Here is a 144179-nt window from a genome sequence, read left to right as displayed (position 1 = left end):
ATAAAACATAAAAGAATTTGAATCAAAGATTAAAAAAAACAATAAAACATGAAAAGTTTTAAATAATATTATTATAAACAGAATGATAAATAATAAAAATGGGAAAGTATTTTACAACAACCCAAAATGAAATTATACATAATAAACAAAAACATTCATAATCAAAATAAGTAATCCAGAAATAAGAAAAAGAAAATATGGGGTGGGGTGAGAGAAAAAATGGAGAACGTTATTAACTTCACAGATTATACATCAAGCTTTCAAAAATTACTTTATTCTATTCTGTTACAGTCTATGTTAAACAATAACAACTGCTACGAATTTTCTTTAATACTTGGATTACATGTACAGTGATTACACTTGACAGCAGGCCATTCAAGCCACAGGTCTGGAGGTCTGCACTTCAAATGATACAATGATGGCAGCATAACAGTACTGTATTTTTTATTGATGAAAAACTAACACAGTATTGTAATCAGATGAATTTTAACTTTGGACAGTGTGGTATTAGAACCCATAAGAAGTGACTATTGTAATACTGTACTTTTCCATTGGAATACAACATAATGCAAACACTCTTTCCATTTACACTTTATAGACTCATGGTTGCTGTTATCTGAGAATGTGCAACTGTTGCTTTGAGTTACAGACCATACCTCTCCACCTTTTAGAGCAGGATATCTTGACATATCCTAAAATAATGGGTTTACAAGGACCCATAACTAGGAACATATTTCAAATATTGCTCTTACACGCATGGATAGCTGTATAGGAGTTGTGTTACTATAACTTTTTAACACTCATTATTTATTGACTTCAATAAACTACTTGCCAGACAACCATGGATCCTACAACGAACAGAGCAAAGCACTGATTCTTAAACCTGGATATTTGGCAGAAAGAAGTACTATTGAAAGCTATGGCACAGAATAATGCATGCATTGATTATGCCACAGAATAATGTATGCATACATTATGCCACAGAATAATGCATGCATACTTGCTTTTACTGTTCAGATACGCATTTCTAAATTCCTACAAATGTATGATATAGCAACTAATCCATCTATAACTGTTAAGGCTGCAGTAACAGTGCTTTATATAATTCTGCTTACTTACATGCTTCTCCCATTGTCACTAATCTCTTAAAATGGGCCCTCACATTCAAGGCCCTCCCATCAGCAGCTGTGGAAAAAGGGAAAAGAAAATCCATTATGAATACCAGAGTTTACCATAGCTTGAGTATTTGCAGGTTTGTTCGTTTGTTTGTTTGTTTGTTTGTGACTTTCGGCTTTTCCCGGTTAGGGGTCGCCACAGCGGAACTCCAGTCCACTAATGATTGGCAGTTGATTTGTACGTATTGGCTTGCCAGGCCTGACGCACAACCTTCAGCGAAGGTACACCCATTCACGCATGTCTCCACGCAGAAGACGCTCTAGCTGAGAATCGAACCAGACAGCGTTTTACTGTGAGGCGACAATGCTACCGCAGCACCACCACCGCAGGCTATACATGTAAATCATACTTATACATCACCAGGGTGTTCCCCACCTGGCAATCCCTAATCCACTGATCAAGGGTATACCTTTTTCTCCTATGGAGGTTATCATAGTGGTCATGACAATGTTCACCAGTGTGGGGGATACCAGTTGCATTGGTAAGAGCCCTTGTCAAACTATCCCAGGCTTTAGATTTGTACTGGGGGCTGGTATAGTCTTCCTGCAGCAGGTGTGGGCCATGATCCCTAACCAGGAGCCCAATAAAAACCTTAGACTCCTAGACACCCCAGTGCAGTATTCTAAACTGCACACCCTCTCTGATACTAGACATTACTGCAGAATTTATAGCGCAATGTATAAAGTGCAATTCCAGCCAATTCACCTTTAAATACTATGTTTTCCCACTAGTTGCTCTTACTGAGAGTGCACACTGTTTGTATTTTGATACATTTAAAAATGGTGCATACAGCTTAGCATCACCCAATCTAATGTTTGCATGATGGTAAGCAGCATTCACCTTTTTCACTTATATCAGCAAAAGCTGTCAACTAATACAATTCCATGGTTATGTCATTACAGTACCACATTATTTGGATAAGCTGTAGTGTCACAACTGTATAAGAAGAGGTTGCATATGCTGGACTAGAAACAAAGGCCATCTGCACTACAGTCCAACACTCAACACCTGTCACTCTAGGATTAGTTAAATGATCAATATATTTTAGTATTCATTGTTAACTTGATTATATGAGTGTAGCGCAGCACCAATTACCAGGTTTGCACAATGCACAGCATTGTCCAATAATACTAACTGAAAGCATTCAGTTTCTATTTTTGGATGTTCGGGTCATGTCTGATTGATGCATGGGTGGTCCCACTATGCAAATGGGGTAAGCATTGTTAAGCACAGCAGTGCATCACGCAAACATGGGGGAAAAAAGAGGGGGGTGAGGAGCCAGACATAACAGATATAACTACTTCTGGCAGGTTTACCAGGGTTTTGGCTTATATTTTTGTAGTGTTCCTCATAAACATTGTGGTTTTGACATAATCATTCTGGATGGATGTAACTAAATAATGACAGACATTTTCCTTTCAGACTTCATACTCTTCAGAAGATGCATGCCAATGCATACCAGTTTATTATGTCAGCTTTCTAAATGTATAGGTCCATATTTCTCAGGCTTTGCCCCACTTTATTTACTGGTTTTGTACATATTTCTTGGTCCAGGAGGTTGTGAGATGTAAGGGCAAACCATCGGTGATCTCATGAACATGGATTCATTATCCATGTTGTTCTACTGGGACACAATCTGAAACCTCACTTAGGCACACTGTGCATCATTAATATGAATTGCACATTGCCAAGGGCACTTTCTGGCCATGTACATGGATCCACACCATGTAAGCTTTATACTGAGCCTACACAGAGTTCATTTAATCCTGTAACAAATATTTTCTGCACAATAAAAATATTATATAATAATCAATTTAATATGTTAATTGATGTTTATTGTTTAGTTTAATTATTTAAATGTATTTGCTTATTGGTTGTTATGTTTTTTTTCAATGTGAACTGGTTAATGCTTCCTGTATTCTGATGAAGTCCTTTGTGCATAAAAGCACTTAATGAATAAAATAGCTTCCATGGTTTCATTGGTGCCTTTTTTTGGATGATCTTTTGTGTTGGAATTGTATTTTTTTCATCTGCCCTGTTCTAGTCTTTTTTGAGTTAGTAATTGTGTGGTTGCATTGACATTGCTTTCAACAATTTCAAACTCCTCTCCTCTTAGCAGTTCTGTGTCAACAACAAAGTTGCTAAAATAGTGAGAACAACCACAAGTGGCCTGTTGGATTGGCTGATGAAGAGTTGGCTGTGAATTTACGCAGCTCATGCTTCATCTGCACCTTTGCAGTCCTGCTCTGCTCATAGGATGTAGCGCCTTGCTGATGTAGTTTCGACAGGTAGGATGGTCTTGCACTAGGGTTTCCCAGGACTCTGGGTCAATGCCAAAGGTCTTCAGAGAGACTTTCAGTGTGTCCTTGAAGTGCTTTTTCTGCCCACCTTGTGTGCAATTGCTTCCTGCGAGTTCACCATAAAACAGTCTCTTGGGGAGGGGTGTGTCTGGCATATGTACAAGGTGGCCTGCCCACCTGACTTGGGCTCTCCTCAGCAGTGTGTAGATACTTGGCAGTCCAGCTTGAGAGAGAACAACTGTGTCTGTAACTTTGTCCTGCCAGGTAATTTTTCAGCAGCCTTCTTAAGAAATTCATATGGAAGTGATTCAGGTTTTTGGCATGACACTCATACACAGTCCATGTCTCACAGGCATACAGTAATGTGGGCAGTACGACTGCCATGTACACCTTCAGCTTTGTGGACAGTTTGACACATCTCCTCTCCCATGCTGACTCCTGCAGCCATCCAAATGCAGAGCTTGCCTTGGTGATGCATGTGTCTACTGCATTGTTAATGTTCACAAATCTGGAGAGTGTGCTGCCGAGGTATGGAAACTTGTCAACAGCCTTCAGGATCTCACCTTCAGCTATGATAGTTGGTTCCATACATTTCTTCTGTGGTGCAGTCTGATACAAGACATCAGTCTTCTTAGTATTGATTGCGAGGCTGAAATTTCTGCAGGCAATGGAAAAGCAGTTCATATTCTGCTATATCTGGGCCTCTGTGGCAGGGTTGAGTGCACAGTCATCTACAAACCAGAAAATGATCATAAAATCCTCTCCAACCTTGGTCTTGGCCTGTAGCCTCTGCAGATTGAAGATCCTGCCATCAGTCCTGTATCTAATCTTGATGCGGGTTTCTTCATTATCGCAGAAGCCATCTGACAGCATGGCTGAGAAGATCATGCTGAACAGCATGGGTGCCAGTACACATCCTTGCTTAACTCCATTGGTAACTGGAAAGGCATTGGAGGAGTCTTCATTGTCCAGTACTCAAGCAAGCATGCCATCATGGAACTGGTGCACCATACAGTTGAATTTGCCTGGCCAGCCAAACTTCTCCATGATCCATCATAGCCCCTCATGACTAACAGAGTCAAAGACTTTGTTCAGGTCCATGAACGTTGTGTAAAGGTCCCTGTTTTGTTCCTGGCACTTCTCCAGAATTTGACATACTGCAAATCTCATATCCACTGTCCCTCGGCCCTCTCTAAAGCTGCACTGACTCTCTGGAAGGTGTCCATCTTCCATGTGTTGAGTGAGATGGTTGAGGAGGACTCTGGCAAGGATTTTGCTGGCAATGACCAGGAGAGAGATTCATATGTGATTGTCACAAGACTGCTTGTTTCCCTTTCTCTTGTAGAGATGGACAATGGAGCCATCCTTTAACTACTGAGGGATAACTTCCTATTGCCACATGGTCTGAGGAAGGGGCTAGAAAAGGTGCCCTAAACATAGCCTGCTTCACCCTACCTGTGGCCTGCTTGCCGCAGCAGCCAGGGATCCCAACCATGCGGTCAAATTACAAAGAAAAAAACATTGGTGACTTCATTCACCATTGGCACATGGAATGTGCACACGCTAATGGATAGCTCCAAATAGACAAACCTGAGAGACGGATATCACTTGTTGCAAGATAACTCAGCAGGTGCAACATCCAGATAGCAGCCCTCAGACAGATGAGGTTTGCAGATGAAGGCCAGCTGACAGAAGTTAAAGCCGGTTATACCTTTTTTGGAATGTCCACAGCAGTGATAAACATCATGAAGCAGGAGTGGGTTTTGCCATCAGATCCAATCTGATCAGCAAATTAGCCAGCCTCCCAAAAGGATTCAATGATCAACTCATGTCTCTGAGGCTCCCCCTTAAAGGAAAGCACTACTCCACCTTCATCAGTGCATATGCCCCCACCATGACAAATTCAAAGGAAATCAGACAAGTTTTATGAAGACTTGGAGTCCCTCATAGTATCTGTGCCCAAGGCGGATAAGCTCGTCATCTTAGGTGACTTCAGTGCCACAGTTGGTGCAGATTATCAGGCATAGGAGGGAGTCATCAGGAGGAATGGAGTCAGCAAAAGCAACAACAATGGTCATCTACTTCTGATGATCTGTGCAGCTCATGACCTGTTGATCACAATCACAGTCTTCTGCCTACCCAACCTTAATAAGATTTCTGGGATGCACCCATGCAGCTTGCACTGGCATCTTATTGATTACATCATAGTAAGGAGAAGGGATTGGCAGGATGTTAGAGTGACTAAGGTCATGTGTAGTGCAGACTGCTGGACAGACCACAGACTTATCATCTCAAAACCTAACATGCACATCCAGCCTAGGTGGCGCTCACAGGGGAAGAAAGACCAATAGGCGCCTGAATGTCAGCATGTTAGAATGGCACTTTGTGTGCCAAGACCTAAGTTAGGACCTCAACGGTAAGCTTGACCAACTCAGCTTTGGCACCAATGGTGCAGAAGAGGACTGGGCAGCCTTTAGGGATGTGGTCTACAACACCGCTGTCACTGACTTGGACCTGAAAGCATGCAAATACCAGGACTGGTTCGATGACAATGATGAAGACATGCAGAAGCTGCTGGATAAGAAGTGTGAAGCCTTCAGATCCCTCTAGCAAGACACTGCATCCATCTCCCAGAAAGCAGCCTATAACTCCATCAAAAGTACGGTGCAAGCAAAGCTCAGAGAGATGCAAGACTCCTGGCGCAGCAAAAAGGCCAATGAGATCCAGAAGTATGCTGCTAGCAATAATTCCAAATGATTTTATGATGCCCTGAAGTCCATCTATGGGCCATAGTCCTGTGGAACATCACCACTGCTCAGTGTCGATGAGTCCATCCTGCTCACTGACAAGAAAGCCATTCTGGAAAGATAAGCTGAGCACTTCAACAATGTCCTGAACAGGCCTTCCTCTATCAATGCTGAAGTCATTGACTGCATGCCGTAAGTTGCCATTAACACCTCCCTGGCAGAACCTCTAAAGGAATCAGAGGTTAAGGAAGCAATTAAGCTTCTCTCCAATAGTAAATGACCAGGCTCTGACTCCATTCCAGCCAAAATATACAAGCCAGGGGGACCAGTCTTGTTACAGAAGCTCACCGACGTGCCCCATATACACACTAATGTACAACATGCACATGCAAGTTCAGTCCATGGAATGTTTTTGTCCCTTATTTAAAAAGTTTCACATCGTGGCAAACCATTTCCTGGTTGAAGGAATAACTGGTGCAGTCCCATCCTGTTGCACTGCTCTTCTTTCTTTTCCTCCTCTGTTTGTGTAACTCTCTTCATACACTTTCATAGCTTGCCTTCTCACTTCCTCTTGAACTTAAGTCAATCACCTGGGTGCATGCGAACATCTGTGTCTTGATCTTTCTTCAAATGTAGCTTACATATCTATTCCCTGTTTTTTACTTCCCTTTTAAGTGTGTGTCTCTACACATAAATTTGTGACAGAGTCTTGTGTTTTTGATAGTGTGGACTATCTATGTTCACTTTCTCCTAAAGTTTATTGGCACTGATTACCTTCAATCATTCGCCTGGATTCTTCTCTTGTCAGCTGACCATTCCATTGCATGTGACTCCTCTGCAACAGGAAGTTGAGTTATCACAATGGACACTTCTACCCCTCTATTGCCATCGTGAGGGCACTAGCTATACATGGCTCAGCAGGTCTTCACAAATTCCCGTGATTCTTCTGGGGAACTGATTCTCCTTAACAAGAAATGTTGGCTACATTACCCAAGAAAATCAGTACTGTTTTTTTAATTCCCTCCTCACCTCAGTATATGCTGATCTTTTAAAAAAAAGTTCTAGAATAGTCCTGAAATCTTTGATAGTATTCCCATCCATTTTTATGCCATGTAGCAGCTGCATATTTTTCAAAAGCCATTCTTTAGCCAAATAAGAATGCAATTTATAAATTACTTGTTGCAGTCAATTATCCAATGGCGGGCTAAGCTTCCTCCCCTCCCTGTAGATTCTTTCTATTTCCCAGTCCATATCAGTGTGTATATTAGCTGCAAGCAATGGTTTTCCATGTAAAAATAAGAAATCAAATCAGCATCTGACACATTTTCTGGTATTGCAGTTAGTCTTTTCTCTGTCAGCTTTTCATAGCATCAGTTTTCTTACACAGCTTCCCCTCCTGAGATTACAATTTCAATATCTGAGAAGACTGAGACTGCATTTATCCCCCTGACTTTTAACTGTTTCCTGTAAATGATCCACTTTATACCCTACAATGACAATATCTCCCACTGGCTGTCCATCTATCTCTGCAAGACTTGTGTCTCAACCATTATGGTTTCCATAATTTTAAACATTGTTTCCATTATATCTTGATCCAAATAGGAGGCCAAAAGGTTAGCCCCCAGAGGACCTTTACTTTCCATGATATTAACTGCTTCATTACTCCAAATAGTATATACCACACCACCATTATACCAGGGCTTACAAATCAGAGATTTCACTCCTCCATGTTTTGCTGCTGGCCAAGCCCCTTTATATCAGGAGATTTTAAGAGTGAGTAGAAACATGATGAATAATTTTGAATGGCACACTAATAAACCTAAGGTGTCACAGGTAAAATGATACTTTCAAATGGAGTATGTGCATACCTTTCAACAGGTCTATATCATATGTTTGAAATTTTATAACTTCGAACATTAAAATATTGAATTTAAATGTTCGAAATTATAAAACTTTGAACATCTGAAAAAAAAAATCCAAACCCAAAACTAGCGGCTGTAGGCAGGGGGGAAAGCCCCCTGCACCCCCCATAAGAGGAGGGCTAAGCCCCCCCCGCTTTTTAAATATACCAACTCCGAGACCGCACTATAGTGCAGTAAGGGAAATCTTCCCTTTACTGCACTATAGTGCGGTCTCGGAGACAATATTGTTAAAGAGCAGAGGTGCAGGGGGGCTTGCCCCCTGCGTACACTAGTCAGGTAAGTTAGTTTTTTTTTTTTTTTAATTATATGTTCGATGTTTGAAACTTCAAACATTTAAATTCAATTATTTAACGTTTGAAGTTTTCAATCTTCAAACATATAAAATAGACCCCCTCTCAACTGTACAGATTTTTGCAGAATGTCCAGGTTTTCACCTCCTAGTTTTGGCAATTTTCTGATAAAATTGTAGCTTTCTGGCAGAAATATTGGCAAATCATTGAGGGTTGAAGTCAGAAAATAATGACATGCAGACTTCATAGCTTTCAGAAACTTCACACTAATGCAAAAACTGTTATTCTATCAAATTTCTAAGTTTGCAAGAGAAATATTTAAAAAGTGTCCCTATTTTTGGGCCTTTGTCCCCCCATTATTGATGGCTTTGCCCAGATTTTGTGCTCTAAGAGGTTGAGAGATATGTGGTTTGATTGATACTGATCCAGAAATGTATTCTGATGCAGTTCAGTAAAAAAATATTATATTTATTTTCTATGTGTAGTTATGAAGCTAAATGGAAAATATTGGCTAAGTTAACATTTTAGAATTTAAATAAGTTTGATATGTGCAGTTTTCCATGCTACATAAACATAGAAAGGAACAGCAATATTAGATGAAGCAGGCTATGATACTGCATATTCTACTAGCAAAGGAAGAGAATAAACATTGGCTAACTTTTGCTTGCCTGCTGGACAGACTACATTTATTGTATTTTGGAGACTGTAAGTTGAATAAAGCAGATGAAATGGGCTTAAACAATTGGAAGAGTATGGGGAAAACATGGTTTATTGGGGTCACAATGTAATAATGCTTTATGTGAATTTACAATGTAGTCAGAGTTCATGGAAGTAGCAGATATTGGAGAAATCTGGGTTTTCAATGTTTTTTGCAAAATCAAATATGAAAGCTTGCTGAGTACAGCAATAAATAAAGGTTTGATAGAGTTGTTAGAGGGGCTCCGCCCAAACTATTATTTTACTAGACTAGGCAAAAAATGATAGCCGAATGATAAACAGTATAGTAAGGGATGCAGGTAAAGCTTTGAAGGAAATTAAATTAGAGGTTCTGCAGAGAATTAAGAGATACTGGAATGTTGTAGATAAATGACCCAACATGAAAATGGATTAATTTATTAACTAGGTATGGAACACAGTCACAGTGGTTCTAGAATTTTGTGTGGGAATAACTCCACAAGGATAGTTGTACTCCCAGTATGTAAATGTTAACCTTGACATTGTTGGAAGTGTGAAGAAGGGATACCCAAGACACAGGGTCACATATTTCAGTCATGTGCAAGTTTGGATCACATGAATAAAGATGTAGAAGGATTATTAAATGCAAATTTGAGTAGAGAATTACAACTGACCAAAATGCTTGGTCTCTAGGATATGGGGAGTTGTACTAAAATGAAAAAAAACAGTAGCATTTTTAAAAGTATTCATAGCAAATGAAACCATTACACAAAGTCAAGGTTAATACCTACATTAAGGGATGTGACACTATTAATGTATACATATGATAATGAGGAAAGCTGTTTGGAAAAATAGGGAGAATTATGTGACATAGTAACGATAGAACTTATATAAAGAACCAATGAAGCTGCAAATTAAAAGCTTGAGACAGTATTAACTGTTGACTGGATTTGGGTTACTGTCTTTAGTTGCACTTAATTTGAAGTGGAAATACAAGGACTGCCCTCAATTTATTAAAAGGGAGACCGTGTACTTGTGTAAAGTCACTAAACATTCATACAAATACTGAATGTGGAATTAATGAATACTTTCATTTAAATTTGGTTAGTATAAATTAATAGTGGATTCCTGAGTGTGAACATCAGCATATATGTGAATTTAACAGCAATAACAATCCATATGCCAAGGATCTATGGTTTTATGAAGAATTGCTAACATGTTATTATGATTTAAATAATGATGTTATGTTTGTTCTTGTTTTTTGTAGAACTCAGTAAATAAATGTTTAAAAATACCACTGTCCATTAATTGAGTGGTAACATTAAAGCCTGCTTCATCACTGAAAACAAAATAACAATTATTTTGTATTTTACCCACAGTCCTAGAAGGCTGCCAAATGTGTCCACCAATAACATAACATATGAGAGAGACTAAATGGATGACTGACCTGGATAACCTAATCATCCACAAACTATAATGAGATAATAAGGTAAAAGGTTAAAGTTTGGATGTCACATATGTCTGAAGTACGCTGTCAAAGCCTCCATGACTAAGACAAATGTAAGTGGGCAGAAAGGCCACCCTTGACATGTAGAACTTTCTAGTGCAAAAGGGAAGGTCTATAACGATTAGTGATGATTTCAGCAGAGATATTAATATAAAATAATTAACATGTAATGGGAAAATGTTAATTTAAAAGGCTTGCAAGCCTGTACATAAGTAATACCATTCTTGACAGTTCAAGACCTTCTGCAAATCTATACTAAGTGCTGCTGCAGGAGTGGTCAGCGTTTCACAATAACAGTTAACATAAGCCACAGTCAGATATGATCCGGGCCCTTGAGTCTGCTTTTGACAAATTCTTGCTGTGACATATGCATTAATTTATGTAGAACAGGTTCAATGTATCTAGTCCATAGGGTAGCAAATATTTTAGATTCTGACTATAAAAGGAAAATAGGTCTTTAATTGCTTGGGTTAAGCAAATCCATGGGAATAAGTGAATCCTTTCCCTCGTTAAGAAAGAACTGAATCATGGTCAAGTGGGATGAATACAAAATATGTTCAGAATTTTTCTGACCCAATGCAACTACTACATAAGTGAGGGGACCAAATTCACTAAAACTTTGTAAAAATCTGAGTAGAAGACCATCAGACTCTGGTAATATCTTCAGGGGAAGTTCATCAAATGCAGCTTTGCCCTCCTCAGTAGCAATAAAATTAATTAAGCATCCAGGGTCTGAGACAGCTGTGAAAGGCTTATCTTATTAAGGAAGGTATCTCTTTCTTCTAATGTAGGGCATTCCTTTGACACATACAGCTCCTGATAGAATACACTTGTAATAAAACTGAACATGCAGAGATTCTCCATCACAGGACTAGCTTCACTCCTGATGTTGTGTATAACTCTCTCCTTCATAGGATCATAGATTAGTACCAGGCTAACCGCCCTTGTGAGCCACTTTAAGCCTAGCTAATTATCTCTTGTGAGACTCAAACGATGCACCTTGTGTTTGTAAGGCAAACACCTTAACCATTAGGCCACCCTTTCAACCTCCTCTTTTTGCTTATCACCTGTGCTTAGATTGTCGGAAATGTAATGCTGCTTACCTCATAAAATATTTTCCACCCCTCAGCTTTCTCTTCTAGATGACAATACCAAAGGGCTGTACCTTCTGTCTTTAGACATTGTAATTGTCACCAAAGCAGAAAAATCTCTGCACTGTCTTTAAAATATTATGTTTGTACTCCTTCAGACTGTTTTTCTAATTCTACTGTCAGTTTTTTTATATCACTTTGTTAGTCCCAGTTAATTAGAACAGCAGTCCTTTACATCATTTTTATGGTGGACAAACAGAAATAGTCACAAGATGGTTTACTAAGAAAATGTCAATGCTCAAAACAAATTCCATTTGGAGCATCAAACCATAATGCCGAATTCCTGTATACTAATTAGGTCTAAATGTCGAATATGATGAACTAATTCTGCAGATTCAACATTTAGATTGAATAGCAAACATGATGTCCTCATAGAAGCTAAGGTAAGTCTAGCCCCTACCCTGCAAATTCACTGCTTTGCGGCAAGCCCCCCCTGCACCCTCACATCCCCTGCTAAATATATATTCCAACTCCGAGATCGCAATACAGTGAGGAAAGAGATAAATTTCCCAGTCTGCACTGTAGCGTGATCTGTACACAGAACATCAATGTTCACATCAGAGAAAGCACAGTGGCATTTGCTTATATGAAATGTCTCACTCAAGTAATGTTCAGCACCACAGAAATCATCAAACAGCAGTTCAACATTCCTGTGTTCTCCGAATGTTACTTCAACATTTTGATAGTAAACCTCACAAGATAAATCTTGATAGAATAAGAGAGACTAGAGGATAATAACTCACCAAATACTGATGAATCACAGGAGTCTTAACCTTAAAAAATCCTGAATCTTGGATTGCCACCAACTAAAAAAATCTTTTCTGCTTACCCATATATGACTTGCTAGTAGCAAGTTCTTTTCTTTGTCTAATACCTGCTGCATATGCTCAGAATAAGGTGTCTAAAAGTCATTAGAATTCTATCATCCAAGCTATCAATTGAAGGAGTTGAAGGTTGGGATGTATTAAGCTCTCCCTGTCCTGTGTGAGCAAATCCATTTTGCAGGAATCATGTGGTAATTACCTTTGGCCATTTTAAAAGAAGGAAGAACCACTGTTGCCTGGGAGAAAAGGGGGTCACCACAATTATCTCTGGAGAGTCCTTTTGTATCTTGATAAGATCTCTGGTTATTGAATGAAAGGCAGGAAAAACATATTAAAATATTGCCATCCATGGGAATGAAAAGGCATCTATCTTTAATGCCTGCCTGCAAAGATTCCTGGTGTGATACCCACCACTGTTACCAACATGTAATGACAACCAATATGTGTCTTTCCCACACTGGGCCAGTAATCAAGGAGCCTGAATCCTCACCACTGGCACTGGAGAGGGACGTGCACTTGGAATACAAATGGATACACTCAGTATTTCCAGAAACAGACCTCTCTGCATCAAGTACAATTTCCCTTAAGAGCACACAGGGAACACAGCCTGGGGTTTGGATATCTCTATATCTGTCTCCCTCCAGGTCCTCATTAAGACTCCCCACTGATACAACTGTAGGGTTAAGTCCTCAGCCAAGTGTCCAAGCTAAGTCCTCCAGCACCCTCTCTGTAAATGCATTGCTTCGTGTCCCTGCCCCAAGTAGATGACACACACACACTTTAAGATTTAATTTTCATACACACACTTGGGAAAAGCTGGCACAGATTACCCACACTGCCAACTTTGCCCAGACTATAAGGTAGTTATCACTGCCACCAGTCAGTTACTATAAGGCTCTTAAAAGGGTATCCAATTACACTGTATAATATTAATACTAACACAAATGGTAGTAGTTCACCAAGACAGCTAGGCCTTCTGGAGTGGCCCACAGAGTGTCACCAAATAAATATAAGTACACTCACAGGTTAGATACTTTCTACAAAGACCAGCCACAATAAAAGTTTTAAATATATTTAATAATAAAAAATATAAGTACATGAAAACACTGAATGTATATTCATAGTAAACCACAGAGTTCAGATCACAGAAAATATTGAAAAAAACATTGATGGACAGACTCAGACAAATAAAGAAAAACAATATCTAAATTAAACTTCACTATATTCCTGACTGAATCTAAAAGAATCACTGTTCCCTAGTTAAATTACTTACTATTGCAAGGCAGGAATGCTGTGGGTGAGGGTCTTTCTAGTCAGGCTTCAAACACAGAATGCTCAATACTCTAAGATTTCTCTTTGTCATATCTAAAATATAATTTCATTGAGGGCTGTCAGAATGACCTCAGTTGGTCACTTGACTCTAAGTTCTCACAGTATTCCCCTTTAAAGCTGAGACATGAATTGAGCATAGATGGCTGCAATACACATCCAGATATTTATGGCAGTGCCTGGGGGCGTCCCCTCTTTTCACTGAGTTAATGGCAAAGGCTCTTCCCCAGACCCAATGTCTCAAGTCCTATTCAGCTCTGCGGGGTGTCTTTTGATGATTTAAAAGCTCATTTACATTTTCTTTATTTTTTTAAAGTGAACCTTTGCTGTGCCAGTATCATGTATTAAAACATATACATTCAGTTCAGCTACAGTAATATATGTACATTTCTCTTCATTTCAGCAGGGTGCACTGTTAATACATTTCAACACAAAGTACACAAATACATTTGCAGCACAAGCAGATGTACAAAATCAGTTTGATATACAAATGGCATACAGTTCTAATACATTTGTAACACAAGCATCTTGTATTAATCGGTTTGATATTCAAAGTTCATATCATTCTTTACAAAACTCCTGCTGGCTATTCTGGCACTTGCCCATATCATCACACCTGGAGCAGAATTTCTTTAAATATCTGCTTTAACTAGAGGCAAACAAATCTACTTAAGGAGTTCTCCACAGATGGATAAATTCCAGGAAGACCCCAAGGTGCAAGTTCAATTCATGTGGGTTTGTCTGGGTCCTGATCTGATTGTCTGCAGCAATATTTTGCTGCAACAGAATATATGTAGCCTGGAGGGAGAAAGTGAACTGATTGGCTAGATCCCAGGCTACCATATCTAATTTATAAAGAAGGTAGGATCTGGTACCCCTGTTTGTTTATGTACCACATAACTGTGGTATTGTCTGTGATTACTAACAGTGCACCTGGAGTTCAAAGATGGGTCAGAGGTTTGAGACCATTTATTATAATGCTAATTTTCTTGGCATTTTTGTGTTTTATCTTGTCTTGTTTGTTCTATAGACCCTGCACTTTCACTCTGTTGAACAAAGTTCTCCAAACAAAGTCCAAAGCATCTGCTGTTATAGAGTAGGGGCTGCCATGGAGAAGGGAAAGTCTGGGTTGAGACAACTGATTCACCCACCAATTCAACTCCTTTTTTACAAACCACATCAATGGGATTTAAAATGATAGAAGGTGCAGGTGTTGACTTCACACTAATTGGACAAGCCATTGAATCTTTCTTGTGTGAAGTCTGGCCAAGGGAATCGTGGGAATAGTTGAGTCCATCGAACCTAGAATTTTGAGATTTTCTTTGACAGATACTCAAGTTTGTTTAAAATTTCAGAAATAATTCCCTCTAAATCTCTGCATTGTCTTGAGGAAGAAATGCCATTGTAAGTGTTGTACCAAGAAGACATCCTGGAGACACTATCTTGTAAGAGGGAATGAGATAAGATTTCTCTCTATTCACTTAAAATCCTAGTCTGGGAAATGTATTTACTACTCATATCTCAATCATTTAGTGCAAGATGCCTAGACAAATGCACAAATAAAGAGGTGAGGGATAAAAGCCCAAATTCACAGGCAGATTTCAAATATTGCTCTTACAAGGTTAGAAAGTTTCTAGAATAACAGATTTTGAATTAGTATGTGTTACAACAAGGATACAAAGTTTAAAACACACATTTCTGTCATTTAGTGACTTCAAACCTCATTTATTTGCCAGAAAACCACAAATTTTATGATGAGCAGACTAAAATGCAGGGAAAAATCTGAACATTTTGTAAAATGCTGGATTGTTGAGAGCTATGGTTTATTACCCAAGCCATAGATTCTTGACAAACTGTGCAGAAATCTACAAAAATCTCATAAATAAAGGAACATGAATGCCCTGAAAATTGCATTGCCACTGTGTTTTTGTTGGGAATGATTTTTCTGCTTCATAAAATTAATTGCATTAATTCAATCCTATGATTGATTGATTAAAAAAAAAAGATATTTTATATGTGTGCTACAAATATGGCTTAGATGCTCTCATGAGTTTTCGATTACTGGGTACTACTTAATTGTATTCTTTTAACAATATGTAATGCTTAGGGTACATCTTTAACTTTGTAAGTAATGCTTCTGTGTTTTTCTTTATGTTACTGTAAATAATTATGTAATGTATTTTGAAACTTTTCTCATGTCACTGTTAACCATTTTGTAGTGCATGTGTGGAGCTTTTCTCCCTGGGTCTTTGCTGAAAATGTCCCTCTGGCCCAGTCAGACACTACCTAGTAAGCAAATGTAAAATAAAATAAATAAATAAAAGAGAAACATGAAATGGAAGAAAAGATTGTATTATATTTAGGAAAGGAGGGATGAAAAATCTGGGTAACCCCCTGAGTTAACTTTCCCCTTTCATCAAATCCCTTAAGGAACTCTGCAGAGGCAGGACCATATAACGCTTATTTATCTTGGGGAGCATTTAAAATGTTAGTTTTAACATCCTCTGGTAAGTTCTGTGTCTGTAACAATACAAATTTGATTAGAACAAAGCCAGTAACAACTGCTCTGGAAACAATTTCAGCAGTGTCATAAGCACATTTCAAACAATGTTTGATTACCTAAGATACAGCAGATACCACAGAACACACAGGTGCTTTATTATCTGAATGAGGGAGATCAGTAGTTAAATTCCTGAAATCATCATATGAAGTAAATGAAAGTTTAGATGCATGCCAGACAATTTAACATTTTGAAGGCCAAGGTAGAAGAAAAAGAATACATTTTTTATCAAACTTTTCCAATCCTTTCCCGGTTTGTCAGAAGGGTTAAGGCTGGCAGCTGACACAACTTTGGAAGAAGTTGACTTTTACAAGGAAATGACTTCATATCTGCCCTGCAATTAGAAAAAGGAAATCTTTGGGACTGGGGTACCTTATATGACATTTTAGCAGCAGATGGTTGACTGTTAGGAAAATTGAAGGATGCCAAAAAGATGTCCTACAAGATTGGGAAAACAGGAGGACAGCTACAGATTGAGTCAACTATAGCTGTAATAAATTATAATATCTTTGGCGAGGGGAATCTGAGAAAAAATTCCCTTCCAAGTCAGATGCTCCATCCTATAAAGATGGAACATAAGACGCAAAGTCCCAGTCCAGGTCCTGTCCCTCAGACTGGGAAACAGTATCTGATAGGGAAGAAGATGCTCCATCCTATAAAGATGGAACATACGACGCAAAGTCCCAGTCCAGGTCCTATCCCTCAGACTGGGAAACAGTATCTGATGGGGAAGAAGTTCTTCTCCTCATTCTTCTGAGGAGGATAATCATCATTCAAAGTCTGAAAGGCCCTCACTAATCCTTTTGCCAGCTGCAGGCATTCATCTACTTTAGGAGAGGGAAAATGTCTAGATTTATGCTTCCTTCTAATAGGGGGAACCTCCAGAAAAGGAGAAGCTAAACCAATAGTCCCTACCCCAGGGAAAGGATCCTCAGAGTGGCTTAATGAAGGAGCATTCCACAGTACCTACCCCAAAGTCGACAAGGGTGGTTCTCCCATATCCAAAAATGGTAAATGGACAGCTACAGAGGACATGCTTGCCTCATAATCAATAGTTGCATCTCAAGAGGAAACATCAAGGGGACCAGGAGAAAAACATGAACATTCAGAAGTTGGCTAGAAGACTGAAGCTTTTTAGATAACCTTTCTTCTTCTTGCAGCTGGGGAAGGGATTGACAATGTTACTGTGACCCTGGTACATGTCCTAGCCCTGAAACGTGTCTCACAGGCATATAGCTGAGGCAAGAAAATCCATTAATACCTTATGACTAAAAATACAGTCTTTGAGGTAAACGTTTTTACTGCCAGTCATAAAAACAATTGTCCTGGCCCTTCACAACAAGTTTATGCATAAGCAGAACCCTTTCTTCACAAAATAATAATAACAAGCTGGGGTATCCCCACAGGGATGCAGAACCAATTTACAGCCAGGGGAAAAAAAGTGTCTGATATGGGGTTAGTAGAGCCCAGGCAAGTTGGTAAAATAACCTGACAGGAAAATAAGTTTTGTAGTAAAAATGACCACAAACTCCTTAACAATAATCAAGTTTAGGCTCCAGAAAACAAACGCTAAGATATTTTTTTTAATTTTATCATATATATACAATTTTGCATAGAAAATGCCTCAGAGAAGTCTGTTAGAAAAATTAAGTTGTTAGGTAAATTATTTTGTCACAAGTGTTCAAAATGTTAGAAATGACCTACAAAAGAGTGACAAAAGACCAATCTGCCCAGCCTTGTTGAAGTGATCAGAGACCACCTATCAGCTGAAGCCCACAAATGAGCACAATGGTAGTAACAGCTTTGGCACTCTAGCTGCTGCCTTTACACTTCTACTTCCCTTATCCATAGCAGTGGCTGGGTAGTGTGGAAGGTGCCATGAAGCATTGGAAGCTAGTCTAATCCTTGGCAGGACATCTCATATAACTTGGGTTACTGTAGCAGTGATCTAATGATGAACACCTGCAGCTACATTTAAATTCCCTATTAAGGATCATTGGAAGTGCTGCACTTCTAAGCCCTTCCAAAGCCTATGAGAATTTCTCCAAAGATTCATGACTGCCATCATTGGGGTCATGAAAATTTCCTAGAATTAGTTTCCCTTTTGAAGTCCTAACCCCTGACTTCAGCCTCAGTCATACAGTTGCACTGGTGAGGTATTAAAATAAGAATTCCCCTAATGACAAATAGAAGCATCACACTCCTTCTGATATCTAGAGTTTTTCAACATTTGTTGACTGTTGCTTTAACGTTTTTTGATTAGGGAAAGACAAACTTCCTGTGTGGCTCATACCATGGAACCCTTCTATGATCCAGGCTGATAAATATTGTTAACTGATAAATATATTAATATTACTCTTAAATCTGGAATGCCAACAATTAAGAGCAAGTTTTTTTTTGGCAACAGAGGTAGCATGTGAGGAACTGCAGCTTCAGAAGTACAGAAGCTTCCAGGTAGAAGGATTCCAGAAAAAAATATTAAACTCTTGTAAAGAAATAAGCATTACAGTAAGAGGAAAAATAAATGATTAAACAGCAGAATTACTTCAATATTCCTATAAAAAGCTGCAGCAGTTAAAACACTTGTAGTTTTAAATAGGTAACCATGTAGTAGCTAAACAGAAATAATAAACATCATTATGGTTCATGAGCTGATTACTGCTGTAGGAAGTAAGAAACACTTGAAAGCACTGAGAGTTCAAACTGGTCAGTAGACAGTCATCGACTCATCTCCACTGAAGAGTAAGAAAAATAAAGCAAACACAAATAGAACAATATTTATTTGCAATTTCCTAATAACAAGTAAGCAGAAATATTTCAAATAACTTGTAAAAAAAAAAAAGCTAAAAAACAAGGTTGTAATAATGAGACCACTAGAGGTTCTAAAATCTTTTTTTTTCTCCAAAATCTCTTTATTTGAATTTTCAGATATTAACAGCGATACATCCAATCAAACACACAAAACAAGCAGTACATACAAAAAGGAAACATTCAAAAAACGAACAAAAGAAATATATATATATATATATATATATATATATATATATATATATACACTATATACAACAGAAGTCACTACATCATCAAATGGAGTATAAAATGTTTTTAACATCACTTAAGAAAGTGAGGGATAGTATAAGAGACATATTTTATGAAGAAGATAAATATAGAAATTCAAACACATTATACTTAATGTAATTAGGGAATACAATTAGATATATAAAGAGGAAAATGGGAAAGAAGAGAAAAAAATCTTAAATAACATAATTGCATCGTTACAGTAAACTTTGCTTGAGCATTTTTCTCCTGTAGTGGTGGAACATGTTGAAACAGTTGTGAGACATCCATTCAGTATGAATTCTCTGAAGGTATGGAACAGACTGGTTTGTACAAACTAAGAAAGTAAATCCATAGTTTTGATAGTCATTGCAAGATCATAAAACTGCCAAAACATCTTGTAATAAAACTATTCACATTCATACCATTGAGGGAATAGAGGCTAATAAATAAAAGCACATCTCAGTCATCATTACCACTCTTCAAAAAGCAACTAAAAAGCTTCCTAAAAACACATGGCTATGCCCTTCTACTAACCCTGACTGATACTCCCCAGTACAACATCACTGTATACCTTGCACCCAAAACACATAGTGTGGAATGAGTAATCTTTCACTTAACCCCCCTTTTTTACTTTCCTACTCCCAGGGAAATATCACTGTATTTGATCTTTGTATACTCATTCGGCTATTAGCAAAACTCTACCATCTGTATACAGACTAACTATCTTTTTACTATGAGTATAACATTCTGTTTTAAATGCATATACACAAATTCTCTTGTGCATTAAGTTATACTTTAAGACTACCTGAATTCACCTTTTAAACCTGTGCCTTCATTCCTAACATACAGTATGTTGAATATCATACCCTTTACCATGTAAATAGTACCATATTGCTGTATTAAACTCTGTACTCACTAATGTCATACCCTTTACTATGTAAATAGCATTGTATTTCTGTGTTAGACTTTGTATCGATAGTACTGTACTGCTGTGCTAAACACTGTACTCTCTTTCTCTATAGTACTGTACTCCTGTCATAAACTCTGTACTCACTTCTCTCAATATTAAGTTCTTATTTGAAAATTCTTCTTTTTTTCTTTTATGCTGATCTGTATTATTTACTTAATGTGGAGCTTATCTCCCCGGGCCTCTACTGAAAATGGACATGTATACAGTTGGACTAGCCCGGTCAACAAATGTAAAATAAATAAAATAAATAAATAAAACATAACCGTGCTCTAGTGGAAGATTCAGATAATTGAGCAATTGTACATACAGAGTCAGGATCCTAATAAGGTTGCCCTGAGGATTGTATGAAGAAAGAAATAAATCTTATGCCATTTCACACATATATATGTAATAGAAGTCCCTTTAGTGACCACTGATGCAGCCTTTATTGCAGCCATCTGATCCTGAACCAAGTCTAGCTGTCAAGTTCCCCTCCTATAGGACTGCTGGTGTTGAAAAGATATGACTTTGTTTCTTTTTCAACTTCTTTGGCTAGAAGGTCAGACCTATTATATGTGGATACAGATGCATGGAAAAGATTCTGATGTGCTCAGAAGCTGACAGAGCAATGGCTGACTTAAGTAAAAGAGTCAGTTTAGCTCTATTTTCTGAGGGAGAGCTTGCAGAGAGTGGCTGGAAATGAATTGTAAAACTGAATGTGGCCCTGTGAAGGTTTCACAGTATTTATTTGCTGGGTTGTTCTCTTTGTCCGTGGACTGTTTTCCTCTGTGCAAGGGCTTCAACAAAAGTGACTGCCTAGCTGAAATGTTTACTCTACTCTCCCTACTAAGGGTCCAAACCTCCTAGACCTTATTTTAACTAATTACATTACTCATTTGTCAGCCCTACAAGTATTCCTCGCCCCAGTCAAATAGGGCTATTTCTCATTCAAGACCAGCCTCCCAAGTCCACCTACACTCAGGGACTTTAGCAAAACCAACATATTAGATTTCATCAACCTTTTAAAAAAACATAAATGGTCTAGTCACTCCAAATCCTTGAACATTGACACCACAGTCCAACCAAAGAATTTTATGACCTATTTAATCACTATATAAAAGTGTCCCATTTTATCAGAGGATCATAGGAAAATACTAGGCCAACTAACCTAACGGGCCATTTTAAGCCTAGCCTAGCCATTCTTCCCAGAAATGGTAGAAAGGTATTGGTGATTGAGCATTTACAAGCTTCTCTCACTAATAGAGATGTAGGTGCCAGACCAGGGGTAAATTTGTGATTCCATATCCACCTTTTGCTAGAATAAGTGCAGAGAAGACCTTTGGATAGGAAGCCTTCTCTCCAGCATGTCCTATTTATATTGCAAGGTAGGACTAGGTCCTTGGATTTGGTATATTGGGTGCTATTTGTTTTGCAGATGAGCAACAGGTCCATTATGGCTGAATCAGAGGATGTTTTGTAGGCCAGGTATAGGTCACCTCTTGGCATCCTGTAGGAGACTGAGTATAAGGACAGTGCTTTGACTCTGTCCATGTAGGACTTGTTTTCTATACCATGTATTCTCTTAGTGAGGAACCTATGTGGTCACTCCCATTGTTGTTGCGTATGTCTGGTCAGGTACATGCTGAAGGGTGCATTGTACTTGATGATTGGTCTTATGAGGGCAGAGTACATACAATGAAATAATAACATCTTTGAGCATGGATGCCATACCTTGCTTATAAATTGTGCAACATAGAATGATTTTTCTTACTGCTACAGACACATGATGGTCAAAGGCCAAGTCACTGCCTGCATGTGTTCCCAAGTCCCTGACTACTGGGTTTACTCTTGAAGTTGCATTTTGCAGGAGTGGCTGTCTTAATAAAGGATACTATTATATGCCTCTTAGCATTGATTTTTCAGATTGTGACTTCAGCACCAGTTAGTAGTCTGTGTCAGGCCCTCTTAAAAAAATTTGGATGGCGCAGTGGTGCAGCAGTTAGTGTTGCTGCCTCACACCATAAGGTTCTCAAGTTTGATTCTCAGCTGGGTGCCTTCTGTGCAGAGTTCGCATGACATCATCCCTGTGTTTGGGTGGTTTTCCTCCAGGTGCTCTGGTTTCCTCCCACATTCCAAAGACGTGTCTGAAGCATTTCTCCCTAGGCCTCTGCTGAAAATGAATCTGTCCCAGTTGGACTTTCCTGGTAAACAAATGTTAAATAAATTAATGCTTGCATCTTAGGGGGATTTATTAACTGCACCTAATTTGTATCATCTGTGAATTTGGAAATCCAGAAGTCTTTGAAATTAGACTTTACTTCAGAGAAGTAGATATCAAATGGGAACAGCTCCACTGAAGAGCCCTGATGGATTCAACTAATGTCTGACCTTTTTGTGGAGGTAGATTCTATTGTCTTAACATCTTGGGTCCTATCTGTGAGCCATTTGGCTATCCAGTGGGTGATATAAGGTTTATACTTCATTCAGTAAGTTTGTCTACAATGCTTGACAGGTGAATTGCATTGAATGTTTTGGCCAAGTCAAGGTAGGAAGTAGGCACCATTTTGCCCTCATCCATTGCTTTGGTGAATTTCTTGAAGAAGTTCATCAGATTGATTAGGCATGATCTGCCCTTGGTGAAGCCATAATGAGTTGGATTCAGAGTTTGACAGTTTCCTATGCTGTTATTTATCATGTCCATGATAATTCTTTCCATGGCCTTGTATATGTGACTCATCAGGTGTATGGGTTAGTGGTTTTCTGACTCCATGGATTGACCTTCCTTGTATAGTGGGATAACAGTTGCAATCCTCCATTTACGTGGTATGAAGGCTGTTCGGAGGCTATGATTCAATAATGCTTACCTTGCTGGGCCTTGCACTTCCTATTTTTGGCCAGCATGTTCTTCCTTTTGTTCATAGGTTCATAGGTAGGTACTAGGCTATTGGCCCTAGGGCCTATACAAGCCTAGCCAAAAATGTACCCTGGATTTTGCCACCCAAGAAAATTACTTTCTTGTGCCCCTGTCAAGCAGAACCACAGAAGTGATCCCCGGGGTGAATTTCCTATTATCCATCCAATCATCAAGATTTTTCTTGAAGAGTGCTAATGAGGAGCTCTGTTTGACATAGATAGGTAGTCTGTTCCAGAGTATGGGAAGTCTTTGGGACAGGAATCTATCCCTCCAGCATGTTCTGTTTATTGTGGTGACAAGGTTTAGGTTCCTAGAGCGTGTAGCTTGGAGGGATTGGGATTTCTTTAAGTGGAGCATGTCCAACAGCTCTGGGTTTGACATAGCTTTGTATGTTAGGCAGAGATCACCTCTGAGTAGGCGATATGTGATGGAGTAAAGCTGGAGTTTTTTGAGACTGTCTGTGTAAGGCATCTGTTTGAGGCCAGTAATCCTCTTTGTGAGGTATTTCTGCGGCCTTTCCAGTTGTAGATGTCTTGTGAGGTACATACCAAAAGGGGCGTTGTACTCTATAATGGGTCTAATGAGTGATGAGTAGAGGGGAACAATGACCTCTTTTTTTCTGGATGAGAAACCTTTTGTGATGAGGTGTGCCACATAAAAGGATTTCCTGACCACTTTGGCAATGTGATTATCAAAGGAGAGACTACTGTCCACCTGTGTCCCAAGGTCTCTTATCACACTTTCAGTGTTAAGTAGACTACCGCCTATGTGGTAGTTCATTGTTACAGAATTTTTACCAAAGGGGATGACAATGCACTTTTTGGCATTGAGCTTGAGACCATGTCTTTGACACCAGGCATCTGTCTCAGTGAGGTCCTTTTGTAGGATGTCCACATCATTAGAAGTTTCAATTATGGCTCCTAGTTTGCAGTCATCTGCAAATTTAGCTAGCCAAAGACCTTCTGTGTTAGCCTGTACTTCAGAGAAGTAGATAACAAACAGGAGAGGACCCAGGACTGAACCCTGTGGTACTCCACTTGTCACTGGTCTGAAGTCTGATTTGGAGTCTGCTACTTTCACAGTGTGGGTTCTTTCAGTAAGCCAGTTGGCAGCCCATCTTGTGACATAGGGATTTATACCTAGTTTAGTGAGTTTATCTATAATTCCAGAGTGGGGGATGGTGTTGAAAGCCTTGGCGAGATCTAGATAGGCTGTGTGAACCACCTTACCCTCATCCATGGCCTTGGTGACTACTTCAAAGAAGTCTATCAGGTTTAGGAGACATGATCTGCATTTTACAAACCCAAACTGTGTGGGGTCCAGGGTTTGGAGATCTCCAATGTCTTTGTTTATGAGTTCCATGATGATACATTCCATGGCCTTGCAGACGAGGCTCATCAGGCTAATTGGGCAGTAGTTCCCGGGGTCTGTTATGGCCCCCCTCTTTGTGGAGTGGGATAACTGTTGCAGTGTGCCATTCAATGGGCACAAAGCCTGAGGTGAGGCTATAATTGAACATGGTACTTAGGTGGGGTGCCAGTTCATTCTGTAATTCATGTAGAAGGCAGCCTGGGATGTTGTCAGGTCCCATGGATGCTGTGTTCTTGGCTTTGGAGAGTGACGTTTTTACCTGTGCAGCCATGATTACAGGAACTTTGCATTCTTCCAGTATAAAGATGGGCCCTTTAGGGGGTGAGAGGGGGGTAAAGTTAGCATTGAACCTATCTGCCAGGATGTTGGCAATATCAGTTGGTTCTGTATATTTAGTGTCATTGTGCTGTAACTCAGAGCAGATCTGAGTGTTGCCATTGAGATTTTTAACATAGCTATAGAATGCTTTGTGGTTGTCTTTAGAATCAGTGGCAATTTTGTTTTCATAACTAGCTTTGGAGGATTTTATGAGGGATCTCAGCTTCTTACTGAGGCTGACCAGGGAGTTCCTCCAATCGTGGGATTTTACTCTTTTTTGCAACAGTTTCTTTCTTCTGTTGTAGAGTTTGTTTATGGCAGAAGACCACCAGATTGGCTTCCTTTTTTTGGAGGATAGCATCCTGGTTCTGTTAGGGATAGCACAATCCATGCACTCATGTAAGTGCTTATAAAGTGCATTTGTGTAGGATTCAGCAGTTGTACCTCTATTGTCCATCTGCATGGGTGTCATGAAGTTTGCCACTTTTGTCTTAAGAAGCGTGAAGTTGGCTTTGGAGAAATTTTTTACAGTTGTTTTCCTAATTGGGGGTGGGAGCAGGATGTGGATGTCTAGGGTGATTAGCTTGTGGTCGGATCTGACCAACGAGGAGCTGACCTCTGGTGTGGAACACTGGTCACCCATGTTGGTGATGACCAGGTCTAGGATATTGCTGCCTCTGGTGGGGGTGTGGATAAGTTAATCCAAAGCATTGGAATTGATGATTTCCAGAAAACATTGAGCAAAAGAGTTGGTACATGAGTAGTTTTCCAAGTTAATGGTAGGGTAGTTGAAATCACCCATTATTAGAGTGTTGGGTTGTACCTTAATATTTTCCAGTGTATCAAGAAAAGAGGAGTGGGAATCCTGGGGCATGGTGGGGGGTCTGTAGCAAGCTACAATCTGGATTGCTGTTTTGCCCAGAGTTAGTTGAACTTGGATAATCTCGGATGCATTATGCTGAGCAACTAACTTGGAGGTGTGGATATCCTTAATGAATATGGACACGCCTCCGCCTTTAGTGTTTCGGTCTGGGTTTGGTGGCCGAAAGGTGTGGTATGAATTATAGCCTGGTAATGCAGGGGTGCTCTCTGGAACTTTGAAGCAGGTCTCAGTCACTGCACAGATGTCAATGTTCTCCATTTTAAGGAGTGCCTCGAGTGTGTGCATTTTGAGGTTTAGACTTCTAGCATTGAGTAGCATTACCCTCAGATTTTGCTTGCTTGTACCTGTTACGGTGGTGAATTTGTCATTTGAACCTTGCCTAAAAAAGGCACTATAGGGGTGGCAAGAGCCTTTGCCAGTATCCAGAATCCCAAGAGTGACAGGTGCAGGCCATCTCTGGCAAAGCAGCGTGGTCTGTCAATCATGTCATCCCAGGCAGACAGATACTGGATTCCCTTAGAATGACACCAGAAGCTTAGCCAATTGTTAAAGTCAATCATTTTGTCCTTGTACTGTGGTGTCATTCTGGGTGATGGCAGGATGCTACTCAGGGCTAGGGTCATACCGGCCTGGGCTACAATATCAGAGAGCTCTTCCATGTCTCTTTTCATGTAGTCCAGGGAGGTACGTCTCAGGTCATTCACACCAACATGGACAATGACAGTGTCATATTTGTACTTGTTGTGGAGTGACCTGAGTGCATGCATTATGTGGTGGATCCTGACACCTGACAGGCAGCTGACAGTAACTTTCTCCTTGTTTAGCCTGGTGAGTGGAACATCAGTGTGCCTGACTATAGAGTCACCTATGACTAGAGTGTTGGGTACATTATGCCTTATGGGCTGTAGTTGAGTGGCACACTGAGTATGTGGACTATGTGTCATTTGGGTTGTGCTGGGGGGTGGAGGTTGCTTGCATTTCTGCTTTGGAGGTCTCTGTTGTTTGGGCAGATTAGTACAGAGAGCCACCGTGAATGTAGGTGTGTGCTTTGTGGTTCTGTGTGTGTGTTTTGGTGGTATAGGTTTTGAGGGACTATGTGATGAGTGTGGTGCGGTACAAGTGTTTACCTTCTCCTCTTGACTGTCTAGGCCTGTCTTTGGTAAAGAGAGCTTTGCTTCCAGTTTGGCTATATAAGTGCATCTCTCACAGGTCGTAGTGTTATATAACATATCTATATGATTCCAACTCGGTGGCTTATTTTTTACGTTTCTTGTGACTTTGTTATATAACATATCAATATGATTCCAACTCGGTGGCTTATTTTTTAAGTTTCTTGTGACTTTATTTTGAGTAGGTACCATAGCCTCTGTACAGCTGTATACATGGCAGCAGCTGGTTCTATTGAATACTCAGTGTAGGCAGTGGTGTTCCCTGGGTTGGGGGTGGGGACTTGAAATGTTGCAATGATGTCATTTAGAAGTAGGAAGCTTGCCTTGGAATAATTTTTAAAAGTTCCATGGTTACATGGTGTCCACAGTTTTATTTTATTTCAAAGGAGACAACTTTATGACGTGACCTGAATAATGAGGACAATACAGTCAGGGAGGAGGGGAGTGTTGAACAAAAACAAGAAAGAAATATGTTATACATCCAGTATGGTGGGATAGTAGAATCAGTAAGTCATATAACAAGAAATGTAAGCTCATACTTTTATACAAAGCTTGCCACCTCCCAGCTCATGAAACAAAACTTAACCAACTACGAAAAGGTTCCAACATCCCAATGTGGAGGGCCTTGCTGACATATCTCTGTTACTAATATATTTTCCCTCTGAGGTTAAATCAACACAGATAAAGAGCAATTATTAAAGTCTGACCCCACACACACTGCTTCAAAATCTAATGCACAAAAAAAGTTTGGGAAAACAGCATATTGTACAATTAAGCTCATATAATACATAGTGGACAAATCACTTGTTTGAGCAATTGACAGCAATTTATAGCAATATATAATCAAAAGTAAGATTTTTTTCTTTCTGCCACTGGGGGGATATGCCAGTTTAAAAACACAAGGACACCCACAGTCTCGTCCAACAGCTGCTTTTAAAGACGCATGTTTTAAGTGCTGAGGATGCCAGAATTTCTAAGTGTAATTTCCTGAAAATTTTACAAAGAAATGTCAAACAATGATGAGGTATTGACTAATACTTATATGTGCAAATTTCATGCCTGCATAAGCTTTACATTGTGATAGTCTATAATTATATTATATTTGTTTTATGTAAAGGATAGATTTTCATTCAGGGTGGAAAATGCAATACTTATAAGCAAACCATATCTATAGAGTGATTTGGCTTGGCATCACAACTACGTGTGCATATTTTTTTTTCACAAAACTTACATTTGCCATCACTGGAAGTTTGTCAGCACAGAAATTCCAGTAATGGCAACTGTGCAGTGATCCACATAACTCCAAAAGAGAATTGCTTGTTAAGTCGTTATATTTGAAATCAGTTTGAGGGTTGAAATCTAAGACTTCTAAACATCTTTCTGACATACAATGCTAAGAATAATTTGCATCCTTTTTCAGTGGACAGTGATGAAGATCTGAAAATCGATCAGAACAGCGAGCAACAAACCGTCAGACCTGTGACATTCAGTAACCCCACGAAGGACCATTGAATCCTTGCTATACTAAATGTTGTATAGCAGCAGTAGTTTGCACACAAACCAAAGAACAAAGCATAGGGAATGATATTTTTGAATGCAGTCAGCACTGTGGAAACTTCTGCAGATATCTGGAGTAATATTGCATAGTTCTGAAGGTAAATAATTTAAAAAGGAGTTTAGAGAAGAAAGTTGTCACAGACAATATTGCACAACCATATATATGCACTGTAACTACAGTAAGCAATATGATGGTCAAAGTGACACAAAATGAATGGAATAAGTATTTTTATTATATTTTAAATGTATTTAAATGTGAATTAATAGAACTGTGTAAAACTGTATGTAAAACATCTTAAAGTACATATAAGCACCACAATAAGTGAAAAAAATCAAGTGAAATTAAAAGCAGCAATCACTTGGACACAAAGCAGCATCAGCATGCATAATATAATGCACCCACATGCACCCATGTTGCATCTTGGCAATCCTATGCTTAAATGCTATAATAAACAACTAATTAAACAGAGAAAAATGCAAAATTATGAGAAAACATTATGCAAAGGAGTAAGTGTTAGTGTTGTACAAGTCTTGAAGTTTAAGAATTATTACACTTTAACATACAATAAAAAAATGCAAAAAAGCAAACAGTTAGCTTTGTGTATTTACAGTATTTGGCCATATCCCTTCTTTAGATATCGAACTGTTTAGAAGTACAAAACAAAAACAACAAAAAAATGATTAAACTTCTGTACATGTTCACACATGTTAGATATGTTTTGCCTTGAAAGGGAATACAGCACTTGTTGTTTCCAGTCCTCATTCAGCACAGCTGGAGGACTTATTGCCACCATTTAATACTGAATTAATAACAATAAATAGCACAAATGTGAAAAAATAAATTACACCCAGTCAGTCAGAACTGGCTTCCTAAGAGTAGGGATGCAAGGCCTTTCCTCCACTCTTGTGAGTTATCTAGCATGTCATTGTGTCATATTTTTTTTCAAATGGTGAGGAGAGATCTGATGGGAGGTCCTGGTAATTTCTGGTGAAGGCCCAAGCAAGTCTGAAAATGCTCAGACAAAATGATAACTATTCATTATTAATTGTATATACAAAATTACAGGTTACACAAAGTGCAGAGAAGGGAAATCCTGAAGCTTAGCCAATGCTTGCATTAAAAAAACAGACTTACAACTTGTTTTTCTGAGTGACTCTAATTAGAATCAGCAAACAAAATCAAGAAGTATTAGAAATAGTTTCAATACTGAATCTTTTAAATATCACTTGGAGCTGTATTTAAGAAGAAAATGTTTTGAGGTCCAAAAACATACTTTTTTTGCACTTTGCTCTTGCCTGAACTTTGAATTTTGCATCATGGAAGGTGTCTTTACTTCTACTTCCACCTTGGTGTAATACATTATAGAGCAGTTGTTACCACCAGACTCAATAAGTGTATGTGAGCTGGGATTGGTAACTGTAAAGCTCCAGTGAAAACTATTAAAAGTAATAGAAAGAGAGATTAACTCACACCTGCCCTCTAACTCTTTGAACATTGAGTATGAACAGAGATAATGCCGAGAAATGTCTGAACAGTATAGCTCCTTTCCCAGTCACACTTTCCTGACATATTTAACAAGTGGAGTGGCATCGTCAAATATCCCATACAGCCATACCTCCAAACCTATTAGTGCAAGAAATCTGGACAAAGCCTGACAAAATGGGAGTCAAAGGCCCCAAAACAGGGAGAGAGTCTAAATATTGCTCTTATAAACTTAGAAAGTTGCTAGAGTAACAGGGTTTGTGTTAACATACATTTTCTGAAGGATATGAAGTCTAAAACTCAATGTATGTCATAATTTAGTAAATTCAGTTTTCAGATCATCCCACTGACATGTGAGAAAACTACACATCTTATGAGGAATAAACCAAAACTATGAATCAAAAATCTGGACATTCTGCAAAAATCTGGACACTTGAGAGGTATACATACAGCTGAGGTAGAAATCAGATGATATCTGGCAAGTGTCGGTCATGCAAACATTCCAACTGTAAAGAGTTTGAAAAGTTGTACATATCAGTCAGAGATTTTTCCTAGACTCTTCATTGAGATCATCATCATCTTCTTTCGGCTGTTCCTGTTAGGGGTCACCACAGCGGATCATCTGTTTCCATTTTTTCCTGTCCTCTGCATCATGCTCTTTCACACCAACCACCGGCATGTCCTCTCTCACCACATCCATAAACCTTATCTTAGGCCTTCCTCTTTTCCTCTTACCTGGCAGCTCCATCCTTAGCATCCTTTTCCCAATATACCCAGCATCCCTCTTCAGCACATGTCCAAACCAATGCAATCTCGCCTTTCTTGCTTTGTCTCCAAACTGTCCAACCTGAGCTGACCCTCTAATATACTGATTCCTAATCCTGTCCATCCTAGTCACACCCAGTGCAAATCTTAACATCTTTAACTCTGCCACATCCAGCTCTGACTCCTGCCTTTTCGTCAATGCTACCGTCTCAAACCCATATAACATAGCTGGTTTCACTACCCTCTTGTAGACCTTCCCTTTCACTCTTATTGGTACCTGTCAGTCACAAATCACTCTTGACACTCTTCTCCACCCATTCCACCCTGTCTGTACTCTCTTCTTCACCTCTCTTCCACACTCACCATTACTCTGAACTGTTGATCCCAAGTACTTAAACTCATCCACCTTTACCAACTCTACTCCCTGCATCCTCACCATTCCTTTACCCTCTCTCTCATTTACACACATATATTCTGTTTTAGCCCTGCTGACCTTCATTCCTCTCCTCTCTAAAGCATATCTCCACCTCTCCAGGGTCTCCTCAACCTGGTCCTTACTCTCAATACATATCACAATGTCATCTGCAAACATCATAGTCCACGGGGCCTCCTGTCTAATCTCATCTGTCAACCTGTCCATCACCACTGCAAATAAGAAAGGGCTCAGAGCTGATCCTTGATGTAATCCCACCTCCACCTTAAATGTATCTGTCACTCCCACCGCAGTCCTCACCAATGTCACACTACCCATGTACATATCCTGTACCACTCTTACATACTTCTCTGCCACTCCCGACTTCCTCATACAATACCACAACTCCTCTCTAGGCACCCTGTCATATGCTTTCTTTAAGTCCACAAAGACACAATTCAACTCCTTCTGACCTTCTATGTATTTCTCCAACAACACTCTCAGAGCAAATATTGCATCTGTAGTGCTCTTTCCTGGCATGAAACCATACTGCTGATCACTGATCATCACCTCCCTTCTTAACCTAGCTTCCACTACCCTTTCCCATAACTTCAAGCTGTGACTGATCAATTTTATCCCTCTGTAGTTACTGCAGCTCTGCACATCACCATTATTTTTAAAGATAGGTACCAAAACAGTTTTTCTCTACTCCTCAGGCATCCTCTGACTTTCCAAAATTTCATTAAACAATCTGGTTAAAAATTCCACTGCCATTTCTCCTAAGCACCTCCATGCTTCCACTGTTATGTCATCTGGGCCAACAGCCTTTCCATTCTTCATCCTCTTCATAGCTGTCCTTACTTCCTCCTTGCTAATATTCATTGAGATGTTCTTCCATTATTGTGAATCACCTCATCCTGAAAGTCTTAGAAATGTTTGCCATTGCCTGCAGCCTACAAAGTAGGATTAAAACACATCCCTTTTAGAAAGCCCATTCAAATATCTATCAGTTACAACTTGCCTCAGTAAACAGACTTAGTGAAATCTGTTATGTCAAGACTGATAGATCAAGCATATAATTCTGCATAATTAAAAGCCCTTCCCATGCAGGGGATGTGTCCTTCGTATGACTTTTCAGTCTAATGCCTCTAACTGAATGGGGTTCACAGAATAAATACGTATAACCTGCTATGAGCTGAACAAGTACAGAAGATCCACCAAATCCTAGTCTGACCAGTTCTAAGATGAAAGTGTTTGGCTATCTCTTGATGCCTCCTGTACCATACAATTGGTACCATACCCAGAACCTAAAATAATACATGAACTAAACTTGCAATCAGAGCTCTGGCCAAAAATTGTGAGGTGTCTATCAGGGGAAATATGGGTTTATGGAACCTACCAAATAGTTTCTGGATGAATATTAAAGAAATCAGACTTAACTTCTCATGTTTCAACAGACACAGACTAGGAACCTCCACTGCTTTTGAAATATGGAGTAAAATCATATTGCATCTGAGCTTGTGAAAGCTAGATTATTCTTCACTGGGCCTAATCCTATGGAAGCAATAACTTAAGGAGAATAGAGAAGCTCAATAACTAATTTTAAAGACAATATGGATGGGAAAGATCAAGGTCACATCTATCTGATTCCATCAAGAGACTGAAGAGAGCAGTGTTTAAATCTCCCATGGAAAGAAATGACATGATTTTATTATATACCACTGAGATAGTCCAAATCCAATATTAGGAGAAAAAACAATAACTGCCATAAAAGTTAGAGAATTTATATAATTTTCAAAGCCTTGAACCACTAAAGTAAGAAAAGTGGCATATCCATCTAACCATTTATCTCCTGAGTATCACTTAATTCCTCCTAAATTTATCCCCATTGAGGAAAGAAACACATACCCTAAGGCACTTTATCATTGCTCCTAAGGGGAAGCCAGCAGCACAAAGTCACAGTCCTTCTCCCACTGCGGTTGACTTTGCAACCTGATGTAGCAGCAGCAACCTTATGCATTGTCATAGTACAGGGAAGCATTTATTAAGAAAAAAGACAGTAGAACGAGACAGTTAAGTATCTTGAGCATGGATACCTGTAATATCATTGTCGATCCTATTAGATTGTGCTAATGGCAATACATCAGCACACACACATACACACTCGTGTGTGTGTGTACATATATATATATATATATATATATATATATATATATATATTTATATGCATATATACATATATAAGGAACCCTGACAATGCACTTCTTTATCATACCACAGAGAGGTGAGATGGGATTCTTGGAGCACACCGTACTAAAGGACAAATTATTTGTATGTCTAAATAAAGCAAAATGTTGGCGTTTTGGTGTAGAGGGATAAAGCCCTGACTGTGATCCAAAAGACCTGGATTCCATTAGCATAATGTTGCAGGAGTCTATATACACAGACACACACACACACACACACACACACACACACATATATATATATGTATTTCTATATGTATGTATACATATATATATATATATATATATATATATATATATATATATATATATATATGTGTGTGTGTGTGTGTGTTTGTATGTGTGTGTGTGTGTGTGTGTGTCTGTGTGTGTGTATGTGTGTGTTCATCTGAACATATACACTATATATATATATATATATACATATATATATATATATATATGTATATATATATATATATATATATATATATATATATGTATATATATATATATATATATATATATCTATATATATACATATATGTCCACTTTTAAATCCCGAAATACCAAAATCTCGAGTTTTGAGATACTGAACTCAAAACATCGAGATTTCGGTATCTCGAAACTTAAAAGTGGACCTAAAATAATATGTTTGCAGGGAGGAAAGCTCCCCTGCACCCCCACACCCCCCTACTTAAATATACCAACTCCAAGATCACGCTACAGTGAAGAGAACGGTAAGTGCAACAGGTGCATTACCGTTCTCTTCATTGTAGCGCAATCTCTGAGTTGGTATATTTAAGGAGGGGGGTGGGGGTGCTATTTTAGTTTTTTTTTTTTTTTTTTTAGTCCACTTTTAATTTTGAGATACCGAAATCACGATGTTTTGAATTCAGTATCTCAAAACTCAAGATTTTGATATTTCGGGATTTAAAAGTGGACCTATATATATATATATATATATATATATATATATATATATATATATATATATATATATATATATATATATATATATATATATATATATGGGTCTACCTGATAACACGGACACGCCAAAACACCGACACCGAAATAACCGACTCGAAAAAACCGACAAAAAAAGAAAGTTCAAAAACACAAAACTTCACATGCCTGACAAACCAAAATCCCGACAATCAACAAAACAAATACCTTTCCCGAAAAACACACACGCAACACAAGCACACCAAAAACCTTATAAACCTTCATTAAACCTTACATACACAACTATCTATGCATTAACCTTAACCTAAACCCTAACCCTAAGGTCCGTCACTATCGCACACTTACCTTACCTGCACCCTAACCCTAACTCACTTAATCCGCCCCTAACCCTTAACTCTGTCACTATCGCACACTTACCTTACCCGCACCCTAACCCTGACTCACTTAACCTGCCCCTAAACCTAAAGTCTGTCACTATCGCTTACTTACATGACCCACACCCTACCCTAACGTCTGTCACTATCACACACTTACCTTACCCACACCCTGACCCTAACGTCAGTCCCTGTCGCACACTTACCTTAACTTGTCGGTGTTCTCAGCATCGGGATTCTCAACTGTCGGTCTTCTCCGTTGTCAATCTTCCGTTATCGGTGTTCTCGTCATTGGCGCTGTGCACTTTTGGCATTTTCAGGTAGACATATATATATATATATATATATATATATATATATATATATATATATATATCCATATCCAGAAGGTAGTGAAGGTAAATCAGTGCTCCAATAAAAATAGAAAATATAACAGGAACCAAATATATAGATGTCCAAATCCGGTTAATCGGTGCTCCAATAAAAATATAAAATATAACAGGAACCAAAGGAGACACCAAACCACGGCAAATAAAATCATATGACTTTAATACAAAAACAAGTGAGCGCTTTCGCAGCAAAGCTGCTTCATCAGACAATTCAAACAGAAATGCATTATCATTTTTAAATACCTACATAGCCAATAATAAAAGACATCCAATTAAAAGCAACTTCTTAAAGTCATAGCATCTAAATCATTATAACCCAACTGTGCACTAGACTCAAACTTTCATATATACCATAAAACTTTCATAACCACACGCAGACTATGGGATTGAATTAGGGACCATGCTGGACAGGGGCATCGGGTACTGATTTTTCTATATATGGGCTAAACTATTGGCTAGAGTTATAAGGTCCTAAAGGCCAATAGCCTAGTAACTTCTTATGATCCTATAATCCGATAATCTCTTGAACTGTTTACAAGCCTTCTTTCTTCCTATATCATTTTGGAACTGTCTTCATTTTGTATCTTGAACTCCTTGCAAGCCTTTCTTTACTGAAATGTAAGAGCACTAAACCAGTTGACAACAATATTTTCTGTTCTACGGTATGGGTCCATATACTTCCTGCAAGATTTTAGAATTACAAGAACTGTATAGACATACTTGTTGATGTAAATACTTTACTGTATATACCTGTCTTTTAATTATGCTTGTTTGTTTTTTCTGAGAACTATCTAAAATTCACTGGCTGATATAAATGTCCTATCATGGAGCTTTTCTCCCCGGGCCTCTGCTGAAAATGGGCTTTGCTCTATCACACATTCTCGGTCAACAAAGACAAATAAATAAATAACTGCTGGCACCATTGTTAGACTAAAAGCCATGTAGTTCTGGGATTTTTCCTGGCACCTCTCCTTCTGCAGTGGCCCTACATTTGCTGCATTCCAATCTTCAGCCCCATCAGCAATAGTCAGTGAACAGCTGAAGACATATTTTAGAGGACTGACCAACACATTAGCCATAATCCTGAGGACCCAAGTAAACAGACAATACGGTCCCTGTGTTTTATCTATTCTGTGGGCTGCCAGATCCTTCATCACCCCCTAACTTGCTATTCTGTTGTCTGGCCACTGTGGTCTGTGGTAACTCTCTCCCAGCATGGCATACTGTTCTTGCATCTTTTCATGAATACCAAAGTAATTAATTAATCCAATATTTCTGCCTTTCCCCAGGCTTCCATGATCATTCCATCTTTGCTCAGCCTTGCATGATCTGTCTTCTCTCTTTTTCTTTATTGCTATATACTCCAAAAGCCTTGGTTCACCTTCTTAACTCCTTCCGCAAATTCCATTTCATAATATTCCTTTGCTGCCCTCACCTCCTTGGTTGCATTTGTTTGCCTCCTTGTATTGTGCCTCTTCCAACTCCCTACCTGCCACCTCTTACATACCCTGTCTTTTGATTTAACCATTGTTTTCACATTCCTATGTAGCCATCTTAGTCTTCTTGTCATTGTTATTTTATGCCTTTGACTAAAACCCTTGTCCATATCCCTAAGTACCTCCATCCACAACCAACTGCTATAGCTTGTTTCCTCACTTAACCTACAGACAAGTTATGCATCTTTAACCCTTTCCTTCATTTCAGCATTCCACCAACAGTGGCACAAGCATTGTTGCCTAGTGGCATCTTTACGTTATAGCTCAAACCTCTTAGCTCAAGGAATCTGAACAAAACCTAAAATAATTGGGGGAACAAAATAATTTGGGCAAATTTTAAATATTGCTGATGTAAATTAAGAAAGTTGTTAGAATAACAGTTTTGTGTAAATATGCATTTTCTGAAGGATATGAAGTCTGAAATTCAAATGTATGTCATTATTGAATGACATTAGTCCTCAGTGATTTGACAGAAATCTACAACATTTGAAGCAAAAGTATGGACATTCTGCACAAATCTGGACAGTTAAGAGGTATGCTTCACGTGGATGTTTTTGATCCCTTCAATTTAGTTAGGATCAAATGCAGACTTGTATCCTTTCTAGTACATCTTTTGGTTGAACCCATCATACCTCAAGGCTTCGGTCAATTTCCCCTCCCTCTCTTTGTCTTCTCTGGAGCTGTTCTAGAAGGCTCGTATCCCCATGAGTATAATTTGTTTCGTTAGCCAACTCCTTGATTCTGTGCTGCACTCCATTATGCTCCCTCCTTGTTGTATCTGGAAACCAATATACAGTAGTGACCCACCAGACCATCCCCCTTTCATGTATTGTAATCATTAGGATTCTTATTCTAGAAAATTATGACCCTGTCAATACCTTGCCCCGTTCATGAAGTAGTGTTTGTCTTCCTCATCTCTGACCTTGCATTTTATGTTCTCCTTTATGTAGAGCACCAGCCCATCTCTATCCTTTTTTTATCTCTCTGCCATTCCAGAGCAATCCATACTCGGGTACCCCCAAGTCCCATTTGTATTTTCACCTTCCCCTAATACATCGTAGCTTGCAGATTTCCCATCTTCCTACCCAGATATTGGGGTTCATTGTAATACTGCCTAGCTATTCTTTGAGTTACCCTTGTCTGTTCTTCTATGCTCTGGTTATGTTTTATTTAACCCACCAACTGAGTACTTAACCCTTTCTTTGTTTTCTGTGAAATTTCTCCCCACTTGCTTCTGTTTAAATGGAAGATATTGAGAAATAGCTTTCCAACCTGGTGCTAACCACCACTGTCTCTTCCAGGCTAACATGGAGGCTTTGCCTTGTCCAAATCCTGGAAGAAAAGACAGTCCATTTCTTTCTTACAGAAAGAAAAACGCAAAAAGTATATTAAAGCCTCCAGTATGAGGGATCAGAATGCAATCACTTAAAAATCACTTCAGTAATCACAACAAGTCTTCCCCAAGTCAATTACTATTCCCAAGTCTGTCTCCCTTCTTCACTGCTACAGCAAGTTCCTAATCTATGCTGGCAAGGTAGCACAGGAATCCTTTCTGAAAATGTTCTCACATATTATCACTCCATACCATCTCTCTAACCCTGCTGGTCGCTACATCAGTTGTTTTCTCTTACATGTTATTGGCACCCCTATATGCTCACCCCTCAGCCTTTGTGATCATCTTTGTTCATATGTTTTTAGAAAACCAATAACCAAGGACAACCACTTCACCTCGTACTAATGTGACACAAATAATATCCCTAATTAAACATATGTTCCCCACATATCCCAGGTGAACATTTGTGATCACGAATCCAGTCATCCAAACTGGTTTTAAAGGTGGCTAGGGAATTGCTCTGCTTGATGTAAAATGGACGCCTATTGCACAAGCAAGGAATGCATTGGGTTAGGCAGCTGTCATGGCATTTGATGTTGATGCGGTTGTGAAGTTTTGGTCTGCATAACACGTGTTAGCTTTACTACTGGTTCTACTTAGATGAAGAATTTCAAAGGGTTATACATTATTCATAGCACATAAGGCTAAGCGGAGATGACCCCTCATGAGTTTATATGATAGTGAGTACAGGGACAGGACTTTTAATGTCAGAATAGCTAAAGATACTGAGACCTGTGATGTTTTTGGTGAGGAAATGTGGATGTCTCTAGAGGTGGTTTAAGGGCTTTTCAAGGGGTATTTTATTCAATGATGATCACCTTCTCCCATGTCTTACTAACGTTTAGCTGCAAGATTGGAGTCATGTAACCTGGTGACTGAGTGTTAAGTAACTAAAACCATCTTCTTGCCTAAACTAAGATCAGAGTAATATAAGTTGTTAAATGAATGTCCAGTGGTCAAAACCATCTTCTCTGTGCCCAAGCTGCCTCTTGTCTCCCATCACTTCCTGCCCCTAGGACCGTCCTCTTATCTAAATGAGTAACATTCGTGATCATACCTACTGCCAGCCATTAGTAACATAAGGTATCAGGCCAGAGATAGATGAGTGGGAGAACAGGACACTCCATTTCTTTTACAGACGTATAGGAAAGAAGTTTTAACTATGAAGGATAAGAATGTAATCACTTAAAAATCACTTCTGTAATCACAACAAACCAAAACACATCTGTGACATTCATTGGAAATACCACAGACTGAAAGTTTTTTTTTGTAGGTACCTATGTCCCCAAAACATGTATACGAACTACATGGTTACACAACATCGGGGAAAGGAGAAAATCTCTGAAACAGTAGACCACAGTCTTGAGCACTAAGTGATTGAGCTTCAAGTGATATTTGATAATCATGGATTGAGGGACTACAGGACAAGCATTAGAAAATGACGAATCTCATTTGTAATAAACATTTTCCTACTTTTAGATTGAATTAAAATAAAATATATTATATTGCATATAAGATGTTGTGAGAAGTTAGACTCAGGCTGGCAAGCTGAATATTCTGAGTAAAACATTGTGGTCATATAATTAATACAGCATGGGCTGACTATCATATGGTAATAGAATTAATCAGTAAACAGACCTTTCAACAACCGCTGTGCATATTATTTGTAAAAGAAATAAATCATTGTCATTGTAGGGCTGGTACTTCACTTCTAATAGCACTCCAAATTTTCTTAGATGACTACAGTCAAAAATGGAAATTTTAACAAAATGGAAAATAATTCTTCACATAATTTACACTTAATGTGTAACAGCTTCTGGACAGTGAGTCAAGGCCCATCACTATGCATTTTTTGTAGGAAAATTAAAAAAAGGCTTGAAAATATTTTTGCAGGGAATAAAGGTTTTATAACTGCTAAAACTGTTGACTCATACTTTAATAATTATTTGTAGTTTTTGTTTTACTTCTGACTGAACTCAGTATGTGTATTAACAGTTGTCTATATTATGACCCCCACTGCTGTAGAAGCACAAGTGAGAGGTCACATGACTCACGATCAGAAAATCCTGAAACACCGTTGCAGCTCTGCTTCACAATGCAGCTGGCCATACAGAATATTTGTTTAATTATGCACTGATGATTCTGAAAATTAAACTTCCTTAATAAAAGGGTGCTGTCTGTAAAAGTAGCTGTTCCACTATGTGCATATGTGCATGTTTGAGACTGTACATCTTTCTATGGGGTTTTAAGGATCCTTCAGCCATCTTTATGTATCACAATTAATCTGATGTGATACAGGGTTAGCTACTTTAGCCATGCCAGCCAAATATATATATTTTGGGGGGGGGGGGGTCTAAAAACACATTTTTTGTCTCCGGGCTGCAAAATCATGAGCAGAGTTCAATATTACTCCATAACATTCTAGGTGAATATTATTTTCCCACAATGAACAAGCTCCAGTGTAGTGTGTGAGGCTGGGATTCAAACCCAGTAGCAGTAGTTGTTACATAAGCTAACTCATCCTCGGATTTCAGGGCATCCAGTCTTAGCAGTGCATTGTGTGGAACACGTAGAGCAAAAATCACGGGATCCAGACATTAAAGACCTTCCATTATGTGCAATAAATTAATGTTTTACACCTGGGCCTATTTTTCTGGTCCATCAGTTCCCTCAAGGACCTTTTCCAGCTACAAATACTCGTGCACACTTGCCCTTTCAAACTCACTGATACAGGTTGCTAGCTGACATTGGTGCAATTAGATCTCACTTTTGTCAGAACTTCAGCCATGCTGAACTGAAAAAAATCATCCCTAGAGCCTGAGAATAAAATGTATGTATTGCAGGGGGCCACTTGTTTTGCTGGGGTAGTTGCAGTTGTTTCCGGAGCAGAACTTATGACTGCCATCTCAAATGTATAATACTGCAATGTTTGGAAAACTTGTTTTCTATTGCCTTCTCCCTTCATATTTTTTATACCCATTTACAAACCTCAGAGAAATACTGCACCTGGTAAATCCAGAACCCTCTTAAATGCTGCTAAACTATCTTATTCCCCTTTTTATTTATCTTAATGATTTTCGAGATGTGCACTAAGCTGCTTTACTACCTGTAATTCCTTCCACTAATTTAAAGGCATCCAGTTTTAAAATCTGTTGCATTAGGGGCCCATTAAGTATATGTAACTATGAAAAAGAAGTACTATGTGTGTTTTGGATATCAGTTTAAATAACAAGGGCAGCTTTGCACAGGATGATTTAAGTGGAAAGCTTCTATTTTTGTTTGATGCTGATTCTTCAATTTACTGCAATTAGTGAGTAATGCTTGGCTTTCAGAACTGCAGCAGTTTGTTAGATCTCATTTATGTGATTATAATTACTTGCAGATACAATGCTAATGGTGGTGGAGAGATTATGTTGCATTGAGTTAGCAGGGAAGGCCTATAATTCAGCTGTCACATCAAATGTAAGCACTGTGCCTTCAATGAAAATTGTAAAACAGCTAGGAATCTGATATTCTCATGACTAGTGAGAAAGTTTTCTTTTTAATATATAGTAAGTTACTAAAGTGGTGACATATGCTGAAGGGAGTTTTGACAAGGATATTTTATGCATTGTGTTCAGGCTTTGAAATTGATGCAATAATTTACCAAGCAGCTCAGTACTTTACATATAAAGTGTTTTGACTAGACTGCTGAAAAGGTGTATTGCAAGAAGTTATTCAGTGGGCAAATTCTACTCAACATTTAACTAACAATTCTACTCAACAATTAACCATAGTGCAATACTATAGTGCAATATTCTAATGTTCACTGTGCAATACTTAAATGTTTATTTCTGTGCAAGGGTCAATGCAATGTCTTGACCTAGTACCTGTGCAAAACTAAAGTCTCATGCAAGTAAGTGTTCACTTAGAAAAGTGTTAAAATGTGTTTCTAATCATGTGGAATATTAGTCTGTCTACCTGCATGTCCGTGATGTAATAGCGAGGTGTTATATGTGTAAATATCTGTGAAAATAGTCTGTATGTTGTCTGCACACTGAGTCCGGAGAGACAGAATTTCGTTCAGCTTTTGCACTTGCGTGATTTCTGAATGACAACAAAGTTTACTTTGACTTTGAACATGGAGTCATTCTCCCAGAAGCACTGCAAGTAGTTTATCAATAACATAAACTGGATCTATACATTCCTTGCCATGTGGGTCCCCTGTAGCCTATTAGTTTTTGCTTTGATCTTTCTCTCTCCAAAATCACCAAGCTTATTCATTAATCAGGACGTTTTATTTCAAGGTCATGAACATATATTTTTTGTTGAAGCGTTGCTCTACTTTATTATAGTATTTCGTGTATACATTGATTAGCTGTTTGCTTGAAGTCCACAAATTTGGCTTCATTTGAAAAATGATACTTTTAATTTTGCTTTATTTTATTTTACATTTGTTAATGGGATAAGTGAACTGGTTGTTTACTGCAGTAGTCTAGAAAAACACGAGTAACTGCCTAATAATTTCCAGCTATCATTTTTTCTTTCTTCTGTTTTTTTTTTGTAAGTCCCATCAATATTTTGTTCCTTTTAATTGTTTTTCTACCAGAATAAAACAAGTTCTAACATTGTGAATAGATGTGAAGCAGTTTTAACACCTTCACCAAAATCTGGTAACGTATGCAGCTGCCTTGCTGTTTTTGTAAATAATCATTAAATTGTAATCAGAATGTGAGAATCTCCTTAACTTGTGAGGCAGAGTTCTGACAACTTCCATGTCTATATACTGGTGAGTACTTCTCAGTGGATAATTTTTTGTGTCACTGAAGCCATCTTTATTGGTGTAAAGAGATAAAGCCATGAATATTTCCTGGGTGACCTGAGTTTGGTTAGTGACCCAGGCATCTATTCCAACTGGAATGGAGTAAATGGCCATGCCTATCCTCCAGGTACTTGGACTATCCAATGCTATAATCACACAGATGAAGGACAGCAACTGCAATGGATGGCCCAGGGGTGGGCATTCACCCACTAAGCCATGAATGAGGTCACCCTCATCAGGGGTGCAGAGGAGCATGCAGTTATATGGGAAAGGCATAGTGGCTCCCACAGTGATGTGGATCATTTGTCCCCCACCCAGCGGAGGGGTTAAGTGGCTCCCACAGTCATGTGGATCATTTGTCTCCCACCCAGGGGAGGGGTTAAGTGGCTCCCACAGTGATGTGGATCATTTGTCTCCCACCCAGGGGAGGAGTTAAGCTCCATAATAGATATACCATCATTGCTGGCATGACAATGAGGACTCAAACCTCTGCTGAGACTGTCTGTATGAGCCTGATGACTTCCAGCTTTTGTACTCAATGAGGGATACCAAGGATAGGGGGAAAATGGTTTGGCTGATGGAGGGAAGCTTGATTACTGAAGAGATGCCTAGAAGGATCTCACAGTGATGTTCAGATTTTAAACATAATCCCTCACTAGTGCTAATTCAGGACACCATGTTGGAAGCAGCTGCTGAGAGAGAACTGCTTCTGAAACAGGATCCGGGACTGAAGCTGTTTCCTGAGGTTGGATCATCTTGGTTGAGTCACCATTAAATGGAGCTATCTGCATCTCCATGGTTATCTTTGGCTAAGATGAAATGTTAATATGTGGCAGGAGTCATATTGACAGAGATCAAGCACCATGTGATACAGAAAACAGGATTATGTGTACAAAAATGTGAACCTAAGAGCCAAAAAGGCACTTGGAACTGTAGATGTCTTGGAGCTAAGAATTAGACATGACTACATGAGTAGAAACTTGAAGTTCCTGACAGTATACAAGTGTTTTCTGACATGCAGTTTACAATATGTAGGATTATGCTGCTTTCTTTGTATCACACAGTCTTCTAGATGGATGCTATTACATAGTATAGATCACACCAATGGTTTATTCATGTAACCCACCACAGCTGTTATACTTCATACATGAGCATGAAATGGCAAAGCTAAGGATTCCTCTTGAAACAGTTATAATTGATAATGATGCCTTTGCTAATACATTCTTTAAGTGGCTAGGAGGTACAAGAAACTGGTCTTATACAACTTATATACATTTTACAAGCAATTCCAGAGTAAATGTTTTGCCAAATTCATATTATGTGTATATAAAATTTAGAAAGGAATTTAGTTAGTTTAGCAATCATTTAATACACAGTCATGTACACTCCTCTGTTGCTTCCACTATAGCTTGTTAAAGTGCTGATTATCAGAATCTCTGCAGTGTGATCCTGAAAAACATTGTTGCAAAACACAACTTGTGTTTTTTAGAGAGAGAGACAAGCCCCCTGCAATCCCCAATGTGGTGGCAAGCACCCACACCCACCAATCTGTAGCAAAAAAACTCTGTGGTTACATCAACTCTAAGAAGAGAGAAATACTTTAAAAAAGGGCATCACTGCTGGCACATCTTGCTGACAATGATCTGTTATGGTGGCACTCCGATCCTAGATGTCTTGAGTCTCAGGCAATTGATGCTAAAGAAATCAAACTTTCTTTACCTTTAGTGTAGCCCTCATTTTGTAACTAGGCAATCCCACTGGCTTAAATTTTATAATTTTTACTAAGTTGCTAGCTACATAAGGCCATTAGAGGCAAGTGTCCCCTTACAGGGGCAAGCAAGGAGTACTGTTTAGATAAGTGATGTTCTCAAAAGCACAGTGTAAGAAAATAAATGTTGGCAGGATCTTTTGAGGAAGACAATTGTTCTGTGTACTATTTTTAATGTGAAGGTTTGGTAGTCTATTATAACGTGATATAATCTTAATTTTGGTATAATGTTAAGGGGACTGCAGGGAATCTGCTGACTGTCATGTATGATTTATATGTGCTTGATATCTGTGTGCGTGTGTGTGTGTGTGTGTGTGTGTGTGTGTGTGTGTGTGTGTGTGTGTGTGTGTATGTGTGTATGTCTTAGTATCTGTGCCTATGTTTCTAGTTTGGCGCATGTAGATACATGTACTCATTGGCATGTGTGTGTGTGTGTGTGTGTGTGTGTGTGTGTGTGTGTGTGTGTGTGTGTGTGTGTGTGTGTGTGTGTGTGTGTGTGTGTTTGTTTGTCTGGGTCAATTTCTGTGTATTTTTTTGTAATTTGTATATGTGTCTGGGTCTGTGTGTCTATGTTTTTAGTCTGATATGTCAAATGTGATGTGTATTCAAATAAGACACTGACAGTGGCTATTGAGTTCAGGATGTTTATTACATTCACATTTGGTAAGCACTAATTTGTTCATCTAACTTAAACTTTACTTCACTAGCTGCATATACACACACACACACACACACACACACACACACACACACACAAAACCTCTCTCTATTCAGCCATCATGCATAAACTGCAAATCAGCAAATGCTTGATAACATTTATACACATGCTGCCTGATACAGTGGCTGATAAGGTACAACATACTGAGTGATCTACAAGATACATGTACATATGTGTAATTCTCAGCACGTGTTTACATGTATTTGCAGTTTTGTGCATGTAGATGTGTGTGCTTCTGCTTGCATTCATGCATCTTTATGTCTGTGTAGTTTTGTATATGTATACCTATCTGTGTCTGTAGTTTTGTGCATGTAGGTGTGTGTGTGTGTGTGTGTGTGTGTTTATTTTTTTTTTCATTGTAAATGTGTTGGGTCACTGCATTTTAATTTGATATTGTTTGTGCTTTATGATGTACTATTAAATCCATCTGTTTCTGTCAGTCTTATTTATTTTATAATAAAAAATAGATGCAGAAACCCTGGAACTGGAGCGTAGATAATCAAATAAAAACAAAAATGACTAGGTATCTAAGACTTGGGAACACTTTATTATTAAACCCACAGTTAAGTACTTTTATCTGTAAAAGACATCTTCACAACCATAAATGAATCAAAGAAACATAGACTCACTAATGTGACTCATTAAAAAGTTTCAAACCCACCACAAAAATAAAAATAATAATCACAAGTAGGCATAGTAAAAACGTCCGGCAAATTTATTTAAAGGGACGTAGCCAAAACACTGTAGATCACATAGCATGTTGAACATACTAAACAAATGTAGACACAGCAAGCAAGATATAAAGATATAAAAATGTAAATTATAGTCTAGCAGCATGCAATTTCAATTCATTTAAGATGGAAATAGCTTCATTAGATCCTGGATAATTTGCGGCATCCAAACGGAGCTGCCAGAACATCTCTTGATGTAAAATCTAATTCTGACAGTCCCCTGAATATACAGCAGAATTCATCCATTAAAGCACCATGAATTTAAGTTTACTAAACCCAATGCATACAGAAGCATGTCTGGCAAGTGCATTCTTGTTATCCATTCTAGCAATGCTATACTGGTTTGGTAAATTATTTTATTAATGAATTATCGGTCTTGCCAATGTAAAAGGCATTGCAGCACTTCGCCAGGTACGCAACTCTCTCAGTATAACAGTTACATTTCCCTTCTGCAGTCATTCCTAATATTTTGTTCAAGTAGCACACCCCCTAAATCAGTATAAGTAATGGGGCATTGGCGGCAAGGGCCACAGTTAGATGTCATGAAGAAATTATTCTGAGATGTTTTGACTGGTTTCTCTAAGATGCTCTTAATGTTGGCTTTATTCTTGAAGGTAAAAATAGGGGACCTTCAAAAAAAAGGTCAAATCATCATTGCACTGAAGAATAGACCATTTTTTACATATATTTTTTGTATGTCATTCACATCTCATGAAAAGTGCAAAACTGTATTGGAATGATGACATAAATTATGATTTAAATCAGAACTCATACCTTTCCCAAAAGTGTTGAACTTGCAATTCTCCAAAGCCTTCCTTATAATAGGGGCATACATGCTATCTCGTTCCTGATTGTAAAAATCTTCCACCAATGAAGTTGGATAGCCACAGGCCAGAAACGTAGATTTTAACTTGTCAAAGTGTTGGATACATATAGTGTCATCAGAGGTTAAGCGAGACACCCTAATAAATTGACTTTTTACCAACCCCCTTCTTTTGATGCAAGGGGTGGCAACTAGTGAAATGCAGGAAAGTATTACAGAAAGTAGTCCTTCTGTAGATGGAGGTTGTAAATACCCAGTCGATATCCTTGGTAATCTCTATATCAAGAAAGTTGGTACAATCTGTGTTCACACTTTGTGTGAACTTTGAAAACGAAGAAGTTGACTCCAGTTGTGCAATAAATTCAGAAATCTGTACTTCATCACCAGACCATACAATAAGTATGTTATCCGGATAGCAGAAATAAACAATATAATGTACAAAAAGTTCCAACTTGAAAATGGCCTCAGTTTCTCATCTTAGCAAAACTGTACTGGCAAAAATAGGGGCACATGTGCCCCCATTGATACCCCCTGTTGCTGCTTGTAATATTCACCATCAAAGGCAAGAAAGTTGTTACTTAAGACCAATTACATAAAATCCCAGGACAAGAACATGTTGGTATCTGATAAGGAACCAAACATGGATATTATTTCTTCAAACCACTCAAGCCCTTCTTCATGAGGAGTGGATGTCAAATTACTTTAGATGTCGCAAGTTGCCAAACGTTATTCCTTACTGCACTTGATACTCCTTTGTTAATCCAGTAGGTCCCAGTAGTCCTGAGTGAGGTGGGAAAACTTAAAGAAAAGTGATTTAAGCTTCCAATCAATAAACTTGGTCATTGGTCAGTGCTAGAGCTCCCCGCAGCAACAATATGCTGTAAAGGTTGATCAAAAAGGTTAGAATGAATTTTTAGCATCTTCAATATTTTGGGATGGCAGGATGGTGCACTGTAAGAAAATCAAATAACCCCAGGGGTATAGTGTCAAATTGCAAAAGTTCATCGAAAAAGATGTTAATTGCCCTGTAAGCAATATTAATTTCATTGATTGACACAATACTGTAAATAGGGTCATTACTGAGCAATCTGTGCATGCGGCCAGTGTAGTTAACCTCATCTATAATTACCATTCCCCCACCTTTGTCAGGTTTTATACACTGGATATTTCTGTCATATGTCATGCTGTACAAAATTACTCTGTCATCCCTGGATAAATTATAGAAACAGTGCTCTCTCTTGTTACCCAGCAAGCCTTTTACCTCTTCTTAAATACATGTAATACTAGGTGAAGGAGGGGGCTACACTTTTCCTTTTAAAATAACTGGCAGAGTTTTCTGGAGTTGATGCATTCCTGAACAAAATGTGAAAATTTAATTTTCTAGTGAAAAGTTTCAAATCCACTAGTGTTATGTTCCACAGCAGCCCTACCCGAGGGTATAAATCTGAAACCCTTCAAAAATAAATTATAGTGCTCTGACCCAATGTACAAATCAGTGATATTATAAATATTAAAATTATAATAAGATGTAACAGATGCAGTACCAGAGGTATGAGACGAAGAAGCAGTAGTCACAAAACTGTCAAAATTCATCATCTCTTGAACTGCTTCACACGTCAATTCTTGTTTTCCCATTTTTCTTCCCTTTATAACCAGGATTGTCAGTTGCTGTTGGGGCTCTCCTGTGCTTGTCTGCCAACTGCTCTGATCTCCTTTGTCTAAAGGGGACTCCATTTCATGAGAAAGTTCATGTTGTTCATAAAATCCATCTTTACTAGGTGCAGAATAGTTGTTAACACTGGATGTATTAGGCACCTTAGGATACACTGATTTATTGCATTAGTCATTGTCATCATGTATTCATTTTTTTGTCCTTTCTGTATTTAATGTGTATCAACTTTATGTCAATTTGCTGGAAAATTTTATTAAAATTCAATTTATGTTTAGGAAAATCAAGGTCTGCTATAACAGAATCCAACAATTTAGAGATTTCTTCCTTATAATTGAACATCCATCTCTCATTCACTTTAATGACAAGACAGGTTACTTCAAGGCCAGTTTGTCAAACAGATCCAAAAGTTCTATGCAAAAACAGGAATTTTCCTCCATTCCTTGGGGGTACTTCCATAGCTTTAGTCCCTCAGAGACATGCTGCAATTTAATACTTTCTTTCAGGAAATAATTGTCCAGCTGTAATGACTTGGATTTATACAAAGATTTACCAAGTACTTGAATTTGCTCTTGTAAGGGTAAGAAATCACCCTCAGGTGACTGAATGTATTCCATTTCAGTGGAATAGTTAGATTAAAGTCACATTGAGAAACAGAATGCACGTTAACTGAAGCTGAATCGTTACCTTGTAATGACCGTTGTGAAGCTGGAAGTTTTGTTAAACCAGGGTCTACAGGCAAATTGTCAGCATTACTATTTCCTCCATTGAAATGGGGGAAGAGCTTTTACTGATTGTTGGATAAGCAGAGTAAGGGTACCCATAGAACCAGAGGAATTCACATTAGGGGTGTCCAAAAACAACTGTTCCTATAAGCCAAAAGCAGACATACCAGGGGCTGCTCGAATAACAAACAACAGAATACAAAATACACGCAGAAACCCTGAAACTGGAGCACAGGTAATCAGATAAAACCAAAAATTACAAGTTAGCTAAGACTCAAGAACTCTTTATTATTAAACCCACGGTTAAGTGGTTAGGCACTTTCCATGGGTTTAATAATAAAGAGTTCCTGAGTCTTAACTACCTGGTAATTTTTTCATTTTATTTTATTTTATTTCATGTTCTGTGTTAAATTACTAAACATCTGGTTTAAATGAATTTGAATCTTGTTAAATACCGCATGTTAGAAAACACACAACGCTGTCAGTTTTCTGCATCTTGTCAACATTCTGCAGGACCTTATTCACTCAGCATCACATGCTTTAGTCCACTGAGATGCAGACAAAAGCATTTCAGATATACATTCCCTTAAATACAGTGGCAAGAGATGCTAAATAAGGGTGAAATGCATGCAGCCCCATACAGCTGTTCTGCCTGTAATCCTTGCAGCAGCCTTAAATAAAACATTGGAAATGGTGTTAGGCAGTAAAGCATGACCTTAAGACATCTGGACAGGTGTGAGGTAACAAGAATTTGTTCTTCAGGTAAGATTCTTTTACTCCTCACTGTTTCTGTTTGCTTTTTTACTTTAATTGCTCCATATTTGAACATCAAATTCCCCAAATCTGGAAAACGTCCTATATAACACCCCTACATAAAGGGGGAACCTCTACTGACCTTTCTAACTACAGACCAATTGCAATTCTGTCACTCCTATCCAAAATCTTAGAAAAAAGTATTCACTTCCAACTCATGAATCATCTACTCTCTAATAATTGGTTACCTCTTGTATTCTCAAAAGCTGACAATGCATTGTCGACACGAGAATAGCGAAAGTGCAGAATGTCGAACGGGTAAACGGAAATCTCCGTAAGGGGAGATTTCCATTTACTTCAATGTAGTGCGGTCTTGGAGTTGGTATATTTAAGTAGCAGGGGGTGTGGGGGGTGCAGGGGGCTTGCCCCCCTGCCTACACCCTTTAGATTTTCTTTTTTTTTTATTTATTTTTTCTGAACATTCAAAATTTTAATGGTTCAATCAGTAAAGGTCGATCTTTAGTGATTCGAACCATTAAACTTTCGATGTTCTAATATAGACCCCTAATAATCTTCTAACTAACATCCAACATGGCCTTCAGCCTAACCAGGCACAGCACCACTACAGCTCTATTAAGCTTTACAGACATCATCAACCATCTCAGAAACAATGGACAACTAATCTCCTCAGTATTCCTAGATGTGTCCAAAGCCTTTGATACCATCTCAAAAACTTCTACATGAACTCCTGTCTCTTAAACTAAGCTATTCTGCCTATCAATAGTACCATGACTACCTATCAGACCAACATCAAGCAGTAAAATGGGAGGGAAGATGACAGTGCCTTGTGTGGCAGTGGCCTCTCCAGCTCCCACTGTGTGTTTTGTGTTCATGTAGGAGTTTCAGTTTGTCATCAGTATGGGAATCCCTTTTTAGCTGGTCTGCGATTGGAGGCAGCAGTATTTTCTTGTTGGATTGTTTGGATTTTCTTGTTTTTTTTTTGGATTTGTTGGTCTGGTCTTGGCCATTTGGGTCTTTGGGTGGAGAGTGGCATGGGGTGAGGATGGTGGGGACCCAATTGTTGTTCTTTGGTGTTTATTTACTGGATTCAGATTTTGCTTTTGTCAGTCAGAGGGAACTGGACTGGATTGGGATGTTGCTGGTGTGGAAGATGAGGTTGGTGATGGTTGTGGATGGTGAAGATTGTGATTGCTGATCTGTTCATGGCTGTTCGGGCCTTCAGGTGGAGGAAACTCATATTTTGTCTTCCAGTTTTTTTGAATGGTTTCTGGATCTGAATTGTTAAATCTAAATTTCAAGCTCTGTCGGTTTAACTGGGACTTGGAATGGTGAATGTGAGGTGGGTGTAGATTGCTGTAGTTATTGTTATCGCCGCTGTAAATGAACCGAGCATGGTGATGAAGCTTCTAAGTGCCTTTGGACTCTGTTGTTGTTTATGTGTTTATTGTTTCTGTGCTTATGTTTACATGTTTTTATGCTTATGTTTATTTAGGTGTTTATGTTCATACATTTATTTATTTTTATTTTTTATTATTTATTTGCAGTTGGTTTACCAGGATAGTCCATTGGGCCAAAATGAACCCATTTTCAATGGAGTCCTGGGGAGAAAAGCTCCAACAATCAAGGTTGCAGTAGGTTATGAATGATAATTATACAAATGTAAAAAATATGAATGATAATTATACAGTTTTAAAAAAACAATTCAAGCAAACAATAACAATAATACAAAATAGTGATTGAAACTAAAAAAGGAATAGTGCAAAGTAAATATTTAGAAGTCATTTTGTCCTAGGATTCAAACACTTAAATGAGCAGCGCCATATATTCATGCAAATATCATAATAATATTCTTGCAGATATCATAATAATAAGAATGTATGAGTTAGGAGTAATGAAACAGGAAATTGCTAGTGTAATCTGCCAGTGCTAGTTATGTGGGATGGGGAGCATTCCCAGAGGGATACTAGATGAGAATGAAGAGATTTTTAGCCAGACCATAGGATAGAAGAGTTTTGCCTGGGGATTGGTTTGTACACTTCTAACAGATTTTTGAAAACATCAGCTTGTGTGCAAGTAGTAGTTGAGTATAGGTGAGAAGATTGGGTAGTTCTAGCCATTTTAGCTTTGGAGAGGAGCAATGGTGGGTAGAGGACTTATAATCTTGGTGGCAGGAGTAAGGTAATGATTTTGTTGATAGAGCATACCTAGTTTTTGATGTGTTTTGATATTTAGTTGTAAATGGGAGTTGAATTTCAGCTGGTTGTCAATTTAATTTGGTCTCTGAGACCAGTTGGAGGTGACTTTAGAGGGTGTAAAACCATTAGTTTGGTTTTAGAGGCATTGAGTGCTAGGTGATTTCTTTTCATCCATTACTCAGTGGTTGAAGAGCAGATAATAGTTTAATCATCTGCATATTGGATGATGTTTGAAATATATTAACCATTTTATTGCTTGAAATCTATGGGATAGGTAGCTGGAGAACCAGGTCAAAGATGAAGGAGATAGTTTTGAGAGTTTAGTTAAAAGCAGGCTGTGTGAGATAGTGTTGAAGGCCTTAGAGAGGTCTAGTAATAGGGTAGAGACAAATAGACCAGAGTCCCAGGCTTTGTTAATAATTTCAAGGAAGGAGAGAAGGGCTGTCATAGTGCTGTGATATGTTCTGAATCCATGTTGTGATTATCTAAGAGATGTGGTAGGAGTTGAAGTTGGATACACTTTTCAAGGAGTTTAGAGATGGGAGGCAGGATAGCAATGGGGTGGAAATTAGTAACATTGTTATTGTTGCCCCCTTTATGTAATGGTATGATAAAGGCCTTTTTTCAGATTTGCTTGTAGAAATGTAATTTCGTTCAGCTGTGCACTTTTTGTATGATCTGAATGACAATGAGGTTTGCCTGACTTGACTTGACTAAAATGACAAAATGAATTCTTCTCTACACTACCTGTTACACTAGGTATACCTCAGGGCCCAATTTTAGGTCCACTCCTATTCAATATCTTTATTAACAAGCTCCACACTGCTACAAACTTGGCCATAATTATACAATATGTCAATGACTTCAAACTTGGCTGCATAGCCCTCGCCCTCTCCAAGCGTTTAGAAAAATACCAACTTCTCACTTAATTATGAATACCAATAAGAGAAAACTAATGATATTCTCAAATAATATGCCCTCTGACCACCACTCACCCTTCCAAATCTATTTTATCTAATAACACCAAGATTGAACCAGTACCACACAGTAAGCTGCTTGGCATCACAATTGATAACAACATGAAATTTGATAAGCATCTGTCAATTGTTATAAAGCAAGTACACATAGAACTAGGCTCACTGTACATGGCTTCACTAAACAATCTATTGCCAGGACTCATTTACTCTCTCCCCTCCTTTATGCCTCTGCCATCTTCACCAACCTGAAGAAGACCGATCTAACTAAACTAGAAGCTTGTTATAACAAGGTTGCTAGATTTGCTAACAACTCCCTATACAGAACACATCACTGTAATGCCTTACAGCAACTAAACTGGCTGGAATTACCCAACTTTCGTACACTCATCCAACTTACAATAGCCCACAACATAATATATCAACCCAAAAATGTCCAGCTCTACAAGACATACTGAAACTCCAATCCAACACAAGGCAGCTCAGATCTTCCAATAAACTTCTGTTACAAGTCACTAAGGATTACAACCTCCATGGATATTATTTCTACTCCACTCACATCTCCAGGACATGGAATCTGACCCCCCCCAACCTATACTAACCACTGCTAACCCCCCAACAATTAAATCACTCCTCAAGTCTCACCTAACTCCTGGCTCTGCTCTTGTCTAAATCCTGACTGAACACTTCCTGAGATGTCCTAACAGATCTTGAATTTACTAAGCTATCTTTATATCTCCCACTCCTATGTTTTAACCACTATGACATATATCTAACTATGTTTCTCTAAATATTATAATGTTCTTTGTACACAAGTGTGGTGTTGTTTCTCTAATAATATGATGTTTTTCAATGCATTTATGATCAACTATGGGAGCTAATGTTGGTTCTCAACATATGTTTGTATTTTTCTTATATTGCATATGTATTCTTTGTAACTTATGAGACTTTTTTGATTGTCACAACTTAAGTTTGTTTGTACACAGTTTGTATTTTTCTTATATTGCATATGTATTCTTTGTAACTTATGGGACTTTTTTGATTGTCACAACTTAAGTTTGTATTTTCTTGTACTATGTATTCTTTGTGGGGGGTTACTTTGATAGTATTATCCTATGCTTGTTTCTTAGATTATGCATTCTCTGTAACTACTGAGGCTTTTCCTTCGGGACTCCACTACAAATGGGTTACCCATCCAGTTGGACTATCCCAATAAACAAACATAAAATAAAATAAATAAATAATAAAATAAATTGAGTAAATGTTTGTACTTGAAGCTGTCACACCAGACAAAACATAACAATGTTTCTGTGAAATTTTCCTTACTGTGCAGTCAGAGGACTTGACATGAAATCTGGCTTCTCAAACCACTTGGCTTTTAAGAGGTAACTGGCTGTTGGGAACTGCAAAAATTTCCTTCAAGGAAAGAAAGAACAGCAGTCATCATAACATTCAGACTTTCCCTACCTGGACAGCTTTTGACTTTAGTGCTTGGACATCCAAATCATCCTTGCCTACATATAATTAGAAACAATGGGACTCTGTAATGTATGGTTTGGGAGCATTATCATTAAAATAACTGATACCAGTCTGAGTCTTTAGATACTCAAACTGCGTTTTGGTTCTACACGAATGAGTCAAAGCCAACAAGTTCAAATACAAGAAGACTGAAAAGAATCCACCCCGGATGTGTGTTTTTCTCTAATATGTATTTTCCAAGTTACCAACCTCAGCACTTTCGTATGGTGGGTCGCATCTTCAACTATCACTCTACTAATATATTTGATGTATAATATATCTGATATATAATTGATGTCCAAGATACATGACATCAGAGTAAAGGAAGAATACTTGGATTTGCATAGAAATCTAGTATGTCTTTGGTTAAACCTAAACTCATGTGACCACAGGTTAGGAATATATTCGAAGATGGGGTGCAGGTATCAAGGGTTGAAACAGGAAGGCTTTTCCATCTATTTATTTATTTATTTATTTTATTTTACATTTGTTTACAGGGAAAGTCCGACTGGACACAGGTTTTTTTCAGTGGAGGCCCAGGGAGAAAAGCTCCAATTTCAGGAGAATACAAACATAGTAGAAGTTGACAAGCATATAAGAACTTACAGAAGTATTCGCAAACAATAGCTACATAATAGTGGACAATGCAATTCTTAAGAAGTAGACATTTACAATTGAAGTGAGAACATTTTCAGCATGTGTTCTAAATGCATACATACAATTTAATGGGAGGAGAAATATTTTCCATACAGATGAGAACTATTTTAGGTACCTTAGAGGTCAATTTTGGAGTAAGGTAACAGTTAACAGAAATAGGTTAGAACAACTGAGGTAAGGTCTATCCAGGACAGTTGCAGGAGCAGAGCCAGCTAATTATTAAGTGTGGTTTTAAGAGCTTTTTGAATTGTAGTGGAGAGCAGGCTGAGGTTATTGGGGTTGGCAGTTTATTCCATATTTTAGGGATGAAGTTTGAGAAGACTGAGTCCCCGGCTAAATTGTTGGCTTTGGTGATGTCTTGGAGAAGTTTGTTACTAGAACGTAGGGTTCTGGAAGTGTTGTATGGTTGTATAAGATTTTGGAGAGCTGGGTTTTTTCAGGTTGGTGCAGTATTTTGTGGGCAAAGGTTAGTTAATTAAAGTGTAACAGTTGAGGAAGTTGTAGCCAATATAGCTGTCTAAGAGCTAAACAGTGATGTGTCCTGTAGGAGGCATCAGTGGCAATTTTGGCAATTTTATTGTAACACGATTACAATTTGGTTAGATCAGTTTTGTGGAGGTTCGTAAGAATTGGGGAGGCATATAGCAGGGTTGCCAAGAGGTGTGCGAGTGATAGTAGCTTTTGTGTTTCTTGTTAGAAATTGTTTGTTTCTGAATAGTAGGCCTAGTTTTTTGTGGACTTTCTTATTGGTTTGAGCTATGTGAATATCAAATGTCAAATTATTGTTAGTTTCAACTTCTAGTAGTTTCATGTGAGATATTGGGGAGAAAATAGTTTTATTTTAAATAGTATGTTGAAAGGAGGGGAAGATGATGGGGATCTTGTCGGATAAAAGAGAAGCTTTGTTTTGTTGGGATTTAGTCTACAAAAATAGGTTAAGTACATTTGTTTAATTACTTATTTAATATTCAAGAGGATTGTGACACAACTGGGAAAAGTCATGTCTGTTTTCTTTTTCTTTCAGTTCTTTTATATATGATATTTCTCATTGTAAATAATAGTACTGTATTATCTCCTGGTTTAATTTCTTCAAGTATTTAGGTATTCTACTATAATGATGGGATTGAACCCCATTCCTAAGTCAGGGTATGATTAAAGTTCATGAAAGTAGCATTTTGTAACAACTTCATTAAATTATCCCTTAAGATATAAGCAAACATACATTAATATAAAAGAAAACAAACCATATTGACATATTTCTAGTTATATACATTATACATCACTTATGTACTTTTTACAACCATCTTTAGTTCAGCATTACATAAACTGCTCAATTATTGCCTTCCCTTAAACTTTCAGATCATTATTCTGCATGTATTGTTCCTACAGTTTCCATTTATTATGTATTTTGCTCCTTTTCTAAAGGTCCTCCTTCCAATTTTTTTATCTCTGTTACAATATTCAGTACTACAAATACAGTTGGTTTAGAATTTAATTTCCATTTTCTAGAAATTGTTTTTTTTGGCAGCCACCAGAATTAAACTTAAGAAGACCTTACTATATGTAGGCAATGCAGATCCTGTATCCCATCTCAAAAAATAATGTCCTTAGCTACACCCATTTGCTCACTCAATATTTTGACAGAGTACTCTGTAGGGAAATTTTTAAAGTCTGCCAACTCATTATATTCAAAAAACATATGTTCCCAGTTATCTCTTTCTTCCCCATCACACCTTCAACATTTGCTATGTGCCTGAGGAAAAATTTGGAGTCCGCTTGGGAAATAAAAATACCTATGCAAACATTTTCAAGCAAAACATCCTAAACTCTCTAGACCTTGTTGCATACTTGGAAGCCGTGAATATGTCCTCACATTGTTCCCTTATAAATTGCTCATCCAGTCTCTTCCCACTCTTTTATAACCTCCTCTGATTGATTCTTATAGTTATTGTGCAATATTTTACATGGCCTACTAATTATCCTTTTTAACAGCAGCTTCTGTTCTAGATTAAACTACCAGAGCAGATCTTTCACTTAGAATTCCCCTACCCATTTCTCTTTGCCTATACTCTGATATCAATCCCTGGTATGGAAGGCAGTCTCTAGTCAGCTGTCCAAATGTCTTCATGGCCTCACTACACTCTATTACGTTCCTGCTTGGGTTACTTGCTCTGAATACGTTGGTTCCTTTTTATGTTTTCTCCAGTAAATTGCAATACTCTCTTGGTTATTCTCTGTAACTCCGCTTGCAGTCATCCCTATTGGCCAAATCTTCTTTCTCCATTCTTGTGTCGGCTTAGTTCTTAGACTACTTTTCACTTCTTTATGAATATAATATGCTTTCTTCCAAGATGTTGGTGCTTTTCCCTTTCTTTTGTAATACTGTCAAACAAAACCTTCCAGATTTTTATAATTTTCTTCCTTTCTAATTTCCATACTTCCACAGGAATACCATCTGTTCCTGGACTTTCCTGATGATTGGTTATATATCACTATTTTATCTCATCTTCTCCATTTTTAACTGTTAATTTTTGACATCATCTCCCTCTAACATTCGCATACCTAAGTCTTCATTGAATATTTCCGTTTGTGATCTTTCTTGATTTCCACATTTCTCTGATTTATACAGATTTACGTAAAATTTCCAAATAATCTCTGATACCTCTACTGGATCTCTTGTTGTTTTATTTTTATAGGCTCCCTAAGTTTTACAACAACCCTTTCTATTTTCTATTGCCTAGTTGTTGTGGTAAACATTTTTGTGCTCTGGAGTTATTATTACAAAGCAGTCACTTAACAGCAATCTTTCTAAACTCTTGTATATTATCTAGATACTCCCTTATTTTCTCATTTTGTACTCTGCAGTTGGGCCACTTCGTGTTCTGTGAAATTCCCGTTATTCTGCAATACTTTAACCTCTATCAGCTCCTCTAAATAATTCCTATTACTTATTAACCATATCTCTTTCTTTTATTTCTACCCTATTTTTAAGCTCCATTTTTATTTTATACAGTTCACTAGCTACTTCTGAAGAAACTTCTATCCTCCCTAGAAACACTCGAATAATTTTCAGTACCAATTCCTTAAAGTATTTTCTTTTTAACAGGTAGGTGTGACATTGACAATGTCTTATTTTATTTCATTACCCTGAATTTTTTTTTTATTGGTACATGATGTAAAATAGTTATTAGATGTGTGTTGAAGCTTTCAATTAAATGCACACCTTTCTATGATATAAATTCTATGTAGTCTAGCCCAGTTATACCAACATGGAGAATACTACGCAATTTAAGTTCTTACTACTGAATTTATGTCTTCCATATCAAATGCTTTCATAAATTTCTTCAGAAATGTAACCTGTTTTGTTATATTTTCCCTTCCAGGTCCAACAGATACATCCTCACTGTTGCAAATCAAGTTCCACTCCTAACCTATAAGTAATATTCCTTGCTGAAACCTGATTATTTTTCCAAAAAGTTTCTTAAACTTCATAATAGCAGGTTTTCCTCCCTTGCCAGTAGCCAAATGGTATAACCACAAATCTGCCATGGTTATCTTTTTTCCTTCAATCACTATTAAAGCTCATCTAGGGATTAGTATAATTACTACCCTTTTCCTGTGTCCCTGATATTCTGCAGAATATCTATCATGAAATCCTTTCACTATGAAAATTCACATGGTCATTTCTTTCTAAATGTGTCTCCTGCAGTATTGACATTTGCAGTCTGCATTTGTTAATATACTTCAATACTTGTATGTTTGTGTCTATATCTGTAAGGCCATTTATGTTTCAAAATAATATGAACACTGTAGCCATTATTTTAAGTTATTGTTCCCACCTATATAAATGACAGCCTTTTTGAACTTTTGTGTTATAAATACACTGATGTTTGGTAGGTTGATCTTTCATACAGTCATTTTTCCATTTGAACCTATGTCACATTTTCGAGACTTTTCCTTTTAATGAAAGTTCTCAAACAAAAAAAAATACATTTTCAGAAACTACCCATAACCTATTAACTTACAACAAACACACAAAACTATGTACATATTTGAAAAATTAAGTTTAACCCTCTAGATGAGAACAACTGCTCCAAATTGACAGCTGTACTCATAGGCATTACCAAACCTAAAATTAAGGTTATCCCACACTAAAGCTCATGTTACAGCATTTGGTCCCACCTACACTGGTTACTATCTGTTCTTTTCTTATCTCTATCCCCCTTCCAGATGTGAAAAACAGCTTATATACTTTTAAAAGCATTAACTTTTAGCCTTAAGAAAAAATGCATGGACTATCTTTATAGTTTCATAGTTTCATAGTATAGTACTAGGCTATCTGCTCTGGGGCATTTGTAAGCCTAGCCATAGTGATGTGGCTTTTGACACCCCATGAAATGGTACAAAAAATGTACAGAATAAATTTAGAATACTGTGCCTCTGTCTAGTAGTGACACAATGAAGGTCCCCTTATATAATAGAATTAGTTCACTGTGCCCCTGTCTAGCAGTGACACAGATGTGACCCGTAGGTTAACTTACGATCTCCCATCCACTCATCAAGATTTCTCTTGAAGAGAGTCAGTGAGGGGCTCTGCCTAATACGAACTGAGATCTTGTTCCAAAGCATGGGAAGCCTCTGGGTTATGAATCTATCCCTCCAGCATGTCCTATTCATACTTGTGCTGAGGTTTAAGTCTTTAGCTCTCATGGTCCTGATGGATTTGGATTTTTTGAGGTGGAGCATGTCCATCAGATCCTGATTGGACATGGCATTGTACGTCAGGCAGAGATCACCTCTGAGCAGGTGGTATGCTACTGAATAGAGCTGAAGTTTCTTTAGTCTGGCAGAATAAGACATATGTTGGAGACCCTTGATCCTCTTGGTGAGGTACTTTTGTGGTCTCTCCAGCTGTTGCAAATGCCGGGTGAGGTACATACCAAATGGGGCATTGTACTCAATCATGGGTCTGATGAGGGAGGAGTATAGGGGTACAATGACATCCTTGGATCTGGATGTGAATCCCTTCATGATGAGGTGTGCAAGGTAGAATGTTTTTCTAACCACTTTGGCAACGTGGGTGTCAAATGAGAGGTCGCTGTCGACTTGGGTCCCTAGGTCTCTGATTACTTTTTCCGTACTCAGTGGGTTGCTGTCTATGTGATAATTTGTGGGTACTTTGTTTTTCCCAAAGGGGATGACTATACATTTTTGGCATTTAGTTTAAGGCCATGACTCCAGCACCAGTTGTCTGTTTCTGTGAGCCCTTTTGTAGGATGTATGTGTCCACTGGTGTATCAACTATGGCGCCTAGTTTGCAGTCATCTGCGAACTTTGTCAGACACAGCCCTCCCATGTTTTCTTTAACATCAGAGAAATAAATGCCGAACAAGAGGGGTCCCAGGACAGACCCCTGTGGGACACCACTTGTGACTGGCTTTGAGTCTGACATTGCTCCAGCGATTTTAACTTTATGGGTTCTGTCCTTTAGCCAGTTTGCAACCCATCTAGTGACATAAGGGTTTACGTTTAAGCTGTTGAGCTTGTCTATGATGCCTGAGTGGGGTATTGTGTTGAAAGCCTTAGCCAAGTCCAGGTAGGCTGTATGGACTGCTTTGCCCTCATCAATGGCTCTAGTGACTGTTTCAAAAAAGTCTACCAGGTTGAAAAGGCAGGATCTGCCCTTTACAAAGCCGAACTGGGTGGGGTCAAGTGTCTTTAGGTCCCCTATGACTCTGTTTATGAGTTCCATAATGATTTCTTCCATAGCTTTGCAGACCAGGCTGGTTAAGCTTATGGGGCGGTAGTTTCCAGGGTCTGTAGAGGCACCCCCTTTGTGGAGTGGGACCACTGTTGCTGTACACCAGTGTTCAGGTACATATCCCGAAGTAAGGCTAAGGTTAAATAGCATTTTTATGTGTGGGTTTAGCTACTCTTGGAGTTCACGTAACACGCGACCCAGGATACAGTCAGGTCCCATTGATGCTGTGTTTTTAGCTTTGTTTAGGGCGGTTCTCACTTGGACATCTGAGATGACAGGGAGATTACATTCAGCTGGGATAAGTATTTCTTCTTTTGGGGATGAGGGAGGGGAGAAATTTGCACTGAACCTGTCAGCCAGAATGTTGGCAATATCTGTGGGTTCAGTGTATTTTTTGTTGTTGTGAACCAACTCTGAGCATATCTGAGGGTTTCCACCCAGGTTTCTAACATAGCTGAAGAAGGCTTTGTGGTTATCTTTAGTGTCCTTAGCGATTTTTCTCTCAAAGTTGGCCTTGGATGTTTTTATGAGAGAACGTAGTTTTCTGCTAATGTTGATCAGAGATGTCTTCCCTTCATGGGATTTTGCTCTGACGTGCAGTAGCTTCCTTCTTTTGTTATACAATTTCTTAATGGCTGAGGTCCACCAGACAGGACGCTTGCCTTTGGTGGAGAGGGACTTGGATTTATTTGGGATTGCATGATCCATGCATTCTTGGAGATGTCCATAGAATGCATTTGTGAAGGATTCAGCATTGTGGGATGTGGTATCCACTGGCACAGTGGGCTTAAAGGATACCATCTCAGTCTTAAAAAGAGTGAAGTCTGCTTTTGAGACGTTTTTCACTGTGGTCTTTTGTGCTGGGGGTGGAGGTGGGATATGTATATCCAGGGTGATTAGTTTGTGGTCAGATCTCACTAGTGATGGGTATACTTCCGGTGTGGAGCATTTTGTCCCCATGTTTGTGATGATCAGGTCTAGTATATTATCTCCCCTAGTGGGAGAGGTGACTAGTTGTTCCAGTGCATTTGCATTTATGAATTCCAGGAACCTTTGGGCTAGGGTATTAGGGCTAGAATAATGTACCCAATCTATGTTTGGGTAGTTGAAGTCTCCCAGTATGATGGTATTTTGTGATACATTCATATCCTCCAATGTCTTCAGGAAGGCTGAGTGGGGTTCTTGAGATTGGGAGGGTGGTCTGTAACATGCTACCAGTTGTATAGCAGTTTTGCCTATGGTTAGTTGCACCTGTATGGTCTCTGATGCTTCATGTGTTGCTACTAACCTGAAGGTGTGGGTGTCCTTGATGAATATGGACACTCCCCCTCCCTTTGTGGTTCGGCCCGGGTTTTGGGACCGAAAAGCATGATACAAGGTATAGCATGGTAACGCTGGGGTGCTCTCAGGAGCCTTGAACCAGGTTTCAGTTACTGCACAGACGTCGATGTTCTCCATGCTGAGGAGTGCATCAAGTGCCTGCATCTTGAGATTTAGACTTCTGGCATTTATATAAAACTAAATTATGCACTGTTCTATTAAATGCATTGTATGATAACTTTGCTAGGGAAGCTGCTATCTCTTATTCATGTCCAGTAATTTCAAACTTTATTTTTTTTTTACTGAACTTCTTGTCCTTGTACCTTTAAATTTTACAATTCCCTCAGCAAACAATTGCTTACACCTGTAGGCAGCTCGTCTCCTTATGAACATAGTTAGCAATGAGAAAAAAATGAACAACTCTGCAGATGCATGAAGGAGTCATTGTTAGCTTCACTTAGAACAGAACAGAATGCACAACTACCTTCAGCTGGAGACTTCTTGAACATTTGTTAATGGGGAAAAAAATAATGTAATTGCATATGCAAGAAACTTAGCTTTTCTCATGACATTCATATTTTGTCTTATTTTTCAAGCCTAGTTGCTTACAGAAAACATATTTTTATATTAAGCCAAGGGCATTAACCCATACATTCACCTGTGCAAATATAAAAGAAAACATCTCAATTGTACATGTAATGTAATATAATATAATGTGATATAATATAATATAATCAGTGCACTTTTACATCGCACCCCAGCAGCCCAAGATTATAGCATAATCACTTAAACTTGCTTTTGTCCAACATTTATTGTTTTTTTACATTGTGACACCTATATTAAATAAAATAAAAATAAAAAGTTTTTGTTTAGTTTATTATCTTTTTATCACATACAACAATCATTGCAAAGACTCACCATCACCCCCGTATTTATTTATTTTTATTTTATTTTACATTTGTTAACCAGGGAAGTCTGACTTCACACAGGTCCATTTTCAGCGGAGGCCCGGGGAGAAAAGCTTCACATAACACTAAGAATGAATGCATCCAAGAATACAAATAGGCATACATAAGCAAGCATTAACAATTTCTAGGTGGTTGCAATAGTGAATGACGCTTGAAGAAAAACTTAAGTTACCATTTTTTTTCCACTAGAAGGTTGCTCGGTCTGTTCAGAACTTTACGTTAGTTAAATAGGTCTACTGGCTCTGTAAAGGACTTATCATTGGAATAGTTGGATCATGACGGATTCTTAGCAACAGTACAGAGTATGGATTAACCTGGGGAGTAGCATGAGCAAAGCCAGTTATTTAAGTAATGGGTTTTGAAGAGTTTTTTAAATTGGAGATGGGGTGATAGAAGTTAACTGGATTGGGAGTGAGTATAAGATGTTGGCAATGGAGCAGACAAAGAGAGATTTCCCAGCTTCATTTTTATGTTTGATGACACTGATTAGGTTTTGATTATAGGATCTTAAGGCTATAGTGGTGGTATAGTGATGAATTAAGTGCTGAAGAGCTGTTTTTTTTTCTGGAAGGTAGTAGAGTTTGTGAGCTATTAAGAGTTGGTTGAGTAGGAGTAGCTGAGGTATCTCAAGCCAATTTAGTTGCTTGAGGGCAAGGCAGTGAAGGGATCTGTGAGTGGCATCTGTGGCGAACCTGGCAATCTTGTTGTAACACGATTCCATTTTGTTTAGTTCACTGTGGCGAAGGTTGGTAAAGATAGGGGAGGCATAAAAGAGAATAGATAGGAGGTGAGTCCTTGCAGTAGTGGCTTTGGTATGTTTGGTGATGAACTGTCTGTTCCTATAAAGGAGACCAAGTTTTTTGTTAACTTTCTTTATAGTTTGTGAGCTATGTGTATGTCGAATTTCAGATTATTGGCAGTTTCAACACCTAGCAGTTTAGTGTGTGCAGCTGGATTGATCTTTATATTGTCTTTAGATGTAATGGTAAAGTCGTTGTTTAGAGGATGAGATTTTCCAGGAATGAAGAGAATGAGTTTTGCCTTTTTGGGAAGAAGAATAAGTTTGATGTTAGTGAACCATGATTCTGCAAGGGTAAAGTTGTTTTTAGTTGTGGATTGAAGCTCTTTTAGGGTGGGGGCAGCACATAAAATGGTGGTGTCATCTGCATATTGCACTACTGAGGCTGATGGTGAGGCTGAGGCAGTCTGATTAGTAAAATGTGAGAACAGCAAAAGACCGAGGATAGACCCTTGAGAGATGCCTATGGCTACTGGTAGTAGGGGGACAGTTGGCCTTGCCATAGGGCAGCTTGTTGATGGTCTGATAAATAGTTACTGAACCATAATATGGTGGAGGAGCTTATAAGAGTAGATAGAGTCTGTAAGAGTATAGTATGGTTAACCATATCAAGGGCTTTGGATAACTCTAAGACTATGGAGGACACAAACAGTCCTTTCTTTCTATGATGAATGACAGTGTTAGTGAAAGAGAGTAGTGCTGTGGTGGTCCTATGGATAGTAGGTCATTTTGTAGAAGCAACTACATGAGTTGAGAATGGGCAACTCTTTCCAATATTTTCGATAGAGGAGATAGAATAGCAATGGGATGATAGTTGGTTGGCTCAAAGGATTTACCTCCTTTGTGCAGTGGTATAATATGTGATATTTTCCATGAGTGAGGTACTTTACATTCTGATATTGACCTATTTATTAGGATGGACACTGGGTAGGCTATTGCTTCAGAAGTCATCTAAAGGAAGTTTGCTGGCAGATTATCAGCTGCCAGTGTGGTTGGTTTAAGTTTTTTGAGGAGTTTAGCAATTGTTTTTGTAGAGACTGGGTGCAGGGAAAAGCTGGAGGTGTAGTTTTGTGTGTTGGGATAGGTTGGGATGTCTATTGAACTGGAAGTACCAATACTATTTTGGGTGTTGGCTTAATACATTCTACATAGAACAGCTTTACTATATGTCATGAAATGTTTTACAAAAACACTACTAAGAATAAAAATTGTTTTGCTTATAACTGCATTTTACCTTTCAATGTCATTATAAACATTAATTATAAAAAGTTGGAGTAGATGTTTCACAGTCCACCCACAAGTTTAACAAAGTCAAAAGAGTATAATCTTTCTAAGTTGCTTTTTCTTGCAAAGCTATTTATCACAAATGTGATTGATGTTTATAATCTCACATTTATTCATTAATTTTAGTGTTGCTGGTCTTCTTTCTGTTCATCTCCATCTACCAGTACTAGACTCTGGTTCAAGTCCAGGTACTCCTGATTCTTCTAATCAACTCCTGTGATTTTTTTCTTTCTTAGAAATAAACCGCTCCAACGTCAGGCCAAAACTTTATTAAAGCAAAGCCACTGGGTAACAACCCTTTCTCAATGCTAATACCATTAAACAGAATATCCACCATTTAAATAAGAGCAAATAAGTACCACATGACCACAGCCAGCATATCACATGACCACAGCCAGCATATCACACGACACTGCATAATTTAAAAAAATACATTAAATATTTTGTTGTTGTATTCTTACTAAAACAGGTTTAATACTTACAAGTATTGTTGAGACCAGGTTCATACTCTGCACATAATCTAATAATTCATTCATACTCTTTATTTTCAAGAAAATTGTTAAATCACCCCCCCAGTTCCTTTCACTACTATATATTTTACCCTAAACTTAAACCAATGGTCCTCACCCTTGTTGATGATATGTCTACTTAGAGCATTCTTGTCATTTCTCCTTCTTATGTCTGACTTATGCTCAACAATTCACTCCCTCAGCCTTCTGGTGGTTTTCCTCACATAAAATGAAAAACATTTTACACAAATGGTGAGGTATGCCACATAGCCAGTATTACAACTGGCTGTGAGGGAAACAGTATATTGCCTGTTGGTCAGAGGATGTATGAACACATTATTATTGCCTGTTAAAATATCATTACAACTACAATTCATACACTTAAAAGTGCCTTGCTACATAACTGTTTGCTACTTGGCATATACTTTAAAATCTTTATAACATAGCCTTTGTTTTAAGCTTCTAGTGTTCCTATAAGAAAAATAAGGCTTTTCATTCAGAATTGTCTGCAGCTCAGGTAGACCCAACAAAATAATCCAATCCTTTTGTTCAATTCTTTTAAGATCACCTGTCCTTACATTAAAAGTAGTTACATACCTAATTTTACTACACTGAACTCCCTTTTGTACCACGTCTTCTGCCCCCTTAAAAAATATGGGTTTCAGAGAGGTTTCTCTGTCCTTTTTACCCCATCACATGAACAAGGGTGAGGACCATTGTTTTAAGTTTAGGGTAATAGATACAGTAGTGAAAGGAACCGGGGGGAGGTGATTTAAGCAATTTTCTTGAAAATAAAGAGTATGAATGGATTATTAGATTATGTGTAGAGTATGAAACTGGTATTAACAATACTGTAAGTATTAAACCTGTTTTAGTAAGAATACAACAAAATATTTATTGTATTTTTTTAAAAAAATGTATGCAGTGTCATGTGATATGCTGGCTGTGGTCATGTGGTACTTGTTTGCACTTATTTAAATGGCGAATATTCTGTGTAATGGTATTAGCGATGAGAAAGGGTTGTTACCCAAAAGCTTTGCTTTAATAAAGTTTTGGCTTAACGTTGGAGTGGTTTATTTCTGAGCCTATTGTTATTTTTCCAGTTACCACAGTATCAACCTTATTACCAGTGACTTTTTTTTCTATCTCTCAGGCATTTTTGTTTGGAACATTGGAAAAGGTTTCACTTGACAAAGTCTCTCTATGAGGATATTATTATTATTATTATTATTATTATTATTATTATTATTGTAGTTGTTGTTATTGTAGTAATTTGTTAGAAGAATGAGAAACAGAGTTCCCTTCTATTTGATGGCTCACTTTTTATTGGATTAACACTTGTATTTCCTCCTTTGCCTGTTCTGCAACAAAAAATGTCTTTGATCCTCCAGGAAAATATTCTGAAGACAAATTTATTCAGTAACTTTAGCTGCCCCTGCATTTCTCATTATTTAACAGCATTTCTGAATGGTACAGAAAGCAAGATGCAAACTTTTTTTGTTTTCTTCTTCCAATGAACAACTGTATCTGGGAGGGTGTGTGTGCTTCAGACTGCCATGAGCAGTCTATTGGAGCTGCCTTTTTTTGTTTTCTCTTCTGTTTGAGCAAGGGGGTAGGGCACTAGTTCAGGAACTGAACCAGGGTGCTGCCTGAGAGTGACACCTCTGTAGTTTGATGCCATAACATATATATTTTTTATTTCTACATGTGCATGCTTAAATGCTATAATAAAAAAAAAAAAAAAAAAAAAAAACATGACCTGCTGCTGTCCTGTTTCTACAAATATTTCAAGATTTTGTTCAAATGCTTTTAGACATATTTCAAAATAATAGCCATGATTCATAGACACTGTATCATTGTGCAGATGATTGCATGCACAGACAGGCTGTAATTTACAGTACTGGTTAGCAGTATGGAGCAATGAGAAAAACAGTAATGAAAATGCATTTGCAAATCAGCATATAATTACATGCAGATGAAGGTGCTCAGTTTAATGAGCACAAAATGGGATGCTTAAATGCCATAGAAAGCAGGCTGTGAGTCATAGTAGTGAGGTGCTATAAAGAGTGCCGTACACAACATGCAATAAACATATATGTTCAGAGCAGCAACACTCATAACCAGCACTTGACAGTGCTATGACTTCTATGTTGATAGGATGGTGTCAGAACAGTTGGTGTGAACAAAAATATTATTACTGGTACCAGTTCACTTACCATCAACTTCAAGAGATAATTTTTGTTTGGTTAGAGATCTCATGTTGGCAATGGTAAACATGTATCACCTACAAATAGGACTGGTTGGAATGTATGGACTTCCTATACCACTGGGCTGCAAGTTATGTGCACCTTTTACCATACATACTTCAGGGACCCTTCAGAGAAACTGTAGTGGAAATCAGACAGAGAGTGCAATGGGCTACATCATAGGTAATGGTCTGTAGAATACTCCATATATTCCTCAGTATACCACGTTTACGTTCAGGGCCGGCCTTAGCTGATATGGCTCCCTAGGCGATGTAGTGCTCTGGCGCCCCTTAAGCTCCTCCTATGCCATACTCATGAAACACCCCTATGAGCCACGCCCACAGGTTGGTCAGTCCCCAAAAAAGCCACTCCAGTCATTCACTCCCCAAGAAAGCCAGTCCAGTCATTTCTTTTAATTATTAAAATCATAGAAGAAAGGATACCTTGTAATGTAGTCTAACTGCAAGTGAAGGTGGAAATTTCCTTTAATAAACCTGCTTTATCTGTTGCTCCTTCACACATACTTTACTGTAAAAGTCATGTCTTCAGACAATAGAAGTCCATGTGCCTTGGTTCAAAGGGTTGCTATCTAGACAGTTTAATTTGCTCTGGTGTAGGCGAGCAAGCCTTACAGCTCAGTAAAAGTAGAATAGCAACCTCTCTCCTCCCTGTGTACAGAAGCTTAAGCTAGAATTGCACAAACACAGATAGCCATTTGCTAAACAATACAATCTCACAATGAAAACAGGCTTAGCATGAACAGTAAAATTCTCTGCCACTGAAACTGCATGAAAACCCGTATCTATAGGAAATGCATCTGGTCAGTGGAGGATTAAGTTTACATTTGGGCTGTTTTCAAAACAGACTCCTTGCGCACATTTTTATGGCCAAGCATACATGTATTTGTTCTTTGATTCAACTTCCTGACTGCACTAAATTATATTACTTATGTAATACAGCACCACTTGTTAGAATGTGTTTTAAATATGTAGTTTTAAGCAGTCTTTTAATAAGCAAATAAACAAAATGTATAAACCAATAATGACAAAAAGTACCCATTTCAGAAAATTTCAACCATAAAAGGCCACTCAGACTTCTGTCATTACAATCCGCCAATATCACGGAATATAACAATCTCTGCAGTAGAGAAATATGAACACTTCCACATTAAAGAAATCTGTAACTAAAGAAGAGCTGCATTACCACACACTGCTGTTGTAAAAAGCTGCTGCTTTCACTCATCAGTACTGGATAAATGTAAATTCTTCAAGAAGAAAGTTTAGCAATCAAAACTAATACTTCCCACAACAATGAGTAAAGAAATATTAGTGCAGAATTATACACATTACCCAGGAAGAATCACTTAGCTTACCATGTTATCACATTTTCTTTTGGACCTGCTTAACATGAAGACTTTACCATTCCTTTTCTAACTAATAACGTCCTTTGCACCAATCGCCTATATTTTATTTAAAGTACCATTTGTTACTATCCTTTCAGCTAAGAGACTAGATTTATCTATTGCACTTGATTACCAAGAAAGATTGACTGGGCAATAAACTCCTTCTCAGGAGAGGCCCTGGGAAAAAAAACTAAAAACTGACAAATATATATACACAAGAACTGCACGCATTTATATACAATGAACAGGGCTGTATTCACATTGCAATACAGAGTTTCATTCTCATCACATTACAGCATTACCAATGATGCATGCAAAGCACTCAGATCCGCAAAAGAAGAATATAATCACACATTTACATACAATACACATGGTTGCATTTCTGTTGCAATATACAGTTACTTCTCATCATAACAATTAACAGTGGTGGATATCTGTGTGAAGACTTCAGTTTTAGAGTCACAAAATCAAGCCGATTAAAGAACAGTCTTCAATAATGCAGCACGATATGCTAATATATGCAAAAATAAATTTGTATCAACAAGAATTAGTTTACAATTGTTTGGAGAGGGAAAGATTATGCAGCAGATTTTCATCCATTGGAAAAACAATTAGGAGGAATTATGGGACACATTACGCTCAGTAATGAAGAATAAGGGGAGGCTTAGAGAAATGCAGAAGCACAGCCAAAAGTCTACTAAATGTTTTTTTTTTTAGTTGTGGTTTAAAGTATTTTAAATTGTCAATTTGTCTGGGAGGGACGGCGTTCTAATTTTTGGAGATTAAGTACAAGGAGTCGTCTCCTGTCAACTTGTTTGGTTGCTAGTTGTTGGTGTTTGTGGGGTTCTTTGGACCACTTCTCACCTGGTGTACTGTATGGGAGTATGTATGTTCTCCTTGGGTCCACATGGGTTTCTCCACTTCCATACATATCCCAAGGCATGTGGGAGGTTCTGCTAGTGTCTTTGGGGAGTTTTGACCAGGTCCTGATCAAATAAGCCAGTTTTGTTTGAAATGGTTCAGTACAGCAATGCTTTAACTTAATTCAAGATTAGAAGACCTTTGCATTAGCTTTTATATGTCAAGGGGCTACATGAGGATATAGGGGCTTACTCACCCTTACTTCACTTGGGGTTACTGCTTTAAATCAAATGAATGAACTCAGCTGAATAGAACATAAAAGCAACTGCACAAACTAGGCATGTGAGTCTATGGTCCTCACAAATTACACACACATGCACTTGTATTAAGTATTTGAATGTCTGTGCATCCTAGAATGGACTGGCATCCTGTCAAAGTTTAGGTCTTTGCCTTACTGTAGCAGTGAAGTCAGCAAACAAAAACAGAATAATTTTAAACATTGTCTGTTATTAATTTGATCAAACAGTAATAAACAATTTACCATTCAATATGAACAATAATAAAAGCTCACAGCAATACACAGTAAAATTTATATTAAGCAAGGTACAAGCCAAGGGGAAAATATTGCTACAAGTAAACGTAGTGAGGTTTATAAAGTATTTTAAACAACTTAAGTGAAAGTAAATAAAAGCAACTTTCAGGTATTAGAACAAACTGATTTGTATAGAAGTGTTTAAAATCAGTTGTTTAAACAAGCAAAATAAACAGGACCAGCTTTTGAAGTAAAAACAGTGCATGTCGGTGTAAAAATGACATTATGTCATTATATAGAAAAGTGGCCAAGTACTGATCTGGATATGACAGAGAAACTGATAAGAAAAATGCATGAAGATGAACATGGACAGTTTTAAACTAGCCACATATAGCTTTGTACATTTATAGGTTTGTACTAAGCTAACTGCCCTTGCGAGCCATTTTAAGCTTAGCCAAGTATCCCTTGTGAGACTCAAACCCTGCACCTTGTGTTTGTAAGGCAAACACCTTAACCATTAGGCCACCCTTCCAACCCCTTGCTGATTTGTTATAGATTTTTTTATGTATTTTTTAAGGCCTGTATTTATTGTTTGTGTGTTTAGAGACTAAGGTAGATGAGGGGGGAGTGGTATTACAGCAACGATTGCCATTAGTAGCATTAAGCGACTGGTTACTCCTAGCAAAAAAAGTTTAGGGCTCATAATGCACATAGATTTGCAGTTTCTGAAACCCCGTAGACTGACCCTGCAACAACTTAATCATTACACCGTTCGATAACACCAAACGCCATTCTTACCATTGCTTACTTTTCACAAACCAAGCAGCGGGAAGGAGGGGAGCAGAACCTTTTTGAAACAAACGTGCAGTGATGTGCGCACATTCATGTTCCTCCTTACAGCAGACATGCGTAATGCGAAGTAAAGTTTTTTTATTTTCTTTTTTATTTATTTTTTTAACTGTCCTGGCCAACCTGCAGTTGTAAGTGGGAGGGCGCTCACGGCCCTCCCCCATGGTTCCGGCTTCCGGTTACATTTCAACAGGGCGCGGAGAAGAGCACAAACTTTTATTAAAATAATACACAAATAAAAACTGTGCCCTTTAACAGGCAGGCCTTTACGGCATCCTAGGTGGTCGCCTAGTTCGCCTATGCCTAAGGCTGGCCGTGCTTAAGTTCAGACAGCCACCAACACACATGGCGTCTATGATATCACCTGCTTCCACAGAACACTGCATGCCATAGATTTAGATTGTATACTTATAGCAATAAAGGTCCCACCTCATGTCCATGGACAACTGTGTGTCAATTAGAAGTGATACCATTCCATCAAGTATCAGGTAGTATACTCCATGCAGGGTTTATAACCAATGCAGGTGCCTGGCATTGCCCATGATTTCCACATCCAATGTAAAGGTCATCTGGTATTGCTACTTCCTGCAAAAGGGAATTGCAGATGATCACCTTGTTGGTATGCTCAGTCCCATGACACTGTGAACACTTGTCTCAACCACCAATATCTCTCTATGTGTTAGGTGACACTGAATACAGACTGAATAAGTCCTGGTTAATGATACCCATAAGTTACCCATACAGCCTTACCAAACAGTAGCATAACACTTCACATATGCAAACCAGAATCCTCTTTGAACATGTGTTTGGCCTGTTGAGTGTTGAAGGTGCAGCTCTACTGCCTGGAAACATATGGAGGGCTGTGTAGTATGACCCTACCATGATAAACCACAACTGTAAGCAAGATACCCTCCAAAAAACAAGAATTCCAAAAGAATAGTACCTTAGGCACAGAAAACGAAACAGTGTTCTTAGTAAAAAAGTTTAATATGCAACCAAATCACAAAATAAAAAAAATAAACGCAGGTACACCATCAGCGTTTTCATCTTATATGTAAAGACTTCATCAGATGACAACTCATTTCCTCTTTACCATTTTTATAACCTCAAATATTGAAAAGGACCAATCAAAATGTATTAAATCACAATTAAATACTAAACTAATTATAATAAAAGTTAATTTTATCCTATCTAATAAATTTAATAAATTGCCTTTATGATTGTTAAAAACTTCACATTTAAATATGTCATTTTAAAATACAGGAATAAACCAAAGTAGGAAGAAGCAAGCCAGGATCCACGAACCAGTATTTTTATTGAGCGCTTTTGTTAACTTCATCAGAATAGGACAAATACATATGAACAGTGACTGACCCAACTTATATAGCAATCCTAATTTCGAAGGTGTTGATTGACAATCAACTTAAAGGTATAGTCTCTAAACACACAAACAATAAATACATGCCTTAAAAAATACATAAAAAATACATAAAAAAATCTATAATAAATCAGCACTGCTATGACATAAGGAAGCAGGATACAAAAAAAATGCCTTGGCAGTACACATTAACAACAATGAGGGCCATAATTTTAAATTCACGTCTTAGAGCAGGTATTAATGGGGGATGGGGGGGGTCCAGTTAATGATTTTTTAGAGTTACATGAATTAAGGTGGCAGATGAGGACTAATGCTACCGAATATCCAGGTCTTAATAGTAACATCTCTATTAGCCCTATACTTAGATTAATGGCAGAAGGATACATGGTGAAATATGCAGTTCATAATATATATATATATCTATGTATATATGTATATATGTATTTATTCTTTTATATTGAAATGTTTTTGAACAATTTCTGTGAGTATATATATCTAACATATATGGTATTTACAATAGATGATTTTTTATAGATTTTTTATGTATTTTTTATGTATTTTTTAAGGCATGTATTTATTGTTTGTGTGTTTAGAGACTATACCTTTAAGTTGATTGTCAATCAACACCTTTGAAATTAGGATTGCTAAATAAGTTGGGTCAGTCACTGTTCATTTGTATTTGTCCTATTCTGGTGAAGTTTTTTATTCCAAAAAACGAAAGCGCTCAATAAAAATACTGGTTTGTGGATCCTGGCTTGCTTTTTCCTACTTTGGTTTATTTAGTTTGCTGTTTTTCTACACGTTCTAAAATATAACAATATAGGGCTGGAAACTCAATGCCATAAAACTCCACTGACAATCATGAGAGGACAAGGTGATCTGCTATGGCGACCCCTAACCAGGAAAAAGCCGAAAGAGAGAGAGAGAGAGAGAAAACATTGCCTTTTAAAGCATGAGTACTTAAAAGCAAAATTCATCAACAGACGTTTCATACTTCTTTCGGCTTTTCCCAGTTAGGGGTTGCCACAGTGGATCACCTGTCCGCTCATGATTGGCAGTGGAGTTTTACGGTGTCGAGTTGCCAGCCCAGCACCCAACCTTCCACAGAAGGCACACACGCACACCTAAGGCCAATTTAGAGTGTCCAATCCACCTACAACATGTCTTTGGGATGTGGGAGGAAACCGGAGCACCTGGAGGAAACCCTCGCGACCACAGGGAGGACATGCAGACTCCGCACAGAAGGCACCCCAGCCGAGGATCGAACTGGAGAACCTTTTGCTGTGAGGCAACAACACTAACCGCTGCACCACCGTAGCCACCCAACAGAAGTTTCATACTGAGCACACTCCACTATTAAAGATGAGATCAGCTAAGTTATCAAATGTTTTGAGATGAGTTATTCCCCATGAAGACCATTAGAGGGTGTTTTAGCATAAATTTTAACTGATTATTCATGTCCTCAACAGAAGTTTCATACTGAGGGCATGAATAATCAGTTAAAACTTATGCTAAAATACCCTCTAGTGGTCTTCATGGGGAATAACTCATCTCAAAACATTTTATAACTTAGCTGATCTCATCTTTAATAGTGGAGCTTTAGAGATGTTATCATTTAAACAAGGGGTGTTTACTGCTTCCAAGGTGATTTGACACAATAGTTCTCTATATTCTATTTTTTCCTCCCATAATCCAACCCTGGTTTCCTTTTTTACTTGTTCCACAACAAAAAAAGTGTAATCTGCTTTTTTGCTTACTTTTGTATGCTTATATAAGGCATTTGTCTCCTTTTTATTCAAAATATTGTATTTATGTTCGTAGATCCTTCTCTTTAACCTATGTTCAGTTTTCTCAATGTAGAAGGATCTGCATTCTACAAAAAATGTAAGATACACTATCCCCATGGACTTACAATTATAGTGGTCCGTCCCTATGATCCATCTATTTCTGCTCTCAATAAAAACTTTATCTACATTTGCTATATTTCCACATTGGGAATAGTGACCACACTTATATGTTCCTGTCCTCGTCTTGTTCATTGTTATATTCCTACCCTCATTTTCTAAAATGTTCTTTAAACTTTGTGAATTTTTATATACAATTTTCAAGGGTTCCTTCAGCAACTTTTTCAAATCAGAAATAGATACAAATCTATCCCATTCAGGCCTCATAATTCTCTTTGTGAGTCCAGCTAGAGCATTATACTCCAACACTAAAGCTCTTCCATAATCCTGATCTTGACCAGCTTCTATTTTGTTTTGCTCATTCCTAATTTCTCCTAAAATGGACTTAAAATTACTTTTTCTACCTTCATTTATTTCGGCCCTGATGCCCCTCACTAACTCAGCTGGATAACCCCTTTCCAAAAAGAAACCCTCCAACACTTCACATTCCCTCTGGAAGTCTTCTTCCGAGGATGTCATCCTGTTCCCTCGAACATATTGATGCTTTACTATGTTCTTTTTATAATGTGGGAGGTGGGCACTATTATAATGTAGGAAGGAGTTACAAAAGGTGGGCTTTCTAAAAATCTTGGACTCAAATCTGCCTTTAGATTTATATATTTCCACATCCAAATATTGCAACTGCTCATTTGAAAGACTGTATGTAAAATCTAAAAAGGTAATTGTACTCTTTATATAGTCCATAAATTCCTCAAACTTTTCTCTTGTCCCAGTCCATAAAATCAGTACTTCTCCTCCTACTTTGCTAACACCAGGTTGGCATAAGTTGGGGTGCAAGCCGCGCTCATTGCCACACCTTGAATCTGTTGGTAAAATTCTCCTTTAAAAAATATAAAATTGTATTTTAAAACTAATTCAATTAAACCCCAAGCATGGCAACTTCTCGTTTTGACTCAAATCCATGTCCTCAAAATGATTTCCTCTAACATACTAATACCTTCTTCGTATGGAATACTTGAGAATAAATCAATCACATCTATAGTGATAAATGTTAAGTCTTCCTGGTACAGATCGTACCTTATTTTCCTCAAAAAATCCCACAAGTCTTTCAAAACAGCTTTCCTTTTTGCCCATAATTTTTTAAAGTTTACTGTCCACATATTTTGCTAATGGGAGAGTTTTTGATCCCCTCTGCTGACACTATCGGTCTTAAGGGTGGGTCCTTTTCGTCCTTGTGGGTCTTAGGTATCCCAAATATGGACGGTATCCTGGGTTTCTCAACCTTCAAAAACCTTGACGTTTTTCCATCAATTAAACCTTCCATACACATATCCTCTAACATCAATCTTATTATAGACAATATTTATCTCATTTTTTGACACACTAATATATTTAGCATCATCCCTTAAAATTTGGTTCATCTTCCCTTCATATATAATATTATCCATCATTACAACCCCTTACCCCCCTTATCAGGTTTCATAACCCGAACTTCAGAATTTGTCCTTACTTCCATTAACACTTCCTTTTCTCTACTAGTCAAATTTGACTTGTATCTGACTTTACTAAATTCCCTCCATATCTCTTTTTCAACTATTTTTTCAAAGTTCCTTAACTGGGGGTGTAATGGTGGGTTATATGTACTTTTTTGCCTCAACCCCTTGTCTATTTCTGTAGAATTTGAAGACAAAAATCAACCCTCAATTGAGTTTTATGGTGAACATTTTTATGTCCATCAATGTCTTTGTGAGGTCACCTTTTATTTGGGAAATACATTTTAAACCCTTAGATAGGCTAAAATGTTCCTTATTTTCCTATTTATCATTTTTATAACCTCAAATGTTGAAAAGGACCAATCAAAATGTATTAAATCACAATCAAATACTAAACTAATTATAATAAAAAATAATTTTACCCTATCTAATAAATTAAATAAATTACCTTTATGATTGTTAAAAACTTCACATTTAAATATTTATTTTCTGATTTGGAAAAGTTACCGAAGGAACCCTTGAAAATTGTATATAAAAAACGCTGATGGTGTAAATGCATTTATGTTTTTTTTATTTTGTGATTTAGTTGCATATTAAACTTTTTTACTAAGAATACTTTGTTTTGTTTTCCGTGCCTAAGGTACTATTCTTATGGAATGACCCTACCATGACTTGCAAGATGCTCATAGAATGCTATATCATGCTACATAGCATGATTACCAGGAAGCATGAGGACCAGCGGTCTGGCTAGGGTATGTGCAGGCACATTACAGCTGCCGTTGTCACAGCCAGCACACAACCAGAATCCAGAGATGACAGTGAGTCTCAGAGAGTGCAAGCAGCATTCATAGACATCTACATATTCAGCAACCAGAAGGAAGGGTGAAGAGAGTAACCACCTGCACATATGGCAAAGGGAAACAATGGCATATGGTTGAAATCTCAACCTGGGTGTGGGGGTGTGGCATGTCATTGGAGGCAGATAAATGGGTCATGGGGCAAGGGATACTTTGTATCATAGAAACTGGTGGAAAGGGGGCATGCACTATGTGACCATGATCTATGACAGGTATACTGATCTATAGGGGTCAGACTGTAGGGACTATGTGAAGGGCATGTCACACTACAAACACCAGTATTTTCAATGACAGGGCAATCAGCAATAGCAATGTTACCAACTCCCTCGTGGGGTAGTTAAACAAGTTTGATCAGAAACTATTTAAATGTAGGAAACTACAACTTGAAGTTTCCTACTTGGAGGAATGCATAAATAAAAAAATCATCCCGAAAGTTTTGTGCCAGTGGCGGTACCCAGTAGGGCTTGTGAACGGATCCCCGTTCCATATGGAGTTGAAGGCACTGTTTGATAAACAGGGCTTGGAATTTCTTGGCATCTTAGTTAAAAACTATTTGGTGCAAATTGCTTCATTAAAAGGGGACTTACAAACATTAGAACAAAATATAACTAATGCAGAAGACTATGACAGGTATAGGTTCAAATACGCTCGGATCTTAAGTAGTATTGAAGCCAGCCTAATCAAAAATATTGAGACTAAAAAGAAGAAAATATCTAGGGATCTAAATGAATATTCAAAAGGATTTGCTTATCCAGCTCCTCCACCTGTCACCAACGCCTATAACAGCGGAGACAATGTTGGCCACACAGGTTTACAAGACAACATAACTGACCCGGATGACTCTGCCAACTGTATGGTTGACAATCCAGCCTTGTTGGTCTGCCATAGTGAGCGGATCAGAAACAACTAACAACGTCACATTCCCCAACAACAGGAGCAAATAGCTGGGATGAACTCTGTTGTTCATGGCAATGCTAATAATCAGCAGGATTTTTGGTTGAACGACGACGTACAACAATATTATCCGAACCGACATACCAACAACAGGAGGTAGGGTCAGAACAGGAAACGTCAGAAGAGAGACCTGCCACAAATTCTAGTAAGTACTGAAGGGGGTTTTAAGATTTTTAATTTTAGTTCCCTTCGGGTGGACAAGAACATGGTCAAATTTTTCTCCAAAGGTCTGACTTTTGTGCCTGATAAGAGGGCTAATTTGGTCAAGATGATTATTGACCTTAAGTTGTTTGTATGCAAGCTGAACCTATCTTACCTTATGGGGTCCAACTCAACACTGACTAACAATCTGAGAGTCTCCAGCCTTTTTAATACACAGTTGCAAGAAACTTTAGCTTTATTTGAAAAAGCTTGTGAAATTGATTTTAGAAGGCTGTTGGCCAATAATACCTTGCATTCAAATAAGCACAAGAATATTTCTAATGAAGAAATTGCATTCATTGAGCTATTGAATGTCTGAAAAGTATGGGTTATGAAACCCGATAAGGGGGTAGGGTTAGTATTCATGGATCAACATGAATACATAAGCAGAATGCAGGCTGGTTTAGACAGCGCTGTGTATGAACAGGTCAGTCTCAACCAAGTTAATGGTGTGTATAGGACTATAAGCAACACTTTAAATGACTTGTTCTTGGAAGGGAGCATAGATATTGACATCTTACATCATTTAAATATGCCAGCACCCACTATTACAACCTTTTTTGGGATCCCCGAGATCCACAAGGACCTAATTAATCCACCCTTTAGACCGATCGTTGATGGTAGGGGGTCCATTACTTATGCGTGTGCCAAATATGTTGACTCCAGGTTAAAGCCAATAATTAGATATGAGCCTCAAATTTGTCATGACTCATGACACTTTCTTGAGAATATCAACAGCATTGAATACAACGATAGTTTAATTTTATATTATGGTGGATGTTAAAGACTTGTACACCGTGATTCCCCAACAACTTGGTGTAGAATGGGTTAGAGACTTCCTCCACCTTAAGGATTTAGATGACAATGATATCTACATCATTGAAACACTCTTAGAGATTGTCCTGGCTAATAATTTTCTGTTTTTTGACAATCATTTTTTTCTACAGAAAAGTGGGGTAGCCATGGGTGCCCCTTGTGGCAGCAGCTTCGCTAATAGTGTTATGGCTTACTGGGAAACAGTATTTCAATTTAAAAACCTGAAGTTTAGAGAACATGTAGCCTGGTACATGAGATACCAGGATGATATGTTCCTAATATGGAAAGGTGAACTATCTTTGATTCAATCATTTATAGATGAAATTACATCATTCATCAACTTTTTAGATTTCACATTCCAAGTAGGGTGTGAAGAGATAGATTATCTTGATATACACCTGTCTAAGGATCGTCCAAACACAAGATTTAGGATGACCATCTTCCGTAAACCAACCTACTCGAATGCATTCTTGCATTTTACAAGCTGACACCCACTGCACCAAAAGAAAGCGGTAGTGAAAGGGCAGGCAGTAAGAGAAGCAGGAATGATCTCCGATTTTAAAGATTTTATCACAGAATGTGAACTTCTAAAATCTATGTTTAGCAAGAGGGGCTACCCACAGGCCTTCATCGAACTTATATTTGATGAAGTCATTAATAAAAGATGTTCAGGACATTTTTCTCCCTTAGTAGTTAAAGGTTACGATATTGCCCCCTCCTCACCACAGTTAGATTTAGACATCAGCCACATGTGTGAATCAAGTCCTAGACAGGACATCAGATTCCTGACATCTTTTTCTTTAGACTCTCAACACATTAGAGAGATTGTTAGTAAAAATTGGGTGTTTATACAAGATGACTGTGGGCTAAGAAAAGTCTTTAACCAAGTTCCCTATTTAACTTATAGAAGAGGCTTGAATTTGAAAAGCTTGGTTGAGAATTCTAAAAAAAAACAGCTAGGGGGTTGCACTGGTATGAGTAAATGTAGCAGATGCCACCAATGTAAATTAATCAAAGAGACCAACCAAATAAAAATTAGAGATAGAGAATATGTTTTGGATGCTAAATTTAACTGTGATTCCCAGCGGGTGGTGTATGCAGCAATTTGCGACTGCTGCGAAGCTTTCTATATAGGGAAAACTGAAAGAAAAATTAAACAAAGAATTTACAAACACCTATATAGTATAAACAACACCATCATTACTAATGCCCTAGCAAAACACATTCTGGAATTGCATTCACATAGGTTTTCCTTTGTAGTGCTGCAAAAAGTAAAGAAGAATTCAAGAGGGGGTCCCTGGGATTTAGTACTAGAGGAAGCAGAATTAGCATGGCAAATTCGGACAGAAGCACACACAGGGTTGAATGAGACACTGTCAATAAAACGTTTGTTAAAAAATAAAGCTCTAGCCAGGTAATTATGGTTAGATGCTCAACAAGTGGCAGTAAAACGGTGTGCAATGGGTTATAGCATTTATAAATTTACACCACCAGATTAAAATCAATATGGTTAGGCTTACAGCGTACCTCATGTGCATAACTATTTTATTTACTTAAGATGTTTAGAGAGTTCCATTTAATAATATTGTGTATAGTATTTTTGTTGATAATAAGTATGGCGAATGTAATTGTCCGTAGCCATCTGTATGTAGTTTGTAACTTGAGCTATATAGTAATCAAGTATTATATGTAACCTATTTTCAATAAGGAAAAATGGTTTTGTATTTTGTATTTTTTATTTGTCAAACACAAGCGTTTTTACATAGGAACAGTATCTAGCTGTTTAGAATGTTTCCTATTTTGTTGCTTTAAATTAGAATGAGCTTCAATGACATCATCACGGCTTGTGATTTTCATTGGAAGTGTGGTTTTAAGTGGGGTTTTTAAAGTTTGGGAGTAACTGTCATGTATTTTTTAGTCTGAAGAAGCTAGAGAACTGTTTCCAGTGAAAGCACTTACTACAATAAATTACATTCTTTTTGGAGTGGACTGGGAGTCTCTTGTTCTGTGGATTTCTTACAGAGGGACCAGGACCTATGTGGAGCTCAATAGGAATGTGTGCTGCCTCTGCAGCAGAACAGCACACATCATTAAGCATGAAACGAGACACCCCTATACTCACAGGAGTAGACTGTGTAGCCTGTGATGGCCTCCTGAAGTTACCATCCCTGCTTTGTACCTATCCTTGATTACATATAACATTTTGGAACACAGCAATGATGGAGGCACTCACAGTCCTTGATACAGAAGTAGATATGAGGCCCAGTGTTATACATACAAAAAGGTTTGGACTATACAGATTCACAATAGACATATACTTCTGCTGCCATTACTGTGTGGTTGTACACTTGATGTACTATGGGAAACATGCATCTGACTGTGAGGATAACCAAGATATACTGCACAGCCACTGTGTAGTCATGCAGTATGATTACTGACCTGGTGTATTTCCCTCTTAGACATGTGAGAGTTGCCCTTTCCTGGATTCTATACTCATTTTTCAGGTATGATGCTCATACCTTCACTATCTCCATGTAGAGATACTAGGAACTCTTTCCTCTCAGCTAGTCTTACTCCCCCTGTGACTGTCCTTTCAGCTGCTATATTGTGTGCCTCCTTGCAGGCCCATTTGATCATATCATTGGTGCATCTGTGGCATTGTCATATTGTGCAGTTCCACCAACCAATAGTATTCCTATCATGGATCAGTGCCTCTCAGATATGGTCCAATAGAAACTGGTAAGCACCCTCCTCTCCCTGACAGGTGGGGCTTATGGGTCGAGCCTGCAGCTGGACATCATTCTTAGCTCAACTAAAGTTGTCTGGAAGACATATGGACACTTATAAGAACGACGCAAATAGCTGTAAGCTTGTTACTCCTGGGGACAGTAGGACACTAATTGATAACAGTGAGTTGCCACAGATGTATACAACAATAGAGGTAAAGACAGGGATATACACATAGTAGGTGCCACAGATAATGTACATTATGGTCAATGGAACACCTCAGTGAAACTCATGCCTATTCCTAGGGATGGATATGCTTGTGTATAGCTTAGGTGGTAGTCATGCAGAAGCCCACAGAGATACACATGTGCAGGACTTGTATCACTGACTGTGAGGATGGAGACATGTATGCAGTAAGGTGTGATTTTATTTTTTAATGAATGGTTTGGCATTTAACATGGTAAACCATTCTCTTAAGGTGCAAGTAAAAATCAGTTTGCTTTGCCTGTATGAAAATAAGGCCTGATGTTCCACGCATGTGTATGAATTACGATATTTTGTTGAACTGCACTGCTGATGTAACCATCAGATAGTGACTATAGTATGCCAGCAATACACTGTCTGTGAGGGTTCATGCATGCCACCTGTGAGTTTATGTGCATTGCACTTCACAGTGCCTCTAGGCTATGCTATTCATGATTCAAAATTCGTGTTAAAAGCTTGAATTCCAGGCCACCATCTTGTTTTACAGGGTATAGTTGCACGACAATGAATACTGACACTAATGCCTCTTAGATTGTGCCTGCCTGGTATGCCAAGGAGAGCAAGAAACTGGTCTCCATGTTGCATAGCCAGTTCAGAAAATGTCTACTTGGAGCCTATCATAAAGTAGATGCATTGCATAACTTTGTGAAGTTTTTAATGAAGTTACTGCCATATTCAGTAGCAGTTAACACTGCAGAATGCAGTATGATTATATGCAGCACCACCACCCAGAAGATCTCTAGCAGTGGAAGACACAGTCAGGCAGTAAAAGGCCAAGTCCTTCAGTATTTGCATTTGTTACTGTTTTTCAGAATATCCTAATATAGACTTACATAATTTTTTGAAAGTCAGCAAACTGGTTATTCCTGCTATTTTTGGCATACCGAAGACACATAAATGTATTCAAAACCCCCCTATGAGACCTATTTTGTCATCACAAGGATCCAAAACCCAACCTTTAGCCATATACATAGACATTAAACTCAAGAAGTATTATATGAGATACCCGCATATTTTAGTTGACTCATGGGTTTTTTACAGAAAATTAGTAAGGACCCATATGGAGATGGAATTAAGTTTGCTACAATTGATGTTAAAGATTTCTTTTCTGTCATACCCCATTTGATTGGCATGGAATGGTTTGAAAAAATGTTAATAGAGATGAATTTGTTGACACCAGATGAATTTAAATTAGTATTAGAATGTATGGAACTGGTGTTAAAAAACAATTATATATTTTTTCAATGTGAATTTTACCACCAAAAAGAAGGAGTTGCAATGGGGGCGACCTGTGCCCCTATTTATGCCAATGTTATAATGTTATATTGGGAAAGACATTATTTATTTGAATCTGAATTTTCCACCTTCATTAAAAGTTATTACCATTTTCTTGATGATATATTTATTTTATGGGGAGGTCCCGATGAAGTCTTAGATAAATTTATTAAGTTTATCAACAATAGTACTACTTTCTTAAGATTTACACATCAAATTAATTTGCATGAGATCACTATCTAGATGTTAAGTTACAAAAGAACTACAGAACTAAAACCTACAAATCTACTATTTATAGGAAAGAATACTATTCTAATGCATACTTACACTTTGATAGTGACCACCCAGACCAACTCAAAAGAAATATAGTGAAGGGTCAGATGATCAGAGTAGCCAGAATGACATCTGATAGGGAAGATTTTCTTTGTGAAGTAGATATGGTACAAAATATGTTCCATCAAAGGGGCTACCCTGTAGAAATAGCACAGCCCATTAAAAAATATGTGATAGATAGATGGGGTATTATTTATATACCCTTATTAAATAAATTGAATATCAATGAAGTTGGGGGTGACAATAGAATTGTACAAAAAGTAGATAAGAAGAAAGTAGTACCTTATCTGCCTCTTACTTATTATAAGGATATTGGATGGCTGAAAAAATGTATTAATGAAACATGGGGTATGTTCAAAAATATGCCCACTAGAATTACGTTTTTTCAGAATGAATTGACATATAGCTATAGGAGGAATAATAACTTGAAGAATATTTTAGAGAATAAGAAGTACTATAAAGAAGGTGAAATAGTCTCCAACAAAAAGGGTACTTTTAGATGTGGCAGATGTCTGCAATGCCCTTTTATAGCAGGAGAAAAATAACTTACAGTACCTACATTAAGAATTACATTGAGGGCAAGAAAATATAGCAGTTGCTATACCAAGGGGGTTGTATATTTAGCATACTGCAAATTTTGTTGGGGATATTACATCGGCAAAATGGAACGACATCTGAGAAAAAGAATATATGAACATATGAGGGACATTAATCACAAAAACGAAAATAATGCCCTTTACAGACATTCACTTACATGTCATGATGCAAACTTCAAGTTTTGGGTCCTTGAGGAAGTAGAACATTTTGAAAGAGGGGGTGATTGGGAAACAAAATTAGCATATAGGGAGATGATATGGCAGCTTAAGTTAGATGCCTGCAGTGGTAAGGGCTTGAACGACCATATTTCCATTACACCAGCCCTCAAAATACTATCGGAAGATCCAAAAAGATATAAGTCCTAAGGAAATAATATATTATGGGGATATACTCTTTCTACCTCTGTTTTTTATCAATTTTTATCAATTTCTATGAGTTTTTATAAAAGGTGTGTTTTATACTAAATACACAACATAAATATATTTTATTTACAATCTACGTAAAAGGATGGTTTTTGGTATTTGAATATACATTTTTACATGATTCTTACTATATAGACTTTTTATATTTTTACATATTTATATATATTCACAGAAGTAAACAATTGTGAATATATGTATTTATTTATTTATTATTATATTAGCAATTCATATCCATAATTATATTTATATTTATACTTATATTAAACTGTATATATGAATATTTTATTTTTATTTTCTATGTATTTGTTATGTCTATTTATACCTGTATATTTATAATGAATTTATTTTATGACATATGAAAACAAAGAAGTGTGTGGCATACATGGAATGGAGAAGGAATACATTCACAACATCTACATACTCATCTACTTACACTCACACACTATTATATGCAAATATTTCCTATGCTGAATACATGTGGATGGATTTGGATTAAGCACTTGGGCTTCAGACCAGTTGTTTTACATTAGGAAGGTTTGTGGCATGCACTGTGGTGGCAGGACAGGTAGCTTTCATCCTTTTAAGTTGAGAACTGCTGATTGAGAGCACAGTGTCTGTTATTCTTAAAGTGTATTAGTTCTGGTTTAAGCACTTGGGCTTCAGGCCAGTTATTTTACATTAAGAAGGTTCGTGGTCTGCACTCTTGTGGGAGAAGAGGCTGGACTCTGCCCTTCTGAGCTGGGAATTTCTGGTTAAAGGTTTATAGTGCCTGAATATTTGAACTGTATCTTACTGAAATTGGTACACCTTGTTTGCTGTAGCATAGACTAGATCCAGGCCTGCTGAATCTAGCTTTGTTTATATGCTTGTTGTTTGTTTGCTTGTTATTTCCTGGAACGCTAATTCCACCTAATACGTGGCTTCTCAGCACTTCTGTGGATCACTAGTGATATCTGCATTGCTTACTGTACTTATTTCCTTGTTTCACTTGAAAGAAAGTTACTGTTTGTCATTTTTGCATTTAAGTTACCTTAACACATTGCACTTAAGTTACCTGGCACTTGCTCACTAAAGCAATTATATAAGTCAGCACTAAAAATTAAAAGCACTACACCCTCACTCCCCACTGGCCCTTGTTTTCAATTATTAAGGAATTCCCAATATTATTCTAGCATGTCCAAAGGTCAGTTGTCAATCTCCTCTCCAGTCCAGCTGGTGAATCTGGGAATCTTGAGGCAATGTTACAACTGCCTCATGTACACAGACAACCCTCTCCTCCTCCCAACAAATTCCAACACATGTGAGAGATGCAACCATATAGCCAAACTGGAGGCTAAGCTCTCTCAACTCAGTACTGGCATAACCAGTCAGGAGGAGAAGGAAACCACACTCACTACAATTCCAGTCTCACATAGACCTACCACGGCAGCAAACCAAACACATAATCACACAAAAACATACTCGGAGGCTCTAAATAAAGATCTGCCAAAGCAGCAGAGACCTTCAAAGCAGATACCCAAGCAACCGCTACCCCAAAACAAAACACGTGCAACACATATCTCACAAAGCCAGTGTGCCGAACAGTCACAGCCCTTAAGACTAAACAACACACCTGATACACTTGTAATAGGTGACTCTATCGTCAGGCACACTGACGTCCCGCTCACCAGGCTGAACAAGGAGAGGGTCATGGTGAGCAGCCTGTCGGGCACTAGGATCCGCCACATAACACAAACACTCAGGTCACTCCAAGGCAAATACAAATATGACTCAGTCATTGTCCATGCTGGTGTGAATGACCTGAGACGTACCTCCCTGGACTACATGAAAAGAGACATAAAGGAGCTATCTAAGCATGTAGCCCAGGCTGGTATGACCCTGACCTTGAGTAGCATCTTACCCTCACCAAGAATGATGCCACAACATGAAGACAAGATGATCAATTTCAACAATTGGCTTAAGTACTAGTGTCATTCAAAGGGGATCCAATGCCTGTCAGCTTGGGATGATATGCTCGACAAGCCACGATGCTTCACTAGGGACGGCTTGCACCTGTCACCCCTGGGCTTTCGGATATTGGCAAAGGCTCTTGCTACCCCCATAGTGCCTTTTTTAGGCAAGGCTCAAAAGACAAACCCACCTCCATAGGTATCACAAGGGATAAGAAACTAAGAGTAATGCTACTCAATGCCAGAAGTCTAAACCTCAAGATGCACCTCAAACTCTCCTTAGCATGGAGAACATTGATATCTATGCAGTAACAGAAACCTGGTTCAGGGCTCCCGAGAGCACCCCAGCACTATCAGGTTATACCTCATACCATGCTTTTTGGCCCCAAAACTTGGACTGAACCACAAAAGGAGGGGGAGTATTGATATTCATCAAAGATACCCACACCTCCAGGTTGGTGGCAAAGCACGAAGCATCAGAGACTATCCATGTGCAACTAACAGTGGGTAAAACTGCCTTCCAGTTTATAGCCTGCTACAGACCACCCTCCCAAACCCAGGAACCCCCACTCGGCCTTCCTGAGAACACTGGAAAATATGAAGGTCTCTCCAAACACCATTATATTGGGTGACTTCAACTACCCAAACATAGACTGGGAGCATTACTCTAGCTCCAACACCCTAGCCCAAAGGTTCCTAGAATTTATAAACTCAAATGCTATGGAACAACTTGTTACCACTCCCACAAGAGGGGAAAACATACTGGACCTGATCATCACCAACATGAGGACTCTATGCTCCAAACCAGAAGTGTATCCCTCACTGGTAAGATCAGACCATAAACTAATCTCACTGGATATTCACATCCCGACCCCACCCCCTGCCCAGAAAACCACAGTGAAAACTTCTCTAAAGCAAATTTCAAACTCCTCAAAACCGAGGTGGAATCCTTCAAAGCCCCCGGGCATGTAGAAAATACAGCCCAGACCACAGAATCCTTTATAAACGCATTCTATGAACACCTTCAGGACAGCATGGATCATGCGATCCCAAATAAAACCAAGACCCAATCCTCCAAAGGCAGACGTCCTGTCTGGTGGACCCCAGCCATAAACAAACTATACAATAGAAGGAAAAAGCTACTAAATGATAGAGCAAAATCCCAAAAAGGGAAGGCATCACTGATCAGTATTAGCAAAAAACTACGAGCACTCATAACATTTTCTAAGGCCAGCTTTGAGAGAAAAATTGCACAGGACACTAAGGATAATCACAAGACTTTCTTTAGTTATGTTAGGAACCTGGGTGGTAATTCCCAGATATTCTCAGAATTAGTCCAAAATGATAAAAAATACACTGAACCCACAGACATTGCCAACATCCTAGCTGACAGGTTCAGCGCAAACTTCTCCCCCCCTCCCCACCAAAAGGGCAAATATCTATCCCAGCAGAGTGCTGCCCCCCTGACATCTCAGATGCTCAGGTAAGAGCCGCCCTCTCCAAAGCAAAAAACACAGCATCAGTGGGAACAGACGGTGTCCCGGGTTGCATCCTACATGAACTCCAAGAAGAGCTAAACCCAAACATAAAACTACTGTTCAATATCAGCCTTACTACAGAATATGTGCCCAAAGAGTGGCATACAGCAACAGTGGTCCCTCTCCATAAAGGTGGTGCCTCAATGGATCCTGGAAACTATCGCCCATAAGCCTGACTAGCTTGGTCTGCAAAGCTATGGAAAGGATCATCATGGACCTCATAAATAAAGATATTGGGGACCTACAGACACTGGATCTTACCCAGTTTGGCTTTGTTTAGGGCAGATCCTGCCTCTTAAACCTGGTTGATTTCTTTGAAACAGTCATCAAGGCCATTGACGAGGGGAAGGTGGTCCAAACAGCCTACCTGGAAATCGCAAAAGCCTTCAATACAATACAATACCCCACTCGGGCATTATAGATAAGCTCACCAGCTTAAATATAAATCTCTATGTCACTAGATGGGTTGCAAACTGGCCCAAGGACAGAACCCACATGGTTAGAATTGCTGGAGCCATGTCAGACTCCAAACCAGTTACAAGTGGTGTCCCACAAGGCTCAGTCCTGGGACCTCTCTTGTTCGGTATATATTTCTCGGAGGTACAGGCCAACACGGAAGGACTGTGGCTGACCAAGTTCGCAGATGACTGCAAACTGGGCGCCATAATCGACTCTCCAGCCAACACAAGCATCCTTCAAAAGGGCCTCATAGAAACAGACAACTGGTGCCAGAGCCATGGCCTCAAACTAAATGCCAAAAAGTGTATAGTCATCCCCTTTGGCAAAAACAAAGTGCCCACAAATTACCACATAGATGGTAATCCATTAAGTACAGAAGAAGTAATTAGGGACCTGGGGACCCAAGTTGATAGCAATCTGTCATTTGACAACCATGTGGCCAAAATGGTTAGAAAAACATTTTATATAGCCCACCTTAATCATGAAGGGATTCACATCTAGATCAGGGGAGGTCATCATGCCTCTTTACTCATCCCTCATCAGGCCCATAATTGAGTACAATGCCCCTTTTGGGATGTACCTTACCAGACACCTGCAGCAACTGGAAAGACCCCAAAAGTACCTCACCAAGAGGATCAAAGGGCTCAAACAGATGCCATATGCTGCCTGGTTAAAGAAACTCCAGCTCTTCTCAGTGGCATACCGCCTGTTCAGAGGCGATCTGTGCCTGACGTATAAAGCCATGTCCAACCCGGAATTAATGGACATGCTGCACCTCCAGAAAATCCAAATCCCATCGAGCAACGTGCTCGAGAGACTTGAACCTCAGCACTGAAATAAATAGGACATGCTGGAGGGACAGATTCATAACCCAGAGGCTCCCTTCACTCTGGAATAAAATCCCAGTCCAGGTTAGGCAGAGTCCTTCATTGACTCTATTCAAGAGGAATCTTGATGAGTGGATGGGAGACTGTAGGTTTACCCCGGGTATCACTTCTGTGTCACTGTTAGACAGAGGCACAGTATACTAACCTCAAAAACGGGCATAGCAAACTAAATTTAAAATGGGTGGCAAAAGCCAAACACATTCTGGCTAGGCTTATAAATGCCCTAGGGCAGATAGCCTAGTATGAACCTATGAACCTATGTGGTTCAGGTATTACATAACATCCCTAATGCATATATTTATATGTATTGACATTCATATGTATTGATATCTATATCTATATACATATAAAATACAAAATATTACAATACATTTTATATTTCACACATATTTCTATGTCTCTTCCAGCTTTTAAAGAAAGACTTACTGTTTATGGTGTTTTAAGAGAATCAACATGGCCAGCCAATGATATTGTTATGTTCTGTCACATTACCTGATTGATTACTTGAGTGATTCTTATTAAGTTCAATTGTTTCTAATTGTTTTTAAGTGGATGTATATAAAAGAAATGAAAGAAGTGCTAAGAATTGATTCTGATGAGGTCTCCAGTGTGGAGATGAAAGCGCTAAATCCATTTCTTGTTGTCAGTTAATAAAGAGTTTTGATTCTGTGGATTTTGGATGTGATTCTTGGTGAAACGGATTTTTTGGTTTTCGGAAGACAGCCTTTATTGTAACCGAACTACCGAGTATTTTGTGTTACTTGGCGTTTTATTTTTGAGTGCTTCCTGGTTTTTCTATCTGGTGATCCGGTTCCGATGAGTCTCCGTTTTTAATTATTTAAGGTTTGGATACAGTATTGCTCGTTTCACCTATACTTTTTCATCACTTCTTTTTCTGGCATTATGGACAATAGTAGTTTGTTGAGTGAACTCATTAGAGTAATCCAGACTCACTCACAAACAGAGAATTTGCCTTCTGAATCGGGGAATGATACTCCATGTGCACAGAGTAGCCCGACGACTAATGGAAAACGGAAGTGACATCAGACGCCAGAGTAGTAACTAATGCAATGACAAGGAGAACACCTTTGAGGGAGAAAGGTCTGCAAACTAACAACAATTTTGTTGAAAATTGACTTATTTACAGAAGAACTAATGAACAGCCTGTGACCAGTGGTATCAATTATTTTTCAAAGTACCAGAACATTGATTTCAACAACTGGCTTAACAAGTCGTTTACTTATACCAGCGGATGACGGGAGAATGGTTGAGGTGATAATATGGACTATAAAGAGAAGTGCAAAGCACTTAAACCATTATTAACCAGGTACAAAAATGTATCTGTTGAAAATTGGTACTTTAATAATTGCCTACAAGATAAAATTGTACCGAAGGGGTTGAGAATTAATAAATTCCCCTATAACATCAATGGTAATACTGACAGTGAATTTTTTAAAAATATTTGTGACATTTTTAACGAATGTGGGCCGGCCATTTTAAACGTATTGATTAAACACAATGAACAGAGAATGGAGTTGGATAAGAAAAATATAGATAGACTGTATAAGGAAATCAATGATGATTTGTTATTTTCAGTTCAAGAGTATAAAAATATTTATTTGAGAACTTTGCATGATGTTGACAACATAGTAACACCTTGTTACAATAGAAAGATATCCAAACTTGAAAGGGATATAAACAAATACAGATGTGATATAGCTTATAGTTCTGATAATAGGAATGCTAACTGACTGAATAGGTATTATAATAAGCAAAAACATTTTCACCACTTCACTTACATGAAAATTATAGAAGGAATGAAAGGGACAATAACAGAGGACAGGAAGGGAACTACTTGTATGGACAGGAGTATATTGAACATGATGATTGTTTAAATAACACCAGTGAAAGGGCCCCTTTAGAGGGGGAAGGACCAAGAAGGTCCGAGAGGTTGAGGAATCGTGCCCAACAGCCCTCATATGCCCAAGTTACGGGCAACAACAATCACAACCAATACATGAGCAGAACCCACAGGTAGAGCAGTTTAACATTGGTGATTCTATTGAGAATCTCCCTATAGATCAGTTCCATTTAGATGTGGAGAAACAACCTACTGTTCATTCTTGCAATTATTTTTATATTTTTAATTATACTGATATGAACATAAATGAAGTTCATTTCAAGCTTTTTAACAAAGGGTTTACTTTTGTACCTATCAAGAAACCCAATATTGACAATATTTTATTGGACATAAAAATCTTTACTAGAAAACTCAATTTTATACATATATTTAAAGAGGAAGGACATCAGTATAAAAAAGAGGTGTTGACTAGACATAGTGTATCCAATCCCCCCTTCATCATGACATATACAATCTTGAAAATACTCTTATTAAAAGAATTAGGAGTGAATATAATCATAACAAGAACAGAGATGCAAGTAATTTAACTGATGAAGAAAACAAACTTCTGCAGGAACTTAGGAGAAATGAAAGAATCCAGGTGATGAAACTGGACAAAGGGGGGGGGGGGTTATACTTATGGATAAATGGGATTATACTAATAGAATGCTTGATATACTTAATAATGATAGCAGTTATGTTATAGTTTCCAAAAATGAAATCAATATTTCCTATCGGAAAATTGATTATATTATAGAAGACAATTTATTACAAGGTCTCATTCATTTGGACTTACATAATTTTTTGAAAGTCAGCAAACCAGTTATTCCTGCTATTTTTGGCATACCAAAGATGCATAAATGTATTCAAAACCCCCCTATGAGACCTATTTTGTCATCACAAGGATCCAAAACCCAACCTTTAGCCATATACATAGACGTTAAACTCAAGAAGTGTTAGATGAGATACCCGCATATTTTAGTTGACTCATGGGATTTTTTTACAGAAAATTAGTAAGGACCCATATGGAGATGGAATTAAGTTTGTTACAACTGATGTTAAATATTTGTTTTCTGTCATACCCCATTTGATTGGCATGGAATGGTTTGAAACAATGTTAATAGAGATGAATTTGTTGACACCAGATGAATTTACATTAGTATTAGAATGTATGGCACTGGTGTTAAAAAACAATTATATATTTTTCAAGGTGAATTTTACCACCAAAAAGAAGGAGTTGCAATGGGGGCAGCCTGTGCCCCTATTTATGCCAATGTTATAATGTTATATTGGGAAAGACATTATTTATTTGAATCTGAATTTTCCACCTTCATTAAAAGTTATTACCATTTTCTTGATGATATATTTACTTTATGGGAAGGTCCAGATGAAGTCATAGATACATTTATTAAGTTTATCAACAATAGTACTACTTTCTTAAGATTTACACATCAAATTAATTTTCATGAGATACACTATCTAAATGTTAAGTTACAAAAGAACTACAGAACTAAAACCTACAAATCTACTATTTATAGGAAAGAATACTATTCTAATGCATACTTACACTTTGATAGTGACCACCCAGACCAACTCAAAAGAAATATAGTGAAGGGACAGATGATCAGAGTAGCCAGAATGACATCTGATAGGGAAGATTTTCTTTGTGAAGTAGATATGGTACAAAATATGTTCCACCAAAGGGGCTACCCTGTAGAAATAACACAGCCCATTAAAAATATGTGATAGATAGATGGGGTATTATTTATATACCCTTATTAAATAAATTGAATATCAATGAAGTTGGGGGTGACAATAGAATTGTACAAAAAGTAGATAAGAAGAAAGTATTACCTTATCTGACTCTTACTTATTATAAGGATATTGGATGGCTGAAAAAATGTATTAATGAAACATGGGATATGTTCAAAAATATGCCCACTAGAATTACGTTTTTTCAGAATGAATTGACATATAGCTATAGGAGGAATCATAACTTGAAGAATATTTTAGAGAATAAGAAGTACTATAAAGAAGGTGAAATAGTTTCCAACAAAAGGGTACTTTTAAATGTGGCAGATGTCCGCAATGCCCTTTTATAGCAGGAGAAAAAGAACTTACAGTACCTACATTAAGAATTACATTGAGGGCAAGAAAATATAGCAGTTGCTATACCAAGGGGGTTGTATATTTAGCACACTGCAAATTTTGTTGGGGATATTACATCGGCAAAATGGAACGACATCTGAGAAAAAGAATATATGAACATATGAGGGACATTAATCGCAAAAACAAAAATAATGCCCTTTACAGACATTCACTTACATGTCATGATGCAAACTTCAAGTTTTGGGTCCTTGAGGAAGCAGAACATTTTGAAAGAGGGGGTGATTGGGAGACAAAATTAGCATATAGGGAGATGATATGGCAGCTTAAGTTAGATGCCTGCAGTGGTAAGGTCTTGAACGACCATATTTCCATTACACCAGCCCTCAAAATACTATCAGAAGATTCAAAAAGATATAAGTCCTAAGGAAATAATATATTATGGGGCTATACTCTTTCTACCTCTGTTTTTTATCAATTTTTATCAATTTCTATGAGTTTTTATAAAAGGTGTGTTTTATACTAAATACACAACATAAATATATTTTATTTACAGCCTACGTAAAAGGATGGTTTTTGGTATTTGAATATACATTTTTACATGATTCTTACTATGTAGACTTTTTATATTTTTACATATTTATATATATTCACAGAAGTAAACAATTGTGAATATATTTATTTATTTATTATTATATTAGCAATTCATATCCATAATTATATTTATATTTATACTTATATTAAACCGTATATATGAATATTTTATTTTTATTTTCTATGTATTTGTTATGTCTATTTATACCTGTATATTTATAATGAATTTATTTTACGACATATGAAAACAAAGAAGTGTGTGGCATACATGGAATTGGAGTAGCAATACATTCACAACATCTACATACTCACCTACTTACACTCACACACTATTATATGCAAATATTTCCTATGTTGAATACATGTGGTTCAGGTATTACATAACGTCCCTAATGTATATGTTTATATGTATTGACATTCATATGTATTGATATCTATATCTATATACATATAAAATACAAAATATTACAATACATTTTATATTTCACACATATTTCTATGTCTCTTCCAGCTTTAAAAGAAAGACTTACTGTTTATGGTATTTTAAGAGAATCAACATGGCCAGCCAATGATATTGTTATGTTCTGTCACATTACCTGATTGATTACTTGATTGAATCTTATTACGTTCAATTGTTTCTAATTGTTTTTAAGTAGATGTGTATAAAAGAAATGAAAGAAGTGCTAAGAATTGATTCTGATGAGGTCTCCAGTGTGGAGATGAAAGCGCTAAATCTATTTCTTGTTGTCAGTTAATAAAGTGTTTTGATTCTGCGAATTTTGGATGTGATTCTTGGTGAAACGGATTTTTTGGTTTTCGGAAGACAGCCTTTATTGTAACCGAACTACCGAATATTTGGAATTACGATATTTTGTTGAACTGCACTGTTGATGTAACCGTCAGATAGTGACTATAGTATGCCAGCAATACACTGTCTGCGAGGGTTCATGCATGCCACCTGTGAGTTTATGCGCATTGCACTTCACAGTGCCTCTAGGCTATGCTATTCATGATTCAAAGTTCATGTTAAAAGCTTGAATTCCAGGCCACCATCTTGTTTTACAGGATATAGTTACACGACAATGAATACTGACACTAATGCCTCTTAGATTGTGCCTGCCTGGTATGTCAAGGAGAGCAAGAAACTGGTCTCAATGTTGCATAGCCAGTTCAGAAAATGTCTACTTGGACCCTATCATAAAGTAGATGTATTGCATAACTTTGTGAAGTGTTTAATGAAGTTACTGTCATATTCAGTAGCAGTTAACACTGCAGAATGCAGTATGATTATATGCAGCACCCCCACCCAGAAGATCTCTAGCAGTGGAAGACACAGTCAGGCAGTAAAAAGCCAAGTCCTTCAGTATTTGCATTTGTTACTGTTTTTCAGAATATAATGTTATCTTTTTTTATATCCTAATATAGACTACATTTTCTGACTGATATCTGGATATGCCAGGCGGGTTACTATGAGGGTCTGTCTCTGTGCAGTGCCTGTTTTTTTTTATATGTCTTGGTACCACTGAATGTTGTGGAATACTGCACAAATGTTTAGTTATGATTCTCTGGATACTATGTGAGGCTTCAGTTATCTTAAATGTGCATTTGTATTTACAGCTCAGTTGTGAACCTGTGGGCACCTATATTCATGCATCTGCTATCAAGCATGTAGAGGATGGGGCTGTAGTTTATATTTTTTTGCCTTTCTATCACCCTTCATTGACCATCAGATCTTTTCTCCAGTTACCCAACTGGCTCTTTCATTCCCTTTGGTCAGCCACCAAGGTGAGGATCAGCTTCCTTGATAAATAACATTATCCTGCAGACAAATGGCATTACAGCCTAGCCCCCCCTCCCACGTTGGTTCCAGGCTGATGTCTTGACTATATGAGCCATGATGGCAAATATCTCACTTCCATAGTGACATGATCATCATGGGTTCCAGCCCTCAATGTTATTTGCACTGCAAGGCTATGCTTTTCCACTGTGATTGCAAATCTTCTCCTTGGTAACATCATGCATCAGGAGCATGGCAGCTTCTTACCTCTTAGGCACATTCCTTGTCCTTGAGCTGAGAGGACATAATCTTTTATTGTTGTCCCACTCTTCCTTGTCTCCTTCAGTACTAGACCTTCTGTTTGAAACATTGTCATCTCATCACAGCTAGGATTTTATTCCTCTACTCCAGGGAGCCAGGAGCTGTGTTTTTTTTTGTGAAACTGAGGGCACCTTTCCTTGCATCTGCTCTGAGGCATACACATATGGGGCTTGTACCTTAATTATAAAAAAATAGTTAATTTTATGGCCAAATTGCACAAAGTCACATCATCACTCGTTTCAACAATTGCATCATTTTGTCCCTTGTTTTCTCTCCCCCTGTCTTTTTTTTTTTTGTAGTAGGTTGCAACTTTAAATTTGTCCTCTTAACTTGAGGAGAACCATCATCCAACTCCATTTCTGTATTGTTGTTACAGGAACTGTCAGTCAAAGTTACATAGCTTTGTTGTACTGAACCCTAGAGAGGCCCTTTTATGTTTTGAATGGTCGTTAACTTTAATATGGTATCCTGAATTTCTAATAAAACTTGCACCTTTCTTCTGCTTCTTCCACACAAACACTGTACCCATATTGTAGTTTCCCAAGTCCATTTTAAATGTATTCAGTTTCCTAACAAATAATTTGTATATCTTATTGATGGACGAGAAGTTAAAATCATTACTTCCACAAGAACCCATGTTTGTTCATAGAAGAGGTAGTAGTACTGGTGATAGGATAGTACATAACAATGATTGGAGTTTAGAGAGAATAAATAAGTTTAAAACTAGAATTTTAAATGTTAGTATTGTGATGCATGAAGGAACATGGTGTGTTATAAATGGCCATAAATTCAGTTTTGAAAAACATTTAAAATGTACATCTGAGAGGTTGATTTATGCTTTATGGTGCTCTTGTGAGAAAGTATGTATAAGTGAAACTAGAGATCAGTAAAGAAAAAAACTTTGGAGGATGTGGGTGATATAAGGGATGCCCGATTAACTAGTCCGGTCACTAAACATTTTTTGGAATGTCAACAAAATGTTTCACAATTAGGATTTATGGTTTTGTTGCAGTGCCCATCTAATTTAAGGAAATATTAAAAATGGTTATTATATAAAGAAAGTCTAAAGTCTTTTTATTCTGAAATATATGACTTGCTGCCTATATGGGATTAATGTTGAAATAAACTGGAGAATTGTTTTATAATTTAACCCACTGTTGCTTTAAGGGTTAATGGCAGTTAATTGAAGTATATATAAATTAAATTTTCTTATCCAATCTTTCATTTCTTCTTAATGGCCATTTGGCTGAGGCGTAGAGAAATAAAGCTATTTTAACAGACAGGCAAGTATGTATATTATTGTCAAATAGTAGATAAACATTTGTGGGGATGTTCTCCCTGTGGGAATTGTGTCTACTGTGAATTTTTGTTAAGACTAAATGTTTTACTACCATTAATGCCAGTAAAACATTTGAAATTTGGGATTTGATAACTTGTGGTACCCCTTGGGTTGTTTATTTGGTGGTTTGCCAATGTGGTATTCTTATGTGGAACAAACATCTCTCCCTTGAAAAATAGGGCTAGCAGTTCATTTAAGTGAAGTTAGATGTCACAAGGAAAGAAGACCACTTTATAACACTTTACAACAATGAGGAGATAGTTTTACATTTATTGGCATTGATTGAGTGTCAATGAAGCAGACTAAACAGTTTAGGCATAATTTATTAAATCATAAAGAATGAACATAGATTATTTGCTTGGGGGCTTTGTTGAAACCGTGGCTTAAAATGAAGAATTTTAATTGTGTAATTTAATGTTTGTCTTTTTTGGCTTTTCCTGGTCAAGGGTCGCCACAGTGGAACTCTGGTCTGCTAATGATTGGCAGATGACCAACCTTCAGAGAAGGCACACCCATTTACGCATGTCTTTCAGAGGCCACTCGACCATGGGGAGGGCATACAGACTACACACAGAAGGCACTCCAGCCAAGAATCGAACAGGAGAACCTCTTACTGTGAGGCAACAATGCTACCACTGTACCACAGCGGCTTAATATTAATGTTTTGATTATAATATTCTATGTAAGTCACACTTTTTAATTTTGTTATATGAATTAATGGTTATTTCCACTAGAAGCAAGCATATCATTATGTTTTTAATAGCATGACATTTGAATTATTTGAATATTCTCATTGGTGGTTTATACCAAGGATTTTTTTTTCTTGTATAAAAGGAAGTGGAAGTTTATTTTCCCACTACATTGAGAAAGGTTTTGTGAAGCCAAGGTTCATAGGTTGGTACTAGGCTATTGACCCTACATGCTTAGCCATAACAATTCCCTGGATATTTCTTCCCACAGTATTCACTTCCCTGGAACCCTGCCTAGCAGGGTGACTGTTGTGATCCCCGGGGTGAATTTCCCATCTCCCATCCAATCGTCAAGGTTCCTTTTGAAGAGGGCCAAGGAGGCGCTCTGCTTGACATGTATGGGCAGTCTATTCCAGAGTATGGGGAGTTTCTGGGTCAGGAACCTATCCCTCCAGAATGTTTTGTTCATTGTGATGACAAGGTTTAGATCCCTGGAGAGTGTGGCTCTGAGGGATTAGGATTTCTTTAAGTGGAGCATGTCCAACTGCTCAGGGTTTGACATGGCCTTGTATGTTAAGCAGAGATCTCCTCAGAGTAGACAATATGCCACAGAGTATAGCTGGAGTTTTTTTTAGATGGACAGCATATGGCATCTGCTTTAGGCCTGTGATTCTTTTAGTGAGGTATTTCTGCGGCTTTTTCAGCTTTTGCAGATGTCTTGTGAGGTACATACCAAACTGGGCGTTGTACTCTATAATGGGTCTAATGAGGGATGAGTACAGTGGGACAATGACCTCCTTTTTTCTGGATGAAAAGCCCTTAGTGATGAGGTATGCCACATAGAAGGATTTCCTGACTGTTGTGGCAATGTGGTTCTCAAAGGTAAGACCACTGTCCACCTGTGTCCCTAAGTCTCTCATCACACTTTCTGTGTTCAGTGTACTGCCACCATACGTGGTAATTCATGGGTAGTTGTTTTTTCCCAAAGGGATAGCTATACATTTCTTGGCATTAAGCTTGAGCCCATGGCTCTGGCACTAAGCATCTTTTTCTGTAAGGCCCTTTTGTAGAATATCCACATAATTTGGAGATTCAATAATGGCTCCCAGTTTGCAGTTATCTGCAAACTTTGTTAGCCAGAGTCCCTTAGTGTTGGCCTGTACTTCAGAGAAGTAGATGCCAACCAGGACCAGTCCCAGGACTGAACCCTGAGGTACTCCACTTGTTACTTGTCTGGAATTGGATTTGGAGTTGGCTACTTTTAAAATCTGGGTTCTGTCAGTAAGCCAGTTGGCAACCCATCAAGTGACATAAGGACTAATGCCCAGCTTAGTAAGTTTATTGATGATTACAGAGTGGAGTGGGGGAATGGTGTCGAAGGCCTTGGCAAGGTCCAAGATAGGCTGTGTTAACTGCCTTACCCTCATCCACAGCTCGGGAGACTGATTCAAAGAAGTCAATCAGGTTCAGAAGACAAAATCGGCCGTTCATGAACCCAAACTGGGTGGGGACCAGTGTTTGAAGATTGCCAATGTCTTTGTTTATAAGTTCCATGATAATGCATTCCATGCCCTTGCAGATCAGGCTCATCAGACTGATGGGATGTTAGTTCCCAGGATCCAAGGTGGATCCCCTCTTGTGGAGTGGGATAACTGTAGCTGTGTGCCACTCAGTGGGCACAAAGCCTGAGATGAGGCTATGATTAAACATGACACTTAAGTGAGGTGCCAGTTCATTTTGTATTTCATGTAGTACACAGCCTGGGTTGTCATCTAGTCCCATGGATGCTGTATTCTTAGCTTTGGAGAGTGCAGTTTCTACCTGTATCGCTGTGATTACCGAAATTTGGCAATCTTTTTGTATTGAGATAGGCCCTTTAGGAGGTGACAGGGGGTGAAGTTGGCACTAAATCGATGTGCCAGGATATTGGCAATATCCTTGGGATCAGTATATTTAATGCCATTCTGTTGTTGCTCAGAGCAGATCTGAGCATTGCCATTTAGATTATTGAAATAACTATAGAATGCTTTGTGGTTGTTTTTGAAATCTTTGGCAATTTTATTTTCGTAACTAGCTTTGGAGGATTTTATGAGGGATCTCAGCTTTTTACTGAGGCTGGTAAGGGAGTTTTTGCATCCTGGGATTTTCCTCTTTTCTGCAAAAGTTTCTTTCTTCCATTGTATAGTTTGTTTATGGCAGGGGACCACCAGACTGGCTTCCTTTTTTTGGAGGAGAGCATCTTGGTTCTATTTGGGATGGCACGATTCATGCATGAGTGGATGTGTTTGTACAGTGCCTTAGTGTAGGATTCAGCAGTCGAACTTTCAGCTCCCGTCTGCATGGGTGTCATGAAGTTTGTCACTTCAGACTTGAGTAGCATGAAGTTGGCTTTGGAGAAGTTTTTTATGGAAGTTTCCTTACTGGGGGGTGGGGGTGGGATGTGGATGTCAAGGGTGATTTGCTTATGGTCAGACCTGACCAGTGGGGGGGTGACCACTGGTGTGGAGCATCTATCTCCCATGTTTGTAATGATCAGGTCTAGTAAATTGGAGCCACTGGTGGGACAATGGAGTAGTTGATCCAGGGCATTGGAATTTATGAATTCCAAAAACTGTTGGGAAAAGGGGTTGGTACCCGAGTAGTTTTCCCAGTTAATAGCAGGGTAGTTGAAATCACCCAGTATTAGAGTGTTTGGCTGTATCTTAATATTTTCCAGTATGTTTAGAAAGGTGTAGTGAGACTCTTGGGGCATGGTGGGGGATCTTTAGCAAGCTACAATTTGGATTGCAGTCTTACCTAGTGTTGGTTGTACCTGGAGAATTTGAGATGCATTGTGTTGGGCAACTATCCTGAAGGTGTGAATATCCTTGGTGAATATGGACACTCCTCCACCTTTAGTGTTTCGGTCTTGGTTTGGTGGCCGAAAAGTGTGGTAAGAGTTGTAGCCTGGTATTGCAGGGGTGCTCTCTTTAGCCTTGAACCAAGTCTCAGTCACTGCACAAACATCAATGTTCTCCATTTTTAGGAGTACCTTGAGAGAGCGCATTTTGAGGTTTAGACTTCTAGCATTGAGTAGCATTACCTTCAGATTTTGCATGCTTGTATCTGTTACAGTGGTGGTTTTGTCCTTTGAACCTTGCCTAAAAAAGGCACTATAGGGGTGGCAAGTGCTTTAGCCAGTAACCTGAATCCCAGGGGTGACAGGTGCAGACCATCTCTGGCAAAGCATTGTGGTTTGTTGATCATGTCATCCCAGGCAGACAGATACTGGATCCCCTTTGAATGACACCAGAAGCTTAGCCAGTTGTTGAAGTCAATCATTTTGTCCTTATACTGTGGTATCATTCTGGGTGAAGGCAGGATGCTACTCAGGGCTAGGGTCATACCTGCCTGGGCCACGTGATCCGAGAGCTCTTCCATGTCTCTTTTCATGTAGTCCAGGGAGGTACGTCTCAAGTTATTCACTCCAACATGGACAATGACAGAGTCGTATTCGAACTTGTTGTGGAGTGACTTGAGTGCATGCGTTATGTGGTAGATCCTGGCACCCAACAGGCAGCTGACTGTAATTTTCTCCTTGTTCAGCCTGGTGAGTGGGACATCAATGTGCCTGACTATAGAGTCACCTATGACTAAAGTGTTGGGTACGTTGTCTTGCCTTAGGGGCTGTTGTTGGGTAGCACACTGGTGTTGTGAGCTATGTGTCACTCTGGTTGTGACTGGTGTTTGTTTGCATTTCAGCTTCTGACATCCTTGTTGCTTGGGCAGGTTAATGTTAAGGGCCTCCACATATGTGTTTAGTGTTGCTATGTGTGGGTGTTGATGGTGTGGGTTTTGAAGGGCTATGTGTTGCTTGGGATCCACTACAGAAGACTGACAGCTCACAACGCCAACACCCACATCGCCGACACCAAAATCCCGACACACAAAATGCCAACAACAGCGCTACTGCAGAAAAAAGGAAAATAACATTTCTTTTTTTTTCCTAGCAGGGGGGCTATGCCCCTGCACCCCTCCCGTGGTGGGTTCTCTGCCCCCCCACCCCCGTAACTTTAATATACCAACTCCAAGATCGCACTACAGTGCAGAAATGGAAATATTTCCATTCCGCACAATGGAGACTTACCGTTTCCCCATTGTAGGTATTTTTTGTGTCGGACTTTTGGTGTCGGTGATGTGGGTGTTGGTGTTGTGAGCTGTCAGTCTTCTGTTTGGGACCTGTTGCTTGAGGTGTAGTGCAGGTGTTAACCTTCCTCTCTTGACTGTCTAGCACAATCTTGGCTGGAGAGAGCTTTGCTTCCAGTTTGGCTATGTAAGTGCATCTCTCACAGGTTGTAGTGTTGGGTGGTAGGAGGAGAGGGTTCTCTGTGTACATGAGGCAGTTGCTGCATTGCCCCAGTATGACCAGATTCACCAGGTGGACAGGAGAAATAACCAGAAGCTGACCCTTGGACATGCCTGTTTAGTTGTTTTTTTGTAAAGTACAAGAGCTGTTTTCCCTTACCTTTGCAAGGTACTTTGCAATTATAGGCTGTTTAGTGCCTATGATTCATTTCTCCTTATTAACAAGGAGAGCTGAGTGCTTGTATCAGTTTAAGGCTTCCTAGTGCTGTACAGCAGGTTCTAGAGCAAGTGCTAGTCACAGGGGTTCAGATTTTAGTGTTACTACTGAGAAACCAGGTAGTTCTAAGGGAAAATTTATACATGGTCTCTTGTGAAATTTCAGCCATTTTGAATTTTGAATATTTGGAATGAATTATCTGCATCAAGTGCTGGTGTAAATTGGTGTTTATATATCAATGTTTATATCATGGGTTCATAGCTTCATAGGTGTGTAATAGGCTAATGGCCCTGGAGCCTTTACAAGGCTAACCCATAGGATTACCCTGTTATTATCAATATATCTATATCTGTATATATACACATATACGCACATACACACTCACACACACACACACACACACACACACACACTATTTTTCATCAATGTGCTTTTCATTGACGAATGAAAAAGCTGGTAGTCCTGATCAAAAATCATCTGATCTAAACTTATTGGCTTTTAGATTGCAGTACAGTGGGATTGGGGAATATGCCCTTTTCCTACTGTTGTGCAATCTTGCAGTTGGTATATATAATTAGAAGAGGGTGTGGGGGTCTGTTTTTAACTTTTCCCCCCAATTCCGATATTTTGTGGATTGATATTTTTTTTTGTTTTGAACATTTGTTGACCATTTGCTTTCAAGCATTTGTTGATTGACATCTTGGGCATTCAAGGAGAAGGTAGGCTCATATTGTGTGTGTGTGTGTGTGTGTGTGTGTGTGTGTGTGTGTGTGTGTGTGTGTGTGTGTGTTTGCAATGTAATGTATAAGTGATTATTAACAGAGGGAGTAAAGGTGAAGAATGATAGTATACAGAATGGTACTAGCAAAAAGGGATGCATGTGGACGGCGCAGTGGTGCATCGGTAGCGTTGTCGTGTCACAGCAAGAGGTTCTCCAGTTCGATTCTCGGCTGGGGTGCCTTCTGTGCGGAGTCTGCATGCCCTCCCTGCGTTCATGTGGATTTTCTCCGGGTGCTCCTTTTTCGTCTCACATTACAAAGACATACATCTGGAGCCTTTCTCCCTGGGCCTCCGCTGAAAATTGGCTTTGTTCCAAGTCGGACTTTCCCAGTTAACAAATGTTGAATAAAATAAATAAATAAATGTAAACACAGAGTGGAATACATGGGTTAGATAGAGAAAAATAGAGGGTGGACCAGTGGTGATGGAAGGTGTGGACAATGTATAAAGATTAAGTTGTGGCACAACAGGATTGAGGTAAACTTAGATGATGACAAAAGTATGGGCAACATGCTGGATGACAACCAGTCCAGAGGGATAATAATCTGACAATTTGATCCAGAAGATGGTTCAGACTGATGAGGATGGCACATGATAGTGATCATGCCCTGCTCTATTTACCTGATCAGAGGGGCATACCAGTTGAATGTATGTGGTTTACTCCTTTGGAGGGTCATGTTGGTGGCAGCTTATTGGACCATCACACTGTCAACCTCTTTCTGCTGCACAAATGGCTTGATGGAAGTAAACATCTGAGCTGGGCTGTCTGCCAGCCATCTCCTGCTGCAAAGATGGCTTGATGGAAGTAAACAATTGAGCTAGGCTGTCTACCAGCCACCTCCTGCTGCACAGATGGCCTGATGGATGTAGACATCTGAGCTGGGGTGTCTGCTAGCCACCTCCTGCTGCACAGATGGCCTGATGGATGTAGACATCTGAGCTGGGCTGTTTGCCAGGGAGATGATGGATCCTCTCCCCAGCGAGGCATTTACAGCCCTCTCATCTGCCACTTTATCACTTTTTACATTAATTACAGTTTCAGATAAAATTCTTTATATTGTGTGTTTTACAGTCACTTGTCTGTCTGTGTGGTTAGCAAGGCCTTTGTTTTGTTGTACTGAATGTTCACCTTTGCTAATTTATTAGGGAACATCTCCATTTTGCCAAATTATTTTCCCTGTGATTTGCAACTCCTTTTTCCTACCTTTACACTCAAGGTGTAAAATTGCTGAAGGCAGTAGTGATTATTCAGTGGCAAAAATAGCCAGAGAGTAATTGCTTCTGTTCTGAGGTGGACATCAATGGTGAGAGTTCTATCTGCTTTCTTACTGGTTATTTCACTTTATGTCATCAACAGAGTGGTAGTTCTCTGTGCAGCACTGCAAAATGCCATATTAAACAGATGCTGACACTTTTCTGTTTCACATTCTCTCTTAGAAACATTAGTTAACTCCATCTACTTGTTAAAATTGCATAAATTGCAGAGTTAAGCAGAAACACATTGTTGCTTATTTAAAACTGATCTCATAGCCAGTCTAGACCAAATAATTTACTGTCGACCTGTTTTTGGTGGTTAAATGACTGTTTTATTTACATTTATTCTTTTACCCTAAATCTTTACCTTAATTAGGAGCCACATCACTATTATTTTCAGTTCCCTATTAGAAGACCGAACACGCATTCTTTCGAATGTGTCTTGGTCAAACTCAAAAGCCTGAAATCGCAAAATATTGAAGCGACTTGTAAGCGAATTCTTTCCCTGGGAAAGAATTGGCTTGGCCACTTCGTTACTTTGCCATTTTCGGCACTGTATTGCAGTCTCGGAGTTGGTATATTTAAGTAGGGGGTGTGGGGGCTAAAGACCCCACTTAATGTAATGTTTAAAATGTTCATTTTTTTTGTTGGAACAGCAATTTCTTTTCCCTAGGAAAAAAAATCGCTGTTCTAACAGTTTGAAATTGTAAGCTTTCGCTTACATAGGGACAATTAATCACCGTTTGCTTTTTTAAGCGTTCGGTGATCTAATATAGACCCTTATTTTCTCTTACTCTCCCACCAAACTGATCTTATGCTGGTCTAGGCTAGACTAAAATATTGACAGCATATGATTAACTTGATTAACTTAGTACTCAAAAGTTAATCTATGCCTACTATATTTCTTGAACTAATATTTTAATTTCAAGAGTTGAGATGCTATCATATTTTCATATTCCCTTATTCTTCCCTGATATACCTCACCCCTTGGTCTACCCTCTGTTGTCATCCTCACCACACTTAGTATACTCGGGTAATGTAAGACTTGCCTGATGCTCACAGATAAGGACTTTTTACTTAACTCATCACTATCTATTTGTGTGAGATGCAAGTATCTAGTCAAATTCAAAGCCATACTCTCACAGTCAAACCCATCTTGTGAGCATCATTCAGCTACACTATACTTTGCACATATCCTCATTAAATTGTCATATGCTGAGTCACTAAAAAAATCTTGCCAAGCCACAAAGGGATAGTAGGTGCAAGACCTATTATAAACTAAGCACTGCAACACTGATTAGTGACAAAATAGTTGATGGTCAACAGGAAACAGCACCTTGTAGACCAATTACACTAGATCAATCTTCAACTACAAAGAGAAGTGTACTAGTGATTGTTCACTCCATAGCTAGGCACATGGATTCTACACTCATTAGATTGGACAAAGCTACGGTGACATTGAGATATTCCTTGGGAGCCAACACTGCCAATGTTACAAGGACCATTACGGCTCTTAAACTAGGCAAGTATGGCATTGTGGTGGACCATGCTGGGGTAGTAAACTTGTCCAGAACCACGAGAGACATGGGTTGGGTCATGACAGACTTCTTCACGTATGTCCTAAATTTAGGAAACACACTAGTATGAATCCTTCCATCACCAAAAATGATGCTAAGGCATAAATAGAGCTGATTGGCTTTAACAATTGGCTAAACACCTGAAGTTATTCTATGGGGAACCAGTATATCTCAGCATGGTATGTGATGGGAACCAGTATATCTCAGCATGGTATGTGATGGGAACCAGTATATCTCAGCATGGTATGTGATGGGAACCAGTATATCTCAGCATGGTATGTGATGGGAACCAGTATATCTTAGCATGGTATGTGATGCTTGATAACTGTATTTGCTTTGCAAAAGACAATTTGTTCCTTTCAGTCCAGATCATCCACATATTATGATGGAACTCTTATTCATAATGGTATTTGTGACACCCGTGCCCTGGCCCAGCAATCAAGGAGCCTCAATCCTCACCACTAACATCAGTGAGGGGCATCTCATATAGGAGGAAAAGATAACAAATACACACAGTAAAGCCGAATTCCCTTAAGAGCACACAGCGATCACAGTCCGGGGCTGGTTGCTCCCTTGCTCTCCAGGTCCCAAATAAGACTCCCCACTGGCACAGCTATAGGGTCCAGATCTCAGCCTAGTGAACAAGCTAAAACCTCCATCCTCTGTCCAACCAGTGCTTCATGTCCCTGCCCAAGAAGCTCACACACACACACACACACACACACACACACACACACACACACACACACACACACACACACACACACACACACACACACACACACACACACTTTGAGAAGAGTTTATTTAACCACATAGACACTCCTGCGGAAGGCTGACACAGGGTCTCTAGCTATGCCCCCTTTCCCAGACTATACGGTAGTATCAGCTAACACCACCCACTAATATTTATAAGCTAATCAAAGGCCCTTAAAAGGGTGTCCAATTATTACTGTGCAATATTATTATTATCCAATTGGTAGTATAACTAAACAGTCAAGGCTTATTAGAGTGACTTGGTACAGGATCACTATATACTTGCAATGTACTCTTAGAGCTTAACTTGTCTCTACACAAAACAGCCACAGTTGAAAGGTTTTAAATATTTAATAATAAATAATAAAAACACAAGACAATACTTTTTACTACACAGTGCTAGTCAAGAGTTCAGAGATCACAGATAAATACTTAAAATAATTCAGTAGTACAGTTATGACATTACAGAAAAAACACGTAGTCTAATCTTTCTAGTTTCTAGCCATTTCTAAGAGAAAACACAAGTCTAAGATAAACTTACATATAGAGCAAAGGCAGAGTGCTGATGAGTTGGATAGTCAAGACAAAAATGCTTAATGCTCTCTGATTCTCTCTGTTTTTAAAATCACATTCCTGGTTCACATTACGTCATTCTTCACACTTTACTGGGATTCCCAGGCTACAGGCTACATTCTTTAGTAAGCTCACACCTGGTCAGGAAGCAAAGCAATAAAGGGCATTTATGCATACAAATTCTGGCCATTAACTCTGGCCTTAAAACAATAGCAAGAATTCCTTCACCTAGATAGGCTGTAGCCAAATTTAAAGATCTAAGACCGTCATAAAATGCTTGACTTAGCTTCCTTACAGCAGAGTGCACTGTTGTTACTTTTTTGTAGTTCCAAATGTAACAGCATTTTTCCATTTAAGACAGCATGCTTGTGGCTTACATTAATATATATACAAATGACAGAATTTTAATTATATCTGGCTAGGCTGGTAGCCTTTGCCTATCTTCCCTAGCCTTCACCTATCGTCACACATCTCCCCTCTTGGAGAACTCATGCTAGTTTTTCAAATGGCCCTTGAGAAAAGCTGCTTGAGAGGGTTAGTCTATCTGAGTATACATTACCCCATTCTCTGTCTTGAGAGCCCATCTGCATTGGCATTGCTAATCCCACTGTGGTGCTGCACTGACATATCATATGCTTGCAACCCCAGGCTCCATCTTAGAAACTTGGCATTTTGATGGATGGCTCTGTTTAACCATGTTAGGGGGTTGTGATCTGTCATAACAGTGAATTTCATTCCATACAGATAAGGCTGAAGTTTCTGCAGTACCCACACTACGGCTTGATATTCCTTTTCTACAGCTGCATAGCATTTCTCCCTGGCTTGGAGCCTATGACTGAGATACACCACTGGATGCACTTCTCCCTCTGAAGAAATCTGGCTAAGTACAGCCCCCACCCCATGGTTCAAAGCATCCACCTGCACACCAAATTCTTTGCTGTAATCTGGACTGGCTAACACCAGGGGTCCTCCCAAAGCTTCTTTAAGCTTCTGGAATGCCTGCTCACATGCTGGGGTCCACACTACCTTACCTGGCCTGTTCTTCCTTGTCAGGTCTGTGAGGGGAGCAGCTATGGTACTATAACTGGGGACGAACGTCCTGAAGTACCCGGCTGTCCCTAAAAATGTCCTCAGCTGCTTTTTAGTAACAGGTGCAGGCCATGCCTAAATGGCTTCCACTTTGGCAGGTTCTGGCCTTATCTTACCACTCCCCACTCTATGTCCTAGGTAGGAGACCTCTGCCATATCCACCTGACATTTGTTCGGCTTAATGGTCAACCCTGCCTACTGAAGTCTGCCCAGCATCTCCCTGACATGCTGAAGGTGCTCTGGCCAGGAATGGTTGTAGATGGCAATATCATCTAGATAAGCAAGGGCAAACCCTCCTGCTCCTGCTAGGATATGATCTATCAGCTTCTGGAAAGCTGTTGGGGCATTCTTCATCCCAAAGGGCATCTTTCTGAACTAATACAAGTCAAAAGGAGTCACAAAGGCTGACTTCTCTCTAGCTCTGGGAGTCAAGGGCACCTGCCAGTAACCCTTGGTAAGATCAATAGTTGTAAGATACTTAGCCCCACCCAGCTGCTCTAGGGCCTCATCTGTCCTAGACATGGGGTAAGCATCTGACTCTGTGTGACTATTTAATTTCCTGTAGTCCACACAGAACCTGGTGCTGCCATCCTTCTTTGGCACCAGCACCACTGGGGAGGCCCAGGGACTGTTGGACCCTTGAATTACCCCTAGTTCCAATATCTCCTGTACCTCCTCCCTCAGAGTCTGTTTGACTCTCTCAGGCACTCTATAAGGGGCCTGCCTAATAGGCCTTTGGGGTCCTATATCCACCTGGTGCTGCCCCATTTGTATGCATCCTGGTTTCCCATTGGACATGTCCCCAAATTCCTGCAACACTGCTCAGATTTCTCAAACCTGGATAGGAGATAGCTGCTGGGACATTCCTACTCCTTCCACTGAGGTGTCAGCCAGGGGCGGCTCATCCCATCGGACTGCAGGACTGCAGCCCCACCAGCAAGAAAAAATAACTTTTAACTATAAATTAATTCAATTAAATATTTACTCTGTCTTTCTTAAGCTCAGCCGGCTGCTTTACTCCAACTGATTCGCTAAAGTCTGCAAACATGCACACTTTGCACAGTTCGAGTTCTGGGTTTCGTTTCTGTAAATAAAATAATAAATCCACCCCAGCCTGCTGTTAAAGCAGTCCGGATTAACGAGTGAAGGCATCATTGTGATGCCCAGAAGTCTATGCGGTTTATAACTGCATAGAAATGGAAGGGGCTCAGACTGCCATGTCCGCAGGCATGTACATGACGTGCATGGACTGAATGGCTACTGACTGGTTCTCGCTCTCTTCCCGGGCTTTATGTGTTGGGAAAAGAGTGAGAAGCAAACAGTTGCAGCCAGTTAATTGAGTTAACTCATTTGCAGTTGGATTTTATTAAGGAAATCAACCCGATTATTACCTGAGGGAAGGCTAATAAATAATTGAATTCCTAACTTCGTTCAGATGTGATTGACTGACACAGCTGAAAGACTGAGGAAGTTCAAGTGACTAGTACATTCTTTTCTTGGTGGTATAGTGTAATCAATATTTACTAAATTAATACTACTATAACAGCTGATGTGAAATGTGCCCTGCTATGATCTGCAGCTGTTAAAAGAGATGCTAACAATTATAGTCAACTTATTCAGTCTTGTTTACAAAAATGATTAATGTGTACACAGTTTAAAGTGTTAAGTATATGTACTAGTTTGTAAGAATAAACCTTAACACTAAATTACAGCACAGCAGTGAGTGCATTTATCTTCTTATGTAAACTATTTTTCAGCAATGCATATACAGTTTTGTCACAAGAGACCAAAGTTGATCTTGTTAGTGAAATTCTAAACTTTTTCTTCAATACTTAAATATTTTGTATACCTCCTGGACTGAGGTTAGAAGGGAGCATTATGGATCAGCTCAATATCCCGGGTACCAGACTTCAGTAAATAAATAAATGAATACAGATATGTATACCCACACACAGACATAGATAGACAGATAGATAAATATAGATATAAGAAATGCATTGAAAAGAGAGTGATGAGAAATCATGGTGTCAGAGAGAGTGCCATAGGCAATAATGTTAGAAACATTTCTGATTTCATTTAGCAAAATAAATAGTCTTTCAGAATTTATTTATTCTTTTCATTCTGTAAACTCTAGCTAAAGCTTCAAGAAAAGTAATAAAGGGACACTACAAAGATAACCTCATCAGTACTAATGATAGCTGTATCTGAATATCAGTGCTGTTCAAAAAATTCTAATTTGGATATGGGCCATTGTAAACGACATGCTTTCTAGGCAGTTCTCATGGTGAATAATTATTTTATTCTATGATGTCTGCTTTATTTTGGTCATGATTATACAAAAGTCAAAGCGAATCATGGAAAACTATGGTTCCAAGACAGACAACCTATAGTTGGACAGAACACTGGTCAGTCACAGGATGTAAGCACATACAAAAATTGTTTGCTTCTATTTTTTGAAATGGTGTGGGGTGTGCCTGTTTTTGAAGGGTTCCCTCTAGGGAGGAATCTTAATGGTAAATGACAATAAATCCAACAAATCCAAGGTGCATCAGTGTATATCACATCTTTACTAATATTCATATTATATATGTTTGATTTTATCAAAGTGATGCTTTCATGCTGAGGACTCTGCTGATTATGTAATTTTATATGACCATAGTTTTATCAGAGGAAATATTCATTCTGTAATGTCATGAATCATGTAAACTGCAGTTTTGTGTACTGAGGGACATTTAAGATACAATTTTTATTAATATTCCTATGATGTTGCATTTTCTGTTTTCAACATTTCACTGTAGTCATTTGATTTATTTATGTTACTTCCTAATACTAAGCTAAAAGTACTTTTATACAGCTTAGACACTAGCCTTTTAGTTTCTCCAGTACAAAATATTAATCTAAAATCAAAATGTTAGATTTGCATTTGTTGAATTGAATGTGGGAAAATTGCGGCTGTTGATTTAAGTTTAGTATGTGTGCATAGTGAAGAAGCAAGTTTGGCCTTTTCATTACTTCTGAGATAATTATAGCATACCCATCTTCTATTTATGTATTTATTTATTTATTTATTTATGCTAACTGGGTTAGTGGAATGTTTCAAAACTCTTTTCAGTCACAACCCCATCCATTTGGCAATGACATCAGGAATTACAATGGTATATAAACTGTGGTAAACAGATCATGCCAAGATTGTAAAGGCATAACAATTGCTGAGACAGAGACAATATATACAGACACACCAAATAGAATATAAGAAAATATGAATGTATACATGATGCACACAGTCAACTAAACAACTCATACTGAAAAAAAAAAACAGTCCTGAAACTGTAAATCAGTCACACATGGTGTCCAAACAATGGTTAACAATGCTAACCAGTGTCTCTAAAACCAGTGAATTTGCTTTCTAGTGTGAGGGGTTTCTTCATTTTGTAATTGCAAAATGCTTTCTATTGAGCATATTTTGTTTAGGCAGATTGGTCCAACAGGCTTGGGCCAATTTGCAAATGATTTTTCACATATAGTTAAAGAGATGGGAGGTATGATTAAATTGATGGCCTCATTGTATCTGTGTGAATAGAGACATTTAATTTGTTTGTATGGGGTGGACTGAAACGTATCTTTAAGTAATTTAAAATTGAGAGTATTAAGCATGGCATTTCCTCTAGCAGAAACGGAGGGTCACTTTGATTTTTTGGTAGTAGTGCACTTTACTTTCAATCATTCCTCATTGTAAATAGGAGCCCGCTGTGCCAGCGAGAATTCTTTACATACCCGTTTGTTTAACTGTCTGAACCGAACACTAACTTGGCAGTTCTAAATAAAGGCTGGCCTTGGCTTGTTTATTCTATAGATTGGATTTGGAAGGAAATTTGTTTGGCAAACAGCAATTGCCACAGTTCCCTGTCAGAAAAGATATTTGTTATATATAGGCAGTAGTGCTGCTATAACATTTCTAATAACTAAGCTGTCCTCAATTGCATAAAAAACATGAAGTCATTGTTTTCTGATGGAAGGGACATTCTGAACGACAGACTCATATTCTGATGCAGTAACAGAAACTGCTATTTTGGGTTCATAGGGATATACATTTTAATTATTAATATTATGTTCAAAAAATGTTCAAAAAAAAAAAGAAGAGTGTGCGTGGGATACCAAGCAGGTCACAATAAACGTTTTGTTCCTATATTTTGGATTTTTCCGTCATTTCGCTCAAGTGGTTTTATGGTTCCTGTTTTTATGACTTTTTTGGTCTACTGCGAATTGTGATTCACTGCTTATTGAATTGGCGAAAGCTGTTGTTTCTTTCTGTGCATTGTTGCCACACTCCAGTGAGCTCCGGTTCACTTTGGACTTACTGCCTGCCTACACAGTTTCGTGGTGAGAGTACCTGGTTGCTTTTCACACAATTATTAATATTAAATATGGCAGAAGGACCATGCCATACCTCTCAATTGTATGGATTTTCGCAGAATGTCCAGATTTTTGCCTCAAAATTTTGATCTGTTCCTCTTAAAAATTGTGTTTTTTTGACAAATCACTGGGATGATCTAAGGATTAAAGCCACTAAATAATGACATGTATTTGATTTCCAGACTTCATATCCTTCAGAAAATGCATGTTAACACAAATCCAGTCATTCTAGCAACTTTCCAAGTTTATAATATTTAAAATATATCCCTATTTTTGGGCCTTTGTCCCCCCCCCCCATTTTGTTGGGCTCTCTCCTGATTTCTTGCTCTGAGGTTGAGAGTATGACAAATGTGTCAGGGCCATCGCCGTCAGCCAGAGACATTTCAAATTCTGACATAAGTTGTTGTACCCCACTCCCCCAGGCAGTGACTTTGGATGTGTCCAAGCAAGGCAAGGAGCAGTTATGCAGTGCAAGTGTGCAGAGAGAGTATCCCCCCATCCAAGATACACACAAGTACAGTGGCTTTTCATCTTGTCCTTGATTTTGCAGAATGTTTTAGTTTTCTGTCATGTTTTTATACTGTTGATTTATGCTTCTTATTATTCAGAAAATGCATGTTGTTGCTTGTTGACTGCATGTTAATTGGTACTTTTATAAAGCTGAATATAAATTATAAGTAATGGAGATGTGGAGTGGTTTGAGTTGACTTGAGTGCTGCTTGTTTTTTTTTATACTTGATTTTGACTGGCATTCCAGTAATGTATTTAAAAAGTAATTTATTTTTTCATGCCTCACAACCTTTTTGTTCCCATGTAGATATTAAGCAAGCTGTCATAATGTAGCCAATGCATTGAAATATTTTTTTTTCTTCAGCACTTCATTTTGTCTTGGTTGGACCCTCATAATTATGGTTTGGCACCCAGGGTAGCATATTTAATTAAGTCCCAGGTTTGTATTTTTTGAGCATGTCTCCACCCCTTTCACGTTGACCACACCCCTTCCCATTGACCCCAACCCATTCAGCTGTCTCCCGCAGCCCCCCATTGATTTGAAGTCATCAGCTGCCACTGGTGTCAGCCCAAGCCTCACTGAGGAGATCAGTCCCCAGATCTCCCTCAGACTCCTGCAATCCACTGCAAATGCTCAGCACAAGGGCCTCCCTATCATGGTAAGATTTCATAATGTTAACATGGTACAATTTGTACCCTGCCTTCTGCCTACCAGTTCCACCATGTAGTTAACATCACTTACCTTTCTTACCACCTTGTAGGGTCCCTGTCAAGCTGCTTGCAGCTTGTTGTGTCTGACAGGAATGAGAACCATTACCTTCTGCCCCACAGCATACTCTCTAGCTCGAGCATTCCTGTCATACCACACATTTTTCTGTTGTTGGGCTTCTGACAGGTTCTACTGGGCCAAGCCCATGTGTTCCCTGAGCCTCGTCCTAAGGTTTAGGGCATATGCCACAATGGACCCCTTGTGAGACTCCCACTCACCTTCCCACTCATCTCAAATTAAATCTAGAGGTCCCCTCACCCTATGCCCATACAGTAACTCAAAGGGTGAAAAATCTGTGGGATCCTGGGGAATCTCTCTGTAAGCAAACAGATGGGGCAAATATTTGTCCCACTCCCTCTTAAACTGATCTGCAAATGCCTGTAGCATGGGCTTGATTGTAGAGTTTAACATCTCAACAAGACCATTAGTCTGGGGATGGTAAGGGGTGGTCTTCATGTGCTTCACCCCATAGGACTTCCACAGACAAGCCAGCAGGTCTGACATGAAATTAGCACCTCTGTCAGTCAGTATTTCTTTTGGGAAACCTACCCTGCTGAAAATCTCTAATAAAGCATTTGCCACCTTCTCTGCCTCAATGGAGGACAAAGCCACTACCTCAGGGTATCGTGTAGCATAATCCACTACCACTAGGATATACTATTTCCCTGTGGAACTTGGGGTACTCAGAGGACCCACAATATCCATTGCTACCCTCTGAAATGGCTCCTCAATCACAGGCAAAGGCATAAAAGGAGCTCTCACCTTGTCTCCTGCCTTGTCTACCTTTTGGCACTGTTCACAGGTCCTGCAGTACCCTGTTACATCTCTGGAAATTCCAGGCCAATGGAAGTTCTGCATAATATGCCTCTTTGTACATTTTATGCCCATATGACCTGCAAAGGGAATATCATAGGCTATGGCTAGAAGCGCCAGATGGTAGGCTCTAGGCACTACCAACTGCTGTACTCTCTCACCTTCTAGCCCTCCCTCAGGGGTCCACTCTCTGTATAGTAACCCTTTGTCCCAGTATACAGATTCCCTTTTCCTTGAGAATCAGGTGCCTCCCTAGCTACCTGCCTCAGGCCTTGCAATGTAGGGTCTGAGAGCTGAGCCTGTCTCAACTCTCTCCTTGTAACCCTTCCCAGCTCCCCTTCCACGGGAAGTCTGGCATCCTCTGACAGTGGTGCCTCACTGTCAGCCTGGGTACTACTACTCACTTCTATCTTTGCAGTCACTCTGTCCAAGGGAACATCAGTACTCACAAGCAGCTGTTGCTCACCTTCAGTCTCACTGCTACAGGGTAGCTCCCTCCCTGAAGTAACCACCTTACCAGTCCTGGCTGCAAGCATGGAGTCTGTCTCCCCCAGGCTGCCAGACTTACCTGCTTGTCTCCAAGCCTGTCTGTGTATAACTGCACAAGCACAGGGTACTGCACTATCAAAATCATTTCCTAGCAGGACATCTGCAGGTATTTCCTCAAACACACCTACTTGATGGCTTCCTTTTCCACCCACCCAGTCAAGGTGAACCCTAGCCAAAGGTATTTGGAATGGGATCCCTCCTAAAGCCCTGACTGGAGTAGACTGTCCAGGCAAGTAGTGCTTTGCTGTAACCATTGCAGGCTTTACAATGGTTATATCAGAGGCTGTGTCTCTCTTGGCAATGGGCTCTTTGCCACTCACTACAATAGGATATAACCTCTAGTGGTAGTTTGGTACCCTTGTTGTCCCAAGACAATCTACTATTGGCATTTTGTCTTTCCCACTTACTGGCTCCCTCACCTTTTGTTCCCCACCTTGCCTCCATGGACACTTGTATGCCACATAGCCCCACTGGTTACATTCAAAGCATTTAACCCTAGCTCCTGGATGTGTGCCTGGACTACAGGCTTCCCCTGCTACTGGCAGATTCTGTTGGGGCAGTCTGTGCTGCCCACCAGGGGTTCCTTTAGACCCATGAGCAGCACTGAGGGTCCCTTTCCTGTGCAAGGCTGCTCTGCTTGCCAGGTATAGGTCTCCCTTCTTCCCCAACTCATTTGAAGTAGCACATTGTCTATCAGCTAACCAGATATTCATGTCCTCAGGCAAAGTGCTAAGGGCTTGTTCCCACACCAAAAGGTCTGCCAGCCCTTCAAAAGTGGTGACCTGACATCCACTCACCCACCTATGGAAATAAGTGCTCAGTTCATCAACATATTCACACACACTTTCATCTGCTTTGCGTCTATGCTCACGAAACATTGTCCAACATGTTTCAGGTGTTAGGTTAAACAATTCTAACAAGTGACTTTAACAGCAGTATAATCAAAACATGCAACATCAAACATTTTTGACATAACAGTTACAGCTTTACCATGGAGTAAGGGGGTCAGGAACTGTACCTAGAGCCTTTGGTCAACACTATACTGTTTGCATACCCTCTCAAACTATGAATGAAACTATCAACATTATCCCCCTCTTTAAATTGCAGAAGAAATTTACTGACCTATTGTGCTTCTGGGGTCCAGTTACTCCCATCCCCATTACCTCCATGACTCTGGTGAAGAGTCAGCATTTTCCTCTCATGCCACCTCTGCCGCTCCTTTTCCTTGGCTTCTATCTCCAAATGCCTGGCCTCCAACTCAAGTTTATTTAGCTCCAGATGGATTTTTAAACCCTCTGCAGAAAGGTTGAGCTGTCCATTCTCTGAGGGTATTATATCTCCACTGCCAGTCAGATTGTCCTTCTGGTTGCTGTTTTCTGATGCAGCTGTAACCAAGGCTGCAATCAGGTCTGCCTTAGTCAGGTTTACTTCCACCAGTCCCCTAGCCTGGCACATCTCCACCAGCTGGCTCCTTGTCAGCTTTCCATACTCCTCTGCTGACATGCTGCCTGCTCACCCTAACTAACTAAGCTAGCAAAAGAAATAAAACAATTGTGATCTGAAGTCTGAGTATTCACTGCTTGGCTGATTTAGAGTACAAAACACCTTCAAAGCTCACTGTATACAAGCTACAGGAATTCACTCTACCCACACCACTGTAAGCCAATTAGTATTTGCCAACCAATTAATATGTGATGCCCATGCCCTGACCGAGCAATCAAGAAACCTCAATCCTCACCACTAACACCAGTAAGGGGCATCTCATATAGGAGGAAATGATAACAAATGCACACAGTAAAGTGTAATTTTCCTTCCTTAAGAACACACAGAGATCACAATCAGTCTGGGGATGATCACTCCCTTGCTCTCCAGGTCCCCAATAAGACTCCCCACTGGCACAGCTATAGGGTCCAGATCTCAGCCTAATGGGCAAGCTAAAACCTCCAGCACCCTCTCTGTTTTCACCAGTGCTTCATGTCCCTGCCCAAGTAGCTGACACACACACACACACACACACACACACACACACACACACACACACACACACACACACACACACACACACACACACACACACACACTTTGAGAAGAGTTTATATAACCACACAGACACTCCTGGGGAAGGTTGACACAGGTTCTTCAGCTGTGCCCCCTTTCCTAGACTATACAGTAGTACCAGCTGCCACCACCCACTAATATTTATCAGCTACTCAAAGGGTGTCCAATTATTACTGTGTAATAGTATTATCCAATTGGTAGTATAACTAAACAGTCAAGGCTTATTAGAGTGACTTGGTACAGGAGCACTATATACATGCAATGTACTCTTAGAGCTTAACTTGTCTCTACATAACACAGCCACAGTTGAAAGGTTTTAAAATATTTAATAATAAATAATAAAAACACAAGACAATATTTTTACTACACAGTGCTAGTCAAGAATTCAGAGATCACAGAGAAATACTTAAAATAATTCAGTAGTACAGCTCTGACATCACAGAAAAACACTTAGTCTAATCGTTCTAGTTTCTAGCTATTTATAAGAGAAAACCCAAGTCTAAGATAAGCTTACATATAGAGCAAAGGCAGAGTGCTGATGAGTTGGATGGTCAAGACAAAAATGCTTAATGCTATATGATTCTCTCTGGTTTTAAAAATCACCTTACTGGTTCACATGGCATCATTTTTCACACTTTCCTGGGGTTCCCAGTCTAGAGGCTACATTCCTTCGTAAGCTCACACCTGGTCAGAAAGCAAAGCTATAAAGGACATTTATGCATGCAAATTCTGGCAAGAATTTGTCACCTAGACAGGCTGGAGCCAATTTTACAGATCAAAGACAGTCATAAAATGCTTGACTTAGCTTCCTTACAGCAGACTGCACTGTTGTTGCATTTTTTTGCAGTTCCACATGTAACAGCATTTTTCCATTTAAGACAACAAGCCTGTGGCTTACATTAATATTTACAAATACAGAATGTTAATTCTATCTGGCTAGGCTGGCAGCCTTCACATATCTTCACTAGCCTTCACCTATCATCACAGTATTCACAATGGTATTCCGATTCAGTGGGTATTGCCAACATATTGGCAAATAAACTTAGTGTCAACTTTACCCCAGAATAATCTCTTACAAACCCACTCATCCCTGACAGAATCAAGCCACCACCCTCATGAAAGAGCATTTACTGAATGCATGTTTCAAAATTAAGAATATTTTATCCATTGGGTCTAAAGACATACCTGATTACCTAATTAGAAGAACTAAGAAAGCACCAATAGACCCACTCCTCAACCTCTTCAATCCAAGCCTAGCAACTGGCTTTGTCCCACAGGAGTGGTGCAAAGCTACTCCCACAATGGTGGCCCCAGCAGAAATCCTGGGAATTACAGACACATCAGCCTAAGGAGTCTTGCCAAGTCATGGAACTTATCACAGTTGGCATAAATATACCAAGTGATGGAACTTGTCATAACTGGTCAAATATGTAGAGTCATGGAATGTATCATAAATGACCTAATTAACTGCATTGCCAGAAATCTTATCAGACTTCATGCCCATCAGTTTGGCTTTGTCAGGGGTAGGTTCTATCTAATGAATCTTGCAAATGTCTTTGAAAGGGTTACTCAGGCTTTAGACTGTGGAAAACTTGTCCACATAGCACACCAAGACATTCAATACCATACTGCATGCAGATATAATAAACAAGTTGAAGAAGCTCCAGCTTGATCCATATGTGGTTGGGTGAATAGCCAAATGTCTTAGAGACTGGACTCAAAATGGAAGACTAGGGGGTGAATCATCTGTGAGCATGAAGTTGACCAGTGGAATTGTGCAGGGATCTGTGCTGGGACCGCTGCTGTTTAGAATCTACTTCTCACATTTCCACTTATCAAATAAAGATCTTTGGTTAATGCAGTACTCAGGTGAGTGTAAGCTATGAGTCACCGTCAAGTCCCCATCTGAGCAATAGCTGGTACACAAAAATGGATTCAAGCTCAATGACAAAAAGTGCAACATTGTAGCATTTAGTAAGCATCCCCTAGCTCCATCTTATAGTGTAAATAATACACCACTTCAAAATGAAAAGACTGTGAGAAACCTGAATAAATGGGTGGGCAACAGTGGTTAGGAAATATTTTGCCTTGCACAGCTCGTAACTAAAGGTATTTCTTCTAGATCGAAAGGAATCCTCACCTCCCTGTACTCCATATTAATTAGACATTGAGTACAGCGCCCCCTTTGGGATGTTCCTTCCTAACTATATCGAGCAGGGTCTACTTTGACACATCGAAATTACTCTTTATCAAATGTTAGATAACCAAGTCCACTTTAGCAAAAGTGGGTTTACATGAAAACGCACTTTTGTGAATAATACTACATCAAACCACAACAGAAAACACACACAAAAAATACAACAAACACATTTATACAGGGGGGAATCCCCCCACACCCCAATCTAACTCCAAGATTGTACTACAGTGGGGAAAAGGCAATATTCCCTTATCCTCATTGTACCACAATCTATAACAACTCTTCAGTGTAGTGTTATTTATGAAAGTGTGTTTTTGTGTAAACACACTTTCGCTAAAGTGGACTCAGTTGTCTAACATTCCATAAAGTGTAATTTTGATGGGTTGAAGTAGACCTATCAAGCAATGTGGAAAGACCCCATTATATATGTATGTATGAAATCTATACAATATTTAGATGCATAATAATGTATTGTTTTTTAATTAGTTTTCAATATTTTGAATATCAATTTACAGGAGTCTGAAAAGAATCTTGAGTGCTGCATGCAGTAGCAGCTTGCATATCTAGTGCAATTTTATCAGAATTAGACTTTACTGGTAGAAAATTATCATGCTAAGCTGAATTATCACTGACAGAAACAGTTCCCCTTTGAGAAAGTAGTGATGACTTCTCCAGTCCTGATCTAGTACATAATCTAGTTGAGTCTGGAGATATAGACAACTGGACTTCCACTGGAATTTGTTGCTTAATTAAGGGTTTCCTATTTTCTGTTTTTTTTCTGTATTATTGCATACAAAGATGTATTGAATATGATCTAGGTTGATCTTTTGAAACAATCACAGTTTCTGGAACATTGGAAAGACTAAAATCAACAGTAATCCTTAGTCTGTCATCTTTTTGTATTACAGGAAAATGTGTTATGATATGCCGCAGTAAAACTTGTGATTCCTGTCTTTTCCTATGAGTTCAATGCCATTTTCTTGTTGTCATCTAGCAGTAATGAGTATTACATAGATATTTTGAATTCAGGATGTCTGCCCATCAACAGCTGTGCTGGCAAATGTCGCACAGATTGTAAATTGTGTGTTCCTGCACTTTGTAACTAACAAGTAATAGGATTTATCTGAATTGTTATACTGTTTAATGAGATTTGTTTTATTTTATTTATATTTGTTTATTGGGGTAGTACATTTATCAAAAAGAGGCCATTTATTTATAAAGACAGTAACAACTGCAAGTGATCAAGTCACTTGTAAACAATGATGATAGATTTTCTAACTAAGATAATAATAAGACAAGTAAACTATCTGTACATTAGGCCCAAATGTATGAAATGTGCCTTTCAAGAGCAGGTAGTTGAATTAAAGAAAGATTGTAACTATTGCAAATAAGAGCTAAGATGTATTTATTGGTTTACAATAAAAATTGTGAATGGTGATTGTCCACAGATGGAGCTCTTGAAAGTTGGATTTTCGAATATCCATCTTGCTGAACATCTCCGTGTCGAAAGCTCATATCGGCGAATGCACTGTGCATTTGCTGATATGAACTCAAAGTACTGTCAGAGATTGTGGTACAGTGCATTTTGGGAAATTCATCCCTTTCCACACTGTAGTGTGATCTCGGAGTTTAAATATATAGTTATCAAGGGGTGTGGGGGTGCAGGGGGGACTTGCTCCCCTGCAAAAATGTGATGTTAGGTATAGGAGTTGTGTTTCTATGCTCCTACAGAGGCATCACATGATGTGTTTGATTTTAATATGGAATCAGCTGAATTCATTCAGCTGATTTGACATTGTGATTTGTGGCATTTTATTTTTCATGGTTGAGGTTTGGTGTTTTAGTCCGAAATTATTTTGTTCATCAGTATTATGATAGTAAACCCTATTTGTTATTTATTCTTTGAGGGACTCCTGTGAAAGTGGGAAGGTATGCAGAGATGGATCCTTGCCATTTTGCAGCTAGTTGCCTACTGGCAAGGTAGCTGGAGAACCATTGAATAGATAGGGATGATAGACCCAGAGTGGAAAGTTGATTGAGGAGTTTTATGTGAGGGATCATGTCAAAGGCTTTTGATAGAGAAGTTGGATTATTGAGTTGTAGGGGCTGTAAGATTTATGTGATGTGTCAGTTCTCTAGGTAGGAGCCTTTGGCTTGCTGGTGAAGCCAGGTTTTAAGGTGTTTTCTAAGGCAGTATAGCTTGGACTTTTCTTTTAGGAGTGAAAGGAGGGAAGGAATTCCACAGGGAGGGAGTACGGCTGGAAACCTTTTGCCTGGTGGGTTAAAGGGAGTTTCTTAGAGTGAAGGAGTGGAACCCATTTGTGAGTAGTTGCATAGGTTGCATGCAAATGTGCTTTTCATGCAGTTTAACAGGGTGAAAGACTCTAGGCAAGTTGTGTGAGGCAAGTTGTGTGACTAGGAAAAGGTCAGAGCCCTGTTTGATGGGGAGCCATCTAGCTTTTTGAGTGTTAGGCAGTTGTGCTCATGAGGGTGAAAGTTAGAAATGAACCAGTGTAGTCTGGGCTATTTGCTTTATATACCACCTTGTTCTATGAAAACCTAGTACATGAATCAGAGTTTTGAAATTCCCACTGAACTAAAAAAAAACTAAAAAATCATTGACTCATTAATTGAAGACTATCGTCTGCTATTGAGTACTCAGTGTAATAATATAACATATTCAAAGGTACTGCTAAGGAGTCTGTACCAAATTATGAAGCACACACAGTCCCCAAACCAAGCATCTAACCTGATCTTACATATAGACAAAAAAGGTAATTGTGAAACATGCAGTAGGAGGGAATTTCAAATTAGACTTGCTCTAAATTTAAAACCTTTCACCTTAACATCAGCCCTTACAATAGGCCGGTCATTCAATAAATTCTTATTTGTCATGTCCTTAACTTATGAAATGAAAGCAATACCAACTGCAGCTGCCAAAAATTCATGTCTGAGATGTTATCAGTATTTTGTCTTCACTTTGAAATCTATAAGTTATGGAAACTAATTTCAATTCCTTTAACCTGTCCCTATAAGAAATATGACATACATAAGAGATCTGCTATTTACAAGTCCTCTGAACTTTTTTTACAAGCTTTTCAAGGAGATAGAATTAAACATATAGGTTTGCACTCCATACTTAATATGAGGATGAATTAATGTCTTGTAAAGTGGAACCATAACCTTTTTCTCTCCGCTATAAACAGAAAAGGGAATATTACACTATTCAATAATATCTTCTTAAAATTGACAATGTATGTTCCTCAGATCTGAGATAATTATCAAATACAATATGTAGGTCCTTAATTATGTGTGTGAATCTGGAATCAGATACTGATTGTCTATAGACAGTTATTATTTTTACCAAAATGAAATGCCTTACATTTTACAGTGTTAAACAGATTCCCATTTACAATACACTAAATATACAGAGATCCCAGCAAATTGTATGTTACTTTTTAAGTGTGATGTCTTTCAGTAGCAGCAGCCTTTGTGTCATCTGCATACCTTTGATCCAAACATCATCTCTCACTGAAAAGGTAAACATGATTAGAGTGAACAAAAAAGGGCCCCAAAACAATCCCAGTGGAAATTCAAATTAAACTGTCCTTTTTTTCTGAGCAACAGGTTTGCACCCTTACTTTATATTTCCTGGTTTCATGTCAGTGACAGATCTAAACATCAATAAACCTATTAAGTTTCAATAATCTCAATCAGCAGAGCCATATCCTGAGAAACAGAGTAAAAGCCCCAGGAAAGATTCAAATATACCACATTCTCTTTTACCCCAATTTCATAGCCATTTGGTTAGATGTCTAGTAGTTGCCTATGAAAATCATTAAACAAGAACAGTACCACTTCAAAAGCCTTCTTGATCAAGCCAGTTAGGCTAATAGATCTGTAATTATTTACATTTTCAAATTACCACCACAGAGTTGGGCCCAACAACTCACATTTTCAACATTCTGAGTACAAATCCCTTATACAAAGAGTTTTGAAACAAAATAGTGAGGCATGAAGTAAGAAAATGTCTTGCCCTAAATCAAAATTAACCATTAGGACCATCAATACCTGGTGAGACATTAGACTTAAAGGTACTTACGTATTATCGCAACCAGATTTTGCAAAACGGTATATGTTTTGGACGTTTACTTAAACAGCAAGAATGAACTGTATTAGGAAAGGGAGAGCTGTTATAAAGTGTGTTGGGATATTGATTGTGCTTTTTTTAAACAATTAACACGTACAATTTTAGGATTTGTGGGTAGCGTGCTGTAAAGACATGGAGAGTTGAATTCAGCGGTTATAGCGGTATCAGTGGTTGCGAATGTACATACATTTGGCCTGAAAGGACTGTGGGACTTACTGTATGATGTTAGGTGCTTTCCTGAGATTATTTTTCAGCTTTACTTTGCTATTGTTCCTAAATAAATCCTAAATAAACTCCTAAATAAACTCAAACCAACCACCTTAGCGGCTGACTTACTCCCAGCCAACTACCTACAAATTGCATCTGAGGCCATAGCCTACCCTGTTTCTATCTTGGTTAACCGGACCATATCAGAAGCTTCTATTCCCTCTATTTGGAAAATCTCCCACATCATCCCTCTTCATAAAGGTGGATCTTCCACAGACACATCAAACTACAGACCCATAGCTATACTATCTCCTCTAGCCAAAATCATGGAACGCTGCATTCACAAGCAGCTCATTACCCATCTTACTCGAAACAATCTCCTGTCTCACACCCAGCACGGCTTTCGCCCCCATCACAGCACAACTACTGCCCTCCTTTCCTTTATTGACTCCGTAAACCACAATCGTAACAATAGATTAATAACCTCGGCGCTCTTTCTTGATCTATCCAAAGCCTTCGACATGGTTAATCACCAACAGCTGATCCACACACTGGAGGCATACTACCTTAGCAAGAATACCATAGACTGGTTTAATGACTACCTTTCTCATAGAAATCAGGCTGTGCTATGGGAAAATAGCTTATCCGACCTACTCCCCACAAATATCGGTGTTCCTCAAGGATCTATCCTTGGTCCTCTACTTTTCTCTTTATTTATTAACGATCTGCACTCTATTATTCCCAGAGCCACCTGCATACAATATGCAGACGACTCCACCCTGATCTGCTCCGACAACTCCCTCGACAAACTCCAAGTTGCCACCCAAAACTGTTTTTCCCTAGTTGAAAAATGGTTCTTGGAACTAAAACTCTTACTTAACCCATCCAAAACCAAATTACTTCTGTTTTTCCCCACTACTCCCACCCCTCAAGGAAATCATTCTCCTACCTCCAATCACCCCAACTTTCACGTAATATCCAATAATGGGACCAAAATTGACCCTGTCTCTCACACCAAACTGCTTGGTGTGACCTTAGACCACAAGCTTAAATTTGACACTCACATTAATCTGACCATTAAGTCGGTAAACAAGAAACTCGGGTCCATGTACAGACTTAAGAACTTCCTAACCCCACATACTAAATTAACCATTGCTCGGACTCACCTCCTTTCCACACTCCTCTATGCCTCCCCGATATTCTCCTTCCTTAATAAAACGGAACTAAACAAACTATCTACAACCTATAACCACATAGCTAGATTTATAACAGGAATGCCCTATCGTACACACCACTGTAACAATCTTAGAACACTATACTGGTTAGAACTACCTAACACTCTTAAACTTAATCAACTTACTGAGGCATTCAAAACTATACACCATCCTGACAAAACCCCCGCAATGACCAAAATATTCATTCCATACTCTAACCTTAATTCCCTTAGATCCTCCAAATACCTTCAAATTCAAACCATTAAAGCTAACAATTCAGGAGGTGAAGCACTCTATGCGAACTCCATTGGAAAATCCTGCAATGCCCTCCCAAACAACCTAATACACGAGACTTCACTCAACCAATTCAAAAAACAACTCAAAGATCTACTAAAATCTAATTGGTTATGCCCATGTTCTAATCCTGATTAGCAGCAAACAGCCAGCTACTATCTATCCAATCCATAATTCAAGGGACTTCGTTTGTAGTTAGGGTACTCCAACTACCTAAGAATGTTTCAACTATTTAAACTATCTGTATAACCCTTTTATTGTTCATGCGACCTGAAAGTATTACCTAGTATTCTTATCTCCTGTGTGTTGTTTTTGTCATAACTACCCTCTATGGAGCTTTTCTCCCCAGGCCTCCACTGAAAATGGACATGTATCCAGTTGGACTAGCCCGGTCAACAAATGTAAAATAAAATAAATAAAAATATTGTTGGACTTATAAGAAACGGGACACACGTCGGAAAGATTATTCTTCAAGTTTAGCTTATTTTAACTGAATGTTTTGGTTAAAAAGAAGAAACTGGACACATGCAAAGTAATTTAGGTAAAGTATTTAATGGTTACACCTTTTCAAACAGTATAGAGTAAATTGGACACATGCAATTTAATGTAGGTAAAGTATTTAATGCTTAAACTGTTACAAACAATATAATGAAAGGTTGTCAGGAAAAATAAAACATACTTTACTAAACTTTGTTATAAGAGGACAGTACTGATTGCTTCTGTTTTTAATGCAGTGTCTATTTTAATTGCATTGATTTTGTTAGGTGATTTTTCGGCTCAAGAAATACGGATTGTCTAGTTGGTGTTGTAATGCTTTTCTGCGTACAAAGCTGAGAAGATGTGGATTGCTCAGTAAAGAACTGTACAGATAAAAACGTAAATAATTATATAGCTTTCAAAAACCTGTTTGCTATGGCTTTGACAACATCAACACAGCACGAGAAAAGGAACGCATATAAAGTAGTAAGGGACATGCTTAGCTGACATGAGATGCTGGCGGTAAAACGGGGAACCTTTTTTCAGCACTTATTTTTTTTCAGTGGTTTGAATGGTAAACATTCCTAAAACTTAAAAACATTATAGAAAACATGTTATTATACTTTAGAAAAGTTTATTACTATTTCTTACCATAAACAGAAGCAACCAGCATTATCGCGAAAATCTGGTTGCGATAATACGTAAGTACCAAACTTAACACAAGACAGTGCATCTTTCACAAAATCAATAGTTATTATCAGTTAAGTCTAACTATTTTCCAGATTTTCTAGACTCAAGCCATCTAACAAATGTACAGAGTCAAGATAGAAGTTCTGGTAAAAAGTTTGCAATTTTTATCTTAGAATCAGTAACAATGGGGGGGGGGCTAGATGGCCAACTGAGAGCAGCGAATTTTGAGAGCTCTATAAACTAGTATAATAATATAGGAACATTTTATTATTTTCAAGTTTAAAATGTCAGAAATCAATAGATAAACTACTAAACTACACAAATATCAATTTTGGTGGAGATATACAAACATTTTCCTGTCAAGTAACTTGGAAATATATTGAGTCACTGAATATTAACAACTAAAGGAATTCTGATACAGATGCTGCTTTGAAAAAAGAACTACACTTGATTATATCTACCTTACAGGAACTATCTTTGAAGATGGATTGCTTTAAAAATGACTTAGAAAACCTCAAATAAAATTCTCAAAAACAGACTGATACTCTTAAGGAACAATTACAGCAACAACCAAACACACAAACCTCTCACGTGGAGCGATGCACGGCCAACCAAACTATAAATGACACAACGGCCAGCAAGTACTGTTCCAAAATCATTTTTATTAACGAATGCACAAGGGATATATAAATATATCCTGCTCCAAACCGTTTCGTCCCCTTCTTCAGTGGAGCTGAAAATTATGGAAAAGCCAACATCTGATTTCCTTTTTATAGTGTCAGTAAACATTATAGACCAATCAGAATACAAACATCTTTTTAAACATATTTTCTTAATATGAAATGAACCCAGCAACCATATTGTGAATATACCTTAGTATTATATAAACATATATGGGCTAACACAATGCTATATGTATATATATATAAACTAATATATATATATATAAATAAACATAAAATAATGAAAATAAAAAATCAAAATAAAATACATAAGAATATTTACACATTGTCATACTCAAATCTAGATATATGGAACCATAAATTAGGATATAGAAACCATACTTAATAAATATATATCATTTGATAATATTTGATAAATAATCTATGTTATATAAGATATATCAATCATGATAGTGCATAGATATATATCACAGAAGATGTATTATAGGTGATCATTAATACCTGGCGGAATAATGCACCCAAATGTATGATCCAATATTTCTCCTTTTCTGTCAAAATATTGTCCCAGCCTTGTTGGTGACTCCTATCACCAACAACCCTGTCAATAATAGTGAACTTAAATTTTGCGTGGGATGTTTCATAGTATGTAAATAGAGGGCATTAGTAGATATTTTGTTCTTAATGTTGCTTCTATGTTCCCCAATTCTTATTCTAAGGGGCCTAGAAGTCTTTCCCACATAGAATGCAGAGCATTGACAGGTGGCAAGATATATCACCCAACTCATCGAGCAATTACCAAAAATTTTAAATCATAAACTTTGCTGGTATTGGCACTACTAAAGGATTTAGTTTTATTAATATCCAAACAAGACATACAATGTCCACAAGGATAGGTGCCAATCAATTCTTTGCCCATAATGGTGAGCTGTTTATACCTTGCCCCTCCACTGCTATGATGTTTAAAGTGTGAGAACATAGAGGCTAAAGTTTTGCCCTTTCTATAAGAAAATTGACAACATGGCCCCAGATGTTGTCTAAGAATGTCATTAGCCATTAAGATATTCCAATTTCTCTCTATCACACCTCTAATAACTTGATTATTTCTACCATAGGTAGTGACCAACCTCATAACTTCATCTCCTTTTTTATCTTGACCGTGATCTTTATATTGTATGAGTTGGTCCCTACTTTTATTGTCTGACATATATTTAGCAGATTTGATATCAAACGTAGCATACCCTCTATCATAGAATCTATTTGTAAGATCCAAGCTGGCTGTCTCATAGTCTTCATAACTGGAATTAATTCTTTAATGCGACAGAATTGAGATTTTGGGATGTTCGGACAGTGTGGGGATGCATGCTCGAGGCATGTAACAGTGTATTATATTCAGGATATTTCCTATATATTTTGTACCTAGTGTGTCATCAGGCTTCCTATATACACTGACATCCAGGAATTCAATATTGAACCTACTACTCTTAATAGTAAATTCAATGCCCCAAGGGTTACCATTAAGGTAATCTACAAATTCTTTAAGATATTCCGATCCGCCACACCATCCAACAATCATCAAGATATCTGCCAGATATCTATTTCTCGATGTAAATATTGTGAGATGTATCATAAATTAAGTATTCTTCTAAATACCATAAATAGGTTCTATATGGGTGCAAAAGATGCACCCATAGCAGTACCTTGTAACTGCCAATAGCAGTCACCTTGAAAGAAGAATACATTTTTATTCAAAACATGCTCACACATACAAATCAAAAGTGTATTAAATCCAGGCCTATATAAGTTGGATTTCTCAAGCCAATATTGTAATGCTTGAAGACCCGCCCAATGGGGAATACTCGTATATAAAGATGGCTTGAGTCTAGAAAATCTGGAAAATAGTTAGACTTAACTGATAATAACTATTGATTTTATGAAAGATGCACTGTCTTGTGTTAAGTTTGGTGCATCATTATCGCAACCAGATTTTCGCGATAATGCTGGTTGCTTCTGTTTATGGTAAGAAATAGCAATAAACTTTTCTAAAGTATAATAACATGTTTTCTATAATGTTTTTAAGTTTTAGGAATGTTTACCATTCAAACCACTGAGAAAATAAGTGCTGAAAAAGGTTCCCGCTTTACAAAGCATCTCATGTCAGCTAAGCATGTCCCATACTACTTTATATGTTCCTTTTCTTGTGCTGTGTTGATGTTGTCAAAGCCATAGCAAACAGGTTTTTGAAAGCTATATAATTATTTACGTTTTTATCTGTACAGTTCTTTACTGAGCAATCCACATCTTCTCAGCTTTGTACACAGAAAAGCATTACAACACCAACTAGACAATCCGTATTTCTTGAGCCGTAAAATCACCTAACAAAATCAATGCAATTAAAATAGACACTGCACTAAAAACAGAGGCAATCAGTACTGTCCTCTTATAACAAAGTTTAGTAAAGTATGTTTTATTTTTCCTGACAACCTTTCATTATATTGTTTGTAACAGTTTAAGCATTAAATACTTTACCTACATTCTCAAAAACAGACTGATACTCTTAAGGAACAATTACAGCAACACCATACAAAAATAACAATTATAGAGACTTCTCTAAATGACATTGAAGGGAGACTCAAAGAGGAAGAATTCCAAAATTAATTTCTGCTTAAACAGAATATGTCTACTTAACAAAATAGCTGACTTAGAAAACAGGGAAAGGAGAAACAATATAAGGATCTTTGGTCTTCCTGGAAACACTGAAGGAGAAGACATTTCATTCTTAACAACCTGGATTCCTGAATTTTTAGACTTGAAAGGGGGACTTTCAATTGGAATTAAAAGGGTGCATAGAACACTGAGGAAACCTGCTTCTAAGTCAAGAAATACTCATTTAGATCCATAGTTATAAAAATTCTTTCATTTCTGGACAAGGAATTAATATTAAAATCTGCTTGGAGAAAATCGCCCTTAAAATACAATCAAAGCCTGATAAGGTTTGACAATGATTATTATTCTAGAATACTAGAACAAAGGAAATAGTCTGGCCAATAATAAACTGTTGAAACAAAACAACATTAAAGCACACCTAACCTTTCCAGCCAAGATAAAAATACTTTATGCCAATGAGATGAGAACCTTTAATGAATTAGAAGAAGCTACTATATTCATCAAGAACAATAATATAGTGTCTATCCCAGAAGAAATGGAATGGATGGCCCTACTCAAAAGAACAAAAGAAACAAATCCTTGGACTGATGCTAGAAAGAAGAAACAAAAAACTGATTTCAAGATAGCTGTCCCCAAAAAAATAACTCTTACAACTACATCTCTCAAAGTATTTACTGATATGGTACATCACTTGTCATCTGTTTTTATTTAAAAAAGGAGGGTTTCTTAAACAACTGAGAAACAGTAATGATTTGTTCAGAATGTTCAAAGAGTCCAATAATTCTTCAATTCTTACAAAAATGAAATGCTTTACATTTTACAGTGTTAAACAGATTCCCATTTACAATACACTAAATATACAGAGAGCCCAGCAAATTGTATGTTACTTTTTAAGTGTGATGTCTTTCAGTAGCAGCAGCCTTTGTGTCATCTGCATACCTTTGATCCAAACATCATCTGTCGCTGAAAAGGTAGACATGATTAGAGTGAACAAAAAAGGGCCCCAAAACAATCCCAGTGGAAATTCAAATTAAACTGTCCTTTTTTCTGAGCAACAGGTTTGCACCCTTACTTTATATTTCCTGGTTTCATGTCAGTGACAGATCTAAACATCAATAAACCTATTAAGTTTCAACAATCTCAATCAGCAGAGCCATATCCTGAGAAACAGAGTAAAAGCCCCAGGAAAGATTCAAATATACCACATTCTCTTTTACCCCAATTTCATCGCCATTTGGGTAGATGCCTAGTAGTTGCCTATGAAAGTCATTAAACAAGAAGAACAGTACCACTTCAAAAGCCTTCTTGATCAAGCCAGTTAGGCTAATAGATCTGTAATTATTTACATTTTCAAATTACCACCACAGAGTTGGGCCCAACAACTCACATTTTCAACATTCTGAGTACAAATCCCTTATACAAAGAGTTTTGAAACAAAATAGTGAGGCATAAAGTAAGAAAATGTCTTGCCCTAGATCAAAATTAACCATCAGGACCATCAATACCTGGTGAGACATTAGACGTAAAGGTACTTATTATCGCAACCAGATTTTGCAAAACGGTATATGTTTTGACGTTTACTTAAACAGCAAGAATGAACTGTATTAGGAAAGGGAGAGCTGTTATAAAGTGTGTTGGGATATTGATTGTGCTTTTTTTAAACAATTAACACGTACAATTTTAGGATTTGTGGGTAGCGTGCTGTAAAGACATGGAGAGTTGAATTCAGCGGTTATAGCAGTATCAGTGGTTGCGAATGTACATACATTTGGCCTGAAAGGACTGTGGGACTTACTGTATGATGTTAGGTGCTTTCCTGAGATTATTTTTCAGCTTTACTTTGCTATTGTTGGACTTATAAGAAACGGGACACACGTCGGAAAGATTATTCTTCAAGTTTAGCTTATTTTAACTAAATGTTTTGGTTAAAACGAAGAAACTGGACACATGCAAAGTAATTTAGGTAAAGTATTTAATGGTTACACCTTTTCAAACAGTATAGAGTAAATTGGACACATGCAATTTAATGTAGGTAAAGTATTTAATGCTTAAACTGTTACAAACAATATAATGAAAGGTTGTCAGGAAAAATAAAACATACTTTACTAAACTTTGTTATAAGAGGACAGTACTGATTGCTTCTGTTTTTAATGCAGTGTCTATTTTAATTGCATTGATTTTGTTAGGTGATTTTACGGCTCAAGAAATACGGATTGTCTAGTTGGTGTTGTAATGCTTTTCTGCATCAAAGCTGAGTAGATGTGGATTGCTCAGTAAAGAACTGTACAGATAAAAACGTAAATAATTATATATCTTTCAAAAACCTGTTTGCTATGGCTTTGACAACATCAACACAGCACGAGAAAAGGAACGCATATAAAGTAGTATGGGACATGCTTAGCTGACATGAGATGCTGGCGGTAAAACGGGGAACCTTTTTTCAACACTTATTTTTTTCAGTGGTTTGAATGGTAAACATTCCTAAAACTTAAAAACATTATAGAAAACATGTTATTATACTTTAGAAAAGTTTATTGCTATTTCTTACCATAAACAGAAGCAACCAGCATTATCGCGAAAATCTGGTTGCGATAATACGTAAGTACCAAACTTAACACAAGACAGTGCATCTTTCACAAAATCAATAGTTATTATCGGTTAAGTCTAACTATTTTCCAGATTTTCTAGACTCAAGCCATCTAACAAATGTACAGAGTCAAGATAGAAGTTCTGGTAAAAGTTTGCAATTTTATCTTAGAATCAGTAACAATGGGGGGGGGGGCTAGATGGTCAACTGAGAGCAGCGAATTTTAAGAGCTCTATAAACTAGTATAATAATATAGGAACATTTTATTATTTTCAAGTTTAAAATGTCAGAAATCTATAGATAAACTACTAAACTACGCAAATATCAATTTTGGTGGAGATATACAAACATTTTCCTGTCAAGTAACTTGGAGATATATTGAGTCACTGAATATTAACAACTAAAGGAATTCTGATACAGATGCTGCTTTGAAAAAAGAACTACACTTGATTATATCTACCTTACAGGAACTATCTTTGAAGATGGATTGCTTTAAAAATGACTTAGAAAACCTCAAATAAAATTCTCAAAAACAGACTGATACTCTTAAGGAACAATTACAGCAACACCATACAAAAATAACAATTATAGAGACTTCTCTAAATGACATTGAAGGGAGACTCAAAGAGGAAGAATTCCAAAATTAATTTCTGCTTAAACAGAATACATCTACTTAACAAAATAGATGACTTAGAAAACAGGGAAAGGAGAAACAACATAAGGATCTTTGGTCTTCCTGGAAACACTGAAGGAGAAGACATTTCATTCTTAACAACCTGGATTCCTGAATTTTTAGACTTGAAAGAGGGACTTTCAATTGGAATTAAAAGGGTGCATAGTACACTGAGGAAACTTGCTTCTTAGTCAAGAAATACTCATCCTAGATCCATAGTTATAAAATTTCTTTCATTTCTGGACAAGGAATTAATATTAAAATCTGCTTGGAGAAAATCACCCTTAAAATACAATCAAAGCCTGATAAGGTTTGACAATGATTATTCTTCTAGAATACTAGAACAAAGGAAAAAGTCTGGCCAATAATAAACTGTTGAAACAAAACAACATTAAAGCACACCTGACCTTTCCAGCCAAGATAAAAATACTTTTTGCCAATGAGATGAGAACCTTTAATGAATTAGAAGAAGCTACTATATTCATCAAGAACAATAATATAGTGTCTATCCCAGAAGAAATGGAATGGATGGCCCTACTCAAAAGAACAAAAGAAACAAATCCTTGGACTGATGCTAGAAAGAAGAAACAAAAAACTGATTTCAAGATAGCTGTCCCCAAAACAATAACTCTTACAACTACATCTCTCAAAGTATTTACTGATATGGTACATCACTTGTCATCTGTTTTTATTTAAAAAAGGAGGGTTTCTTAAACAACTGAGAAACAGTAATGATTTGTTCAGAATGTTCAAAGAGTCCAATAATTCTTCAATTCTTACAAAAATGAAATGCCTTACATTTTACAGTGTTAAACAGATTCCCATTTACAATACACTAAATATACAGAGAGCCCAACAAATTGTATGTTACTTTTTAAGTGTGATGTCTTTCAGTAGCAGCAGCCTTTGTGTCATCTGCATACCTTTGATCCAAACATCATCTGTCGCTGAAAAGGTAGACATGATTAGAGTGAACAAAAAAGGGCCCCAAAACAATCCCAGTGGAAATTCAAATTAAACTGTCCTTTTTTCTGAGCAACAGGTTTGCACCCTTACTTTATATTTCCTGGTTTCAAGTCAGTGACAGATCTAAACATCAATAAACCTATTAAGTTTCAACAATCTCAATCAGCAGAGCCATATCCTGAGAAACAGAGTAAAAGCCCCAGGAAAGATTCAAATATACCACATTCTCTTTTACCCCAATTTCATAGCCATTTGGTTAGATGTCTAGTAGTTGCCTATGAAAATCATTAAACAAGAAGAACAGTACCACTTCAAAAGCCTTCTTGATCAAGCCAGTTAGGCTAATAGATCTGTAATTATTTACATTTTCAAATTACCACCACAGAGTTGGGCCCAACAACTCACATTTTCAACATTCTGAGTACAAATCCCTTATACAAAGAGTTTTGAAACAAAATAGTGAGGCATGAAGTAAGAAAATGTCTTGCCCTAAATCAAAATTAACCATTAGGACCATCAATACCTGGTGAGACATTAGACGTAAAGGTACTTACGTATTATCGCAACCAGATTTTGCAAAACGGTATATGTTTTGGACGTTTACTTAAACAGCAAGAATGAACTGTATTAGGAAAGGGAGAGCTGTTATAAAGTGTGTTGGGATATTGATTGTGCTTTTTTTAAACAATTAACACGTACAATTTTAGGATTTGTGGGTAGCGTGCTGTAAAGACATGGAGAGTTGAATTCAGCGGTTATAGCGGTATCAGTGGTTGCGAATGTACATACATTTGGCCTGAAAGGACTGTGGGACTTACTGTATGATGTTAGGTGCTTTCCTGAGATTATTTTTCAGCTTTACTTTGCTATTGTTGGACTTATAAGAAACGGGACACACGTCGGAAAGATTATTCTTCAAGTTTAGCTTATTTTAACTAAATGTTTTGGTTAAAACGAAGAAACTGGACACATGCAAAGTAATTTAGGTAAAGTATTTAATGGTTACACCTTTTCAAACAGTATAGAGTAAATTGGACACATGCAATTTAATGTAGGTAAAGTATTTAATGCTTAAACTGTTACAAACAATATAATGAAAGGTTGTCAGGAAAAATAAAACATACTTTACTAAACTTTGTTATAAGAGGACAGTACTGATTGCTTCTGTTTTTAATGCAGTGTCTATTTTAATTGCATTGATTTTGTTAGGTGATTTTACTCAAGAAATACGGATTGTCTAGTTGGTGTTGTAATGCTTTTCTGCATAAAGCTGAGAAGATGTGGATTGCTCAGTAAAGAACTGTACAGATAAAACGTAAATAATTATATAGCTTTCAAAACCTGTTTGCTATGGCTTTGACAACATCAACACAGCACGAAAGGAGCATATAAAGTAGTATGGGACATGCTTAGCTGACATGAGATGCTGGCGGTAAACGGGGAACCTTTTTTTCAGCACTTATTTTTTTCAGTGGTTTGAATGGTAAACATTCCTAAAACTTAAAAACATTATAGAAAACATGTTATTATACTTTAGAAAAGTTTATTGCTATTTCTTACCATAAACAGAAGCAACCAGCATTATCGCGAAAATCTGGTTGCGATAATACGTAAGTACCAAACTTAACACAAGACAGTGCATCTTTCACAAAATCAATAGTTATTATCGGTTAAGTCTAACTATTTTCCAGATTTTCTAGACTCAAGCCATCTAACAAATGTACAGAGTCAAGATAGAAGTTCTGGTAAAAAGTTTGCAATTTTTATCTTAGAATCAGTAACAATGGGGGGGGAGCTAGATGGTCAACTGAGAGCAGCGAATTTTAAGAGCTCTATAAACTAGTATAATAATATAGGAACATTTTATTATTTTCAAGTTTAAAATGTCAGAAATCTATAGATAAACTACTAAACTACGCAAATATCAATTTTGGTGGAGATATACAAACATTTTCCTGTCAAGTAACTTGGAGATATATTGAGTCACTGAATATTAACAACTAAAGGAATTCTGATACAGATGCTGCTTTGAAAAAAGAACTACACTTGATTATATCTACCTTACAGGAACTATCTTTGAAGATGGATTGCTTTAAAAATGACTTAGAAAACCTCAAATAAAATTCTCAAAAACAGACTGATACTCTTAAGGAACAATTACAGCAACACCATACAAAAATAACAATTATAGAGACTTCTCTAAATGACATTGAAGGGAGACTCAAAGAGGAAGAATTCCAAAATTAATTTCTGCTTAAACAGAATATGTCTACTTAACAAAATAGCTGACTTAGAAAACAGGGAAAGGAGAAACAATATAAGGATCTTTGGTCTTCCTGGAAACACTGAAGGAGAAGACATTTCATTCTTAACAACCTGGATTCCTGAATTTTTAGACTTGAAAGGGGGACTTTCAATTGGAATTAAAAGGGTGCATAGAACACTGAGGAAACCTGCTTCTAAGTCAAGAAATACTCATCTAGATCCATAGTTATAAAATTTCTTTCATTTCTGGACAAGGAATTAATATTAAAATCTGCTTGGAGTAAATCGCCCTTAAAATACAATCAAAGCCTGATAAGGTTTGACAATGATTATTCTTCCAGAATACTAGAACAAAGGAAAAAGTCTGGCCAATAATAAACTGTTGAAACAAAACAACATTAAAGCACACCTAACCTTTCCAGCCAAGATAAAAATACGTTTTGCCAATGAGATGAGAACCTTTAATGAATTAGAAGAAGCTACTATATTCATCAAGAACAATAATATAGTGTCTATCCCAGAAGAAATGGAATGGATGGCCCTACTCAAAAGAACAAAAGAAACAAATCCTTGGACTGATGCTAGAAAGAAGAAACAAAAAACTGATTTCAAGATAGCTGTCCCCAAAAAAATAACTCTTACAACTACATCTCTCAAAGTATTTACTGATATGGTACATCACTTGTCATCTGTTTTTATTTAAAAAAGGAGGGTTTCTTAAACAACTGAGAAACAGTAATGATTTGTTCAGAATGTTCAAAGAGTCCAATAATTCTTCAATTCTTACAAAAATGAAATGCCTTACATTTTACAGTGTTAAACAGATTCCCATTTACAATACACTAAATATACAGAGAGCCCAACAAATTGTATGTTACTTTTTAAGTGTGATGTCTTTCAGTAGCAGCAGCCTTTGTGTCATCTGCATACCTTTGATCCAAACATCATCTGTCGCTGAAAAGGTAGACATGATTAGAGTGAACAAAAAAGGGCCCCAAAACAATCCCAGTGGAAATTCAAATTAAACTGTCCTTTTTTCTGAGCAACAGGTTTGCACCCTTACTTTATATTTCCTGGTTTCAAGTCAGTGACAGATCTAAACATCAATAAACCTATTAAGTTTCAACAATCTCAATCAGCAGAGCCATATCCTGAGAAACAGAGTAAAAGCCCCAGGAAAGATTCAAATATACCACATTCTTTTTTACCCCAATTTCATAGCCATTTGGTTAGATGTCTAGTAGTTGCCTATGAAAATCATTAAACAGGAAGAACAGTACCACTTCAAAAGCCTTCTTGATCAAGCCAGTTAGGCTAATAGATCTGTAATTATTTACATTTTCAAATTACCACCACAGAGTTGGGCCCAACAACTCACATTTTCAACATTCTGAGTACAAATCCCTTATACAAAGAGTTTTGAAACAAAATAGTGAGGCATAAAGTAAGAAAATGTCTTGCCCTAGATCAAAATTAACCATCAGGACCATCAATACCTGGTGAGACATCAGACTTAAAGGTACTTACGTATTATCTAACCAGATTTTGCAAAACGGTATATGTTTTGGACGTTTACTTAAACAGCAAGAATGAACTGTATTAGGAAAGGAGAGCTGTTATAAAGTGTGTTGGGATATTGATTGTGCTTTTTTTAAACAATTAACACGTACAATTTTAGGATTTGTGGGTAGCGTGCTGTAAAGACATGGAGAGTTGAATTCAGCGGTTATAGCGGTATCAGTGGTTGCGAATGTACATACATTTGGCCTGAAAGGACTGTGGGACTTACTGTATGATGTTAGGTGCTTTCCTGAGATTATTTTTCAGCTTTACTTTGCTATTGTTGGACTTATAAGAAACGGGACACACGTCGGAAAGATTATTCTTCAAGTTTAGCTTATTTTAATTGAATGTTTTGGTTAAAAAGAAGAAACTGGACACATGCAAAGTAATTTAGGTAAAGTATTTAATGGTTACACCTTTTCAAACAGTATAGAGTAAATTGGACACATGCAATTTAATGTAGGTAAAGTATTTAATGCTTAAACTGTTACAAACAATATAATGAAAGGTTGTCAGGAAAAATAAAACATACTTTACTAAACTTTGTTATAAGAGGACAGTACTGATTGCCTCTGTTTTTAGTGCAGTGTCTATTTTAATTGCATTGATTTTGTTAGGTGATTTTACGGCTCAAGAAATACGGATTGTCTAGTTGGTGTTGTAATGCTTTTCTGTGTACAAAGCTGAGAAGATGTGGATTGCTCAGTAAAGAACTGTACAGATAAAAACGTAAATAATTATATAGCTTTCAAAAACCTGTTTGCTATGGCTTTGACAACATCAACACAGCACAAGAAAAGGAACGCATATAAAGTAGTATGGGACATGCTTAGCTGACATGAGATGCTTGCGGTAAAACGGGGAACCTTTTTTCAGCACTTATTTTTCTCAGTGGTTTGAATGGTAAACATTCCTAAAACTTAAAAACATTATAGAAAACATGTTATTATACTTTAGAAAAGTTTATTGCTATTTCTTACCATAAACAGAAGCAACCAGCATTATCGCGAAAATCTGGTTGCGATAATACGTATGCACCAAACTTAACACAAGACAGTGCATCTTTCATAAAATCAATAGTTATTATCAGTTAAGTCTAACTATTTTCCAGATTTTCTAGACTCAAGCCATCTAACAAATGTACAGAGTCAAGATAGAAGTTCTGGCAAAAAGTTTGCAATTTTTATCTTAGAATCAGTAACAATGGGGGGGGGGGAGCCCAGATGGCCAACTGAGAGCAGTGGATTTTGAGAGCTCTATAAACTAGTATAATATTATAGGACAATTTTATTATTATCAAGTTTAAAATGTCAGAAATCTATAGATAAACTACTAAACTACACAAATATCAATTATGGTGGAGATATACAAAAGTTTTCCTGTCAAGTAACTTGGAGATATATTGAGTCACTGAATATTAACAACTAAAGGAATTCTGATACAGATGCTGCTTTGAAAAAAGAACTACACTTGATATCTACCTTACAGGAACTATCTTTGAAGATGGATGGCTTTAAAAATGACTTAGAAAACCTCAAATTAAATTCTCAAAAACAGACTGATACACTTAAGGAACAATTACAGCAACACCATACAAAAATACCAATTATAGAGACTTCTCTAAATGACATTGAAGGGAGACTCAAAGAGGAAGAATTCCAAAATTAATTTCTGCTTAAACAGAATATGTCTACTTAACAAAATAGCTGACTTAGAAAACAGGGAAAGGAGAAACAATATAAGGATCTTTGGTCTTCCTGAAAACAGGAGAAGACATTTCATTCTTAACAACCTGGATTCCTGAATTTTTAGACTTGAAAGGGGGACTTTCAATTGGAATTAAAAGGGTGCATAGAACACTGAGGAAACCTGCTTCTAACTCAAGAAATACTCATCTAGATCCATAGTTATAAAATTTCTTTCATTTCTGGACAAGGAATTAATATTAAAATCTGCTTGGAGAAAATCGCCCTTAAAATACAATCAAAGCCTGATAAGGTTTGACAATGATTATTATTCTAGAATACTAGAACAAAGGAAAAAGTCTGGCCAATAATAAACTGTTGAAACAAAACAACATTAAAGCACACCTGACCTTTCCAGCCAAGATAAAAACACTTTTTGCCAATGAGATGAGAACCTTTAATGAATTAGAAGAAGCTACTATATTCATCAAAAACAATACCATAGTGTCTATCCCAGAAGAAATGGAATAGATGGCCCTACTCAAAAGAATAAAAGAAACAAATTCTTGGACTGATGCTAGAAAGAAGAAACGAAAAACTGATTCCACGATAGCTGTCCCAAAAAAAATAACTCTTACAACTACATCTCTCAAAGTATTAACTGATATGGTACATCACTTGTCATCTGTTTTTATTTAAAAAAGGAGGGTTTCTTAAACAACTGAGAAACAGTAATGATTTATTCAGAATGCTCAAAGAGCCCAATAATTCTTCACAAACAAAGGTAGGTCAAGATGGGTTACTATTTACATTATATATAAACCAAACAAAGCAACATATAATATAAACATATAAGTTTCTATTCCCCTACTTGATCTCAATGAACACTTATCTTGTTAATTTTTCATAGTTTTTACTTATAATAATTTAAGTAATTAATTAACTAATTCAAAAAGGTACCATTCATAAGAGTTCAAATGTAACAAATTAACATCATATATAATAGCAGTAACAGTAAAGTGTTTTCAAAAAAAATATGCTGTCATGGAGACTAATGCCTTCATCAATTAAAGTATGATTTAGAAATTACATGTATATCCTGGTTAAATAATAGTAGCAAGCTCATAGTACAAATGGCATGATTATTCTGTCTAAATATAGTTAATATCAATTATGCCAGGTATCACAGCTACAAGTGCTGTTTGGTCAATCCTGATATGGTGTGTGTGGATGCAGCCATGTCTGGCAGCTCATACAAATGTCATTATTATTCTGTCTAAGCATAGTTAATATCAATGATGGCAGGTATCATACCTTTGAGTGCTGTTTGGTCAATCCTGATATGGTGTGAGTGGATGCATTCTTGTCTGGCAGCTAGTACAAATGTCATTATTATTCTGTCTTAACATAGTTAATATCAATTATGGCAGGTATCATAGCTTTGCGTGCTCTTTGATTAAGCCTGACATGGTATATGTGGATGCAGCTGTGTCTGGCAGCTGTTATATGTTGCCATTTTAGTCTCCGGGAAGCTGTGGGTTGCTGCTTGTGATCGAGGTTTACTGATGCTTGTGTATTAGGAAGAGACATTTGGTGATTTTGCCTGGATCCAGGGGAAGGGGGTGGATAAAACTGTGATTTGGGATATTTTGGCAGAGAATAGTTTGTTTATACATCTGCTGAGTGAGAGGTGGGAAGGCTGGAAGAATGTGTTATTTCTTGTTGTGGCGGTTTGTTGGGATTTTTATTTTATTAATTTTTTTATGTGTTTGCTCTCCATTCTATTCCTGGCTGCTGCATAGCTGAAAGGGAGGGAATTTAGGCTTGAAGTTGCAGTGAAGTGAAGCTTTGCTTTAGGTGCATTGTGAGCCTCTGGTATGCAGTACACAGACACACTAATAGAAACAGATGCTTCCAGGTTGCTATGGTAACAGAGACAGAGTGACAATAATGCTTAACGGCTCTGAGGAGCCTCCGAGATGATTCTCAGCAATGAAGTTTTTGGTTTTAAAAAAATATATATATATATATATATATATATATATATATATATATATATATATATATATATATATAATAAAAGGGCTGTTTTAAACCACATGCACACATATTGATGGTCTACCAACACTTTGTTTAGCTCATTAAGTTGATTCTTGATAAAAAAATCAAAGAAATAAATAATAAGTGCAATTTTATATTTAAAATGTATTTTGGTCCAAACACATTAAGGATTTACATAAGAGTGGAAGTCTGAGTTATTGTGAAAGACTAAGAGCAGTTAGTCTTGTGCAGTACCCTTTGCAGTGGTCTGGGAGGTGAGCTTGCTTGGACATGTTGGGCATATGGAGATAGTTGATTTTAGGGGTGTTTGAGGTTGTCAGGAAGTGCTAGAGAGTCATCAGATTTCCTTCCTGGAAATATCTGTGAGAATGGAAGGTGTGTTGAGTGGTTCACTGGGAGAGTGGCCACTGCATGGAACAGGCTGGGAAAATGGAACAGGACAAATATTTCTTTTGATATTTTAAGAACAGCCTGGAAACACACCACATGAACTAGTAAATGGTATTCTGGCAAAAAAGGATGGGCATTGTTGCCCGTGCTTGAAGTACTGATATGTGTGTATGTAAAGATGGAAATATAGCAAATAAGAAACTAGAAGGGTCTCATAATTTAAAGTCTATGGACTGTACGAACATGCTTGGAAGGAGCTAATAATAAGAATAAGCATAACAGCTTGTGGCCTTTCAAATAACTAAGCAACAGACAAAAAAAAAAAAAACACAATAGTTATGTAATGTATGATTTTAGTAAATCTAGACATAAAATATCTAATCATTATATAAGATGAAGCAGTCTGCTGAATTTAGATATTAAAGAGAGGATTTAATAAGATGGGCTTGTGTATAATAACATTACTGTCTTGTCATAAATGACATACACTACATTGAACATCAAGGGGAAGCATGATGATTTTCTTATATAAGTAAATATGCATAACAAGTCATGTTTAACTTGAATTGTAGTTTTTGTGACCCATCTTGACCATATATAATACTTAAGCAGTTACCAAGGTAACTAATGTTTATACATGACATCAAACTGACAAAGTTGTTTAAGAGAAACAATAGAAGCCTGAACTTGAAATGTCACAGAATGTAACAATCATATTCTGAACAAATAGTGTTAAATTGATAATAGAAGCTGTTTAATAGCATGGGCTTGTGTATAATAACACTACCGTTTTAACTTGTCATAAATGACATACACTATATTGAACATCAAGGGGAAGC

This window comes from Protopterus annectens, chromosome 5.part1 (genome assembly GCF_019279795.1).
Source record: "Protopterus annectens isolate FY-2018-M chromosome 5.part1, PAN1.0, whole genome shotgun sequence".
Lineage (NCBI taxonomy): Eukaryota > Metazoa > Chordata > Ceratodontiformes > Protopteridae > Protopterus > Protopterus annectens.
The sequence above is the reverse complement of the archived record's forward strand: the minus strand, read 5'-3'. Positions refer to the sequence as shown.